The sequence below is a fragment of the Acipenser ruthenus genome, chromosome 2, assembly GCF_902713425.1.
Source record: "Acipenser ruthenus chromosome 2, fAciRut3.2 maternal haplotype, whole genome shotgun sequence".
Classification (NCBI taxonomy): Eukaryota; Metazoa; Chordata; class Actinopteri; order Acipenseriformes; family Acipenseridae; genus Acipenser; species Acipenser ruthenus.
In genome coordinates, this window is record NC_081190.1 from 41,690,963 (window position 1) to 41,835,141 (window position 144,179).

General features: G+C 41.7%; 1 protein-coding gene across 4 annotated transcripts; it reads left to right on the forward strand.

The window, feature by feature from the left end:
- The first annotated feature begins 21,788 nt into the window (after positions 1–21,788).
- Positions 21,789–72,207, forward strand: LOC117409599 (ras and EF-hand domain-containing protein-like). Of its 4 annotated transcripts, none has more exons than XM_034015878.3 (17): positions 21,789–22,478; positions 29,892–30,038; positions 30,850–30,940; positions 34,724–34,819; positions 38,761–38,838; positions 38,936–39,051; positions 46,990–47,058; positions 47,764–47,848; positions 47,969–48,051; positions 48,411–48,663; positions 49,271–49,414; positions 50,839–50,986; positions 54,746–54,827; positions 55,386–55,500; positions 56,389–56,508; positions 67,649–67,725; positions 68,689–72,207. In XM_034015878.3, exons 1-17 carry the CDS (start codon positions 22,153–22,155, stop codon positions 68,795–68,797), a joined length of 2,139 nt encoding a protein of 712 aa, XP_033871769.3. In that variant the 5' UTR covers positions 21,789–22,152; the 3' UTR covers positions 68,798–72,207. The 4 variants fall into 4 exon arrangements, with proteins under 4 accessions (XP_033871769.3, XP_033871770.3, XP_058852092.1 ...); XM_034015879.3 differs by having other exon boundaries at positions 48,429–48,663; XM_058996109.1 differs by lacking the exons at positions 67,649–67,725; positions 68,689–72,207 and adding an exon at positions 57,179–58,560.
- The last annotated feature ends 71,972 nt before the right edge of the window (positions 72,208–144,179 follow it).

Here is a 144,179-nt window from a genome sequence, read left to right on the forward strand (position 1 = left end):
AATATATATATATATATATATATATATATATATATATATATATATATATATATATATATATATATACTGTATATAAAGAATCCCCTCCAGTGGACAACCACGAAGGGGGAAAAAAAGACGGCAACCCCTGTTAAGATCAAGTTCATATCCACACCAAGTTCTCAATAAAGCAATAGTCTTTATTTAATATCTTAAAAATTTCAGTTAACATAGCTAACATGTTTCACAAAGTTCATGAAACAATCAAATATGATCCATAATAATATATCCAATCTAGTATAACAACATTAAACCTAAATTACACAGTTCATATCAGGGGACAAAGATTAAACTAATGTAAGTATACAATATGCCTCTCTCTGCAATAAGAGCTTTACTAAACTTCCACCATGAGTGGGTACATTAACCTTCTCCACACCCACAAACCATAGTGAGTGTGGAGAAGATCCATGTCCAACTTTTTTGTAGTGTTTAGCAATAGAATAGTCTTGATTATTACTTCTAATAGCTGCTTTATATTCAGCAATACATCATTTTAAAGTTTTTTTGTGTCTGACCAATGTATACCAGCCCACAAGGGCATGTCAACGTATACATTACACCAGTACTGCTGCAATTAATACAATCTCCTCTCCTCCCTCTCCTTTCTGTCTACCGCAGCTGTCCTGTTAGGTGATTTCAATATCCATCTCTCCAACCCTACCCACTCTGCCGGATTCCTTCCTCTCCTTCACTCCTTCAACTTCTCTCTCTCTCCATCCCCTTCTACCCACAAAGCTGGCCATCAAATGGACCTCACCTTCTCCAGCGCCTGCTGCCCCTCCACCCTCTCTGTCACCCCTCGGGACCTCTCTGATCACCATTTCATCTATTTTTCTCTGTCTCTCACCTCTCTCCCTACTCCACCTCCCACTGTAACCTCCTCTCTCTCTCCCCCTCTGTCCTTGCCTCCACCACTCTCTCTCACCTCCCTCCTATCGACTCCTTCTTCCAACTCTCTGTAGACTCTGATACCTCCACCCTCTTCTCCTCCCTCACCACCTCCCTTGACTCCCTCTGTCCCCTCACCTCCCAACCTGCCTGTCCACTCCTCCCTTCCCCAACCCTGGCTCTCCTCTGTGCTCTGCTCAGCAAGAACCAAACTGTGCTCTGCTGAAAAGAAATGGAAGAGAACTAAACTCCCTGCTGCCCTAAATCTATACTGCTCCCTCCTCTCCTCCTTCTCCTCTACTCTCTCGACTTGCCTCTTTCTTCTCCTCTAAAATCTCTGATATCCGCAAACTTTTTAACTCCCCCCACCCCCTCCCGCTCCAACCCCAACACTCTCTGTCTCCTCTACTAACTCACCCTCCTTCTCCTCCTTCTCTGCCCTCTCAGACTGACCGCTTCTCCCTCCTCCAGGGCCACAAAAATACCACGTGCACCCTGGACCCCCCCTCCCCACTCACCTCTTTCAAGCTGCTGCTCCTGCTCCCCTTCATCTCCTCCCTTCTCAACACCTCTCTCCTCTCTGGCCTCTTTCACTCCACCTTCAAACAAGCCTCTATCACCCCCCTCCTCAAAAAACCGACCCCACCTCCATCCAGAACGACAGTACTGTCTCCCTCTTACCCTTCCTCTCTAAAGCCCTTGAGCAGGCAGTACACCGCCAGCTCTCCGCTTTCCTGTCCAATCTGGTTTCCGCTCTGCTCACTCCACTGAAACTGCTCCCCTGTCTATCACTAACTCGCTAAACTCTGCCCATTCTGCCTCTCTCTCCTCTGTCCTAATTCTCCTTGATCTCTCTGCTGCCTTTGACACTGTCGATCACTATTCTCCTATCCTCTCTTGCTGACCTGGGAATCTCTGGCACTGCTCTGGCCTGGTTTTCCTCCTACCACCTACCAGGTAACCTGGTGTGGCTCAACCTCCACACCTCACCCTCTCTCAACAGGAGTCCTCCAAGGGTCAGTCTTGGGTCCTCTCCTGTTCTCTCTCTACACCTGCTCCCTGGGCCTCCTCATCACATCCTATGGTTTCTCATACCATTTCTATGCTGATGATGCTCAGATCTTCCTCTCCTTCCCCACCTCTGACTCCACCATCCCCTCCTGTATCTCTACCTGTCTGTCTGCTATCTCCTCCTGGATGCACTTGCATCACCTCAAACTCAACCTCTCTAAATCTGATCTTTTCTTCTCCTCTTCATCTTGCCCCTCCTCTTAACTCTATCTCCATTGCTCTGGAATCTACCACACTCTCTCCCTCCTCCTCAGCCAATAACCTTGGAGTAACCGTGAACCTCTGCCTCTCCTACTCTCAGCACATCTCCACTCTAGCACGCACCTGCCGTTTCTTCCTCAGCAACATATGAAGAATCTGACCCTTCCAAACCAACTACAACATGCAACTCCTTGTCCAGGCCCGGGTACTCTACCGCCTAGACTACTGCAACTCCCTCCTGGCCGGCCTCTCTGTGTCCACCATGCTCCAGCTCATCCAGAACTCCGCTGCTCACCTGGTGTTCTCTCTACCTCGATTTTCCCATGCTACTCCACTGCTCCACTCACTCCACTGGCTCCCGATCACTGCTCGCATCCAGTTCAAGACTCTTGTACTCGCCTACTGATGTCTTGACCAGACTGCACCCAGCTACCTCCAGACCCTCATCTCTCCATACACCCCCACCCGACCTCTCTGCTCCGCCTGCATTAGAAGACTGGCTGTACCTCCTCTATGCTCCCCTGCCTCCAGAGCCCGCTCTTTCTCCACCCTCGCTGCTTGAAGCTTAAATCAGTTTTGATGGATTTTATCAACGCTCACATCATAGACAAAAACAATATAATTGTAGCAATAGAGACTAAAATAGTAAATGGGGCATTCCTACTTATACATAGTTGAATGCATTGCACACATCAGTAAGAGTTGAAAGCTAGAACAGTGGTTGTATTATTGTACCAGATGACAGGAATTCATACCACTGCTATTTAACTCTTTGTTAATCCAGCTGTCTCAGGGGGTTATTTATTGAACCACTTAGTAACATTACTACATACTATAAAAATACAATAATAATCATGTTTAGAAATTTTATGGTGCCACTGTTTAGATAATTAAAAAACACACCTGCTGTGTATTTGTTCTGCTATTTATTAACAAAAACAAAGTGAAAAAAATGTCAAAAACCGTGAAGACTGAAATGAGGACCTCACCCATTTGATTTGGCCCTTATCTGACGTGTCCTATTCTTACGTACAGCAGACCATAATAATGTGCCTCAGACAGCTGGTCTTGGACCTGTTTATCCAAACATTACTGTGTCCAGTTATCCTGAATCCCAATAAAAGCAAATGGATGAGATATTCAACTTGTCTTAACAACCTTGTGAGCATTACTAGAAGGTTATTTTAATATTATTTTATGCTTGGACCTTAGGAACTGAATATTACCAGTTGCAATGGGCCAAAACGCAACAGAGACTCTGTATTGTTCCATGCCAGTGCATACTGTGTTCACCTGATATCTGTGGACATCAGCTGAACAGCAGCCACTGATAATGGCATCAAAGCTCTTGTTCAAGCTTGTAGGAGGTATGTATTTTATAATATTTGTGAAAGGGATGTGGGTAATCCACTGACAAAATGGAAAGATGTTGAGATATTGCACAGATGACGAGGAATTATTTTTCCAACATACAGAAATAGCCATGGGCAGGTCCCAACAATGGTGCAAAATACAGAAGTATAAAAAGGCAAACAAAACACTACAAAAAGCAACTAGAAAATAAAAGGTGCCATGAAAAACAACATGCACTGCTCTCACTAAATAAAGAGGTCCCGCTGACACACTCCTACACTTCTGTTGGGATCAAAAAATCTCGAAACTAGTCCCTGTCCCTATTGGAAAAGGATCAAACACTGATCATTTTTATTTTTTTATTTTTTTATAATTTAGTCGTTGCCAATTAGTTATTATTATTTTCTCCCAAATTTGAAATGCCCAATTATTTTTAGGCTCAGCTCACCGCTACCACCCCTGCGCTGACTTGGGAGGGGCGAAGATGAACACCCGCTGTCCTCCGAAGCGTGTGCCGTCAGCCGCCCGCTTCTTTACACTGTGCAGACTCACCGTGCCACTCGGGAGCTCCCCTAAACACTGATCATTTTACTGCAAACGAAATGTCTGTTCTGCTCCACACCACAAACAGATTTGTTCTGGCTCTCCGTGCGGCTGTGTGTCAGCGGTTCCCTTTTAAAATGAGGTGCTCAGAACACAGCCAGCAGTGCGTTACAGGCAGTGTCTGACTTTTTCCTGTAGATGCGTGTATATGAAGAAGCCAGTGATGGTACATTGTCCCTGTCCCAATGTTAAATACATTTCTGTTAATTCTTTGCCCCTCGTATGACATAAAGCAAACATAAATTACCGTCTGAAGAAGTGGGTCTTCTAGCTGCAGGTAATTAGTTTCTCCTCATCATTAATGTTTTTTAAACTGTGTTGATTTTTCCTCAGTGACATTTTTAAGAATTGTTAAGCTACTTAAAACTTGTGCTGGCGACAAAGTGTGACTGGCTTAGGAGGCTGTGTGGTCCAGTGGTTAAAGAAAAGGGCTTGTAACCAGGAGGTCTCCAGTTCAAATCCCACCTCAGCCATTGACTCATTGTGTGACCCTGAGAAAGTCACTTAACCTCCTTGGGCTCCGTCTTTCAGGTGAGACAGCAGGTGCAGCTGATGCATAGTTCACATACCCTAGTCTCTGTAAGTCGCCTTGGATAAAGGCATCTGCTAAATAAACAAATAATAATATTTCAGTCCCTCACCGTCTAAAATAATTGTATATGTGTTTGGCATGTTTTTCTTATTTATTTATTTGTGTATTGATTGTACACCTATGTGATTCATTAAAACCCATTCTCAAAAGTGTTACTTGTCTATTTAGTTTAATAAATGCATTGAAAAAGCATATGCGATGGGGTATCGCAAAACCACAAAAACGACAATAATGAATGTACATGTTTTATTGATGCTGCAATTACATTAAAGTAAAAATAATAATAATAATCATAATTATAATACACAGCCAAAATGTTGGTTCTTTGTTTTGTTTGCTGTTTCATCTGTAGATAGCATTCATTAGAGGGGGCAGGTGAAGACCAACACCTCTGTCACATGGACAGCCCTAGAAGAGAAGAACAAAAGGAGAATGAGGTCACTAGACAATGACGTCAGGCTAGCACAGAGTTCTCCTGCCCAAAGTCCATCAGTGTGGCCAAGTTGGTGACAGCTCTTTGATCCCGGCACCAACTCTGCATCATTATGTAAAGACTACATTTCAGGAGGAATGGAACCTGTCCAGACTGGCTGATGCAGCTGAACGGTACTTGCCCCCACCCATAATGCTGACCACGAACAACATGATGCACCCAATACATTTTTTAAAACAACTTTTTTTTTGTAGATATTTGTTCTCATGGTTGTGATCACTATGTTTGGTGTCATAGCCGATTGTCAGTTTGCTTTTCAGTTTACATGTACAAAAAAGGATAATATTGCTTAAGTTAGGACCATTGCAACTGTATTTTTCTGTAGCCAGCATTTTATAGGACATCATTTCAGTGCTAAACTATTGGCAGGCTATTTACAAAATAACAGGGATGCATATTTCTGGTAACAGGGATATTGTGGAGATTGCTGTCTGCTTATAAAAGAATGATCACACTAATATCAGAAAACATCAATGGATCAGTGTCATTCATAAGGTTGTGTAAGAGCCCCCACTGTGACTGAAAAAAACATTTTAAGTGGCATTCACTAAATATTCTGGTTTTAATTAAAGTCTTTTACACTTCACTGTGCAATACATTATGCACTAGAAGCTTTCATTTCATCAATAATCTGTGTAATTCTCTTAAGGGTGTTTAATAAAGTATATTTTCACGAAAAGGTCTAAATAAGTACTGTATATGCTCCAATCATGACAGTATACTGGAATGCATACTGGAAAGGATGTTCACCAAAATATTAAAATACTGTACAATGGTGTTGATAAAGATAGATTAAATCTACTGTACCTGGAGCTTAAGGGTTTTTTCATACAGACCAAAACAATTTACATTCCGTTCTATACATGCTGCATTTTTAGCAGGTACTCATGGTAATGTGTGTGACTGTGAAATAGGTTAAATATAAATGCCAGTTCAAAAAGGAAAGCACATTCAGGGCAAGGTGATCTCTGCATGCTGCCTGCTACTGCAAGTTACTGAAAAACTGGCTTCTATTTTGTCAGAGGCATGATGTTGCTGCTTTACATATATACAGTGGGTTATACAGATGTAGTGCAGATTATAGGTAAATAAATGTAGCTTTAGATGTAGGTGTAATGTAGGTGTTTGAGTGAGCCCTCTGGAGTACATATGTTGCTACTCAGCAGATCAGGTTCTGCTGTTTAATATTTGAACCATGTCTTCTTAACTCGATAGTCTGGTGTATGGACCAAGAATCTTGATATTTCCACCCCAGTGTTAACATTACTACTCAGGGGGAAAAACATTAAAATTAAAAGATGGTATCGATTATGTATTATACTGTTTTGGTGTTCTACTGATGCTGTGCTCTCAGCGCAAAGTGTATGAACTCCATGGATCATGAATGTTCCAACCTGAAGGTCTTGAACATTGGCAGAATTCCAAAGATTATAGATGTCTGTGCGATTCAGATGACGTTGTACTTCAAAAACTTAACATCACTTAATGTAACATGTCTCAATGCGGTACGGCTTGGTACTGTATTCAAAATCATAAAGAGATACTGTAGTCAAGACTGGTGCTCTCACTTCTTACAAGGATATATTTTTTATAATACTGAATTTCTTACCTGTTTAAAATATAATATAAAATTGTTCACTATCATTCTTTATTGTTGCTATATCATTCTTCACATGCTTTTTTGTAAATGCTGAGTTTCTGAAGTGAGCCAGTTTAAAAAATGTGCACACTGGTCAATTATAAAACCAGCTCATTTCAGAATTTGAGCTTTTGGAAAAAAAAAAGAAAGAAAAAAAACAGCTGAAAAACAATTTTATTGATGGAATATTTTGAAAGCACGATAAATAATGATTTAAAAAAAATCCACAATATAAGCAGATACAGAATCAAAGAGAACACACACAACAAGATGTTAAACAGATAAGAAATAACATTTTATGAAATGTAGATGGTATAAAGTAACCCTTTTAACATAGATTGCTCAAAGTGACAATTTGTGGAATGGTAATTTGGCATAGGTCTCATCTTGCTAGCTTGCAGATCCAAACACTTATTTGTTACAATTTATGCCTGAACAAATACCACACAAACTTTCTGTAGCAGGGCGAGGAGCCCTGTACATGATTATTTGTTTATTTTTAGAACGGGGTACCCCTCTGTCCCTGTGTGATATATTATTTTGTATTTGTTGTGTTGTATTATTATTATTATTAGTATTATTATTATTATTATTATTTGTAAATGTGATGGCGAAGAGCCGTATGTTTTGTATTGTTTTGCAGCGTGGATGGGAAGCCCCATCCTCATTAAAAACCTTGTGTAGAAGGTGACCATCTCCCAAGTTAATGAATTGTTTAATTGTTGCTAATCGGGAGATGGTCACCTGCATATAAGCCTGCAGCTCCCTGCACTCGGGGCGTGGGTGTTCGGAGGAATGAACGGGAGCGAGAGAGCAGAGTGTAAAAGAAACAGAGATTAAAATACACGTAGGATCAGTGAAAGCAATCTGCCCAGTCTGACCTGTATTTTGGTGTTCGTGATTTGGTTTTGTTAAAACTTTTGTTTTGTCAGTTGTTTTTGTGCAAGCATTTTATTTTATTTTTGTTTGTTAAAATAAAACGGCGGAAGCGCCTTTGCACCGCAGTAGCTCCCTGTTAGTTTTTCTTCCTGTATCTGGCCTGACCTGTCACACGTGGTGCCAACCCTGACACACGTGGTGGCAGCTGGTGGGATTGCAGCGCCTCCAGGACCCAGGCCAGAGGAGGTACTGCGGGTGCTTTACTTTAGATTTAGTTTTTTTTGTGTGAGACATTTTTTTTGTAAAAAGAGAAATAAATAAAATAAAAAAATATGAAGGAAAAGCAGCAAGAAACAGCAGCAGCGACACCTGCTGCAGCAGCAACAGCAGCCACCGGAGGATGTCGGCCACGTCTATGTGGTAGACGAGTGGTGCCCTGGTTGTGGTGAGTTTGGGCACACAGTGGCCATCTGCCCCACCTAATACAAGGGAGAAGAGTTGGCTGCTCGAGCGAGCCAGGACCAGGCACCCCGGGGAAGACCCAGAAGCAGGAAATGCCAGCTGCAGCGGTAATACGGGAGAGCAGCTGGGATGCCATCCTCTGTGTGGTTATGAGTAATTGCTGATGCCTCATCTGCGGAGAGCGGGGGCATTCCCCACTCAACTGCCCCCTCCCAGAAGAAGAGTGGTGCACCAGTTGCCTGTACTATGGGCATGAGGAGGCGGGCTGCCCGGATCTGGACAGGGACACACTCCTAGAAGGGTGAGGATCCCCTGCCGCCTTCGCAGCCCGATGGGGAGGAACCCCTGCCGCCTTCGCAGCCAGAAGGGGAGGAGCAAGTAAAAAATAGGAGACTCTGTATTGTTCCATGCCAGTGCATACTGTATAAAAACAATACATACATACATTTAAAAAAAGATATATCTGCCTGTCACAAAGACGGCCGGAGTGGGTGGCGTCAGACCAGAAGCAGGAAATAAACAGACAGAGACTTGTGGTTTGGTGGAGCTAAGCGAATGCTTTCGCTCAGCATTTAATAAACAGAACAGAAAATAAAAGGTTTGAAACAAAAACACAGGACACGGCACTTCACGCCAAAATAAATAGACAAACAAAACGTACTAAACACTTAACAAACAGTGCACGGAGACAAACAAACACAGTGAGTACAAAACACTTATTATTATTATTATTATTATTACTTATTTTAACTCCTTTCTCTCTCCCGTTCTCCACTCTCGAACACCCAAAAACCGACTGAATGAAATGTGCATCTATATATACTGTTGTGCTGGGATTCAATTACTAATTAATTATTCACTTGAATCCCAGCACGTGAATTAATTCTGTGCAACCCCATGCTCACATATTACATTTAACCAGCACGTGAAGTGATTTGTGCCCTCCTTGTGCCTAAATACAAATCTACATTTTTAAATCACACGTGAAACACAGACCCGTTTATATCCTGTGTACCAATGACTATACACCAACATTAACACACGCATGCAACATACAACACATAATATGCACACAGGGGTGGGGCACATTGCCACATATACGCCCCCCTGTGCAAAGCACACATGGCCTCAACGACCACCTCCCCCCTTAAAAATCCAGCAGTCCAGGACAAAGTCTCGGGCTGGGAAGGGAGGCTTCAGTGGGCCCATGGCTGGCCATGCTGTCAGCACCCCTGCCGGTAGTGGCACGGCTGACAGCCTGCTAGTCCATGCTTGCAGCGAAATTGCTGCGGGGGATGCTGGTCTCCTGACCTCTCCCCCTTCCTTCGTAGCCGGCAGCTCCCCTTGGTGGGGCTCCGACCACAGTACTTCCGGCAGCGAAGAAGCTGCAGTGGGAGCAGGTCTCCGGACCTCCCCCACGATCTCCGGCAGCGAAACTGCTGCAGTGGGAGCAGGTCTCCGGACCTCCCCCATGATCTCCGGCAGCGAAACTGCTGCAGTGGGAGCAGGTCTCCGGACCTCCCCCACGATCTCCGGCAGCGAAACTGCTGCTGGGGTTGGTGGTCTCCAGACCTCCTCCCCCTTCTTCGTGGCCGACAGCTCCCCTTTCTGGGGCTCCGGCCACCGTACTCCCTGTGGTGGAGGTACGGGACGCAGAGACAGCTCCTGCTGTTCTGCTTCTGGCAGTGGTGGAGGCAGAGGCAGCTCCTGCTCCTCTGCTCCTGGCGGTGGTGGTGGCGGAGGCAGAGGCAGCTCCTGCTCCTCTGCTCCTGGAAGTAGCAGAGGCAGCTCCTGCTCCTCTGCTCCTGGCGGTGGTGGTGGCGGAGGCAGAGGCAGCTCCTGCTCCTCTGCTCCTGGCGGTGGTGGAGGCAGAGGCAGCTCCTGCTCCTCTGCTCCTAGTGGAGGAAGTGGTGGAGGTGGCGGAGGCAGAGGCAGCTCCTGCTGCTCTGCTCCTTGCGGTGGAGGCAGAGGCCATGGGGCTGATGCTGGCCAGTCAGAGGGAGGCTGTGGCGGTGCTGGCTCCCTCTGCTGTGGCGGCTGGGCTGGTGTGTGCCATGCTCCCTTCACCACCATAAATAGAGGCTGCTGGGGGACACCAGCATCCTGCCCTTCTCCCCCCCAGAAAAATTCAGGGGGTTGAGCCTGTAACTCCTCCCCTTCTGGCTCTTGGGACGGCAGCGATGGTTCCTCCCCCTTTAGCTCTCGGGATGGCAGCAGCAGGTGAACCAACAGGTATTCTCCCTCTGCTGGCAGCTTGGGTCCTAGCGCTGTGGAAGCCCCGACTTCCCTCTCTTCGGGCGGTGGACGCACCGACTCCTCCCTTTTGGGCTGTGGACGCACCGACTCCTCCCTTTTGGTCTGTGGACGCACCGACTCCTCCCTTTTGGGCTGTGGATGCACCGACTCACCCCTCTTGGGCTGTGGATGTTCGGGCTCCCCCCACTCAGGCGTAGGACGTTCGGGCTCCCCCCACTCAGGCGTAGGACGTTCGGGCTCCTCCCACTCAGGCGTAGGACGTTCGGGCTCCTCCCACTCATGTGTAGGACGCTCAGGCTCCTCCCGCTTGGGCTGTGGACGCTCAGGCTCCTCCCACTTGGGCTGTGGACGCTCAGGCTCCTCCCGCTCGGGCTGTGGACACTCTGGCTCCTCCCGCTCGGGCTGTGGACGCTCTGGCTCCTCCCGCTCGGGCTGTGGAGGCAAAACCAGCAGGCATTCTTCCTCTGCTGGTGGAGACGGGGACAGCAGGCATTCTTCCTCTGCTGGTGGACCTGCTACCTGGGCTGTTGTAGTTATGACCGCCTCCATGTAGCTGAGGACCAACTCCACACCTTCCTCCCAGGTGCTTACGGTCTGTTCCCTCAAATACGCCTCCCATCGCTCTCTGTCCATAAACCGCAGGAACCGGACTGCTACTGGTATAGACTGGGCCTCCAGCCCAGCATTCTCCAGGATCCAGTCCCGCACTTTGATGGCGTCTTCTGCCATTTTTTTTTTTTCCTCTTTTTTTTTAATCCAAAAATGCGGTTACTGCTCTGGCCTGAGTCCTGGAGGCGCTGTAGATCCCACGCAGGACACCACGTGTCACAAAGACGGCCGGAGTGGGTGGCGTCAGACCAGAAGCAGGAAATAAACAGACAGAGAGGTGTGGTTTGGTGAAGCTGAGCGAATGCTTTCGCTCAGCATTTAATAAACAGAACAGAAAATAAAAGGTTTGAAACAAAAACACAGGACACGGCACTTCACGCCAAAATAAATAGACAAACAAAACGTACTAAACACTTAACAAACAGTGCACGGAGACAAACAAACACAGTGAGTACAAAACACTTATTATTATTATTATTATTATTACTTATTTTAACTCCTTTCTCTCTCCCGTTCTCCACTCTCGAACACCCAAAAACCGACTGAATGAAATGTGCATCTATATATACTGTTGTGCTGGGATTCAATTACTAATTAATTATTCACTTGAATCCCAGCACGTGAATTAATTCTGTGCAACCCCGTGCTCACATATTACATTTAACCAGCACGTGAAGTGATTTGTGCCCTCCTCGTGCCTAAATACAAATCTACATTTTTAAGTCACACGTGAAACACAGACCCGTTTATATCCCGTGTACCAATGACTATACACCAACATTAACACACGCACGCAACATACAACACATAATATGCACACAGGGGCGGGGCACATTGCCATAGTGCCCAATAAGGAAAATGTACACATGTTGCTCACAACTTTGCTTGCACCTGGTGGACCGATATGTATCTTGTAAAGTTTGCATTAAGTTCAGTTATAGCAAAACAGTGTACATTTTTAACCAATTTCTAATATCATTTTAAAGATCTGTGATTGGGTTGTACACCACATTGTAAGATAGTGCCTTAATTAAACTGGAGAGTAACTCTTAGTTCCTGTCCTTGTGTAACAGATGTCAGCTTGGTTGAAGTTAGCACCTATTTATTATTATTATTTATTTCTTAGCAGATGCCCTTCTCCAGGGCAACTTACAATTGTTACAAGATATTTTTACATACAATTGCATTATTTTTTACACATTATTTTTACATACAATTATATACCCATTTATACAGTTTTTTTTATTTTTTTTTACTGGAGCAATCTAGGTAAAGTTCCTTGCTCAAGGGTACAGCAGCAGTGTCCCTCACCTGGGATTGAACCCACGACCCTCTGGTCAAGAGTCCAGAGCCCTAACCACTACTCCACAAGAGATAAGCAAGAAATGTGATTTGAGATGTTAACAAAAAATAATAATAATAATAATAATAATAATAATAATAATAACAATAATAATAATAATAATAATAATAATAATAATAATAATAATAATCACTTGAGTGGTTTGTACAGCCATTGAGTCTGAACCCTGTTGAGTATCACATGGTTATGATTAGCTTTCAACATCTTTACTAGCCTTATAAAGTTACTTAATACACTGTATACTAATGGTGCAACATTTTCATTGAACTTTTAATAGAGAGTTAGTCACATTGCCAAATGAGTCAGGTGACAGACAAAGAAATTATTGTCTGAGATGTCCTGAGGGCAGATGGTATCATGACTGTCAGGTGCTTTCCGTAGTCTACATTGTAACTACAGATATGCAGCCTGTTCTGTCCGGATATTCCTTCATTTTTTGCAGATTTTACTTATTGCTCACATACTTCAGAATACTTCACAGAACATACTTTCTTTATACAAGTGGTTTTTCAAACAATTATACTGTAATATACCAGTGGCTCTTCTTATAAATGTTCTGTGTTTCACATCTTTATGCTCTTTAATACAGTACTGGCATTCTATGCAAGTTACTTGCAGTACATATTTTCATTAGTTTTCTATTATATAGGTTCTGATTTCAGCTTTTCTTTTTATACCCATTAAACAGACATTCCATCTTGTATTACCCATAAATACATAAAAATACATCAATAATATAATATAATATAATAAATAAAATGGAACCCTTAAGTCAATGTTTTTGCAACCAGTTATATGATAAATGAACAATTATGAATTGGTGTCAAAACACATGGTTTAATGCCTTCCGTTTAGTGATTGGAAAATGAGTGCTGGCTGATCTAATGATATTTACCTGTTTGTGAGCTTTTAAATCATTGTTTCTGTAATGTTTACCAAACACTTTTCTTTTGTTCCATTATTAAGTGACAGACACAGGAGTGCAGGCCATAGCGATCATCATCTTCAGTATCTTGATCTCAGCTTCACTCAGATAGGCAAATAAGGGTAAGAGATACTTGTGCGAGATACTAGGTCAATTGTCTGAAATTGTGGGAACATAAAACATGCATTTGAAAAGAATTGTAAACTTGGTTGCTTTTCTGCAAAGGAGAATCTGCCCCTAACCAATACGTCATCAGCTCTGTGTGTTATTCTTTCATGTCGCTTCTTTTTGTTTCGGCTGCTCACTCAAGTGCTGGGAGGACGAAACAAAGTTCACCGCTTAGAGCCTGGAGGATGGACTGCCCTCAGCTACGGATTTCCTGAGGTTTACCACTAAAAAATAAAAAATATGTGAGTAGGGGGTTTTTCCTTACCCGAGTGCTGAGCAGTTCATATTTAGTTCATGTGGGGTGAGTGGTTGGGTTGGAGAGGCTGGGCTCTCTCCTTCAGCACAGTCATGCTCTTGGGGACAGGCTGTGTCTCAGCTGCTGATTTTCATTAATTTGGAGCGTGTTAATTATTTATTATTCATTCATGGTTTGGCAGCCTCGTCTTTTCGGGGGGGTGGGTGGGGGGGGTGGGGGGATGAGGTGGCCACAGCCACTTCCTATCTGTGGCACTAGGATGCATGTAACTGTTCATGTTTTTTCCAGCTGGTCTTGCGCAGGTAGCCGTCGGGCCGTCATTCATTCATTGTCATTCATTCATAGTGGATTCTCCGTGCTGGAAAAAAAGAATACGTGATTATGCCTGTCTAATATTTATTTTATGCATGTTGCAAATAGTTCTGAGAACACATTTAAACTTAAACATTATAATAAAATTAAAAATAATCTTGTAGCTATCAATGCAAAATGTTGTTTCCTTTGCTACTGGACATCCTAATAAAAATAATTTTGTATAGTACCGTTTTTTCAAGCCCATGTTTGTAGTTCATTAAACCCTTTCAGGTGTTTTAGAGTTGGTTTATTTTATATTTTTAACCGAAAAGAGAATTTATACTCTTCAAAAATTAGTCCTTAAAAAAAGTTTTATGAATATAGCCCTTATAGTTTAAATGCTTGTCACTGAATTTTAAGTTTATTTTAGTATATCTAAATACTTATAGTTTTTATAGTTATGGATGTTTGTTTAAACGTTTCTATTTTGTACTGGTTAATGTCCACTTTGTATTTGGTCAGTGCTGAAAACATTAGCAAAATAAATATGCTCATTTGATACAATTTTTTTATTATTATTATTATTTTACTTTTCCTCTTGTAACCCTAATAAACTTACTGTAACATGGCTACACAATTCAATAACACTATATTACCGTATATATTTGTTGCTCTGTAGAATTTGTCACCTGGCAAATTACTGCAAAAAAAACTGGAATGTGTGAAACTTAGCCCCTTTCACACTGGCATGATCTACCCGGGTTAGAACCTACCCTGACAGGACCTGGTGTCATGCCGGGCGGGTACGCGATTTCACACTGCTTTTGATAAAGCAGGGTTGACCTGACTGACAGACGCAATTAAACAATGCGTGTATCAATGCCCTGGAAACAGCTTCAATCATATATTATATATTTTTTCTATAGCGCCTCATATACAAAATAAATGCTTGTTACAGACGCTTCAATTCAAGCTTCTCTGGATTGAACCACCTGCCCAAATGTTGATTTGATTGCATCCCTGCTGCAATCTGGTCAATGCTGTGTCTCAAGCAACAAAAATAACAGAATAAACAGAAAAGTTCCTTGCGGAACTGAAACCTTCACGCAGGCGTTTGTTACTGTGTCGGCTCACGAATGGCCGTCAAGCATTTTGTCTCAGACAACCCGGGGCAAAGCGTGTCAACTCACGTCCTGAGGTGGGTCACTTGTACCCGGGTTAACCGGCTCTGACCCAGGTACGTGGTTTCACACTACGTGGGATTGTGACCCGGTTAGCCAGGACCCTGGTCAGGACCCAGTGCCAGTGTGAAAGGGGCTTAAGTTTCTGCAAGGACACGACTGAGGATGCTGTTAAAAAATGTGCAAGAACTGTAAACGATGACTTTTTTTTTTCTTTTTTAAATGCTTAGATAAATAATAATAATAATAATAATAATAATAATAATAATAATAATAATAATAATAATAATAATAATAATAAAAACATCCTTTATACCCAGAAACGGTTTGCATGTCTATCAAACTTTAAGGATGTACCGAGGAGGTTGCAGTATGCAGATCAAGACACAATATGTATCACAAAACATGCAATAATCCTGATGAGCTGTACTTGAATGATGCAAAAAAATATCAAATGATCATTTAATGAGGATTAATGAGGATTATTTACATATCTATTCTTCATTCAAGAACCATTTATTGAACAACAATAAGCTATGTTGTACTTTTGGTATCACAATACAAATGATACATACCATAATTCTAATACGAAAGATCATGTAAAGAAAGTATCACGATTCATCAGTACACAATGAATCAATTACACCCCTACCTTACATTACGTTGACGTAAATACCTGCATATGGTGGTGTGACAGAGAGCGAATGAATCCTAGTCAACAATCTCCCTCCCGACCTGTGAGGGCGCTGTATAACAGGAACAGAGTGCCTCGTACTGGATGGTCTGGCAGTTCATTCCAGGGTCAGTCGGAAGCCAGCCATCCAGGAAGGGGGCAGAGTCACAATGCCCGAAGTCATTACCCTAATGCGGTACGCGATGTGTCAGTCATGGATTGGAGGAGACGTTATTGAACTAGCTATCGCAGGGGGCGTGACTGAGGGTATATTTGGAGATGTGATCCTGTAATCTGTTCCTTTGTTATGGTTATCACAAAGACCGAGAAAGGAAACGGACCATTACTATACGTATCGTGAGTGTTAAGTGTTTTGTTTGTTTGTTGCTAACTGTCTGCGTTTGTCATTGTTTGACAGCTAACACAAACCCGGGAGCTGTCACTACGAGCCAGCACCAAACTCGGACTACACTGCACCTGTAAAATATACTTGTTGTCTTACACCTCACCTGCACCAAGAGCAATCACTATCTGGAGCTTTACCATACCTGTCAGTGCTTTACTATGCATTCATGCACTGCTTTTATGATTAAGGATGTTTTTTAAAAGCATGCTAAGTCACTTTGCTTTTTGCTTTTTCATTTTATTTTTCCATGCTGAAGCTGCTTCACCTATTGTCCTATTTCTTGGCTTATTTCTATTCAAATCCATTAATGTGTTTGTGATGTCATTTACTACATAGTAAATGATGCAACAGTCTATGCCTCCATGGCCAGGTCCTCTTGGATGGCCGGTGTGTATTCAGGGTAACCCCGCCGTGCCAGGTACAAGACATCGGCTGTGAGAACCGCCAGCTTTTCTTCAGCCACCCTCTTCTGAGTGGCCAGGCGGTGAAACAGACTTTTCCGAACCGGTGGCCAAACGCTGCTGAGAAAGCTCTGAAGTTGCACTGGCTCGCCAAGTTGAGCACCAACAGTATTTGCAGGGCTTTGTCCTGCTTTTTTCCACTGGGCTCCAGCTGTTTGCCCAGCCCGCTATGCCTTCAGTCATCATGGTATTTTCCTTTATTCTTCTGTATTGTACATTATCTAACTGGATTTATTCTAAATATATTGTAACGGTGCTGGCACCTATATGAACAGTTATGGGTTCTTTACCAAAAGGGAGCGAGACAGACACAGAAGCTCTTTTAAAGGCTATTCAATAATGCAAGCACTGCCAGCCATATGTGATACAAAACCACTCATACTCACTCACACATCCTGACAACCCTCTACCCCACAGACGCAGACACTCTCACAAGCCAAGGTAATACAGCAATAACAACAAGCAAAACAGTATTCTCAAACAATGGAACATGACAACAATAAAAGGGCAATAAAACAACAATTACTAACAATCAAATATTTATAGAATTAACGTTTTCCCAATCCCAGTGTCCTTTGTGTAACTCATTTACATACTGCTGCCAGTACTGAGATGACATGTCACACAGCCTCCGGCTGGCGCAAGTGTACAGTTGTCTGTCCTCTTTACGTTTAAATGATTAAAAGAATTTCAGGAAAATTCAGGAAATGTTAATTTCAGGAAATGTTGAAAGAAAAGTATATATACAGTACTGTGCAAAAGTTTTAGGCAGGTGTGAAAAAGTGCTGTAAAGTAAGAATGCTTTCAAAAATAGACATGTTAATAGATTATATTTATCAATTAACTAAAGGCAAAGTGAGTGAACAGAAGAAAAATCTAAATCAAATCCATATTTGGTGTGACCACCTTTTGCCTTCAAAACAGCATGTAGATTTTTCTTCTGTTCACTCACTTTGCATTTTGTTAATTGATAAATCTAAACTATTAACATGTCTATTTTTGAAAGCATTCTTACTTAACAGCATTTTTTCACACCTGCCTAAAACTTTTGCACAGTACTGTATATATACACTGAGTGTACAAAACATTAGGAACACCTTCCTAATATTGAGTTGCACCCCCTTTTGCCCTCAATTCATCGGGTCATGGACTCTATAAGGTGTCGAAAGCGTTCCACAGGAATGCTGGCCCATGTTGACTTCCCACAGTTGTGTTAAATTGGCTGGTAGTGGATCTCTATTCCAAACAGCTCGTTCCATCTCATCCCACAGATGCTCAATTGGATTGAGATCTGGTGACTGGGCAGGCCACTGCAGTAAGCTGAATTCACTGTCATGTTTGTGGAACCATTCCTGGACAATCCTAGCCTTATGGCATGGGGCATTATCCTGCTGAACAAATCCATTAGCAGATGGATACATTGCTGCCATGAAGGGATGCACCTGATTGGCAATGATGTTCAGCTATCCTGTGGCATTCAAACGTTGCTCCACTTTTATCAAGGGGCCCAATGTGTGTCATGAAAACACACCCCACACCATCACACCACCACCACCAGCCTGCAATGTTGACACACGTCATGATGGATACATGTACTCGTGGTTTTCTCCATACCCTAGTCCTCCCATCAGTGTGAAAGAGCAGGAACCGGGATTCATCAGACCAGACAATGTTTTTCCATTCCTCCAGTGTCCAGTGTTTTCGTTTCTTAGCACACTGCAACCGCAGTTTCTTGTGTTTTGCTGAAAGAAGTGGAACTCTGAAAGGTCGTCAGCTGCCATTCCCCATTCGTGTCAAGGTACAACGAGTTGTGCATTCTTTTATGGGTCTTTCAGCACCAATGTTGTACTGGACTGTCAGTTGACTAACTGTAGCCTGTCTGTTGCTCTGCACAATTCGTGTCAGCCTCCTTTGGCCTCTTTCATCAATGAGCCGTTTTCGACCAATGGCCTGCTGTTGGCTGGATGTCCTTTGGGTGGTGGAGCATCCTTGATACACACAGTTGACCATGAAAAACCCAGCAGCGTTGCAGTTCTTGACACACTCAAACCGGCGCGCCTGGCACCTACTACCATACCCCGTTCAAAGGCACTTAAATCTTTTGTCTTGCCCATTTACCCTCTGAATGGCACACATACAGTACACAATCCATGTCTCAATTGTGTCAAGGCTTAAAAATCCTTCTTTAACCTGTCTCCCCTTCATCTACACTGACTGAAGTGGATTTAACAGGTTACATCAATAAGGGATCATAGCTTTCACCTGGATTCATCTCGTCAGTCTATTTCATGGAAAGAGCGGGTGTTCCTAATGTTTTGTACACTCAGTGTATATACTATATATATATATATATATATATATATATATATATATATATATATATATATATATATATATATATAATGTATGTATTATCACATGCTCAAAGTATTCCTTTAACATTATACAAAAACTGATGTCAAGTTTAGAAATTGAGATTGAATGTAACACTCATTTCATCATTTCACAACACCCCTACACCATTTAGAGTGTGGTTGCCCATTTTAAAATCAACCCTACCTTTCATGATGTTGATAGAAAGGCAGACAAAATCTACATAACAAAATGCTTTTTATAACGTGTATTAATAATGATGAATTATGAGTCTACTTCATACAGAATGGTGCTTTTATTATTTGCCAGATGTCTCTGATTTGAACTGCATTTCTTTTAAACTGCCATCTAAACAAGCCTGTGATTCTGCTGAAAGTCTGGAAATGGCACTTCCTAAGGTTGATTATATTATTATTATTTATTTCTTAGCAGATGCCCTTATCCAGGGCGACTTACAATTGTTACAAGATATCACATTATTTTTTACATACAATTACCCATTTATACAGTTGGGTTTATACTGGAGCAATCTAGGTAAAGTACCTTGCTCAAGGGTACAGCAGCAGTGTCTCCCACCTGGGATTGAACCCACGACCCTCCGGGCAAGAGTCCAGAGTCCTGACCACTACTCCACACTGTAGGGCTTCTGTTTTTATTCATTTCATTTTCAGTGTTTATTTGTAGCTATTTTCGAGTTTTATGTAAATTGTGTGGCGCTCGCTTTTTATGTACTGTATGAAATGGTTGTTTTCGGTTACTTTCCAAAATGCTTGGGCGTTATTTTTCTGTCAAAATATGTATAGTAACTCAACAGTACCTTCTTTCTTTTGCTGCTTTCCACAACAAAATCCTTATGGTCACGGACACATTTTTCTTGGTTTTTTGTGTGTAGGCATATTTTTACATTTCGCCACAATTTGCAATTCTGTTTTAAATCCGCGATATCTTAAATGTAATACAGCTTTAAATCCTGCAAACAAGCCTCAATTCTTAATTGTAATCTATTTTTAAATCTCGCAAAGAAGTCTCCAATAGAAATGTAGGGATGTACTACTGCCACTCAGTAGTTGGGGTGTGTTTAAAGTATTCAGAACAAATCAATGATAGATACAAGTCAGGAAGGAGGGACACAAAGGCTTGTTACTATTTGTTTTTTTTATTTTTTTGCCAAATCGAATTTACCGTTTTTTTTTTTCAATCTTTATTTTTCAATTCAAGCAGAGAATGGGTATAATTGACCTTTATGCTTAAAAATTGCTTATAAAACGCTCACATTTATATCTATAGGAGGCTGTGTGGTCCAGTGGTTAAAGAAAAGGGCTTGTAACCAGGAGGTTCCCAGTTCAAATCCCACCTCAGCCACTGACTCATTGTGTGACCCTGAGCAAGTCACTTAACCTCCTTGTGCTGCGTCTTTCGGGTGAGACGTAGTTGTAAGTGACTCTGCAGCTGATGCATAGTTCACACACCCTAGTCTCTGTAAGCTGCCTTGGATAAAGGCATCTGCTAAATAAAAATTTAAATGCTTATAAAATGTAACATGTAGAATTAGAGCCCTTGATTGATTTCCATGGCCTCTATCCACTGCATGCACATGTAAAAATGTAAGTTTGACCTACTCTGTACAGACAAAAGGACTCATATTTTCATATACTCCCTGATTCTGGCATACTCAATAGCTTGTTGCTAAAGTATGTCCAGATCAAGTTTCCTCATGACTGAATAAGCCCTAATCTAGATATGTGTAGAAAGCTGTGACGTTCAGATGGAGAAACAGGATGCCTCCATATACCCCCAAATGATGTTACTTAAATAATAAAAAAAGGTTTTAGGGACATGCAATATTAAGTTAAATGTCATTTAGGAGTACAAGGAAAATAGGCATGACTACAGAAAGTGGGAATATAGCTTGTGCTTATTAACTTACTAAAATAATGAAGCCAAGCCTTAATAGGATCCATGATGTGTTAGACAAGAAATTGTAAACGTTATCAATAGGGTGTAGGGCCACCATAGGCAGCCAGGATACAGCTCATTCATGTCGAGCTTTCAATACGTGATGCATTCCTTAATTATTACACAAGTTGCAGATTAAAATCTTTTGAGATGGTTACTCGTGGAGCATCTGTAACTTGTATAGTATTTAATACAGAAACACTTGCCAACCGAACACCTATTTCTGCTGTTGCCCATTGTGACTAAAACTTACAAGGACACAGGGACACATAGCTTTATTTTTACATACATTGTCAGATATTCATCCATTTTAGTAATAACTGATTCAGTCATGCAAGCCTAGTTACATAAAAGTGCTATATATCACATACAGTAGTAGTCGATCTTAAATTAGAAAACTGAATTAATGGCAGCACAAATGATTGCGTTTCCTTAGAAGAAATAATAGTATTGACGCTTTTTTTTTTTTTTTAAATCAGTTTTTCCAATAAATGTTTACCGCTGGCCCTGTGCCTTAATGTTTGTATACTTATTTACCCAGCCTTGTTCAAAAGTGTACCTTGCAAAGAGAACAAAACTCGGTGAGTATCGCGTCAGCAAAAAAAAAACAAAAAACTACTCCTCCCCTTTGCAAATCTAGAAAACAATTGAACTACCCGTCTACTTCTTTACCTCTGAAAAGGTGCCTAAATAGGATCGGTAAAGCATATCTAACCTGGGAGAATGGTTACACAGAGCACTGTATAAAGATCTGTGTCAATAAATAATTTCAGGAGTTTTTGTGTTTCCTTCAACTGTATTTTTAATCCAAAAGTGGTTGAGAGCATTTTACCTGGATGTAAGGTGCAGTTCGAATTCCTACGCGCTGTGGAAATTACAGGGTCTGTTTGACTATCTGCAGTCTTGTTTTTATCTTACAAATCAACCCCGTGACGGATATAATACTCATAAAGATAAATAAAGGGATCTTTTCATAAAGCACATTGGCGAGACATTTTGTATTGCCTAATGGAGGACGAAGAGGATTTGGACAGACTACGCTTGCTTTTTCACGCTTGTGATGCGAATAATTCGGGGAGTATAGAAAAAGAGGAGTTTTTCTCGGTTTGCTCAGAGCTGAAAGTCCATCCTGCTGAGATCGAGTGTATTTTTACCAAGCTGGACGTGGACAGGGACGGATCCATCAACTTTGAGGAGTTTGCTAACGGATTTGAAGGAGTATCAGACCTGATCGACCTGGGAAGGATGGAAAGCGATAATGATGGGCACAACTTCAGACAGGCATGGGAGTCATTTCAGCAGAGACTTGGGGAAGAGGCTAAATTCATCCCGAGGTGAAATATACCTGTTTGGCATGTATTTTGTACAACAGTGTGGATTGTATGGTTCTGCAAAGCTCTTTATTATTATTATTATTATTATTATTATTATTATTATTATTATTATTATTATTATTATTATTTAATCGACAGTACTTCCACAAGGAGATGCTTCTCGTAACGTCTTGTTCATAGTCCTTTCACAATTTTGAAATAAACAGAACAACTTTATAAAAGGTGATTCTGAGTTAACATTACAACGGTGTAACTAACTGCATAACCTTAAAAACATGTATCATGGCCCACTGAACAATTAGTCAGTAGAAAGTTTTTGTTCTCATCGTCCTTTCTTAGTTAATACTTGTTTGCAAACCTGATATTGGAGTTATGTATGTGTGCCTAGGAACAACCCCGACCACAAGGGATTAGCATTTTTCCATTAAACAGTGAATGGGTTTTAGATTCCTCGTCTTTGTAAATCGATGCAAATCATGGCAAGATTACAGATTAACTTCCTTTTTAACATGCAAATAGAGGATTTTCCAAAGGTTAACTCGTTTTAATGTTTCAGTGTTTAAACATATCTGTAATATAATGAATAACCTTAAACGTAATTAAGGATGCATTCGTATATGTTTTATTTAAGGTATATAATGGTTGCTGCCATAGTAAAGTTATGAATCCTAGAATGTGTATAGCAAATCCATACAGCATACATTGAAAACCTTGTCATTTTTGTATACCTCAGTTTTGATTGCATAAAGCGTTGATTCATTAAATTAATGTTGGTTGGACGGTAAAGGGAATGCAATTTTTCATTGTAACATGCGGTTTATCGAATTAACCAGTGTTTTGCAATTAATGAATTCATAAATGTTTAAATATGACTAATATTTAGATTACTACAATATGTATGGATTTTAAAAAAAAAATCATCAGACGTATTTTGTATCGGTTATATGTCATAATAATACTAATATGTCATAATAACACTACAAAACATAAACAGCCTGACTTTCAAAAGGGATAAACAGGTCACAAAACAATAAGTTATGGATGTAACCCTGGTTCCCTGAAAGAGAAAACAACCACCAACCAGTACTTTTGGGATATGCCTGCCACAGGTCAGGTATTCACTGAGCATTTTATATCAAAGCTGCCGATAGGCCCCTTCGTGAAGTGATGTCACCGGTCCCGCGTCATCGAGGTAATAAATGGTCACTACACGGAGAACTCATTCTCTTTTGCATCGAACCCGCGAATGTGAGTGATGTGACCTCACAAGGTTTGGTGGTCGTCTTCTCTTTCAGGGAACCGGGGTTACATCTGTAACCTATCGTTCCCTTTCAATTCGAAGACGAACACCAACCAATACTTTTGGGAAAGTATACCAAAGCCATCGTGAGGGAGTATGAGCGGACAGCATATGAGGGACGTCTCGGTAGAACCTGGTGAATGTATGCGGAGTAGCCCAGCTAGCCGCAGTATAAATATCAGTCAATGAGGCACCTCTAAAGAGGGCCCATGACGTAGCTACTCCTGTAGTCGAGTGCGCGGCCACTCTCCCAGGTGGGGGTAGGCCGGCAGCAGTATATGCAGTCGAAACTGTGTACACATTTCAGTGGTACAGCCGCTGTTTCGAGATGGCTTGACCCAGGATCCTTTCACCATGACAGACAAAGAGCTGGTCAGACTGACGCAGCGCTGTCGTCCTGTACACATAGTTTCTCAATGCCAATGGCAGAGGAAATTCAATCTCCGATCCTCCTCCAAAGCAAAAGGAGGCGGATGAAAAGCCTCTAGTTCCACTGATTGGTTAAAGTGGATTGCCATAACCACCTTAGGGAGGAAAGCGGGGTTCTTGTGCGATGATACCCTGTTTCCATCATCCCAAATGCGTATACAGGCACTGTGCACTGCCAGAGCCTGTAGCTTACTAACCTGCTTAGCGGAGGTGATGGCTAACAAAAGAGAGATGTTTCAACTCTATGGAATGTATAGGCTCAAACAGGGCCTTAGTGAGAGTCTCCAATACCACATCCAGACTCCACTCGAGGAGAACGTCCTTTCTAGAAGGATGTAGCCGGCAAGCACCCTTTAGAAAACGGGTCGCAAGAATATGAGCGCCCGAGGAAACTGAGTCAATGGGGATATGACATGTAGCTATAGCTGCCAGGTACACCTTCAGCGTAAAGGGTGACCTGCCCTCCTCTAACAAATCTTGCAGAAACTGTAGGATAGTTGCTATAGAGCAATAAATGGGGTCATGACCTCTGGTCATACACCAATTTTGAAAATATCTCCATTTATAGGCATACAGTGCCCTCAAGGAGGATGCCCTAGCATTCTGCAGTGTACTGACTACCGCGTCTGAGAGCCCTAAGGCGGACAGACAGTACCGTTCAGGGGCCAGACCCATAGTTGGAGTCTGGCCGGTTCTGGGTGCCAGGGAGTGCCTCTTGTCTGACTGAGGAGATCCATACGCAGCGGGATCTCCCAGGGCTGGCCTCGCAGTAGCTGGCATAGGTTCACAAATCAGATTCTCCTGGGCCATCTGGGGGCCACCAGGAGAACTGTTGCCTCTTCGCTCCGAACTTTCTCTAGGAAAGCCGAGAGCAACGGTATCGGCAGGAATGTGTATAAAAGGGTTCTGAGCCACTCGTGGGCTAGGGCGTCAACGCCTAGTGGACCGTCGCAGCAGTGGAGGGAGAACCATAGGGGGCAGTGAGTCGTCTCTGCCGTGGCAAAGAGATTGACTCGGGCCCTCCCGAACCATTCCCAAATGCGCTCTACCACCTGAGGGTGCAGTCGCCATTCTGACAGGTGAGGAACCTCCCTGGAGAGGAGGTCCGCCGCCCAGTTCACCACTCCCGGGAGATATACAGCCCGGAGGGACAACAAGTGCCTGTTTGCCCAGGTAAACAGCTGAAATGCTATGCGGTGCAACCCCGGGGACTGAAGCCCTCCCTGGCGGTTGACATATGCTACCACAGACATGCTGTCTGTGCGGACAAGGACATGTCTCCTCTGGAGCACTGGGAGGAAGTGCTGGAGAGCAAGATGGACCGCTCGCAGCTCCAGTGCGTTTATGTGCAGGGATGTCCAGCGGCCCGTCCAGGATCCGCGGACTCCTCTGCCTTCCCAGACTGCACCCCAACCCGAGTTGGATGCATCTGTCGTCACCACCTGATGGTTGTGGATTACTCCCATTCTTACACCTTCTCACAGGTGAGGGGCTTGCCTCCACCAGCGTAGGGCTTCCCAGCAGACGCGAGACACGGTCAGCTGACGCGTTTGGGATGTAACTGGAATGCATTGAGCCACATTTGGTGAAAACACAAATAGCAGATGCTGTAGGTTAGAAAGCAGCCTACAATCGGCGAGCGATGTAGGCTGTTGAAATAAAGAAATAATTTAAAAAAAAAAGTTTTTTTTAAACAGAGTGCAATTGCACAGCGTTTGTGGCAAGCCGACTTATTTGCCGTAGAATTAGCAGAAAACTCGAAGTGAGAGCTCTTTTACAAAGATACAATCATGCAACTGGAGAGGTTTGTTATACCTACCTACCTGATGGTGAGGAGCAAAACAGAACAAGTTCTCTGTGTAGTGACTGTTTAGGAGGCAGTGTGACCCTGAGCAAGTCACTTAACCTCCTTGTGCTCCATCCTGTGGATGAGATGTTAAATCAATGTCCTATTGTAAGTGACTCTGCATATAATGCACAGTTCACAGGCTACCTCTGTAAAGCACTTTGTGATGGTGGTCTACTATGAAAGGTGCTATATAAAAATAAAGATATTATATTATTATAATATTTATTACCTCGGTGAGGCGGGACATGTGGCAGGCAAATCCCAAAAGTATTGGTTGGTGGACGTATTCAAATTAAAAGGGAACACCTTTGCGACTCCAGTTAAGTTGCAAAATGTATTTTCAAAAGTCGTATAAGCCAGTGACGCAATGGAATTTTAGGCTTTGTGCTTTTTTGAAAATACACTTGCATTACAGCTTTTTAAGCAGTTGCAATTCATAATTGGTTCTATTTTGCAAATAACACCTTTTTTTCAAAAGGTGCAAAACACCAAAATACACTCGCTAATTAAGACATGCCCCCCTCTTGTGTCTTAAACTGCAACTGCTGACAGGGCTGCTGAGCTGTAATCTATAGTGGAGGATATCGAAACGCTTCCAATTCTTCGACTGCAGCACGAGAGGGAAAGGATGAGGAAAAAATGACCCTACACTAAACCCAGAATATTTCATCCTCATCAGACATTTCTAGATCTAACTATAAAGTAAGTTATGCATAGATACAGATTAGATATAGGCACTATAACAGAGCTGTGTGATCTGCTTAAGTTTGATTTAGAATCACAAACGGCCTGCAGTCACGCTATACCTGTACCTGTAAAGGTTACAGTAGCCCTTCATGTTCATGCAACGAGTGCCATCCAGACACCAGCTGGGGACAGATCAGGCATCTGTCAGTATGTATTATTTCCAATTGGGGATGTGGTGCTCAATGTATATCACTGATGTAGTACCCTGGCTCATGCCACGACTCATTTATCGTGGAGAACAGTGCCTTGTTCAGTAAATTCGAACAGGGGCTTAAAAGTGGAGGCGGGCTAATTTTAGAATATATTAAATACATAATTAACATACAGTGCCTATAGAAAGTCTACACCCCTTTCAAAATGTTCACCTTTTGTTGTCTTCTAGCCTGGAATTAAAATGCATTAAAATAGTTTTTTTTTCATTTATCTACACATCCTACCCCACCACTTCCAAGTGAAAAAAATATTCTAGAAATATTTTGAAAAGTAATTTAAAAATAAAAACTGAAATAGCTTGGTTGGACAAGTGTCCACCCCTCTTGTAATAGCAATCCTAAATTAGCTCATGTGTAACCAATCGCCTTCAAAATCACACACCAAGTTAAGTGGCCTCCACCTGTGTTAAATTGAAGTGATTCAAATGATTTCAGCATAAATTCAGCAGTTCCTGTAGGTTCCCTCTGCTGGGTAGTGCATTTCAAAGCAAAGACTCAACCATGAGCACCAAGGTGCTTTCAGAAGAACTCCGGGACAAGTTGTTGAAAGGCACAGATTAGGGGATGGGTATAAAAAAATATCAAAGGCCTTGAATATCCCTTGGAGCACAGTCAAGACGATTATTAAGAAGTGGAAGGTGTATGGCACCACCAAGACCCTGCCTAGATCAGGCCGTCCCTCCAAAGTGGATGACCAAGCAAGAAGGAGACTGATCAGAGAGGCTACCAAGAGGCCAATGGCAACTTTGCAAGAGCTACAGGCTTTTATGGCTAAGACTGGTCAAAGTGTGCATGTGACAACAATATCCCAAACACTCCACAAATCTGGCCTGTATGGTAGGGTGGCAAGAAGGAAGCCATTACTCAAGAAAGCCCACCTTGAATCCCGTTTGAAGTATGCAAAAAAACACTCAGGAGATTCTGTAGCCATGTGGCAAAAAGTTTTGTGATCTGACAAAACTAAAATTGAACTTTTTGGCCTAAATGCAAAGCGTTATGTTTGGCGCAAACCCAACACAGCGCATCACCAAAAGAACACCATCCCTACCGTGAAGCATGGTGGTGGCAGCATCTATATATACTGTGTATATATATATATATATATATATATATATATATATATATATATATATATATATACACAGTATATATATATATATATATATATATATATATATAAACTGTGTATATACACAGTTTATATATGTGTATATATATATATATATATATACTGTATATATATATATATATATATATATATATATAATTAGGGCTGTTCCGAGTAACAGATGAATCAAACTAAACAGTTGATTGCAGACACCTTTTTTTTTTAAAATTTAATCAAGCAGAATTATTTTTTATTCTGTTTGGGCATTGTAGGGTTAAAATCCAAAGTAACTAACATGTGGGAAATTACACGAGTCATCACAAATGGTATCATTTGGAGATAGTTGGAGAGAACAGAAAATTGAGAATTACAAACCAAAGGGAAAACTGAAATCTAGTTTTAGGTTTAAATTAGACTCGGAAGGAAAAATCATTGGAAAAGAAAGTGTGTTCTGTTTCATTTGCAAGCAAAGTTTTTTATGCAAGGGGAGTGTGAGTAGTTGCAGTTACTTTAACCATTTGAATTGGTCGTCCTATTACTACAAAGTATGTATTAGCAGATTAATAAACAGAACACTCTAGATGGCAACTGACATTTATTTAGCCCTTACATCCCTGTGAATATGTACAGTAACAGGATTTTAAGGGTTTTTTTTCAGTATTATTTCAGAGAACGCGTAAGTGTAAATAAATGATGTATAAGCTTTAATTTACATTTTTAAAATGTTTTTTTAAAAAAGACATTGAAATGACCTTGAAATCTATGTAATTTGTCAACAGAAGAGGATAATTACATAATAGTAAAAAAAAAAAAAAAAAATCCTGTTTGTGGCACCAGTCCCTGAACAGTAGAGTTAATATAGCAATACATTGGAGTCTGTGCATTTGATAGATTCTGTAACATATGTAAGCTGTGTTTTATTATTATTATTATTATTATTATTATGTTCTTTGAATGTAATATAATGTAAAATAAAAATGTTGTTCATAAGGAGCCCACAAGTGTTACTTATGTTTGCATGAAAGACCAAAGAAAATGCATTCTCAGTTCTTGTGCATTATATTTTGCTATTAGTCTTTCATGGATTGATGTTGTTCTGTGAAAATTTGTTACATTTACTAAAATAAAAATAATAATAAAAATGCTTTTAAAAAGACCAAATACCTGTTGGGCTTATATTTTATTTTTAGATTCTATTGATTTTCTAGTATTACTATGTAGGACAGGCGCTATAAGATCGTTATCTTTATTAAAAATGTGCACGGATTAATCTACCGATTAATCAACTAATGGCGATAAATTAACCGATCAAAAATTTTAATCGAGTGACAGCCCTAATAAATGTGAATTTTCTATAAGTACAAAAAACAGTTTCCTTTTTTGGTGAACCACTTCTGTAAAGTATGTTGTTCGAGAGACCGGACATTATAATCATAATCATAATCATTAATCATTCAGCCCTTACTACCTGTTGCTAATATTTGAGGGCTTTATCACACACATCTTTTGTTTGAATTAACTTCCAACCACCACCTTTGCAGTACCTCCAATAAGGTGCTGCCATCCAGCCTGAAGACCCTCATCTCCTAAGGTTTCTCCCTTGGACTGTAAGACTGGGTCCTAGCCAAATTAGATACACAAAGCAAATATCTAACTTCTGTGCTTCACTCACTCTGTAGAATGTTGTTTAACATTAAGCCCTTATTGATACTGTTGCTATGTAGTGTTTCATGCATTATTATTAGTTTTATTGTTGTTGTTGTTGCAGAAATGAACAAGTTGCTACCTTGTACCAGAACATCAACCTAACAGAACCCCGACTGGTGCATCATTATGAGCGGGTCGTCATGAACTTCATTAGAGAAATCAAGCTGCAAAACTCAGAAATGGAGAATCTGGCACTAGCTGTGAAAAGGTAAATAATAACATGCTCCTTGAATCTTAATGCAGAGATATAGTTGAGATGCTGTATGTAGGGAACCTGTGTTTTACTTTAAGATTTTTGTGAATCATTATTTATGATGTTACTATAGTGTACATTAAACAAAAAGATACAGAATACCAAAATCTACAAAATCAGTACTAACACTAACATTGACAAAGGCGTTTGTTTAAGTGATTGTGTGCTAGTTTTGTAACAAATAAATATTGAAATATAACTAGGGCTTCTGATTTTCGGTTTTAACCGTTAAAAAATGATAAAACATCCCCAATGGAAAACAAATGAAATCGGTGTATAGCTAAACACCAGAGAACCAGAAAAACAGTGGAAATGGTTAATCAATTCACGTTGACCACCCCTTTCCCATTAAAAAATAAAACCTACGACTACAAAAAAAAAATGACCTTTTCGATTGTAGCTGGGCAACGTCCCTCCTTCCTGACTTGCCTGCTCGCTCTTTTCACTGACGTCTTTCTCCAGCGTCACTGGGTATCCTCTCTCCGGCCACCCAAATGCACAACCAAGCACAGTTCTTATAGGCCGAGCAATCTCCCAAGGCCCACCTCTCAGCCACTCAGAGAGAGGGAAAGCCAACACACCCTCTTCCCCACCTCTCCGTGTCATCGCCATGACTGACAGGCAGATCTTATGAGACTCCTGCCCTCTTCCTGCAGTACCACGCACGTGCCAGATAGTCAGTCCAGATCTCCCCTGTTACAGTGGCTTTTAATCTGCTATCATGTAATCATCATGATTTAATCTAACTTTAATTATGAATACACAGGGCCCAGGATAAAGCAGCTATGCAGCTGAGTGAAATGGAGGAGGAAATGGACCAGCGGATACAGGCATCTGAGAACAAAATTAGACAAGAAGTAAGTATTATTAAACTGAGATACAGTCATGCTCATTTTTTGAAAAGCTTTGTCATGCAAACCTTACCGTGGTTGATTTGGTTTGGAATTGGAATTAGCTTGGAGTTGGACAGTTGGCTTTTTCTTATCTGGCAGAGATACAATTGCTCACTGCTACACAGAAAGCGTGTACACACACTGCCTGGCTCCAAGGGCAGTGCTGCATTGAGGGGAGAGTGTCTTTAGTGTCCAATGCAGCTGACACCCTTTTGAAAAGCTTAACAGTTTGCTAAAGATTATGTGGATTCTTCACTATTGTTTACATAAAACAGCTTACTGTGAGTGAAAAAGCTGGAGTAGTAATGCAAGCTAGAAAATATGAGCGTGTACATTAATGGATTGTACCCTCATGCAGTATTTAAAAAATATAAAATTAACATTAGTGATTTACAATGCATTTTACCACTACAAATACCAGTCTTAAGTTATGATAAATGCAAAAGAGAATACATATTAGTTACTGCAGTTAATAATTTGGCAAAACTCAGTGCAGCAAATAATCAGTTGTGTAGGAAAACAAAAGGTTAGTGATGAGGCTAAAGAGATCCAATCCCAACCAGTGCATCCTTGTCTGAAATCATTTTGTTGAGCTAATCAGAGTACTCTGCTCACCCAAGCCATTTTATATTATTATTATTTTTTTTTTCTTAGCAGACTCCCTTATCCAGGGCAACTTACACTTACAAGATATCACATTGTTTTTACATACAATTACATTATTTTTTTTACACACAATTACCCATTTATACAGTTGGGTTTTTACTGGAGCAATCTAGGTAAAGTACCTTGCTCAAGGGTACAACAGTAGTGTCCCCCACCTGGGATTGAACCCACGACCGTCCGGTCAAGAGTCCAGAGCCCTAACCACTACTCTACACTGCTGCCCAATATATATATAATCTTCTGATTTGAATTGTGTTTTTTTAAATAAATGAGTAAATGCATTCTATTATACAACGAGTGTTGAGCGATCTGGGATTGAATAACTCACTTAAGGATTTAAACATCTGCATGTGGCCCTGTAATATATATTATAAATAGGCTTAACCTCCCACAAGCAATTTCCAGCCAATCCCATTTGTTTATGCAGCAGGTCACAGCAGTTTGTATTGGGACACTTGTCATCCCAGTTATGATGGCAGGCAAGAGGGAATTGGAGGAACTAACATAAATGAACATCCATGTCACATAGCAACAGGCAGATATGTTAATATAACATGGGCAAAACGTCAGACTTAAGCATGGCTTTGAGAAACCAAGAACACAGTTACCAGAAATAAGCAGCCAATGACTACATCAATATCAGGCACACTGTATGTTTTTCTAAATACATTTTATAAGCAAACTTGGACTTTTGTTATGCATAGGGTGGAGGGAAGCAGTGTAGAGTAGTGGTTAGGGCTCTGGACTTTTGACTGGAGGGTCATGGGTTCAACCCCAGGTGGGGGACACTGCTGTTGTACCCTTGAGCAAGGTACTTTACCTAGATTGCTCCAGTAAAAACCCAACTGTATAAATGGGTAATTGTATGTAAAAATAATGTGATATCTTGTAACAATCGTAAGTCGCCCTGGATAACGGCGTCTGCTAAGAAATAAATAATAATAATAATAATAATAATAATAATAATAATAATAATAATAGGGTTGCAGATTGTGGAAGCAAGATGGAACAAATAACAGCCCTAATTTGATGGTGGAAAAAGGAGATCAAGCTTCCTATAGTTGTGCAAATGATAATGTAGGATTAAAAAGTGAAGAATACTAAGTATTAAGGACTTACACTATTCTATCCATACCTGGAACAGCTGCTCGTAAAATAAAACAACTGTGTATGGCTAGGTCTAATCTCTGGAACACTAGGAATTTCCTAGGCAAATAATTTAAACAAATCTAAATGACATAATGAAGAAAAGGGCTGCAGACCTTTAGCATTTGTGACAGACACTAGAGTCTGAAAAATAAAGTAATTGTTATTATTGCCCTCTACTGTATATAAATTATATAATACTGTAGTTTATTAAATGCTGACCTTCAGATGACACAGCAGGTTCCATGTTACTCACAGATTGCTACTTAGTCAATGGGAGATATTTCTTAGATGACTGCAGAACATTAAGGTAGAATATCTATTAAAATAAGAATATCCTTAAAAACAAGAATCAAGCAAAACAATGAAAACTGGAATACGTCTGTACATTAAATATTTGAAATGGTTACAACAGCAATAAAGGCACTTTTTACCAGTTTCTAATTGCAATAAAACTCTGCTCATTGGGCAACTTGGTAGTTGGTAGTTGACAAATGGTAATTGAATGAATTTAAAAAGTAATAATTAACAGAACGTAAAATCAAGTTATACATCCTACATCACACCTGTATTAACCTATTTTGTTTTAGCTTATCAAGTACTCAAACAAGTTCAAGAACATATCTTCTTTGCTTTACTGAACATTTTTTTCCAAAACAATACGTAGACAATAGTTCCCGCTGCATTGGCTTTTACAAATTTACAAGAAAAGTATTAAACAGTGGTGCTTTATCAATTAAAAAAAAGCCAAAAAAAAAACAATAAACTAAACAGTGCACCGTCTAATAACCAGTAAACAAAACATCTTAGTGTTGCATACAGTAAAGTACATTTGCATTAAATTTCCAGCTGTACAAATACATTGATTTTGTTTTGTTAATCAGAACCATAACCATACACATACTTTACAAGTGCAACACTGGGTTGCACTGAAATTTTGAAGAAGTTACAGTATGTATTAAAGTCACTCATTCAAAATACTGTACTCCATTCAAACAAAATGTTTTCTATCAGCTCATTTTTCTTTCGCCATTTTAAGTTTGTCTTTGCTTCGTCTCCAGTCATGTACTGTTATTTCAGCATAACGATTGCCATGCATTTTGACAAATTCAACAACGTGCAATTTCAAACCTCTTGTGTAGCATTTTTGTTTTTTGTCTGACTGTCCTACTTTATCCAGTCTCAAAGACAGACACCTGCATTATTATAGCATTGCAGTTACAACGAACAGAAGACTTGATGTTTACTCGGCTTTCTAACCAATAGCTGTTTGCTACGGATCCCAGGGGAGGTTCAGTCTGAATGTTGACAAATCAATGGCTCAGGAGGGTGGGAATAAGGAAATTCATAGAGGTTGACAGCTAGTGTTAACTGTGAAACAATATAGCTGTGACGTTTTCATATTCTGAAGATTGGTACACACGTCTGGGTCGAGAGGAGGTCGGTCAAGAGTCTGAAAGCTTGCGTTTAACATTCAAAATGACTAAGGGTATTGAAAGTAAAAAATTAAAACTTTTAATTAGAACAGTGGTTTTGTGTTTCAACCTAGCAACATGACCTGAATGCGCATACGTCGCACCAGTGTATTAATCGCTCCCCCCTTTTCAGGGCCCCACAAAAATGCCAAGAAAATCGACTTATTTTAGCACCGTTTTTTACGGTACTTAATTAGAAACCTGAGAACTTCCATCCACCAATCCACCAACCAGGAAGCTGCATTCCAGGGCCCTTCAACACAGTATATTGCAACTAAATATTATGGAAACTATGGACAAAGAGTGACCTAATATGGCTGTCATATTGTGGTCATGGGTTTGTTTCTCGGTGATAAACACCAAATGCTTTAGATTCATTTTGTTTATCAGAGTGCTGTGGGGAAAAAATAAATATATAAAAAGTGCTATAAAATGAATTGTATTATTTTGTTTCTTGCAGGAAACCAGAAAAGCTGAAGCTGCTCTAGGTGACATCAAGTGTCAGTATGATTCAGAAGTTTGTGAACTGCAGGTCAAAATGAAGAAACTGAAAATGGTAATTACATTATTGACGGTCAATATGACAGAACATTAACCGTTGAAGTTCTATGAAATTACATTCTCTATTGCCATTAATTCTACGAACACCACATTAAGTAACATTTAAAAAAACAAAATGTTTTTATTTAGTGGGCAGGCTACCAATCCGGGGAAAAGAGATCAGCCCTGCTTTTTATCCACTCTGAATGTGCTCGGTGTCTGGCCAGTAGGGTTCGCTGTTGTGCGATGAGGAGAAGCAATCCCTGCCGGTTTCCCATCCCCCACCTTGGGAGTGTCGGAGCCCCCAGCAAAGTTTGGCTTCTTTGCACAGCCCAGATGCGAACTGGTGTCGTCTAAGCTCTATGACTCAGTGCCAGCGCTTTAACTGGATGAGCCACTCTGGGACCCCATTAAATAAAATGTGGGACTATTCTATAATATACAGTAGTCTCCGGCTAAGAGAACACCAAAGTGTTCTCTTAGCCGAAGTGTTCTCTAAGACGGAGCTGACCACCAGACACAATATTAATAAATAAATACATTTGTATTACTTGTCATGATGCACGTGATTCAACATATGAAATGAACTGAATAAGAGAAAAGCAATAGGCAAGTGTATGTTAATTAACTATACTAAAGTAATTAAATAAAGTAACAGACAAACTAACGTTAATAAACTGTCAAACTAAATTAACACAGCACCCATACACATGTTAAAAAATGTAGCGATGAGGTACACTCGTGGAAAAACAAAATGAGGTACACTCGTGGAAAAACAAAATGAGGCAATGATAAAATTATGGCGGTTCTGGAATGATTGAATAAACCAACCAGTGTGCCTCAAGACACTCTTGCGAAAAATATCACTTTTGAAAATATTGAATAAAACATTTGAATTTACGTTTGATGATGATGAGTTATCAGGTTACAAAACAGCACTTTATCAGTTCTGAACGAATTGCTATTTGTGCCTGTGACAGGGAGAGCCCTGTTGCTGGTTTCTGTGCAAATGCGTTGCTAGGCAACCTGCCGCTGAGCTGATCCAGAGGTCCGAATTGGCTTGGGGCAGTGCCCGTGGAGGCTGCACGGAGATCAAAAAGGCGACTGAACCATCATGCTACACAGACAGGTGCTGTGTTTACATCGCGGAGGGCGTCCGCTCCATGGAGAGAACTACTACACAAAACACTTCCACTCCAAGACGGTGCTCGTGAAGGCATTGCCCAGCCGAGGCCGTTTGAAGAGGCAAGAGTCGGCATGAGGATGCCGGGATGCCGGGAGCCCAGAAGTAGGTTCGTTTAGGGAAGGTTGATCCCAAACAGTGTGTAGAGAGGAGTTTCGTAGTGTAGTAGGTTCCTGGAGCTGGACGTCTCTTTTAGTGAGACTTGCGCAAACTTTTATGTGTATGTTTTTTTGGTTTCTTTTCTTTATTAAATGTGATACTATAGCTACCATTGCTGGTACCCTAGTGTCAGCCTTTTGTTATTAAATCTGCATGCCTCTGCGGCGTGTCAAACACCCAATGCTTTGTGTCCACCTCAGTATTTTTCAGTGACGACCCACACACGTAACATATCCCCCGTTACAATGCCAAAAAGATGCTCTTTAAGTGACGTTCTTGTTCCTTTAGGTGGAGCATTTACAATGGGAAAAATCTGTTTCAAGGTTGTTCTCTTAGCCGAAGTGTTCTCTTAGGAGGTGTTCCTTTATGTGGACTACTGTACTAAGCAAGTTTGTAGTTTTGTAATACCTGGTTTCACAAGTTGACTGAAAGGCCTGAGAAAAAACAACACAAAATAAAAAAATGATGCACTGTATATTAATGAAATTGGACAGGTAGCAGAGGAGGGTATGATAGGCATCTTGGCCTGGATTTTTTACTCGATACATTAAACTATGTGTAAATGTGTGGAAACAATGGTGGTCACACAGAATGAAACACAGTAGTTCCCTTTCAAGTACGAAATGTAACCATTACTGTATGGGCATTTACCTCCTAAAGACCCTGAAACCTGAATAAGATATATCAAAGCTGCTTGCAGAGCCTGTGACACAGTCATGGCCTGCCTTGATGTCTGCGCCATTCTTCCTTTCAAGACTGACCTGACAGGCGAGCCTTGTTCGGATAAGTACTTGTACCTCTATCTGCTATATATTTTGCATTTATCGTGTTAATGTATGTGATATTAAAATAATTGCTGTAATAGTTTTCACTAATTACACATAATTTGTGCACTGCAACCTGTTGCTTGTTACGCCCCACCATGGCATTGTACCCCACACAAAGCTAGATGCATAGTCGCGCCTTCCAAGGGATCCATCAACATAAGTCAGCTGACCTGTGCTCTCCCTCCAGGCTGCATAGCTCTGGCTAGTTATTATTTCTCGTTTTTTTGTTGCATGTTGTTCTTGTTTTATTACGAGACATTATTTACTTTTGTAGTTTCTCTTGTGTTTTCTGTTTCTTTTACTGAGACTACACGCAGGCTGGTCTGCAATGTGGTGCTTTGCACACGTACAGTTAGCGCAGGACCAAAAATATTTGCTTCAGGTGTTGATTTCTTGTAATTTTATCCACAGTACCTTGATGCCATTTTGGTGACTGCTTTTAGCATCACCATTACGAAGGCTGTTAGTACATCTACGGTACCGAGGTAACCGACCTGCTCCGTTCCCGACCCGGTACCATACCGATACCAAACCAGGACCAAGGTTATTGCACCGGTACTGTGCCTGTACCGTTCTGGTACCGTACCGACCTGGTGTTAAAGTCACCGAAATGATACAGAACCGACCGAGTACCATCCTGTACAGACCCGGTTCTGACCCGGTTCCATACCTCTACCGTCCCGGTACCGTACCGACCCAGGGCTAAAGTCACCGAACCGACCCAGTCCATTTCTTGAGATCCTTTCCTGAGATCATCCGGCTACAGCTCCTGCTGTTTCCCGGTCGTTGGATGCCCTATACAGAGTGCATGATGTGCAGTGTGGAGTAGTGGTTAGGGCTCTGGAGTCTTGACTGGAGGGTCATGGGTTCAATCCCAGGTGGGGGACACTGCTGCTGTACCCTTGAGCAAGGTACTTTACCTAGATTGCTCCAATAAAAACCCAACTGTATAAATGGGTAATTGTATGTAAAAATAATGTGTAAAAAAATAATGTAACTGTATGTAAAAATAATGTGATATCTTGTAACAATTGTAAGTCGCCCGTCTGCTAAGAAATAAATAATAATAATAATAATAATGATGTGGAGAAGCTGGGCCTGACCCATTTTCCACCGGTGGAGGCTTCAATTGCAGCCTTGGTACAGACGCTCCTGTCCAAGGACGCTACCTGCCCCAGCAAGCAGTGCCGGGTCTTGATCCTCAAGCATGCCTATTCAGCCAGGCAACTGTAATAGTATTCTGTTAGCCTACCACTCCTATTTGCTTAGATTCCTTTCTGACAGTCACTGGCTCTCATAACGCACAATAAAGCATCACAAATGGATGTAGTGTTTCAATAGGTATAACGTCAGGTTATTATCATAACCCTGGTTCCCTGAAATAGAAATGTAACCATTAACCTTCAAGGTCGTAGCATCCATGGTTGCAGCGGGCCTGACTGAAAAATGGTGTGGGGGTCTGTGAGCGCAGTACTTTTATGCCCTTGGGGACGGGCCAAGACTGCGACACAGGCCCCACGAGCAGCTTTGATGTATCTTATTCAGGTTTTGGGGTCTTTAGGAAGTAAATACCCTTATTGTAATGGTTACATTTCTATTGCAGGGAACCAAAGTTATGATAATAACCTGACGTTATACCTATTGAAACACTACATTCATTTGTAATGCTTTATTGTGCGTAGTGGCTAAACAGCATTTTGTGCTGAGTTAGTTCATTCTTCAATGAGTGACACATCTAGTAAAAAAAACAGCTATATAACGTGACAAATTGTGTTTTTTCTCTTACAGATAGAAGAACAATACAAACATATCAATCTGAAGGACAAAGTTGTTGGATTGAAAAGGAAAATAAATGAATTAACGCTGGTAAGACTTTTCTTTTGTGCTATTAGTTGTGTGGACTTAGGAATTAACCCCATGAAATTGTTCTTGAGATACTAAAAGCTCTGTCTCTTTATTTCAGGAAAAACAGCAACTGAAAAGAGAACTCCTTGAGTCTCAAACAAACATTGCATTCCTTCAGAGTGAGCTGGATTCTTTGAAATGTGAATACGCCGATCAGAGTATAATCCTGGAACAGTAAGAGACGCTTCAGTAATAAATACATGAATTGTATTACTGTAGCATATTGCTAACAGAGGAGTTAGATTTGGTACCAGTACATTGTATTTGATTACATTTTTAATGGTTATATCTCAGGAAACCAGTTTTTTATTTTGGCATGAGCATTTGTTTTGAGGTGTTATTCTACAAGCAGTGGATATAGGATATTGTGACCTACCTTTTCATGAAAATGACTGTGTGTCCCCTAGACAGGGATATATAGTTACTAACACCTTGTTTCAGGAGCCATGGGACCTGGGAATTATTTGTGTAATTTACTGAGTACTAAAGAGTATCAAACACTACATTTTACTTGACGGTAAGAGCTGACAATTCCAAAAAGATGGGAAATTGTCAGGTACCTGACCCATGTTCTGACAATGCTTTCCAGCACACACTGCTTAACTGCTACAGTGGTGGGTTCACTTCAGACAACATGTGTAGTCATCACTGGGCAGGTGAGGTGAGGTCTAAAACCAGAACAACCATGGTTGTTTTCATGTTGACATAGAATTATATGTGAATTGGAAAAGCCAATTACAATACAACAACACATCTTGAGTGAGACAAGTTATTTATTGTGTACTTTTCCAAGTATACAAATATTTACAACTGTCATAACCATTGCAACTTTTTTCTTTCTTTTTTCTTTTGGTTTTGTTTATGAAGGACACAAAAACACGTGTTTGATATGCTGCAAAAGACTTTTGATGTATGTGTGGCATAGTAATGTACGGAACCCCTAAAGGTATATGGTGTAAAAATGAAAATGGGAGGCTACTATATAGTAAGTTGTGTGCAGGACAAAATATCTTGTGTGCATGACTTGCTATAATACCTCTTGCTGATGAGATAGTAAGTCTTGTGCACGAGATAGTAGCCTCCCTTTTTAATTTACACCATGTCCCTTTAGGGGTTCCGTAGTCATGAGATTGAAAAGAGACAAATAATATGCTACACAAGCATTTTCCAACCAATCAATCCATGAACTTTATAGATCTTTCTTATCCATTCATGACAGTGACTCTTCTAAACTTCTAAAGGATATGTATTAGGCTGTTTCAGAGAACTTTTGAATCCTCAGCAACCCACTGATGACTACACATGTTGTCTGAAGTGAACCCACCTACTGTACCAGTTGTGTTTAAATATCCATTCTTTTTTCACTGGAAGGCTGATTTAAAGAAATATATATTTATATGCAATGGAAAGTAGATCCATCCATTTAGATTGTAGTCCTCTGTATATCTTAAAGGAAGTTTTTGGTTTGCCATTTATTGTTTTATTAGAAAAATTATCTACTATTATAACAAACATTCTCAAGTAGGACCACATTTTAGATACAGTAAAACCTGCCTTAGTGACCACCTCTGAAGAGAGACCACCTGCCATGAGTGACTACTTGCAGAATCCACTGAACCCTTTTTCCCCTATAATTTAACTGTGAAGAGTGACCACCTGTCATATCTGACCAGTGACCACATTTTCTTACTCCCATCCATAAAAACAAACCTGTAGGAGAAACCAATCTCAGCTTATCAGTCTGTGTTTCTTTGAAGTTTCCAGCAAAATATTTTTTATTTTTCTTGTTACCGTTTCTGCATTGTACAGCTTCATACTCAGCATGAACCGGAACTTGAACTTGAACAAACAGGAACTTGAACTATTGAACTTGAACTTGAACTTGAACTTGAATTGAACTTGAATTGAACTTGAACTTGAAAGGAGAGCACCGCTTCCGTACTTCATGTGTAGAATATTTAACTGTTCTGTTCCTATTAATATACGGAGATAGATATACATGTGTATATAACTGTGGCAAAGTGCCCCGCCCCTGTGTGCATTTGTGTGTTCTGTGTATGTATGTATGGGTGCATATGTTAATGTCGGTGTATAGATTGGTACACGGGATATAAACGGGTCTGTGTTTCACGTGTATTTAAAAAGTGTAGATTTGTATGTAGGCACGAGGAGGGCACAAATCACTTCACGTGCTGGTTAAATGTAATATGTGAGCACGGGGTTGCACAGAATTAATTCACGTGCTGGGATTCAAGTGAATAATTAATTAGTAATTGAATCCCAGCACAACAGTATAAATATGCACATTTTCACTCAGTCGGGGTTGGTGTTCGGTGAGTGGAGAACGGGAGAGAGAGGAGAAACTAAAAAGTGAAAGAAAGAACGTAAATATTGCTTTACTCACCGTGTTTGTTTGTCCCTGTTTGTTAGTGTGTGTTCGTTTTTGTTTGTCTCTTTATTTTGGCGCAAGTGCCGTGTCCAGTGTTTTTTTGTGTTTCAAACCTTTTATTTTCTGTTTATTAAATGCTGAGCGCGATCACGCGCCCAGCTTATACCAAACCACATCTCTCTGTGTATTCCTTTTCTGGTCTGACGCCACCCACTCTGGCCGTCTTTGTGACACGTGGTGTCTTCGTGGGATAGCCGCGCCTCCAAGCGTCAGACCAGGAGGGGTCTGGATTAAAAAAAAAAAAAAAAAAAAAAAAGATTACAAATATTGTTTTGGGGGAAAAAAACAAAACAAAAAAAAAAATCAATGGCAGAAGACGCCATCAAACTGCGGGGCTGGTTCCTGGAGAATGCTGGGCTGGAGGCCCAGTCTCTGCCCATAGTCGTCCGGGTCCTGTGGATGATGGACAGTGAGAGATGGGAGGCATATCAGCAGGAACACACCCCAAACACCTTGGAGGAGGGTGTGGAGTTTGTCCTCAACTACCTGGAGGCAACCATAAATGGAACAGCAGCCCAGGTAGCAGGACCACCAGCAGAGGAGTACCTGCTGTCCCCATCTCCACCAGCAGAGGGTGAGTACCTGCTGTCCCCATCTCCACCAGCAGAGGGTGAGTACCTGCTGTCCCCATCTCCACCAGCAGAGGGTGAATGCCTGCTGGTTTTGCCTCCACAGCCCAAATGGGAGGAGCCTGAGCATCCACAGCCCAAATGGGAGGAGCCCAAGCGGAAGGAGCCCGAATGTCCTACGCCTGAGTGGGAGTAGCCCGAACGTCCTACGCCTGAGTGGGAGGAGCCCGAACGTCCTACGCCTGAGTGGGAGGAGCCCGAACGTCCTACGCCTGAGTGGGAGGAGCCCGAACGTCCTACGCCTGAGTGGGAGGAGCCCGAACGTCCTACGCCTGAGTGGGGGGAGCCCGAACGTCCACAGCCCAACAGGGAGGAGTCGGGGCGTCCACAGCCCAACAGGGAGGAGTCGGGGCGTCCACAGCCCAACAGGGAGGAGTCGGGGCGTCCACAGCCCAACAGGGAGGAGTCGGGGCGTACACAGCCCAAAGGGAGGCAAGTCGGGGCTTCCACAGCCCTGGGACCCAAGCCACCAGCAGAGGGAAAATGCCTGCTGGTTCAGCCCCAAGAGCCAGAAGGGGAGGAGTTACAGGCTCAACCCCCTGAAAATTTTTGGGGGGGAGAAGGGCAGGATGCTGGTGTCCCCCAGCAGCCTCTCGCTATGCTGCTGAAGGCAGCACGGCGTGCACATGCCCAGCCGCCACAGCAGAGGGAGCCAGCACCGCCAGGAGCAGAGGAGCTGGAGCTACCTCTACCTCCACCACCTCCAGGAGCAGAGGAGCAGGAGCTGCCTCTGCCTCCACCACCTCCAGGAGCAGAGGAGCAGGAGCTGCCTCTGCCTCCGCCACCACCACCGCAAGGAGCAGAGGAGCAGGAGCTGCCTCTGCCTCCACCACCTCCAGGAGCAGAGGAGCAGGAGCTGCCTCTGCCTCCGCCACCACCACCGCAAGGAGCAGAGGAGCAGGAGCTGCCTCTGCCTCCGCCACCACCACCGCAAGGAGCAGAGGAGCTGGAGCTGCCTCTGCCTCCACCACCGCCAGGAGCAGAGGAGCTGGAGCTGCCTCTGCCTCCACCACCGCCAGGAGCAGAGGAGCTGGAGCTGCCTCTGCCTCCACCACCGCCCGGAGCAGAGGAGCAGGAGCTGCCTCTGCTGCCCGTACCTCCGCAGGGAGTACGATGGCCGGAGCCCCAGCAAGGGGAGCTGCCGGCCACGAAGAAGGGGGAGGAGGTCTGGAGACCACTTTCCCCAGCAGCAGTTTCGCTGCAGGAGTTCTTGTGGCCGGAGCCCCACAGGAGGGAGCTGCCGGCTACGAAGAAGGGGGAGGTCGGGGGACCACCTGCCCCCGCAGCTTTTTCGCTGCAGGACGGGACCAACAGGCTGTCAGCCGTGCCACTACCGGCAGGGGTGCTGACAGCATTGCCAGCCAAGGGCCCACTGAAGCCTCCCTTCCCAGCCCGAGACTTTGTTCTGGACTGCTGGGTTTTTAAGGGGGGAGGTGGCCGTTGAGGCCATGTGTGCTGCGCACAAGGGGGGGTATATGTGGCAAAGTGCCCCGCCCCTGTGTGCATTTGTGTGTTCTGTGTATGTATGTATGGGTGCGTATGTTAATGTCGGTGTATAGATTGGTACACGGGATATAAACGGGTCTGTGTTTCACGTGTATTTAAAAAGTGTAGATTTGTATGTAGGCACGAGGAGGGCACAAATCACTTCACGTGCTGGTTAAATGTAATATGTGAGCACGGGGTTGCACAGAATTAATTCACGTGCTGGGATTCAAGTGAATAATTAATTAGTAATTGAATCCCAGCACAACAGTATAAATATGCACATTTTCACTCAGTCGGGGTTGGTGTTCGGTGAGTGGAGAACGGGAGAGAGAGGAGAAACTAAAAAGTGAAAGAAAGAACGTAAATATTGCTTTACTCACCGTGTTTGTTTGTCCCTGTTTGTTAGTGTGTGTTCGTTTTTGTTTGTCTCTTTATTTTGGCGCAAGTGCCGTGTCCAGTGTTTTTTTGTGTTTCAAACCTTTTATTTTCTGTTTATTAAATGCTGAGCGCGATCACGCGCCCAGCTTATACCAAACCACATCTCTCTGTGTATTCCTTTTCTGGTCTGACGCCACCCACTCTGGCCGTCTTTGTGACAATAACCCATACAAATAATCAAAGAATACAATAGCTGTAAGAAACCCTTGAGAGATAAATAATGGAAAGGTCTGAATATAGCGTGCTTCTGGTCTGGAACAACAAGTGTGAATAATGTGTGAGAGAGGTGAAGGGAACCTTTATCAACGCTGTGCTAAGGTGTCAGAAATCAAGTTGATAAAATAAGCTAAACATTTATTTAAAAGATAAAACTCACTCGCAGCAAACAAATAAAGGGTACCTGTGGCCTTACACAAATCTTTTTTTTTTTTTTTGCAAACGGATGGCCTTCTGTTTCAAAACCTCAGTCTCATTCGCTCCTAAGCGACTGCAATAGGACAGTGAGATGAGCTGATTCTTCACCAAACCATTCCAGATATGAGGGGGGGGGGGGGGGGGGGGAGTGTTATGCATAGGATTATTATTATTGTTATTAATAATAATAATAATAATAATAATAATAATAATAATAATACATTTCAAGATGTAATCCTTATTTTTTATGTTTAAGTTAATAAGTTGTATGAAAGTCATGTATAATTTTATAAGTGATGTTATTTCGCTTCATAGTCCCCCAGTCAAACACTGTGATATTACTGTACATTTCTTAATATAGCTAAAGTTAGAGATAGAACCCCATTATACATTCCTGATTGCACCACTAAATAAACCTGGTTTCTGCGGGTCTTAACGCAGTGCTCAGTTGTCTGTTTGGGACCCCACTGCGCTGTCATCAGAATCGCTTCGGCAAATATATTAATGATACCACGCCTGAAATGTATGCTGACCCAATGGGGCAGGCGCTCTATAACGGTGCAAGACATGTCTTCAGAATACCATTTTAGCGCAGTGTTTTGTTTTTTTTTACATCTTCGCTTCATTTATGCGCCACAGAATCGCCAAGCAATTCTGTAACTTAAAAACTACTGCACGGATTTTCATGAAACTTGCACAAAAAAAGGATCCATAACACAGACACAGAACATATGAAAGTGCCGTCCCGATCTGTTTTGAAACGGCTGAGAAAACATACCCCTTAAAATCGAGTTTAGACAAGGCTCTGCCAGTGCTATTGCGCCGTTATAATTAAATATTTAAAAAACAACAACAAAAAAAAACATTATACACTAGTATATTTAACACAGGGGCATATTTTCAAAAGTGTTTACTTTTGTCTTTAATTCACTCTCACATTGTTTCACTTTTTTGTAACATTACTGTGACTTGAAATAACTTATCTGAATAGTTAAAAAACTATAGATAGATAAAAACTGTATTAAATGCTGTACATACAGTAGAAAAACAAAATGGCATCAATAAATTGTATTGAATAATATATTTACTATAAAGTCAATTTTAAGATGCACCAAATTTAACACCAGGCGTGCTTTAATATTAAAAAGGAAGTAGCTTCAAATATCATTTTAATTGCATTTTTATTTTTTTTCTGGCAGCAATTTGTGTTTCTTGTTTCTGTTGCTCCAATATTGAGGTATTGTAATGTTTCTCAAAATCTACCTTCACTGGACATTGAGCTTCCTAAATGCTGGGATTATCATTCCTCATTCAATTCAAACCACGTGACACCTTGCAACTTGGTGATGTTACATACATGGGTTGTCACTGAATAATACTGAATCAGACACAGAACAGTGGGTGTTAACATGCCACACAAACACGCAGATTTAATTACAACACAGGCCCCGAAGCTAGGGTACCAACAATGGTAATCCTAGTGCCGGATTTAATAAAGAAAACAACAGCTAAAAATTAAAGTTTGTCCACAAATGGAGAGTGCTTGTCCCACTAAAAGGAATGTCCCGCTCCAGGAACCTGCTACACTACTAACCCTTACTGCACTTAGTTTGGGATTAAATCCCCTAAACTGATCTACTTCTGTGCTCCCGGAGTCCCGGCAACTTCATAGCAACGCCGATCTCTTCAAGCGGCCTCGGCTGGGCAATGCCTTCATGAGCACCGTCTTGGAGCGGAAGGGTTTCGTGTAGTAGTTCTCTCCATGGAGCGGACACTCTCCTCCTTGATGTCAACATAAAAGCTTTCGCCCGCCTGTGTAGCTATGGCATTGCAGTAGCCTCGAACGTTGGCACTTCTGCCTCCTTAAACAGATGTAAGCTCCCCGGGCACCCTCCCAGCCAATCAGGACCTCCCAATCAGCTCAGCTCTGGGCAAACCTTCATATTTACCAAAGGAGCAGCACATCTCAACCAGCGACAGGGTCCTTCCTGTCACACACCTACTCTCTCTGTTTATGGTATGTAGTTTATGTATATGTAAGTGGGACTTGCACTGTTGAAAAGTCACATTGTCACATGATTTGTATGGAATAAGCAAGGCTGTTAATATAGATACGCTCAAAGCAAAAGTCTAGTAAAGACAGGTATCCAAAAAAAAAAAAAAAAAAAAAAACTCTGTATGGGGTGACAGAACCCAGAACCACTCAGATGGCAAACACCACAAAATAGTAAGGGAAATGTAAAAAAGCAATTGCAGAGACATCTTAAGCTACTTATACTTTAACTTAGTATTCAGCATTTCACTCTAACCACTGAACTACTTGTGTTTGCAAGTAATTTGAATTGCAGTATTTATGTTTGGTTTAAGGCAGTTTAATTTATTTGCGTGGAATCAATTGGCTGCTACACAAATATCATTTAGATTCCAAAATGTTTTCAAAGCCTTTCTGTTTTGACGAGACAAAAGGAAAAGGGTTTAAATCAAGTTTGGACTCAGAAGTCTTTATAATGGCACCGGATATCCTGAAAGTAAGACTGCTGTTCATTTCCACTGCTTACAGCATTGGGGTTTAATCTCTATGGCAACTGGTAGCGGTAGCTGAAATAAAGGCTCACAGTTTCCCTGGTACTATATCTAAATTGTATTTATGTTCCAATGGAACAAAACCTGACTTTTTTGTTTTTTGCTTTTCAGGGATAAAGCAATGATAAAAGATTATACAGATGAAAGAGATCATCTTACCCGACAAATAGAGATACTTCAGTAAGTTTCCTTCAATCTTTCTATTTATAAATCCTTATTTTCTGCTGGCTTATACTTAAAAATCCTTGTTTTTTGTACCATTCATTTTTCAAGGACTGCTAATTTTATGTACTGCATACCAAGCACATTCCTCATACAGTAAAGCTACCCTTCACTTCATAGAATTCTGTACTAATCTATACAGTACAGGGGTCCAAGCACAGCGTAGTCAAATGTACCTGTGTTTTGAAGTGTATCCTCTTTTCTTAATTGCTACATCCTGCTTTACAGCATACCCCAAACACACACGCTTACCAAGAAAGCACACAGAAGTCACAGACTTTTAACCTCGCAGCTTTCTGGCATGCCAGCTGATCCTAATGTTTTATAATACCTTGTTGCTGTATTAGTGGCCCTATTTATAAAGCTTTATGTAAACAATATTTTCTTAGTCTTTTTTTATTAATTAAATATATTTTAATATTCATGAAACAGTTCTAGACTTGTTAAAGACAGCTTACTGAGTATTTTTTAATTAAAAACATTCTTGAAATAAATGAGTTAAAGCTTTGTGAATATATCATTTTTCTTTGTTTTATTTACTTTTTGGACCTATTTTGAGTTTAACAAATTCTAGACAAAGAAAACATGTTGAGAATATCAAAAGGCATTCAGTTGTGTTTGAATAAATCCTTAATGCCTTCCCATTCCTTTATTCTTTAAAAGGTCAGCTAACAGGACACTCCATGACAGCAATGATGGTCTAAGAAGTACACTGGAAAATAGTTTAAGCAAATACAATAAATCTCTGGTAAGAATCGCAGCTTAATGTGCATGAAAACAAAGCTTTAAAAAAGATGAAATAGGTAATACAGCCTGAGGGAAATTAATTTATTTTTATCTTTAAACACTAATATTGTTTCTGTTCTAGCATGTTCATAACACCTCCCCAGGAAATACCATTTCTCAGTCGAGTCCGAAATTTAGTGGTTGTCAATCTCCATTTTATGATAGGTAAGACATGTTTGTTTTTTATCTGAGGGGTTAGTTTGCCTTCAACATTTTAAAAAGAAAAATAATTTTATCCATGGGTAAACACAGCTCTGTGCTGAAAAGACAAATATATATTTATTTGTGCTTTTCAATCTAGAATCTAGAAAACACACATTAAAATTCAAATGAGTGATTTTATAACATCACTATAAAGAGTGCACATTTACATTTAATTCCACTAAAATATCATTTAATTCCAATAAAATTATCTTTAATTAATGACAAAGTAATCTGCACATATTTGTTTCAACTGTTACTCACACAATGTGATCTGAAACGAATGTGTCACCTGATATTTTCTTCTATTCTTATTCATATAGTTTATCTAACTTCTCCAGGTCCTCTCACTCTTCCTACATGGATGAGGACTGTGACATGCTGGCGATGTGTGACCCGATGTGTAGGGTAAGCTGTGAGGTGGAGAGCCTAGCAGAGAGCTGCTTGGACAGTGGCCTCTCAACCCTCCGAGACTCCAACGACTGTGACTCTGAGGTGGAGTTCAGGCTTCAAAAGAACTTCCAAAGGTCACACGAGACGCCAGAGAACTTCGGGGGAGATGCTTCTGATGCAGATGTACGCTGTGCTCACTTTCATGTGTGACCTTTACTCCATGGCAAACCTATTTATGTACAAAGCAAACTGACCTTTCACATGGAGGCCAATTGCTGCTTTCACATCAGCCTATAGCTTTTTTCCAAAATTGTAGTTTAGATATATCAGAACAAAAAAGTAAGAATAAAACTAGTTTTAATTTGTCTAGTGTATTATATTAACTAAGCTGTTTCTTTAGTTTTATTTATACAGTGTAAGAATAGTTTGTAGGTTGGGACTGGACATCTGTAGAAGCCTACATTTATAGAGCCACCTTGTGTCCTAATGTGTGTGTGTGTGTATATATATATATATATATATATATATATATATATAGAGAGAGAGAGAGAGTGCAATACTTTTAATCATTTTGAATGCACCTTCAAAATGTAATTGTTTTTTTTCTGTTCCATAGACAGTTACTTACTAAAGATTGTATTCATTGAATTGTCTGCAGTTAAACAAAAAAAATCCACGAACTAGCACATACTTTTCTATAGAAATCATATTGAACTCATGTATATATGTGTCCATTTACAGTGACAGATTTGTTTGTGTTGAAACTAAAATTCCTAATGTTTGTTTGTAGGTGCCGGAGATGCATGATGACGTGGCTTACAGTTCTGACGGCAACAGTTCAGCACTTGACTGGAAACCACCAACACTGATCAGCAGGAGAGATTCTTCAGCTTCCGTCTCAACACGAAAGTGCATCTCTGCCATATCACCACAAGTTCTGTACCTCACCTTCTGAGTTTCAGATGCTAACTGAGGGACTAACATTTGGGGAATGTTTATACAGACTATTTGCTAGTTGGGGCATGGTTCTGTGTCATATTGACTGTTGTAAAACAGAAACTTGCATTATTATTATTAGGCTTCCAATCTGGCTTGGGAAGTCTATTGTTATTGTAAAGATTTTTATTATTATTATTATTATTATTATTATTATTATTATTATTATTATTATTATTGTCATAACATCAACTTGGCAGGTATCATCCCATGTAGATTACAGTTCACATGCAAAAAAATTGCGCTTCTGAGTCAACCAAGATGGCAGCCTGGCGCATTTTTTGGAAAAACCTTTCAAAATCTGCTTCTTGGGAGCCAGTGAACCGATTGATCTAAAACGTCGCATATGTCATCAGCAACCAAACCTGCTTCAACAGAAGTAGAAGTTGCTGCGATAAATGTTACTATCAAAATGGCTGCCAACAGATTCTCCAAACGCTCCCCAAACATCAAACTGCTTCTGCTTGCAAACCGTTTAACCAACTAACTCTTAACTTGGTAGGCATTATCTTGGGGACAATGGAATTCAAATATGGCAAAATAGTGTTCTTTTGTAAAACAAGATGGTCGCTAGACCTACGTTTCGTTCGTAAATTTAAAACCGCTTCAGTTGAACATGGTTTAGTTGATTAATGCCAAATTACCTTGATCATGACCTTTGACTTCTCCTTAAGGTTAAATGTAAAATTAGTTTATAACTCCTTACAGTGTGTAGATAGGGTCATGGTTACTATGGTGTTTAAAGTTATAAAGCATTGTGATATAATGAAATAATGCAGTATTTTGAATTGAAACTACTCCATAAAACTGATCTGTTTCTGACACTTGTGATGTAATGCTACAGCTTGCCAACATTGATTCTGTTCTATGGAGATATTGGATTGACACATTAAGGGTGAAGTTCTGCATTTGATTATCAAAAAAAAAAAAAAAAAAAAAAAAACTTTTAAGCTATTTTCTTGGAAGAAAACTCCAACACCACATATTATTATTATTATTATTATTATTATTATTATTATTATTATTATTATTATTTTATTAGCAGACGCCCTTACCCAGGGCGACTTACAATTGTTACGAGATATCACATTATTTTTTACATACAATTACATTATTTTACACATAGATAAAGTTCCTGGTATGGACTAATGACAAGAAGGAGGGATAAAGCTTTTTTGCATGACTTGTCAACAATGAGACACATTCACAGCTTACATCCTTTTTTTATGGAAGCTGCTGAAGAATGTAGTGATAAATTGGAAACAGTTTACCATCAGTAAGGCGTTTGTTGTTATTGGGTTTATTGTGTTTTTTGTGTTTTGTTCTTCCCATTCTTTTAGTAATTTCTTTTCTTTTCTTTAGGCAGACAATAGAGATAGCAATTCCAAATACCCTCATTCGGAGAAAGCATACAAGGTTGTCTTAGCTGGAGATGCAGCCGTGGGCAAGTCCAGCTTCCTGCTGAGGCTTTGTAAAAATGAGTTCCATGGAAACACTAGTGCCACACTAGGTAAGTTTGTTGGACAGACAAACCTGTTTTTTGGATAGACAAACCTGTTTGTTGACCAATAATGATGTATTGTGGCAAAGTGGTGAGTGATTACAGGTGCATGCAGTGCAGCGTGTATACAGAAACAGGCAGACAATGGTTTCAAGGTGCAAGGGTGTTTATTGAAAATGAATAACAACGTCCAGAGCCTTAAGGAAAACACCTGTAAATAATAAATGATGGAGTGATACAGCAGCTTGTATCACTCAGTATTTGTAATCCCTGTGTTTGACCTGCAACCAAAAGTCCAGTTTACTACACCCACACGAAACACAAAACACAAACACAGATAACAGTGAGTGATATTAGTGCTCGTGGTGCAAATACAGTTCTCCATGAACAAAGGGAAGTGCTGGTGTCCGGGTTTGATGCTGGCTGAATAGCGACAGCTCCGGATCGTGTTTAGTAGTCTAAAATAACAAACAGACAGTTACAACAGATACTAACACAGACAGGACAAAACTCACGGTTTTTCAGCACAATACACACAGGCTCCTTGTAGGTTGTATTTAACCATTTACCAAGGAACAGATTACTTTGCTACGCCCCTATTTTATACCCTCACTCATGACCCCTTGGTTAACGAGCGCATCCGCTTCTCCAATACGTGGATGCCACGCCGTTTCCCATCCGGGTCATTGAGTTTGGGTACCGTAGCTCTGTCCCTGTTCTAGCCGGCCGACTTCCACCTACCCACGAGAATAAATTGTCATGCCTTTTAGTCCAGGGTACTCTGTTCCCTTTACCTAGTGCCCTCACAGATCTGGAGGGAGATCTATCACCAAGCGTCATTCGATCTCTGTCACATTGGCGGATCTAAATACAGCCACCCTTGAACTATATTTAACCTGCAGGTTTTTTCCCCCTTGGCTAATTTATGGGTCAACGTATTAACGTTACTTAACAAGACCATGAAACATTAGGTTTAAATTTTAGGATGGGGGTATAAAGATCTATAACTGTTTAGATCAGTGGTACTCAACTCTGGCCCTCGAGATCCAGTCCAGTCCAGGTTTTTACTTCAAGCAGGTTATAATGTAGTTAATTGAAGCTGCTAAGAGGCAATTAATTAATTTAGTACTGGTTTAAATAAACACCAGGGGCTGTATTCACAAAGCTGACTTCAGTCTAAGACCAAAAACGGGCTTAAGTTGCTTTTGCTGACTTTGTTATGACCGAGTCTTAAGTCCGTTTCACAGAACGATTTTCTGGGGGGTCTTAACTTAGACCAGCGTTTCTGTCCTCGCAGAACGTCTTCACTGTCTTCCACTCGAGAGAAAGCCGTAGCCTGAGGGACAGATTGATAATTTTGCTTCTTCACTGGAACTTAAGAAAAATCATTATTTCATGTAAATATAAATAATGTAAAATGTATATATTTTCTTATAGAATTTCGTAATTTTCCATTAATAAATATATTGTTATACTTACATTTAAACGTATGATTAAATTGACCTGTTGAATTATTTTACAGTAATTAGGCTCTCATTGATTACTTAAGATTATATATATTGTGATGAAGCTAGACTTTGTCGCTTTTTAAAATGGCTGTCCGAGAGTAAAAAAAAAAAAAAAAAAAAAAAAAAACACTACATGTCCCAGGAGCCTCCGTGGCAGTGACAGGATGGGCGGGGACTCCTGGGTATATAAGGAGGCAAGCTGAGGGAGTCTGGGCAGTTCGTGGGAGGTTGCCGCAGGGAACAGACTCCAGATTGCTTGGAATAAAACTGGAATACCACAGCCTGTTGCAAGCTTGAAAGGGGTATGTGATTCAGGACTGCTGCAGTTTATGCAATGTGTTTTTCTTTTCATTTAGTTAAATTGGCGGGTGAATGAAATCGCAAATGTTAATTTGCTACAGTGTGGGAAAGTTAAGCCAAATAGGGATCCTGGGAGTGAGAGGTAAACCCGAAGGCATGTGACTTTGTGATTGAATATAAAAATAACCACACGGACACGTGAGAGACTTTAAAAAAGAAACTTTATGTTGTTGAACACTATTTCTGGTGGGGAAACCAGAAAGCCCGCCGCCTTCACATCTGGGAGGTCTGGAACGGTCAACTCGGCAACGCAGGAAGTGTTGGACCTTGTGGAGCGGTGTTTGTTGATTTCACTGTGTAGTGAGGGACAAAGAAGAAAGTCAGTTAGGCCCGAACAGGGCTAGGCATATTATTTTTGTTTGTTTGTTTATTTTTGTGTAAATAATAAACTTACCTGGTCCACAATTTGAGAACCTCCTGTCTGGATCTCCGGTTTTTGGGTCTCCCCCACTTACGTGTCTGTCACATATGGTGTCAGAGTGGGATCATGGGATTGATCAGGAAACTCAACCCACCCACTTAAAACAAAAACAAACCCACACATTTTACTGCGGGGATGACTCCAATCCCATCCCCACTGTGTTACAATATATATATATATATCTATATCTATATATATATATATATATATCACATGTAATTAGAGTGCAATAAAAACAATGCAGAATGTTATGCCATTTTTATGTGTATTGTATTTAATAGAATATTTGTTAATAAAGTATATTGAAAAAATAGTTATTTATCTATCTTTCTATTTGCTAAGAAAAACGTTCTTGGTTTTTAATGAGATGCATTTTTAGAAACAGGATATAGTTTCTGGTAATGGAGTAACCAAGCAGAGGGGAAAACAGGGGAAGAAACAGTAGTAGGACACACGAAAAAGGGTACACAGGTTGTAGATGTGTTTTATAGCTGTGGAAAGCTTCAAATACATTAAAAAAAAAAAAAAAAAAAAACGCTATAGATAACAAACACAAAACTACAACGGAGCAGGTATTACTTTGTATGTTTCTACCTCTGCTAATAAAGTCTTCATTCCTCTCAAGCCGTGCTTTTGGTGCTGCTTGTTATAAATTAAACGTAGATTTACAGCCCTAATTATAGTTATAATGTTAATGGTATGATCTACTTTGCAATAACATTTAATACTGTAATTAAAAAATAAATAAATCACCTGCAACAAAGCTGGAATTGCTAGTTGATGGAGACAGATCGGTATGTAAAATATTTGTTTGGGTTTCAATTGACTGTCTATTAAAACGGTATCGGCTTCTCAATTCAGTCTTAGGGTAGAATTGCTTAGGGCAATAATCATCTGGATGATCATCAAATAAATCATATACTATCACCTGTCGAGCCATGGCAGAAAAAAAAAATGTTTCAATGGCAGATCTGGACTTCAGCCTCCTTCAGGGTAGTCTTAAAGTTAAGACCTTACTTAAGACCAAAATTCCGTTAAGACTCATTTGTGAATAAGACTAAAGTCCAAATTGACGACTTGTGACCAGTCTTAGACTTAAGTCAGCTTTGTGAATACGGACCCTGGACTGGAATGGATCTTGAGGGCCAGAATTGAGTACCACTGGGTTAGATGATTAAAATTGACCTCAGGCTATCAAATGTTGTTTTTTCCTCCATCAATTGTAGAGTAAAAGTAATATATAGGATTACTTTATTGTTCTAACAATGACAATCATATGTGTAATGTTAAACTATTGATAACCTGAGAACCAAAGAAACTGACTCAAAGCAGTTTATATTTTGTATATGTGTGACACATGTTTATCATATTGATAGCTCAGTAAGTTGTATACATATATATTTTTGTTCAAAACAGAAATTAGTGCAAAAATAAATATATCTAAGTGCAATAAAAAAAAGTGTTTTTTTTTTCTTCTAGGTGTTGACTTTCAAATGAAGACACTGGTTGTTGATGGGGAACCTATAGTTTTACAGCTGTGGGATACTGCGGGACAGGAAAGGTACAATAAGTTTCTTTTTTCCAGTTTCAGTAATCTTATACTACAGAAAAATCTTTAAAAAGTTGGGGAGAATCATACATTATTTTATCCAAACTTGGCTTGATAACCCAGTATTGTGGATAATGATATTTCAACACTGAATTTATAAAAATGAATAAAAATTGCATTCCCTAGTTCAGCTTGTGATCTGCTTTCATTTGCTATAAGTTTTGCTTCTTCAACAAAAAGAACAGGACAAGCAAGGACATCTTATTTTTCCTAATCTATCAACAGATAGTAAACTTTTGTTTTGCATTGGGTGTTTGAGTGTCTAGATATGTACATAAATTCCAGCAATTGGAATACTTGTGGGGATGCCATAGTTTTGTTATACTATTGGTTATGTAACATGTATAGAGTCATAGTAGTGGCTCAAACTTGGAGTGACTCAGTACCGTTACAGTTGTTTTAAATGCGCCTTTGCCCCATTGCTTCTGCTTCAAAACAGGGCCCGAGCTGTATATTTATTTTATAATAACGTTTTGAGAGTATTTGTTAAAAACAGCGTTTATGTTTTAGATTTCGAAGTATTGCAAAATCATATTTCAGACGAGCGGATGGAGTTTTATTATTGTATGATGTAACCTATGAAAAAAGTCTCCTGAACATACAAGAATGGATGGACATGATTGAGGTGGGTTATGAGAAACATAATAAATCAGTAAAATGATATTTGTACAAATGTTTAATTTGTTAATTGTTTCAGTCAGCCCTTGTGAATTAAAAACTCCTTAAAATCATCACATTATTTTATGCAATTGAATCTTAAAAAAAAACACTTAAGAGTGTCATCATTAAATTATGTTTCTGTTGTGTGATTTTTCATGATATTTAGGTTCTGGCGATAAGGATGTGCGTGGAGAAGACCATAAATGGGTGTTTACTACAAATTAATTAAAAAGGAAGTGTGACTGAGTACACCCCACCCCTGTGTTTATTTGTATTTGTGTTGTATTATTATGATTTAAATGTATTGTTTGGTGTTTAAAAATACAATGTTTTGTTGTTATTGTTTTACAGCATGGATGGGGTTAAAATTCCCCATCCAACTAAACGCATGCATCATGTGGCCATCTCCAAATTTAATTAAGTGATTACCAATTTGGAGATGGCCATGTATATATAAAGAGCGGATCAACCGCTCATCAGGGTTGGTTGTTCAGAGAGGAGGAATGTAAGAAGTAAGATATAAAAATATAATTGCTACTCGTGCTGGATTTCGACCAGCATGGTACTTGTTTTGTTTGAACCATTGTGTCTGTTTATTTTGGATACTTTTCTTTTGTAAAGTGTTTTGTTTTGTTTTGTTTAAACATTTTATTTTGACTATTAAAGAAAGAGCGTATTCGCAACTCACCCGTAGTGCCTTGCCTGTGTGTTTACTTCCTGATGTCACCACTCCATCATCCTGTCACAGGAAGTAAAAAATATACATTGGAATAATGTCATCAGTTTATTAACTGCTTTTGTTACATTATCCCTGAGCACTAAAATATCTGTTGTGTGTGTCTTAATCTATTAGGACGTATCCCAAGGTGAGATCCCCATCATGCTTGTGGGAAACAAGGCGGATCTGCGTGAGCAAGCCATAGAGGAAGGAATAAAGTGCATCCCAACCAGCTATGGAGAAAGGCTTGCAATGGTAAGTAGGGATCCAGGTACAAAACTTGTCTGATATTCGATTCAGCCTTATCGCGGTTCGTATCGTACCACCCTTGGAGATGTATTGGGTTTCTATATCTGCGGTCCGTACCGGTGTTTCTCTATTAAAGTGCCCAGGGTGGCCGTTAACCCCAGATCAAGGGCAGGTTGTACTAAGGTAAAGTATCCGATCCTGATCCTGTGACTTGTTGGGTTGTACAAGTAAAAGGATTAGCGCTGATCCTAAGCTCAGTTTCGTGTCAAGATCTGGTTTCAGAGCAGGATCAGAGTCATATCAGAGCTTGATCTAATGTTTTTTTTATTGTTATATACATTGAGAAGCTTCAACTACAAAGGCTTATTTGTAGACTGTAATACGGGAGCGGGTATTTTGTGATCGGCAAAAGCCTATTCAGGTTTATTGCGTTATAGCATGCGGCAATCCTTTCTTTTGTTTCAAATAAATAAATAAATGCATTGGGTAAAATATAGTAAACTGAAACAGTATAAAACAGAACAGCCCTTCTTTCTTGTGTGCACAGTATAGGCCCAAATTTTGTACATGACTAAATTGACTAAAGTTATGGGTTTTTTTTAGACAGGTGTAGTCAGAGCTGGTATTTTATTTTTTTCTTTTGACATAACATGTCTTTTTACTTTGAAATCTGTAGTGGTTATCTTCACTGCCACAGGAACGGCAAAGCGGCGCATTGTGGAGTTCTCCAAATACTTTGATAAAACTCCTTACATAAATACAATATTGCTTGTAATTCAGTCGAAAACGACTAATAATCTGATTAGGTCCATGTGACAGGGTACACCCCGCCCCTGTGTGTATTTTGTTTATTTTGTATTATTTTATGTTGTTATTATTTAAATGTATTGTTTAGTGTTTAAATACACAATGTTTTGTTATTGTTGTTTAACAGCATGGATGGGGTTAGGGGTTAAAATTCCCCATCCATGCTAAACTCGTGCAGAATGTGACCCACAAGCCATCTTGTATACAGTTTAAAAAACTAAAAACTCCTCCTCTTTATTCTCCTTCTCTCTCTCTGCCTGCACTGCAACCACAGCCAATTTGTTAATAATCATAAGCTGCCAGCCACACATTCTCACAAACTGTCTGGCAGAGATGAGCTGCTAACACCGCCTCTGCCATACAATAATACATTAACCCACTGTGTTACATAACCCCAAACAATACATACAATAATACATTAAACCACTGTGCCACATAACCCCAAACAACACATGCAATAATACATTAAACCACTGTGCCACATAACCCCAAACAACACATGCAATAATACATTAAACCACTGTGCCACATAACCCCAAACAACACATGCAATAATACATTAAACCACTGTGCCACATAACCCCAAACAACACATGCAATAATACATTAAACCACTGTGCCACATAACCCCAAACAACACATGCAATAATACATTAAACCACTGTGCCACATAACCCCAAACAACACATGCAATAATACATTAAACCACTGTGCCACATAACCCCAAACAACACATGCAATAATACATTAAACCACTGTGCCACATAACCCCAAACAATACACAGAATAATAACAACAATAATTTATTTAAAAAAAATAAATACAATACACCACAATACATTTATCAGCAGAGCTTTGTCCTGCCCCCTATTTACACATAGGGCTCTGCCCTGCCACACGCTGGTATACCAAACTTAGAAGAAAACTGTACGATGCGCTATTTATAAGCAATTGAATCATATGCTAAAAAAGAGAAAAAATAGGAAGGCAGTTAGTATTGGGTATTGAATATCTGAAAATCTGATTTGATTGTGGCTGGATTTACCAAAAGTAGCGGGTTATGCTGGTTGTAAATAACGCTGTGTTACATGCAAGCTTTGCCTGTTTCGTTATTGTGCATGCAGCTGTTTTATACTCACTTCCTGGAGCCTTGGTATGTTTGTATTTCATGTAGTAAATATAATAAGCAGGTGTTTTTGTTGTATATTTTTGTTGTATGTTGTTTTGTTGTATAGACAAATGATTTTATGTGTGGGCTCTGTGTTTTGTATGTATATTTCTGTTTGGTGTAAATTAAATTTCAATAATAAAAAAAGACACATACAAAGCTGCTTTTTGTTTAACAAAACGGGGCCCTGCTTTCAGGAATGTCGTGGAATGGTGTACTACACATGAATATTACTAAATGTGACCAAGTCCCCCGCCCCCCGCTCATCCAGTTATACTTTTCAGTCTTTCTTTAAGAATTTTACAATGTCACTATTGCAGTTACACATTTAATATTATAATTGCTGTTTTAAAGTCACATTTTTTCTAGAAATTCATAGGTTTAATAATCAACTTTAATATTTAAATTGAATTGCTTAATTCAAAAACAGTATTTCAAAATATGAATACAACAAATCATGTATAGTATAGGGCTATATTTTTGTAAATAGTTTTTAAACAGTTTTTTCTTTCATTTTTTTTATAACCAGTTACATTTGTTAAAGTAAAACAACAAGTTTTACTTCGCAAATACTGTCAATTTTGGTGTTACTTGAAAGAATGATTTGACCTGTTTAAAAAAAAAAAAGAAAAAAAAAACCTGCCTAACTACAGTAGAGAGTCAATTATCCAAACTACTTGGGACCAATACTAGTTCGCATAATCGATTTGTATGGATAATCGAACAGGTATTAATAACAATTACTGTACCTTTAATAATGTATAGAATACAGTTGATATACACAAGTACTTAGTACACAAGTACCTACTGATGATATATAGCTAGTAACCTATTCTATCACATTAACCCTTTGCGGTCCATTTATTGTTTAAAAGTATTTTTTTCACAGTAAAACAGGTTTAAAAGGCACTGCATATCAACCCCGCCCCACCCCTCGTTCGCTATATTTTTCAAATAACTCTTAATAATGGTATATACTGATAAATCATCTCTTGATCACTCGTTTTATCACCAAACTCCTCAATAATGCGATCTAAGTTATTATTTTATTACTATAACATCTAAAAAAAAGCTCTGCAAATGTCTGTGATATTCTTTGAGCGCTGGATGCAGAAGCAGCTATCTTGTTTGTTTATGTCCATGTTATCTCTGTGGTGTCGGGGCTATCTGTATTCATGAGATACGCCCCTTTTTTTCGGTTTCTCTCGGCTCCTATCGGTCTCACTTGGCCATTGAATGGTTTTCTCTGCTTTTTCCGGAGAAAAAACAACTAGAGACTTGTTTTTTGCGTCTTTTTGATGATATCGGACAGTAAAATGTTTCTATACTTTCATGCTTGCTGTTAAGGCATTGTAATGACGTGCAATTGAAATGAATAAAATAAAGGTTCTTAGCTGCTCAGTAACATAGACAGGCCCTCCAGCACTTACTGACGAAATAGAAGACAAATCAAGAACGAGGTGACTGTTTTAATTTGCTTAACTGCATCAATTTAAAGCATACAATGCTCCATCTAAGGTTTTGGTGGTCTGAATAATTCTGTAACTTTCATTTGCCTCAGTGTGCTGGTCCTTTTTTTGACAGCTAAATCTCGTAGCCGTTTAGCAGCAGAAGCTGTGTGTTGATCAAAGATTGGATAATTGACTCTGTACTGTATATATTTTAATTGGTTTTTGAGTTCTGTTTATTTGAATAAAACAGGCGAAATCAAATATTTTTTTTCCCCGAAGAATCTACAGGGGTTCTAGAATTATTCTGGGGTCCAAAGGATTAAAAGGGTTGTGAACTCTCAGAAATTCCGAAAAAGCCAAATAATAGACGTGCAATGATTCGGAAATCTCACATAGGTAAGCTAATTTACTAGCCGTGAATAACGTAAAATAGTCGGATGACTAAAGAATTGTAACCAATTCTAAAGAAATTACTGACTTAACATGTTTTAGCTAGCACCAATAGAACTTTTTTTTTAAATGTAATTATTACATTCAGTTGACCCAAATTCCCTTTGGCTCGCAGAGGTGAGACCGAACCGATCGGTATATATATATATATATATATATATATATAGATATATATATATATATATAATATATAATATATAATATACACACACACACACACAAACATTTTTTTATTGGGAATTGAAGACTAATCTCACTGCTCAGTGGAGAGGAAAAAAAACCCAGCCGTTGGGAGGAAACCTTTGAAGCCGAGATAAGCCGAAAAAAAGGGGGGTGGATCTGAGCTCTACACAAAGAATATCACAGACATTTGCAGAGCTTTTTGAGATGTTATAGTAATAAAATAACGACTTGGATCGCTTTATTGAGGAGTTTGGTGATAAAACGAGTGATCAGGAAATTATTTATCGGTATGCACAACCATGAAGAGGTATGTGAAAAATACAGCGAACAAGGGGTGAGGCGGGGCTGGAGATGCAGTACTGAGTGTCCTGTTGCTATGCAGTGCCTTTTCAACCTGTTTTACTGTGAAAAAAATACCTTTAAACAGCACATCTAAAATAAACTGCACATGTGAAAATAAATTGGACCTGACTAACTATAGGCCACTCTCCAACCTACCATTCTTAGATAACGTTCTAGAGAGAGAGTTGTTGCAATTAATTTACAAACATTTCTAACTCTTAATGGTATATTCGAGAAGTTTGTCTGGTTTTCGTGCGGCACATAGCACCAAGACGGTCCTCGTCAGAGTTGTGAACGATCTGCTGATAAGCTGCGACTCAGGCTTTCCATCAGTATTAATTCTTCTTGATCTAAGTGCTGCCTTTGATACTGTAGACCTGTCCATCCCACTGAATCGTCTTGAAAGCACAGTAGGACTGTCTGGCCTTGTCCTATCCTGGTTCAAGTCTTATCTTTCTGATAGGTTTCAGTTCGTCTCTATTCGGGAGGTAAAATCGCCATTATCGGAAGTTGTCTGGTGTTCCACATATATGCTACCGTTCAGTGACATTATCCGCAGACATAGAGTGAACTTCCATTGCTATGCTGATGATACCCAGCTATATTTGTCTCTAATGCAAGGAATTTCTTCTGCCTGGGTGTTATTAGCTATTTGTCTCACAGACATCAAGGATTGGATGTCACAGAATTTTCAAATGGTGAATTCAGATAAAACAGAGATATGTTAGTGGGATCACAGAACCAACTAAAAGGAAAGGTGGGATTAAATGAGCTCGACCCTTGCAGTCTCTCATCAAAATTGGGGTGGGCGGTGTTGGTTTTGTTTTTGTTTTCCAACACCATATCTGTGGTTCTTTGGGATAGTTTGTTCGCTGTATTGAGGGAGGGTGGGGTTACTGGGGATACTGATGGCTATCTTTCGGGCTGGGAGGGGGAGGAACTTGTGGGTAAGATTGTTGTCCTATTCTCTCAAATTGTACAATATCATTTGTGTTTACCTTTGAATCTTAAACTTGTTTTTGACTCTCACGACTAGTATTTGTGTTCTGTCCTGGAACGTGCGAAGATTCAGTTCACCCACTAAACGCACAGCCTGCTTTTGCGTAGAAAGAAAATAGATGTTGCCATGATTCAGGAGTCCCATCTTCAGCAGCAAGATATTCCTAGATTAGCTAATAAATATTCTTATGTGGTGGTTTCCTCTTCTGCTGAAAACAAAACCAAAGGAGCATTGATTGAAAATTGATATAAAAACAGTTTTGATTAGGCGGTTCCTTTATTTCCTTTAAAACATGCATTATCATGTACTGAAAATGATCTGCGAGTATCTGTAAATTGTTTGGATGTTTCACGCAGCATTTATCTGTAGCTATAGGTCAGCGAATGAGATAGCCGAGCGAGCAAGCATGTAAATCGGTGACAGCTAAAATGCAAAACAAATTGTGAGTCACCTGTTTTCTGTAAAGACAGAAGAACAAATGCATCAGACAACAGATGTTTATCAACTTACAGAGGCTTTCTTTACAACATGCTGTTTGTTTCAGAAGTGTGGAAAAGGGGTGGGGCAGGACAGGAGATGCAGTACTGAGTGTCATGTTGATATGCAGCGCCTTGTAAACCTGTTTTACTGTGAATAAAACTGCTTTTAAACAGTGCATGTAAAATAAACAGCTTGTGTGAAAATAAATTAGCCCTGATGTGCCTGACAGACGCTGAATACATATTTGTTGTACACTATAACCAAACAATGATACAATACAATATCCACTGGCTACTATAAACAAACTTTAATTCATTAAATTACAGCTGCTATAAACAAGCTTGAATTTATTAAATTACGTCTGTATTATGAAGTTTTAAACTTCACGGGTCGACTGCAGCGTACCAGTAATTCATCATTCTTCACTTCCTGATATTATTTGGCCTATCACAATGGATATATTTTAAATCCTCCAGTATTGATTGTCACCTGTATTTCCTTTACTAACCCTTATTTAAATTTTTTATTTATTTATTTTTGCATTCCTAACCCCTTATTTTATTTATGTTTTGCATTGGTGGCACAGATGCAGGGAGCCGGGGGTCCTCTTTCGGGGGCAAGTGTCATCACTTCCCAACCTTAGGCCCAGCCTAATAGCTGGCCTCAACCTCCGAGAGGAAGGTTCGCCAAGAGCCAGAGGGGACCCCGGCCAAATACATCTTTTCAATATTTCTAACATTCCAGGATCCCCCTAGGGAGCAGCATACATGCTCCCCCCCTTGGAGGCCGATCGGTTCGGTCTCCCCTTCGAGGGGGCATTATCTCTTCTTGAGCCAGGGAGAAACCCTGCACTTTTCTCAATCTCTTTTTCTATCACTAGGCGTTCCTTGTCAGTCGGGGCGACTTCTAGTCTTCTCAAATGTATCCTCTATCTTTCTCTTCATTTTTCCCCTTGGGGTAAAGTAAAGCTTGCTTTCCATATATAGATATAGATATAGATAGATAGATAGATAGATAGATAGATAGATAGATAGATAGATAGATAGATAGATACGAAGGGATTTGAACCCTAACTAGTCATACTTTCACTCCAACTACATAACCGCTACACTACACAGATTCACATCTTAACCCTTTCAACAGGCTAGGCTACTATTTACATTTACCCTATCCATACGGCAATACATTGCTTCAATATAGGTTGAACTATTTTGCTATTCCCGTAATGTGTTATTATCAGTAACGTGTTAGAACAGCTAACTGCATCTGCATTTCACATCGTTTATCAAGTCACTTCTCCAGCTGTGCTTGAGAATGCCATTTTACCAGAGATAACATGAAAGCTATTTGTACTGTTGTTATGTTTTGTTTTCTTGGATTTTATGTAAACACCAACTGTTGTTTTAAGAAAATACTTTTTTCATTCAGTCTATCACCAATCTGTCCACTTGATTACATTACAATTGATCACTGATTTTTCTATGAGATTAATGCATGCTTCACAAAGTTCTGAATTGCACACAAATTCAACGAGGAACTTCCCTCCGAACCCATTGGGCCAGTCGTACAGTAAGTACAAATAATTACACATTTTTACTTTGCTGCATTCCAATCTGATATTGCAATGTCACGTTATACAACACTTTGTTAAACATACTGTAACATTGAGGGACCGTGCTTAAAGAAAGGGGCTTTATACCAGGAGTCTGGTTCAAATCCCGGCTCAGCCACTAACTCACTGTGTGCGTTCCTGATGAGCAAGTCTCTTAACCTCCTTGTGCTCCGTCCTTCGGATGAGACATAAAACCCAAATTCTGCTGTAAGTGACTCTGCAGCAGCAGTTGTTGATGCAGCATTCTCACACCCCAATCTCTCTCTCTCTCTCTCTATATATATATATATATATATATATATTACAGATCTGACTGCCCAAACATGATGGGCATAAGAGATGTGCGGAATAAAGTTTTCTGATGTATCAGGGGAAAAATACAACTGTCTGTGCAAAACATTGTAAGCAATAAATGCTTAGGCTGAGCAAGTGTACTAAGTTAGTCTTTATCTTCACAGTATTAAGTTAACCCACTTGAACAGGATCATCACAAATGTGGTTTGGTACACTGCAATCGGGATCTTGTTTACTCTGATTTAGCAGATTATATACCTGTGGTGATTAACTTCTGGTACGCTGCAATTGGGATTAGCAGGTGTACTAACTTTAGTCCAATCAAGTGGACTAAACCTGCTTAATCCACTAGTTAGACACATAAAGTTGACTAAATGTGTTACGATGCAATTGACCCCTCATGTCTGGGTATGTATTTACCTACCGACATAATGCATTCTTCCTGCCAGCGGTAAAAGCACCGGACAATGGTTGGAAATGGTTAATCAATTAACGTTGACTTTACCCTATTCCCATTAAAAAATAAAACCAACTACAAAAATAATAATAAATACATTTCCCAGTGCTGCATGTCCCGCCTTCCTGACTTGTATCAATCATTGATTCGTTCTGAATACTTTAAACCAACCCCAACTACTGAGTGACAGCACATTCCTACATTTCTATTGGAGACTCCGCTTGCAAGATTTAAAAGAATATTACAATCAGGAATGGAGGCTTGTTCGTGGGATTTAAAACTGTATTACAGTTAAGATACAGAGGGTTTAAAAATGCTTACACACAAAAACCGTAGAAGAATGTGCCCGTGCCCGTGCCCGTAGGGATTTCGTTGTGGAAGACAGCAGTGGAAAGAAGGTACAAGTAACCGAAAACACTAATTTCATACACTATATCAAAAAGGAAAGGCACACAAACGGTGCTGTTTTGCTGCTCAAGCTGGTTGACTCATCGATAAGTATTGAAAGCTTACCATTTGTATCGTGAATGTGTTTACACATTTTCTTCGTTATCTCAAAAGCAATGTGGTCGATAATTTCCGTAGCACTGTATCTGGAGTGCAGTCCTAATCCTATATCGACCCCATTTTCGCTTTGTAGTTCCAGCAAACCAAAATGATCCGAAAACGGTAATATGCCAAGTAATATGCAGAACGGAAAATTGCAAACGTGAGATGCATTTTGAGTCTGCTCTTTTGAGTTTTTCAAAATACGTTCGGCCGCAATGTGTGCTCTTGGCTGTTTGTGTTCCACAATTTTTTTTGCAGCGATTTTAACTGATCGCTCCGATATGATCCATAATATGATACATCAAATGACCACCATTCGTTGGAAAGGCTAAATCCTTTAGTTTTAAACATGGAAATTTCCGGAACACCTGAACAAATTGTTGCACCCAGGATGGGCCTACTGTTTCCTCGTCCACACATCAGGCCACGGGCATGGCAGATTTGAATCAGGTCGTGTGGATGTTGAAGGCGCCTAATTTCCAGCTGAATCCTCTGGTGTCTTCTGCATTCCACTACAACTAGAGTGAGGGTCTTTGTCTTCTTCTGTACATTTTTTCTTGAAGCCATTGTCTTATAACTATTTTTTTTTTCTTCTGCAATCACGGAGCACAGTTCCTACCTGGATTTCGCTCCACTCTTTTATGCAGTTGTGCCTGGTATCAATTACTTGTTAATAATTCAATGGAGTCCAGGCACAGTCTGCACATAAAATGATTTGGCAGGGAAGGTAATTAACCCTTAACTGCCAACCTAAAACACCCATGCACACCAAACATTCAGTTTAAATAATAACACATCAGACAAAATAAACAAAATACACACAGGGGCATGGTGTACCCCACCACAGTCTGGAAAACAAGCAGGGAACTACAGCACCAAACCAAAAAATGTCCTGGTGGGGTGCCAGCTTTAGTCAAATAGTACCTAGTTTGGAATTTGTGGCAGTGTATGTTGTAAAAGGGTTTCTGGTATTTCAATACTGTCTTCTCAGTGTCCGTGATAATCTAACAATGCGCACCCTATGGATTGGCTGGGAAATATATAGTATCCATGATGAAATCCTGTTTTTGAAGTACTGTAACAAAAATGTGTAGTTTTTAAATACTTTTTTTGCATCTTTTAACTATTTTATTCTTTGTATTTAATTTATTGAAAAATGCTATTTTGTGGTTAGCATTATACCACATAGTCCTGCTGCATGTATGCATAGTGACGCCAACGCCATTTAGCTATACCCGCCCCTATAGGATTTTATATGATGTTTTTAAATAAAGCAGATGGGCATTTTGGTAGACACTGTTAATATAGAAAACCCCTTTTCCCAAAAATCTAATTTTGCACACATATCAGTCTAAAAGGCACGGCAAACACAGTACCTATTGTTCAGAAAAGCTCTTAAACAATAGTTATTTGTAAGTAAAATAAAATACAAATGGCATATAAATATGTTTTATTAACAACTTACCTGAAGTTGTAATATATTTGTATATTGGTAAGTATCTTTCAGTTGGAAATACTGTCCCTTCAAAGGTAGAAAAGCCACAGTTAACCTGCTGCTACATGGTGTAAAATAGACCACAACATGGGCTTAAATTAAACCACTGCTGGTACGTTGATGTTAAAAAAGACTTTTGACACCTTGTGATCTAAATTGGCACGTTGCACTTGAACTCATAGTCCTGTCTGTTTTAAGGCTTGTTTTGAGGTTTACACCTCAGTTAAACTGGTTTAAGTGGTACGTTGCAATTGGCCCTATGTGCTATGACTTTTATTATTATTATTATTATTATTGTAGAGCTTTTTAAAAAGTTAATGCTTTAGGTCTTAGGAGCATGCAGTGTTTTATACATTGTGCATGTTTCTGACATTGCCCTTATTCCAACCACTTTAAAACACAGAGAGATAACAGCTAGTGGGCTGTGTTTAGTTAAAATATACAAAGTGGATCAGCCACATACTTGTCCACTGTTTGGACCGGACTTCCTTAAGATGTACCTGATTATACCACTTTTTGACTGCCTATCTCTCTTAATATATCCACAGATGTTAAAATGTTGTTTTGTATGTGACTTTAGAGTATTTAGAGCTGTCCAGAAAAAAAGCTGCTGAAACAAATGAGATGGCTGTGGTAATACCCTATATTTCCTGTAAGGTTTGGGCCTGTATAGGTAATCAAAGTAGTTTTCCTCCATCCTTTATTCTAAAACTTCTATTGAAATCCTTGTGGGGTACCATATAAATTTGTTTAAAAAAGGCTGGAGTGAAATTAGCAACTTAAACAACCATCTGTATTAAGCACCCAGTTATTTTATTTAGAAAATTACCATACTGCTGTGTTATTGTTTCTTTTTAGGCCTACAATGCCTTGTTTTGTGAAACCAGTGCTAAAGACGGTTCAAACGTTATTGAAGCTGTGCTTCACCTGGCTCGGTAAGTGTTGAGAACTACAACTGATCAAAAGGAAAATATATTCAAGTCAGCCCCCTACAGTGGTGAAACTAACATACTATTTACCTATTGTTTGCATAACTTGTTGTTCAGGTTAGGTCACAGTCAGCATCGTAACCAGAGCTGACATTCTACTGATGTCAAACTTAGGTTTCAAGCTATAGCTGGCAGTATTTATATGACTGCTTGGTATTTACTATTCATCCTCCAAAGCTATGTTACAAACCAACAGAGAAAATGAAGGAGTCGATTGTACTTTACCAGAATTTTTACATGAGCATCAGCATTTATGATACAAAAAAAACACGACCTCGGTGTCCTCATAGCTAGTTACGGCCATGGTCACAGTCACAATGTCTAGTTGTTGCATCTCAGGAGGGGGAAATAAATTAAAACAAAAACTATAAACATTCAGTATGTAAACAAAAACTGTCAATTGCAATCATAATTTCATTATCAGTACTACATTTGTTCTAAACAGAATGCAATCTTTTCTGTGTACACCTACTTGCTGATACTAATTTTGTCTATAATACTCCATAGTGCTGAATTTAGAAAAACTAAAAGAAACTCAAATTCAATGACAAATGTTTCGACGTACATTGCTATACATTTTGAACTATAATACACAAATTCAAAATAGATATACAGATTTTAAGAAGATTCTGTATACTGTTAGTCATAAGTGTCCACACAGGACTGTCAGAAGTGATATAGTGGAAATTTGAGAGAATATGTAAAGATAAAAATATGGTATTGTATGGTACAGTTATAGACAAGGAGGGTTTTTTCACATTGTAATGGGATCCTTCCATTCATTGCTGTCTGCAGTAACAGGTTTGCACATTTCAACTGTGATGTCAGTGCTTTGACAAGCTTTTCATTTGCCTTTCAATGTGTACTTAAAAATGGTAAAAATTCAGTGTTTCGTCTTTTGTTCTACAGTGATGTGAAAAAGCGGATCAACAAGGAAGAGGATTTAGAATCAGTAACCAGCTTATCAGGAGTGGATAGTAAGAAACCAACAAACATGAAGACATGTTGCACAGTCTAAAAAATATTAAATCAGGATTACTGTTGGAAGAAGCTTTTTAAAAACATATTGACTAAGGGATGAGTGCAGCATCATGAGGTTTCTTTGGGTCAACATCTACATGAGGACGGAACCTTATGTAATCTATCAGTTTCTGGAAAAAAATGTATTAAAACATTATCACTATGAACTACCTACAGTAGGTATGTACATTTAAAAATGTAAAATGGACAGGTCCTCCATATATTCCCTGATTCTGATACTCTCAATAACTTGCTAAAAAATATCCTAACCAAGTTGCATAAATTGGATGAGCAATTCACTTGTATGTAAAAAAGTATAACAAATGTAGTCTGTCTAGAGCAGTATGCAATCACAGTGGGGTATAATAAAGATTAGAAAATGGATCAGAGATTTCTTTTAACCTGATTGGTCAATACAAGGGCATTAATCTCTGGTAAAGGACCTGAAATGTTATCTTTCAAACTATGTTTACTTACTGTTCCAAATCAATCCGCCCAAAAATATGTAAATACAGTATTTGTGCATTTTACCTTTTTCTGCTTCATGAAAGAAAATGTCACTTCTTGTACACAGCCTCTGAATGTTGTCTACCAATGTACATTAAGTCAGCTTCCTCGCTGCCCTATGCACTCAATATCTATTTAAATTTAGTATAGCAAATAAAGTAAAAAAATAAATACAGTCGAGAATAGTGTTTGCTCTCAGCAGCAATACAGTAACCACAATAGCATCTAGTCTCTGGTTTGATTGGCGTGTTGTAGAAATCAAACAACTCAATGCAGTCTGATTATTTTTGGCAACTTTATTTCAGCATATCACAGTAACAACACAGGATGGTGCTCTTTTATCTAACAAAGCCAGGAAGAGGCTTAGAATAAACTTTATGAGCACACTGTGAACAAACACCATGTACAGCATTAACACTTAGACTACTAGACATTTTGAATTACTAAAACATTTTTATTTTTATTTTGCTAATATGTTTTGGACCAAACGGTAGCTTAAATACTGAAATTTACACAAATACACAAACTGCACTCAAATCCTAATAAAAAAAATAAAAAGTTACTGGTACTTTTATTTATTTAAATGGGGATTTATTTAATGGGATAATGAAGCCTGAAGCAACCAGAGCCATGGAATTCTGAGCAAACTGCATTTCTCATGGAATTGTGAGGAAAATGATTGTATTCAGTAACAACAAAAACTAGTGCTGCATTCAAACACAAAAAAAATCAAACAGAAACAATTGAAATGTTGTTTTTTTTTTTGTTTAACGTATACATTTTCTAATAGCAATAGAAGAAGAGGGTTTAACGTCTGGTAAGGCCCTTCTCGTTATGTACAATTAAGCACATTTAATTCTCACTACCGCTGTTGCTTTTAGTATACAGTATCTTTGACCACCACCTTGGACATATACAGACGTGCTCAAATTTGTTGGTATCCTTACAGCTCATTGAAATAATGCTTCATTCCTCCTGAAAAGTGATGAAATTAAAAGCTATTTTATCATGTATACTTGCATGCCTTTGGTATGTCATAGAATAAAGCAAAGAAGCTGTGAAAAGAGATGAATTATTGCTTATTCTACAAAGATATTCTAAAATGGCCTGGACACATTTGTTGGTACCCCTTAGAAAAGATAATAAATAATTGGATTATAGTGATATTTCAAACTAATTAGTTTCTTTAATTAGTATCACACATGTCTCCAATCTTGTAATCAGTCATTCAACCTATTTAAATGGAGAAAAGTAGTCACTGTGCTGTTTGGTATCATTGTGTGCACCACACTGAACATGGACCAGAGAAAGCAAAGGAGAGAGTTGTCTGAGGAGATAAGAAAGAAAATAATAGACAAGCATGGTAAAGGTAAAGGCTACAAGACCATCTCCAAGCAGCTTGATGTTCCTGTGACAACAGGTGCAAATATTATTAAGAAGTTTAAGGTCCATGGAACTGTAGCCAACCTCCCTGGGCGCGGCCGCAAGAGGAAAATCGACCCCAGAGTGAACAGAAGGATAGTGCGAATGGTAGAAAAAGAACCAAGGATAACTGCCAAAGAGATACAAGCTGAACTCCAAGGTGAAGGTACGTCAGTTTCTGATCGCACCATTCGTCGCTTTTTGAACGAAAGTGGGCTCCATGGAAGAAGACCCAGGAGGACTCCACTTTTGAAAGAAAAACATAAAAAGCCAGACTGGAATTTGCTAAAATGCATATTGACAAGCCACAATCCTTCTGGGAGAATGTCCTTTGGACAGATGAGTCAAAACTGGAGCTTTTTGGCAAGTCACATCAGCTCTGTGTTCACAGACGAAAAAAATGAAGCTTTCAAAGAAAAGAACACCATACCTACAGTGAAACATGGAGGAGGCTCGGTTATGTTTTGGGGCTGCTTTGCTGTGCCTGGCACAGGATGCCTTGAATCTGTGCAGGGCACAATGAAATCTCAAGACTATCAAGGCATTCTGGAGTGAAACGTACTGCCCAGTGTCAGAAAGCTCTGCCTCAGTTGCAGGTCATGGGTCCTCCAACAGGATAATGACCCAAAACACACAGCTAAAAGCACCCAAGAATGGATAAGAACAAAACATTGGACTATTCTGAAGTGGCCTTCTATGAGTCCTGATCTGAATCCTATCGAACATCTATGGAAAGAGCTGAAACTTGCAGTCTGGAGAAGGCACCCATCAAACCTGAGACAGCTGGAGCAGTTTGCTCAGGAAGAGTGGGTCAAACTACCTGTTAACAGGTGCAGAAGTCTCATTGAGAGCTACAGAAAATGTTTGATTGCAGTGATTGCCTCTAAAGGTTGTGCAACAAAATATTAGGTTAGCGGTCCCATCATTTTTGTCCATGCCATTTTCATTTGTTTTCTTATTTACAATATTATGTTGAATAAAAAATCAAAAGCAAAGTCTGATTTCTATTAAATATGGAAAAAACAATGGTGGATGCCAATTACTTTTGTCAGTTTCAAGTTATTTCAGAGAAAATTGTGCATTCTTCGTTTTTGGTACCAACAAATTTGAGCACGTCTGTAACTCAAGACCTCTCACTGGCCTTGTTTAATTCTAGAAGCACAACAATGCCATTTCAGATAAACACTGGAGTTCTTGTTCACTAAAATAAATGGAAATTAGCAGACATTGAATATTCTAATTATAAACAAGAGATAAGACAACTCTAAAAGGTGAACATTTTTTTCTTTTCAAATACTTTTCAAGAGAGTAGGAGTATTTAATCAGTATCAGAATCCATCTAGAAGTTGCTAGGATACGGTAACTTTTTGAACGAGATGACATTGTAAAAAAGATAGAGAAAATTGTATTTATGCAATATTAGACAGTTTGCTGCAATAACAAAAGGCAGTTCCTTTGCCTTTTGCACCCTCTTGTGGACAGTACTAAGAATATAAGTTATTATTTAAGTTATATATATATATATATATATATATATATATATATATATATATATATATATACATATATATATATATACATATATATATATATATATATATATACATATATATATATATATATATATATATATACATATATATATATATATATATATATATATATATATATATATATATATAAATTAAATACATGATCTTGATCTTCCTGGAACTTCAGAAGATTTTTGTTAGCTTTTTTAAACAACAGTCTGGAAACATTTCATGAGTAAAATACTTCAATATTTCAAATTGAGCCCTGTTTCTCAAAATAAATAAAGGCAAACTTGTGGCAAGTTTGAATGTATACCTTAATAAAATATTTCCCAAATAATGCAGCAAGTGCCTCAGTTTAAAGCTTATAATCAAGTATATTTGTGTTTAGACCAAAGTAGGTCAGAAATGGCTACAATATTGCATTAATATCACAACCACTGACTTTATACTAATATTCTAAATGAAGGATATTTCCATTAATTTCAAACTGTATGATGTTAGCTACTTCTAAAGTTGAATGTGTCATTATTCTGTATTTACATTATATAGTCTCTCTGTTTACAGCATCAAAGTATAGCATTATACAGTCCCAGGTGGTTTTGTTTGCAATTCAGATTAATATGAAATTTCAAAGGAAAGAAACCCCTCTGTTTTTTTTTACATAAAGTGCCACATGCTGTCTGTTATGATATTTAATTTATGAAATAGCCCTTTTTAGACCATTCTACTTTTCAAAGGTTTCTGCACAAGACATATATTGTACATAAGATTATTTTTTACGTAACTTAGTATTATTGTGTTCAGTTATCCTTACTGATGTTTTTGTAACGCTTATAAATGATAAATAATGCTGATATAAACTCCATTAGTTTTCACTGAGGTTGCAGTCTGACGTCTGTATAAAGTAAAATGTTTTAAAAATGTTTTATATTTGCACTTTGAGTACCTTTTAGCCAATGCTACGTCTGCATATTGATATTCATAAAATTGTTTAATAACTACAATATGTATGAACATTTTATATCGATATTGTTCATGTATTTCGATATCGATAATTACAGTGTCTTCCAAAACACAGAAAAATATAATCACAGAATTACAATGTCAAATATATATAAATAAATTATATATTAAAATTAACATAGCAGACATTGACCGATATCACTATGTAACACAATTTTTGTTCCTGAGTAGTAAGTGTTATTTCCTAATTGCTTATGCCTAAAAAGTATAGAAAATGGCTATTATTCACCACAAACTTTGCTTTTGTGACCAGGACAATGATATATTGAAATGTACCTATTTCCAATGAGAAAACGGGTGAATTTGTGTCTTTTCGTTCACATAAAGTCAGAAAAAAACAACATATCAATCCAAATTAACATGTATTTATACTAAAGTAATACAAAAATGACTACAAAAGATTTAGAAGTGAGTAGTTTTTCAAGATTTACGATTATACTGTAAATCACTTTCATGAATCAGCCCCCAAATGTAGTCTCCCATCATGTTCTCGTTATACTGTCCTTGGTAGCGGCGTTCAAAGTCCAGTATATCCTGGTGGAAGCGCTCGCCTTGCTCCTCCGAGTACGCTCCCATGTTCTCCTTGAATTTATCAAGATGAGCATCAAGGATATGGACTTTGAGGGACATCCTACAGCCCATTGTGCCGTAGTTCTTCACCAGAGTCTCAACCAGCTCCACATAGTTTTCGGCCTTGTGATTGCCCAGGAAGCCCCGAACCACTGCGACAAAGCTGTTCCAAGCCGCTTTCTCCTTACGAGTGAGCTTTTTGGGGAATTCATTGCACTCCAGGATCTTCTTTATCTGTGGTCCGACCAAGACACCGGCTTTGACCTTTGCCTCAGACAGCTTAGGGAAGAAGTCTTGAAGGTACTTGAAGGCTGCCGACTCCTTATCTAGAGCTCTGACAAATTGTTTCATAAGGCCCAATTTGATGTGTGGTGGCATCAGCACCTTCCGGGGGTCCACCAGTGGCTCCCACTTGACGTTGTTCCTCCCCACAGAGAACTCAGTCCGCTTGGAAGGGTCCACCATGCAGAAGTAGCAGTTGCTTGAGTGGTCAGTGGGTTCGCGCCAAATTCTTGGGATAGCGAACTCCATGGCTCTCTTTTCCCCTCTGTACCATCCTACAAAAATACATTTATTTCACCCATGACTAATGTGTAAGAGATTCTCGCAACATTTTTCATATATGATATATTTTTTCAATAACATTTAAAATTGTAAAACATTTTAAAATTAAAAACTTTTACAATTTAAAATTTTTTACAAATTTTATAACATAAAATTCCAAGCAACAATTGTCCATCTTACCTTCCAGAGTTTTTTTGCAGTGCTCGCAGGTGAAATGAGGTGCCCAGGGTTTGTCTTGATCCCCGACAGGCATGCCGAAATATGCCTTGTAGGCCTCACACATCTTAGCAGATGCTTCCATGGAGTACTTTTTCGCTCTTGTCTTGATAAATTGGCCGCAGACATAGCAAAATGCCGGATGCTTGCAGCCTCTTGATGCCATCTCAGAAAAATGCAGATATGTATCCACTTAGGCAGCTGGAACTAAACTGAACTGGTGGGCTTAAGGCCCCTGTATTTATACTACTATTTATATTACTGGAAAGTTCTCCAAGTTTACTCAGCACTGAATCTATCTGGAATGTTCTGGAAAATAGGTCAATTTCAAAATATCTCTGTCCTGGTCACAAAAGCAAAGTTTGTGGGGAATAATAGCCATTTTCTATACTTTTGAGGCATAAGCAATTAGGAAATAACACTTACTACACTTACTAAAAAAAAAAAAGTGTTACACGGTGATTGAAAGCAGTAACTTACTGTAACTTATTGGTTTTGCTTTATAATACTCTGTGACAGTCTGGCTGCAGTGGTGATGTTTGATGACGTCACGGACCAGGAAGTAACTCAAACCAAAACAGTGGATGGGCGGGTGAAGCTGAACGCAATTGCGTTCAGCGTATTTAATAAACAAACCAAAGATTTAAACAAAACAACAAAACACAAAACAAAAGGGCACGAGGGCCAAACGAATCAACAAACAAACAAGTAAGTGTCGTGCTGGAGAATCCAGCACGTTTTAGCAATTGTTTTTTTAAATGTGACTCGCTCTCTCCGCTCCCCGTACTCTCCTCTGTACACCCCACCTCGAGTGCAGAGAGCTGCAGGTTTATATACTCTGGCCGAGGGATTAACTAGTAGTTAATTATCTTATTATCCCTCAGCCAGAGTCTGCACGCGTTTGGTAAGGATGCATGACTGTCAGCTAGTTAAATAATCAGTAGCTGATCAGCCATGCATCCTCACAGGGTTTTTAAATATAATAATAAAAGACGCGGCGCTTTTATCCGCGCCGCTAACAAAAATACAAATAATAATAAATAGGGGCGGGACACTCCGCCACACATGCCCCCCCTTGTGCGCAGCACACATGGCCTTTTCGGCCACCTCCCCCCTCAGTCTCAATGTCCTGGAAGAGGGGGAAGCAAGTTGCTTCTGGGGGGTGGCCATGGTGGAATATCTGGCACCCCCCAATTCTTCGTGGCCGGCAGCTCCCTCTTCCGGGGCTCCCTCCACACTCTAACCTGCCGCGAAAGTGCGGCTGGGGGAGCTGGTCTCCTGACCTTCCCCCTCATCTTCACGGCCAGCAGTTCCCCTCCGTGGGGCTCTGACCACACAATCTTCTGCCGCGAAAGTGCGGCTGGGGAAACTGGTCTCCTGACCTCCCCCCCCTTCTTCAAGGCCGGCAGTTCCCCTCCGTGGGGCTCCGACCACATGATCTCCAGCCGCGAAAGTGCGGCTGGGGAAGCTGGTCTCCTGACCTCCCCCCCCTTCTTCAAGGCCGGCAGTTCCCCTCCGTGGGGCTCCGACCACATGATCTCCAGCCGCGAAAGTGCGGCTGGGGGAGCTGGTCTCCTGACCTCCCACCCTTTCTTCATGGCCGGACTCTTGACTGTCAGCTAGTTAAATAATCAGTAGCTGATCAGCCATGCATCCTCACGGGGTTTTTAAATATAATAAAAGACGCAGCGCTTTTATCCGTGCCGCTAACAAAAATACAAATAATAATAAATAGGGGAGGGACATTCCGCCACATATTCATACAGGAAAACAAGGTCGTTTTTCTCTTTTACCATTCCATCATCATCCACCTCAAAACCGAAATATTGCCATACTTCACTGCTCACAGACTTCGGAGTTGTTAACTTTCTAGCCATTTTGGAAGTAATTTAATCTCAAGCTGCTAAATACTGACTCATGCCACCTGTAAAAGCGTTAAGTACTGTGTCATGTAGAATTTTGCATATTTTTGTGATGTTTTTATAATGTTTTGATGTCTAAAAAGTACATCTCATTTATAATACTGAAAGGTCACATTTAAACCACGGTGATGAATAAATTAATAATAGTATAAGTAATCACATGGGCAAAATACAATGAAATGCTAACACGTGCATCTCTCAAAATAAACAGTGTGGAGTAGTGGTTAGATCTGGACTCTTGACCGGAGGGTCCTGGGTTCAATCCCAGGTTGGGGACACTGCTGCTGTACCATTGATTGCTCCAGTAAAAAACCCAACTGTATAAATGGGTAATTGTATGTACAATTGTATGTAAAAAAATAATGTGATATCTGTATAATGTGAAATAATGTATAATGTGATATCTTGTAACAATTGTAAGTCACCCTGGATAAGGGCGTCTGCTAAGAAATAAATAATAATAATAATAATAATAATAATAATAATAATAATAATAATAATAATAATAATGTAAAATTCGGCACGACACTAGCAACACTTTACAAACGGCCAATAGTGCCAAACTTAATACTTTAGTGTGTGGTGTTTCTTTGCCTACGAGCCCGACAATGATTGGTATGTGTATGGTATATTGTATGGCTTATTGTATCCTTTAAATCCTACGACGTTGCGATATTGAAATTATTATCGATATTGAACAATATCATATCAAAAATACCAATATTGGTGCCCATCACTAATATTAACCCAGTGGAAATCAACTTTTTGCTAAGACAGTTTTCATCACACTTGATTTTGTAAGTGTTTAACCTGTCACAATACGGTTTCAATTAATAATAAAAAAGAAAGCAAAATTATTCGATGTATGTTGTTTCTTCCTACTTATGCCAAAAGTAATGGTCATCTGTTTTTGTCCTCCTGCATAACAGTACTTTTTGCATAATGTTTTTTTTTGTACTTAATTCAATGGCATTTCAACTTGTTGCACCTACGTATGTACTGTATATGTCTCTTATTGCTGAAAAATATATTGAAACATAGGAACAGCTTAGATATATAGAGCTGTGCTCACTACAGTAGCCACCACACAACTAACCCTCCACTTTGTGCATTAAACAGGTGAAATGATGTCACATGACCAGTAGAGTTGATGGGTTACTGCATTATGTTATTTCTTATGAATCAGGAAGTACTCAAAAGTAACTGGTTTGCAACCAGTGGCGGCTGGTGGCTAAAAAAATGAGTAGGCACAAAAAAGGCAGAGGGCTTGAGATCCCCTTAAGCCCTCAGCAGCAGTAGAATCTTTATTGTATTCTGACTGACAATAATTTTCATCTCTTCTTAACGTTTTACCCCAATTTGTGTGTTAAATGCATTTTCTCGACAAGCCAACAGAGAAAAGAAGTTGCCAATCATAGTTTATTGTAATAAGCTTAACTGTTACACACTGTCAGCGATGTTTAAAAATGCACTGTATACCACATACCATTTAGATTTCAAGACCACGTCACTAACAATGTTGTTAAGGCAGGAGAAAGGCAGACTACAATCAAGCACATCCTATGAACTTAATTTGCTAAACTTAAATAAATCCTAGTAAATAGGGTTGCTTGTTCAATGTGAGAAGCAAAGTAATTTGTCATAGTGATCAATTATTTCTTGAAGTTCCCTATAGTTTTCCCTGTTACGTGAACCTGGCATTTCAGCATGACCACAGAGTGTTAGTTCCTGCCAAGCTAGATATGCTGTGACGTTTTATAGATTTTTATCTAGATTTTTTTTAAATCAATAAAGCCATATTTTGTTGATGTAAGCGAACTACCAGATTCACTGAAACGTAAACAGGGCTAACAAGACGGTTATTAGCTGCACCCCCAGTCAGCCAATCCACTCTCTCATACCAACCACTCTGAAATGACCTGCTCTTGTTAGAATTTTCCATTTTTGGTAGTGGCCTCCCTTCAGATTTTATGCAACGTTTTTCTGTGTAATCTACCATGGCAAACTTCTTCATCAGCCGATCAACAATGTTATCCTCCATTGTACCTTTAAAAATGCCTGCATAAGTCAAGCCCCAAGGGCTAATAAGACAATAAAACAGCTGTGTTTAAATATATTGTGTTTTCCTACCGTTATGATGGTTCTGGTCACAATTAGAATGTGAAACTGAATGATGGAATTTACATCATTCAACACTTCACTCATAATCACACATACACAGTACATCAGTGCTTCAGCAGGAGACGGGAGAGTGTGAGTGGTGCCACCAATTAAAACCAGGGATCAGACTATGTCATCTGCCATGGCTAGTACTGTGGTTAATAGCAGATATGAGGCTTGCCTCTGAAGAAAAAAACTCTCTGCGCTCCTCCAATTAAAACCTTGTAAAATGGTTATTAGCAGATAGTATGTCTATGATAAACAGTTATATATATGCAAAGATTTGTAAGATGCAATTGATTAGATAAACATATACATTTACACATTAAAAAACGTATCACACAAATATATTTTACATGAGAACATGGTATGCTAGTTATTTAAGATTATGTGTAAAGGTTCCTTATGCAGTAGTATATAATATAGGTATACAAATAATAACATATTCAGTTTGGAATGACAGTGAAGACTTTCTTTTAAAGATCACTTCATTCTTTGTGTACCCTCTTTTTGTGTGTAAAGAGAATTCAGTTTTTGTGAGAGTTGCCAGATGAAAATAAATCCAGCAGCTCTAGCTCCGGGCCTGTATGTTGGAGATTCAAGACTGAATATTCAAGACAACAATGTAATTCCACTTGGTACTAAGATCTCCAGAGGTTTCCTCTCCTTTGTTTAGTTTTTTTCCTTGTGCTGTGTATGGCATACACCAAAAAGGATGCTGCCTATTTGCTTATGGACATGTCTTAGAAATGACCTACTGTATTTACATTCTTTAACACTTTTTTGTCACTTTGTATTTGCCAATGGATAGTTATTAGTTATTTTGAGCTGGTGTCATCAAAGTGTTTTTGATAATAAAAATGCATGAAGATTGGATACTAGAGCAATTACACTGTGGCAGGGCGGAAGCACTGCCGGTGTAAATAAGTGTACTTTTGACAGGGATGGGGTTAAATCTACCAGTGCCAACAATCACTCATGTGGCCATTCCCTAATTAGTTAAATGAGTGCTAATTGGGAAAGGCGTTTGGGGTGAGTGTTTGACCTGTGTGTTTTGTAACAGAGTAGTGAAGGCGAATGCCCAGCCTACACGTGTTTATTCTTTTGTTTAACCTTATATTTTGGCCCCTGTGCCGTGTTTATTTTGTTCCTGTTTGTTTTGTGTTAAGAAAAGTGCGCATACGTGCTTGAACTGCATCTCATTCCTGCTGGATAACACCTTGGGTTGTGATGCTATCCTGCCCGACAATGTGAGATGGGCCCCTTTGCCTTCCACGCCTCGTGGGATGGTGGATTAGATGTCCTCCTTGCCTGCCTTGAGGACCAAGGATGATGCTTCGCCTGTGGGGAGTTCGGCACTCGGTGGTACGCTGCCCCCTCCAAGATCAGGAGGAGTTACCAGCCCGAACGCCTAAGAAGAAGGAACTGCCTGCCCCAAAATGGAAGGGGAGGAGCGGTCATTCCGGCAGGCTAGCAGAGGGAGAACCCCACCATTCCAAGAGCCAAAGGGGGAGGAGCCATTGCTGTCTCCAGTGCCAAATGGGGGAGGAGCCGTTGCCGTCTCCAGAGCCAAATGGGGAGGAGCCGTTGCCGTCTCCAGTGCAAAAGGGGGAGGAGCTGCTGCTGTCTCCAGTGCCAAAGGGGCAGGAGATGCTGCATCTGCATATCTGGAGGGCTTGGCATCTGCACGACCGGAGGGTTCGGTGTCCACATGGCCGGAATGCCAAGTGCCGCTGCCCCTGCCGGAGTGCCCAATGGTAGCTGCCAGCATCACAACTGCTCGTGCCTCGTGCCACTGGCAGCGTCACCACCGCTGGCGGAACCAGCACCACTGCCACTGCTGGAGGGTCCAGTGCAGCCAGCACTGCCGCAGAGCCCATTGCTGCTGCCAGCACTGGGGCCAACCTCTGAAAAAAAAAGCCTAGAGCAGGGGAAAGTCACTCGGGCTTAGGGGGTAGAAAGGGGGTTATAAACGGGTGCCCCCTTACAAAAGCCCTGGGGTATCAAGACAGATTAAACAGGTGCCTCTGACAAAAGACCCAGGACCAGCAAAGGAGGAGGCGAGGGGACCACCTCCACCACAACCTGACCACCACCCCTGTCCCAACCCGGTGCCTATGGGTCAGAGTCGGGCTCCCAGACACCCCGCATTGGTGTCCAGACCTCTGGCCACTGGGCCTAGTTCCCCGGTATATGCTGCCACATATACATTACATATATATTAATTTACAATTATAATACCCCCATATTTTCCTACTATAATGTGATTTATTACAGCACTGTTTGGCACATCATGCTTTCTCAGAAAATACATTTTTATTCCTCGGTTGATCTCCTCTCAACACAGTTCGAAATAAACACCCATTACAACCTTTTTGATGCTATTTTGAACTACAATGAAATTCATTTTATTTTAATCGTAAACAGTGGTATATATAAGTACTGCCATCCTTTATTTATTTATTAATTCATAAATATATAGCAAAATTACTACCCTTTTTTACAAACTGTTTTAAATAATATATTGTTAATACTGTTTTTAAAGCCAATAATTCAATAATTAAATCAAGTTTGCTGTTCATGAAACCTTTTATAACTCTTTTAAAAAGGGTTTACTAGTTTATTCTCATTTGTCAAAGTATTGTTTGAAACATTCCTTTAAACATTCCTTAAAAGATTTGTGAATAGGACCCACTGTTCTAAATACACAGCCTTTTTTGTATCATAGAAATCATCCCTGTGAACATGAAAAAGTAATTGTCTGGTGCTATTTCAGTGTTTAGGAGTGTTTTTTTTAATCTGTTGTATTGGGTAAAACCTAAAAAAAAAAAAAAAAAGCCTGGTTATACGACATTACATTTGGAAGCTTTAGGCAGAGGATTAAAATGCAGGATTGACTGATGTACCTGTATAATCAGTACAGTTTCTGAAAACAGTTTTTTTGGCTGGAGGTTTCATTGAAATGACTGCAGTAAACTGGCACTACCGGGTTGAAAATGATACTCAAAAAAACATAATGATGCCTTATGCTGTAATGATAGGCGACATATCGCAATCATTTATAATTATATTGAAGCACGGCACCGGAACCAATGTGCATGGGTTATAAGGATAAGGGACACGTTATTGGGGGAACAAGGTGAAAAAGGTTGCCACGTGGCTGTGTTGTAATGCGTAACCTGTGATGCTAGTCTGAATATATATCACCCTGGATGTAATAATAAACTGTGCGATAAACTTGAATAAAGCCTCCTGAGAATCTGTATTATCAGATACAGTTGTTGATGTTACAGAAACATTACATATGCCAAAGGGAGCACTACACATTTGACAGTTGAAGCAAAATAGTTAAAGATCTTGTATACCCAGTTGATTTGAGTGTGGCATTGTTGAAACGTGGTAGTTGGCATACCTGAGGAGGAATACTGGCACTCACAGATGTTATTTTTTTCTGTGATATCAATTTGAGCCTGATCCGTCAGGCTCCTCCAGCTCAACACACTGGTGAGGAGTTTTCTGTGGGACAGAGGTGTGGCAATGTTGAATGGTAAATCCATATACTTGGATTTTTTTCTCCTTTTTATTTGTGTTGTAATTATACCGTATATTTTTTTAATAAGTTTCAGGGTTATGCATCAAAATGTAATATTTTATTAATCGTTACACTACAAAACAAACTCAGTGTTTTATAAATATTTAAGATGACAAACCTTTTATTTATTTATTTATTTATTTATTTATTTATTATTATTATTATTATTATTATTATTATTATTGTTGTTTTTATTAGTTGCTGTAATGTTTGTGGTTTGAGTTTAAACATGTATTGTTGTTTGCAGGTGTAGATGTAAACAATATCACAATCCTTACAATGATACTCAAATGAAAAAATGTTGTCACATCTCCAGCAGACAGTTTGCAAAATGGTGCTGGGGAAAAACTTAAAAATGTATGTTTTGATTATGAGATGTTCCTGAGTCCGAGCAAAAACGAGTACTCGTATTGAGTATGACCATTTTTCTGAATACAATTAATACACAAGTAATTGTGCTATTACTCGTTATTCGTGGAATCTATATATAATCTATCTATCTATCTATCTATCTATCTATCTATATATATATATATATATATATATATATAATTAGGGGTCTACTTAAATCGTGGTAAATTTACTTATTTTTCACGGGTATGTTGCGGAATAAAATTAGGATTTCGCAGACATTTCGCGGACATGTTTAAACATTAAATAAACCTAAGTAGACAGTATTTCAGAACACTATAAAGCCTAAAAATAGTGGTACTTGCTTCCTTACTAAAACAGTGCTGGCATTTGTAAAAGGCAAGTATGCAGCATCCCCCTGCAGTTGACTTGCCCATACATTGAGACTGCACGTCTGCATCCACTGAATTGGCTGGAAGTTAAGGCAAAGCTTTGCCAAGTTATAAAGATGTGGAAATCGATTAGAAACAGCCCAAAAACTCGGTTACCCTCAAGGGCATCTGGCATACTTTAATAAAGTCAATGTATGCAGCACGTTCGTTGTCATGTTATTTGTCCCATCCAATAATTTATTTTATTAGTACCGAGTCAAAACAAAGAAGACGTGGCTATTCGGGTCTAAAATTCCAACTGTAACAGCAGGTTGAAGCGAGGTGGCTGTGCTGGATCGTTTTAGTACTGATTTAACTTGCAGACAGGAATACGTCTTGTCTAGGCTGACTTTCCAGTTTGGTTTCTGAAAGCTGTTTATTTTACATTCTGTTCAGCAGCCTCTAGTAGCCTTTTGTGTAATGTGTGATTCTGAAGCTAAATAGCGATCAATCGTATTTTCTCCAAATACACAGTAAGATATGGAAAACAATTACCTCAGTCTGCATGTAGTTTATTTGGGAAATATCTTGAAACAATAATCATAATATACTTTGATTTCTTTGTCCATTTCTACTATTTTACCTCTAATGCTGAAAACTAGATTCTAGCAACCTAAATCAAAACAATGCAGCACCAACTTTGTCCTGCCCCCTCCTGCACAGTACAGGTCACATAAAAGCAGTAAAGACGCACTGATAGGCTGATTAAAACTTTGTCATATGAATAGTAAACAAGAACGTTAACTGCTTTGGAGAATTTATTTTGTAAATGTTACTTGTGAACATTTTTTGTTTGTTTGTTTTTTGCTTAAGTGCAGTGCACACGGGACGGCGAAGGAATAAAAAGGGCTATCTGCAGAAGGAAGATACGTAGTTTGTGTCACTTGTGTTGTGCAGTAGTTCATTTAAACAAGTTTTCTTTTTTTTCCTCTCCGTACTTGTTTGTATGCATTGGCCCCTAAGAGGTAAATTTCGTGGTGGCCCCTCAATTTCACGATTTCCGCGAAATCGCGATTTAGGTAGGTCCCTATATATAACCTCTCTCTCTCTCTCTCTCTCTCTCTCTCTCTCTCTCTCTCTCTCTATATATATATATATATATATATATATATATATATATATATATATTGTGACAACGCTGGAAATGTGTGTTATGTTCGTCACTTCCTCCGGACCTTTTACACTGTCCTCTAGCATAAAAGAAAGTCAACTTCATAAAAGAAACATAAAAGAAACTTCCCACGTCTCCTTGGCAATATCCAAGAGACCTCTGGGATGTCTCCCATATAAAAGATCAAAGGGAGAAAACCCTGTCGAAGCTTGCGGTACCTCTCGGACAGCAAACATTAAGTAGGGCAACAAAAAATCCCAGTTTTTCCTGTCTTTATCTATTACTTTACGTAGCATAGATTTTAAAGTCTTGTTGAACCTCTCCACGAGACCGTCACTCTGGGGATGGTAAACAAAAGTTTTTAAGTGTTTAATTTTTAACAACTTGCACAACTCACTAGTGACATTGGACATGAATGGAGTCCCCTGGTCAGTCAGTATTTCCTTCGGGATACCGACACGGCTAAACATTAGCATGAGCTCTTTAGCAACCGTCTTAGCACTAGTGTTGCGAAGAGGTATTGCTTCGGGATACCGAGTGACATAGTCTAAAATAACTAAAATGTGTTGGTGCCCCCTAGCGGATTTCCCCAGTGGTCCTATGAAATCCATTGCTATTCGCTCAAACGGCACCTCAATTATTGGCAGTGGCACTAAACGACTCTGGAAAGCTTTAAACGGGGCTGTCTGTTGACATTCAGGGCAAGACGTGCAGTGTCTTTCTATATCGGCGTGTACGCCTATCCAATAAAACCTGCTCAAAATTCTGTCCTTTGTTTTCTTAATACCCAAATGACCTCCAAGAAAATGACCATGGGAAAGATCCAGTACTGTACGTTTATATGAACGCGGCACCTGTAACTGTTCTGTTATATCTTCCCCGTTTTTTTTCTACACAATATAACAAATCATTTTTTTTGTATAAAATGAGGGTAGGTCAAGGGAATCTCCGGGTTAACAGGAGTTCCGTTTATTATGCTTACACCTTCCCTTGCACTGTTCAAAGTGGGGTCCCTTAACTGGGCAGTAGCAAAATTCTCTGCGCTAACCTCCGGTAAGTCTATCTCAGTGACACTGTCAGTGTCATTATCATGGGAGGTACCTGGGATTTCTTGATCATGTTCTTCTCCTAATAAAACCTTCACTAGCTGGGTTTTCTCAAACACATCAAAAGGAAACAATTCCACTAGCTCACCACTCTGTAGCTCCAACTTGTCCCATAACTCCAAAAAGTTAGGGAAATCCCACCCCAGTATTACTTGATAGGGTAAAGTTGGTACCACGCCCACTCGATAATCCACAGACCCGGAGTTGGTTTGTATGTGGACTACAGCAGTCGGATATGGGCGGGTATCACCATGCACACACGTAATGCTGAGTTTACGGGACTGATCCAATTTAGTGTGGTCTACTAAATGTTCGGCCACCAAGGTTACCATGTTTCCCGAATCAAGTAGAGCCCTGGCCGTGTTTCCTTCCACAGTTATCTGACAGAGATATTTAGTACCATACTGTACCCCCATTAAAACAGTAACATCTGTGCAAGTCAACAAAGAATACTTCCGCTCCCCTTTCCCCATATTACATTGCATGGGCTCATCCGCTAACGGACAATTACTGGCTATATGCCCTATTTGCTGGCATCTAAAACATTTCACATGTTTTCCAAAAGACCACAGTTTAACCCGGTCAGGTTTATCAGATTTATACCAGTTCCCCAGGTTCATTTCCCTATAGTCCCCAAGTCCCTTCACAGCCCTGGGCTGCTCTTCGGCTCCCTCTGACCCAAGAACAGTCTTACCGGACTTTTTGGCACACTGGGCCTTTGGGTTCTGGGGTCGCTCTGGTCCGGTGGTTCAGAGTAGTTCACCCGTTGCGGACTATCGCTCTACAAGTGCAACCAGCTGCTCAGCAGTTGAGGGGTCACCTTGTCCAACCCACCTCCGCAAAGGTGGCGGTAGACCTCTCAGGAAGTGATCCATCACGATCCTTTTGACGATTTCTGCAGCAGTGCGGACCTCGGGTTGTAGCCATTTTTTGCCAAATGTATTAGATCAAACATCTGTGACCTTGTAGGTTTCTCTGGTTGATATGCCCAGTCATGGAACCGTTGAGCTCGGACAGCAGTGGTAACTCCTAACTGAGCCAGTATCTCTGCCTTGAGTTTAGTGTAGTCATTAGCTTGGGCTTGGTCTAGGTCGTAATATGCCTTCTGAGACTCCCCACTCAGAAATGGGGCCAGCAATCCAGCCCACTGTCCTGCCGGCTATCGCTCCCTCTCTGCCGTCTGCTCAAAAGCCATTAAAAATGCCTCCACATCATCAGTGTTAGTCATTTTTTGTATATAATGACTGGCCCAGATAGATGCAGAGGGATGTGGCGCCTCCCTGGTCATCTCATCCAGCTTCTGGGTCAGCACTTTTAGTTCCTGTTGGGTCTGAAGTGCAGTACGTTGCTGCTCTTCCCGAAGTAATCGGTTTGCATCTTGTTGTGCTGCAGCCATTTGTTGCAGCGCTGCCGTGCCTTGCAGCGGGGCCTTGAGGCACTCCTCCATATTCCAAAAGTTTTTCTTTTATGCACAGACAAATTAATATGCTGCCCGCATTCACCACCATGTGTGACAACTCTGGAAATGTGTGTTATGTTTGTCACTTCCTCCGGACCTTTTACACTGTCCTCTAGCATAAAAGAAAGTCAAACTTCCAGAAATGTGGTTCAAACAGGACGGCACCTGTGTGTTTATTATTTACAGTGCTTCAAAAAAAAAAAAACATCCAAGATAAACAAACAAAAGCCTAACTCCTTTATGGCTTTCTATCTATACAAGCAAGTATCCCTAACTAACAGTCCGGGCAGCTAAACTGCTTACCGGCCCCAAAACACCTGGACTTTTAAGTCCTACCTTGCACAAAAGACTTGGTTCTTGTTTCCCTTTTCACACAGCTCACATATACCGGCCCTCGACCACAGTGCCCCACACTTCATCACAATATATACTGTATATATATATATATATATATATATATATATATATATATATATATATATATATACACTACCAGTCAAAAGTTTTAGAACACCCCCATTTTTCCAGTTTTTATTGAAATTTAAGCAGTTCAAGTCCAGTGAATAACCTGAAATGGTACAAAGGTAAGCGGTAAACTGCCAGAGGTTAAAAAAAAAAGTTTAGGTTACCAAAAACTGAAAAATAATGTACATACAAAAAGGCCTTTTTCAGGAAACAAGTAATGGGTTAACAACTTACAGCTGTTCTGCAGCAATGGAAGTAAATTAAGCCTTGAAAGTTGATGCTAACAATTCCTACAGGTGTCCCAACTTTTGTTGATTACTTACAAACCCTCTGTCTGTATAAAAGCAGTGTTGGAACAGACTGTGTTACTACACCCTCTTAAGCATTATTTGGACAGTATTATACTGCAGGAAGTAGTATATTGCTCTCATAATGGCGAGAAAAAGGCAATTAACAAAGGAAGACAGACAGACCATTATAACCCTTAAAAGTGTAGGTCTTTCCTTTAGAGAAATTGCAAAGAAAGCCAAGGTGTCAGTGAGTACAGTTTCCTACACCATCAAAAGGCACTTGGAAACTGGAGGAAACTCTGACAGGAAGAGGTCTGGCAGACCCAAAGCCACAACAGAATCAGAAGACAAGTTTCTGAGAGTCAACAGCTTGCGTGATAGGCGGCTCACAGGACAACAGCTTCAAGCACAGCTTAACACTGGTCGAAGTAAGCAAGTCTTAGTTTCAACTGTGAAGAGAAGACTTTGAGCTGCAGGTTTGACAGGTCGAGAGGCAGTAAGAAAGCCATTGCTAAGATGGCAAAATAAGAAAAAGAGGCTTGCCTGGGCCATGAAGCACTGCCAGTGGACTACTGAAGACTGGAAGAAGGTCTTATGGACCGATGAATCAAAATTTGAAATCTTCGGTTCATCACGTTTTTGTATGCCGTCGAGTAGGCGAAAGGATGGTTCCTCGGTGTGTGACACCAACTGTCAAACATGGAGGAGGAAGCATGATGGTCTGGGGCTCTTTTGCTGGATCCAGAGTTGGCGACTTGCACAGAGTGAGTGGCACCCTGAACCAAAACTGCTACCACAGCATTTTGCAGCGCCATGCAATACCCTCTGGTATACGTCTAGTTGGTCAGGGGTTCATCCTACAGCAAGATAATGACCCAAAACATACCTCCAGGCTATGTCAGAACTACCTTAGAAGAAAAGAACAAGACGGTAGGCTTCAAATCATGGAATGGCCAGCACAGTCTCCAGACTTAAACCCCATCGAGCTGGTTTGGGATGAACTGGACAAAAGGGTGAAAGCAACGCAACCTACAAGTGCAACACATCTGTGGGAACTTCTGCAACAGTGTTGGGAAGAACTTTCCGAACAATATTTGATTTCCATTGTAGAAAGAATGCCACGAGTGTGTTTGGCTGTTACATCTGCAAAAGGTGGCTACTTTGATGAGTCAAAAATTTAGATTAAATTTTGTTAAACAAAACGATTCCATGATTTCTTTTTTTATCTCCAATTGTTTATTTGTTCTATGCTTTAATTTCAGAGTACATTGAGACATTAAACTGCGTAAAATTTCAATAAAAACTGGAAAAATGGAGGTGTTCTAAAACTTTTGACCGGTAGTATATATATATATATATATACAGTCAAACCTGTAATAAGAGACCACTCAAGGGACAGTCTAATAGTGGTCTCTTAACACAGGTGGTCTCTTAAAAGAGGGCCCATAACTTATGAATTTTCTATTTGTCTCTGACATGCTTACCTACAATTATGTGTGTCTTACAGACACTGTAAAAGCCAGCAGATGTAATATGAACAACAGGAATTATGTAATTTAATAACATTCATTTTGATCATGCATTTACAAAACAAATTATTTTGTGAAAGTAATGAATGCTTGCCTGTCTCAGGTCACACAAAATGTTTTAAATCCTTTGCAGATTTCAATGCCTGTGTCTGCCTTTCAGGTAAGTGTTGATTCATTGCAACCTGAAACCAACGCCAGCATAAGCATAAGATTTTTTTCTATTACCGCGCACATTGTTTTCATACTCATAAGTATGGCTTGAATTTTTCTGTGTTTATTTTCCTTTTAACGGTTTATCTTTAAGTCTTAAGCCGCCACATCCTAATTATTAGAACATTCTGTTAAATTAGTGGGAAAGAACAACACAACATGAAACAAACACATTGGAAGCTACCTAGTTCCCAGGCAAGTGCGAGAAGGAAATGCAAGTTAAAGTAGAATCTGGGGGAAGTGATTAATGTCATTGCTTGCTCTTGTGTTCGAATAATGAAGACGGTGAAACAGAATCAGCAAGTCAATCAAGACATCAAGGTAAAAAGAAGTGACTTTGTTTAGTAATTAAGAGTTTAATTAAGATATTGAATCGGCTGAAAACACGGTCACGTGAACAAAAATAAAAACCTAAAACTTCAAGCCCTAGTTCTTTCCATTTCAAAATGCTGTTTCTAGTGCCACATTTTTCAGCAGTTTCTTTTGGCACTTACTGTCTTTACAAGTTTAATAACTTTAATTCTGTCATCTAGGGAGGACCTTTTGTTTCTCCACGTTTTCTTTCTTCCTTTACAAGAGAGCGCCGTTGTTTTATTGATTACGAATAAAAGACAGCTAAAATGGTTACCGTATTCCTTTGAATTTAGGACATACCATTTAAAACCATATTTTTCTTATAACAATAGCCCTGTGTAAGGGTGTTAACCACTTCAACTCCAGATGTAAAAATGAAACCCCTTCCCAGGTACCAGATTTTGAAAATAATAATAATGTTTTCAAATATGTAATTGCTATAAAATGTTAACATATGATGAATAAAACACAAATAAATGACTTAAACTGTGTTTTTCATTAACCCTTTATGCTGCTGTGTACTACATACCCATATTCAATATAGAGATAAAAATGTTTTTTTGTTGTTTTTTTAACAATGAAAACAAAAACGCTGCTAATAACGATAATAACAATATCAGTAAACAGTAATTATCAAATAAAAATCAAACAACATCAAAACGTGTGCCAGTATAGACTTGTTCTGTACAACAGAATGTTCAATGTTCAATACAATGTTCAATACAACAGAACCCAGGATTGCCTTCGCAACCACTGCACATTTTTCTTTTGTCTTTTCTTTTGTTTTCATTTTAGTAGCAGACCCTGTAACTTTTTACGGTGTCTGCTTCGCTTGTGTTGGGGGGATAGTCACATTGTGATGGATCTGCCTGCCGCTGTATTACTGTATTATTGTTTACTGTTTCTTTTGCCATCAGGCACTGGACATACAAACCCATTAAACAACTTTGCAACTGGATTATAATTGTCTGTCTGTTCATTGATCACCTGCACCTGCACACTGTTAACCACTTTGCCACAGGGGATATCAGACTTTTTTAAAGGTTATTTATTTTGTCATTATGCACCTTAATTATTGAACTCGCCATGTTGTGTTTGCTGACCACTGTCAGAAAGAACTAAACAGCCAAAGACATCCAAACTTTAAAGTTTTAGACATTTTTTATTTCATTGTGGGCAAAAAGGTTTGCTGATTGAATTTCATTCAGTAACTGCTAAACAACTTTAAACGGTAATCCAAAACTCCAGTAACTGCGCATGTTACTGAAATAAAATGCCTTGTAGAAAACAACATAAATCTTGCATGGTAAATACTAGGGTCATGCTGAGCAATGAGTACAAACAAATATTCGTAACAAGTATGACCATTTCTACGAGTACGAGTAATACACAAGTCATTTTGCTATTACCCGTTATATAAAAAAAAAAAAAACGTATTGAATTATCTCCTGGCTCCAATAAAGCAGTGGCGACTCAAGTCTAGAGGGGGAGAGGAACCATCAGCCCATTACTATTTATGCTACACCTCCTCCATTACAGTTTTGGAGGAGAGGAATTTCCAAAGGAATACTTTCTAAAAACACATTATAGGGGCTCCCGAATGGCACATCCGGTAAAGGCACTCTGCGTGGAGCGCAGGATGTGCCCTATAGCCTGGAGGTCGCTGTTTCGAGTCCAGGCTATTCCACTGCCGACTGTGGACGGGAGTTACAGGGGGCGACGCATCGCGCGCCAGCGACTTCTGTAGACTGGCCAGGCACCTGCGTGGTCCTCCAATGCTGTAACTGTGAGGTGGCTGCATGGCGGGCCTGCAGAGAGAAAAGAAGTGGACGGCTGACGGCACTTGTTTCAGAGGATACGTGTGTCCGTCTTCGGCCCTCCAGAGTCAGTGCGGGGGTAGCAGCGGTGAGCTGGGTTGAAGTAAACAATACTTGGGCTTACCAAACTAGGGAGAAAATAAGAAAAATAATTGGTGATTCCAAATTTTAAAAAAAATAGAAAAATAGAAAATAAAAAAATAAAAAATAAAGCCTTTTTTAACCAAGGATATTTATTATGTTAATGTGCACATTATGACAAGGTGTAAAAATGTACTGCTTGCTTTCAATGCATTTTGTTAAAAGCAGAACAACACTATATTGTCCATCCTGTAAGGACTGTGTTTTTATATTAACCTTTTACAAGCTAGTTTTTTTTTTAATTTTTAAAGAAAATGCACACACAAGTCATTCAAATTTGATAACATCACCATAACACCATATATAATTTAAAAGCATTGAACTTGAAAAATATTATTTTCAAACTGTTTACAGAATTCAGCACATGGTAAAATGTAAAAATATAGAGAATTGTCAGAAAAAAGTTAAAATCATTTCTTAAAAAAGTTTCCCCATAACAAGTTATCTCCTACTATCCCATTTGAGTGTTTCAGATCCCAAAACACATTGCTACAGATAAAGGAATGTCCCCATAAGAGATACAGTAGTAATCTGTCTCCATATAACTTTTTTTTTGCTAATTGAGAACAGCCACATCCTATAAAAAGAGAACCAACACTCCATTAGAGAGAGACTACCAGGGAGCTGGAACCAGAGAAAAGGTATAGTGTTTGAAACATACTTGAATAAATGTTGGGTTTCTGTGACCGGCTTGGCTGTCCGGTATAGTTTAGAACTGAAACGTTTAGTTAACACTCCAGGAAGGAGTTAGCTTTTTGGTTTTGTTCATTTTGTTTTGTGTTTAAAATAAACATACAGGCCTGCCCTGTTTAAAAACCTACCTGTTCTTGTGGAGTGTAGTTCCTTTTATAGAAACAGACAAGTGAAGACGGTCCTGTATGTGGCAAGCGCACCCTGGTTTGTCACATAGGGCCTTTGCTGTTCAAGCTTGTGACTTTTCTACACTCAATAATAAAATGAAACTGATGGCATTGCCACTCGTGAACTCACCATCACCGTTAACTCCTCAAACATGATGCTCACCCGGTCCACCTTGGCATCATCCTCGACCAGTCACTGGCTAAAAACCACCTACAAAAAACAGAAACCAGAGGTATATTTTACGACAACATTTTAAACACCTAGGGTAAGTCAAGTTAAACACAGAGATAAGTATTTCACTTAATTATGGTATAAAAAAAAAAAAGTTTTACAATTTAATGTAAAACAAATGTAATTGAAATACAAAGATTAACTTAATAATTTTTGAATATACCTTTTCAGTTCATAAGATGTTATATCTAATTCATTAATTATCCAATATTCATTCATTTTTGGTTTACCAGATGCAATACCATTATTAATTACCCCAGATGTCAACTAAAATAATAATAAGCAGTAGCAATACATCTATTTTTTAATGCAAAGTTTACAACAATTTATGTAGAAATGTTTCAAAATCAGCTTTTCAAAGAAATGGATCTCCTGGCCACATCCTCTCGTTAGTTGGGACTCTAATTAAACAGGATATAAGCAAGCATGGCGTTGACACACACAAAAGCAGATGATGCTTGGTGGTAGTTGTTTGTTGTTTAAATGAGAGCTGCATACAAGGAGCAGATGGTAGAGCAAGAGAGAGAGCGTAAAAGGCACATAGGTAGCAGATGCAAGTTTAGGAGATCCTTTAATTTTCCTATAAGCATACACTTTTAATCCCTGGCAAATAAGGCAGGACTTCCCAAATCCTCCAATCACACAAGAGCTCTCATGACTTTTCATTGAGATTCACAGCTCTGCCCCCATCACCATAACTCTTTCTGAGTTATTGGTGCCCTCTAGTCTGGGTTAATATTTGGATATTAATGGACATCTGGAGATACAATCAGTCTTTTTTATTGTTCTAGGTGTAAATTATTTGGTTTGAAGCCAGGAACATCTGTGGAGGCCTTGTAAACAAATTATTCTTTTGTTTAGAATGGAAATTCTCCACAGACCGTTGTTATGCTAGTAATGTAGGCAATACATATGAAACTGCTGTTTCTGTAATCGGGTTAGAGAGTTTGGTTTGAAAAACCTTAGACTTACTTAAATACTTATGTAATAGCTATAATATATTTAAACGTATTACAAATTGTACTTTTTATTCCACATATAAATCATGAGAGCTCTAGCTGGACTGATTTATGAATGTCAACCAGAGACCTGAGATAGAGCCTTATATGTACAGTATTGGTGTATATTATTTGATATAATAAATGGTGACATAACAGACAGAAATTGTACAACTGGCAACATTTATCTTTAACAACTGAAGACGTGTTGAGAATAACATTGGAAAACAGAATACATTTTTGTTAAAACAAGCTTAAGTTTAAAATTAATAGTTTAAAAATAAGTATTTTATTTTATTTTATGAACATTTTTGGGGGCAGGGGGGTGAGCGTGGGAAAACTGCATATATTACAGAATTGGAGTAGAACATTTCTCAAATGCACTTTCATTCAGCACAGTTCATGCTGCTTGAATTCTGTTTCCTCATACTGCTTCTGTTTCTGTTAGCTGCTATTGGCCACCATTAACGTCAGTATGCATGTTGATTGGCCGAGCTTTCATTCTGATCTGAATTGAATTGAATTGTTTTGCTTACTAGTTACCAAAATCACACACCTGACTGGGGATGGGAATTACTTCCTCTGAGGGTCGTTTCCATCAATCAGACCTCTACAGCTTGCTGATTTGCTGTATTTGTTGATTGAGGTGGGACTGTGTGAAGCAGGAAGAAGTATTAAAAATTTAGAAACTTAACCACAAGGTTAAACAAGAAAGAGTGAGGGTGAATGTAACATTTCTGTAACTATGGAATTGCACTATTTTGGTAGATATTGTTTATCATATAAAATTTCAAGTAATACGATTTCAATGCATGTTGTTATGATGCTCTCCTGATAGAATCGCCACCACACTTAAACAATTGAACACATTTATTGAAGCCGCTCACACATTCCACACCCACTTGTTGATTTAAAATCAATTCATTTGTGGTTTAGTGGCGAGTTAAAAAACCTGACCTGTCTTAAAGTGTCCCAGAATTAGGGAGCCAGTTGGCAACCCTAACTGTAATAAATGAAACCCAAAAGAGTGACATGTTTTTTTTTTTTTTACAATGCCCCCTTTTCTACATTTTTTTGAAGAGTTTATTTAAGTTGCATTTGAGTTTTCACTTGTGTCTACATCTAAAAAAAAAATGTTTGCCACTTTTCTTATTGTGAAGAAACCACAATGCCAGGGATTTTTAAAAAAAACAACAAAAAAAGGGCTACTTGTATATTGTTTCTGCCTGAAAATCTTTTTTCTGGAATAGATCATGGTAATTAATCTACACATGAACACAACAGAGAAGCACACATAATATATTATAGGAGGATAAGTAGTAAGTAAAAAATAAATAAAAAGAAAAGAAATAACAGGGATATATGTTTTAATCCAAGGCTATCAATGCAGCAATGCTTTATAAACATTTCACAAACCATGTTCGCTTTTGTGTACAAGGTACCTGTATTGAAGAACAACTCCATGTAAGTAGAAGATTTTTTTTGCCTGAAGGCTCTTCTTTCTGTTCTGTTGCTTCAGGGTAACGGGGGCAAATGCCTCCCCCACTTTTTTTCTCTCAGTCTATACACACTATTATTCTGTGTTTTGTTATGGTTTTGCCTTTAAGTGGTTTAAAATGAAATAAAAAATGGAAAGGCATTCAGAGGATGCCAGAAGGCCCACATTGATAGAAAACCACAATAAAATACACCCTTCACGAACATTGGTTTGACCCATGGGCAGTTAAGTGGAGACTACAAAAAAGGATTACTTTAAATATAAATTAGGTAGTTGTTAGTTTAGTTTGTTTTTATTCTCTATTAATGAAACTATATTCATTAAAAAAATACAAGAGAGAATCAGACTATTTTTTACTTATTTTAAATAAGGGAAGTTAGCAGGTTAATGTTAATGAACAGGTTTTTTGTTCAACACCAACCCTAAATAAAATGTTGTTACTGTTATTAAGCAGCAGTAATAATCTTAAACAGAGGTATTTCCAAATTACAGAAGCCTGTTTTTACTTTAGGGAAGTACGCTACAATATTTTTTTCCTTAAAACTTATCGTTATTCTTTATTGAAATTAATGTTCATTTTTCATATTAGCTTGTTGTGTATGACTAGTCATTCAATAAAACCACATACTGTTGAGGAATTTGCTTGCATCGTTTAAGCTGTTTTTCAAGTCAATTAAGTTTATTTGTGTATAAAGAACACAGATTTTGAACTGCTTTACTTATTTTAAAGTATACTTACCTTTAAAAGAGCAGGACTTGCTTTTCTTTAATAAGCTGCATGTGGGAATTCTATGTATAGCATTGTGCATAGATCCCATTGGTACTGATTGTGCCATTTGGATACTTGTATTTATATGTAATGAATACATGCACAGTAAGTACATTTCGAACATTTTATGCTGAAACCTGCCCAGTTTTGTGGGTTTACAATTACTAAAACAGCAACTTGACAAAGACTGAAAGGGTACATCAGCACTACATGAAAAATAAAACATAAACTATCCCACCTTGCTGTTCCGAATGTATTTGGTCATTGTATAATAATCCATATGCGTCCAAACATTTGCCTAATGCCGTACTGCCAATGTCCAAAATCATTCTTCTGGAGCATCTCTTCTGAGCGAAAAAAACATGATTTCCGCATGTACTGTCAGATGTACTGGCGCATGCCCAATGAAGCGCTGTATAAGCTATAGTACCTCAGTGTGGAAACACACTAGTCTGCGTTACAAACATGGTCCGTCTAATTTTCCATAAGGAAGGAACTTGTACCTGCTTTCGTTTTGTGTAGTAGACATCTTTCACACTGTACATGTTTCCTTCGCATGTTGTATTTTGATGTATTATTATGATTAATGTTGCATTCAATTAAAAACAAAAAAAGTCTGTGTAAGTGGTTGTGGGGAAAAGAAAACCAAGATGGAGTTGTTCTCATTTCCAACTAATGAAGGAACCTACCCACAATTATAGCAACACTGTGTTATTTCAATATATGTCCCCAAAGTCTTAGATATAGCTCCAGCTGATTCAGAACGTTTGCAGAATGGACACGTATCAAATAAATTAGCAAATGAGATTCGGAAACGATGTATTTCCTTTCAGAATGAGGTCTTTGAGGATGATCTGACCTAAAAAAATCTATATTCCATTTTTTCATCCTTCGTATTTGGCTTTCATTTGCATTTGCTGACCCAACACATGCACAATCATCTACACACCGTTGAGTGGGAAAGTCGAATTCGGCCACAAATTCCATCTCCCTATCAGTTTCTGAACAATCTGATGTTGAAATATTGCCTGGCATTATTTCACACGTTCCCTGTGTACAGTCACACTGTGTTGCTGAGGAAAATTAGAATTGAAACTGTTAACTGTTTTTTTTTTTTATTGAATGCAACATTAATCATAATAATACATGAAAATACAACATGTGAAGGAAACATCTACAGTGTGAAAGATGTCTATTACACAAAACAAAAGCAGGTACAAGTTCCTTCCTTATGGAAAATTAGACAAACCATGTTTGTCACACACAAGTAATATAACTTATACAACGCTTCACTAGGTACATGCGGAAGTCATGTTTTTTGGCTCAGCAGAGGTGCTCCAGAACAGTGATTTTGGACATAGCAGTGTGGCATTATGCAGATGTTTGGGCGCATACGGATTATTATACAATGACCAAATACATTCAGAACAGCAAGGTGGGATAGTTTATGTTTTATTTTTCATGTAGTGCTGATGTACCCTTGACGAGCAAGGTTTGCTTGGTTTCTTAGAGCTTTCTAATCGTTAAAAAAAGTTTGCCCCTTCACTTTTCACTTTTTACCAGTCTTGTCATGTACAGGTCTCCCGCCACCACTGTGTATAGTAAGACTGTAAAGCACTGAAGTTTGTGTAATGATTCTAATTGGCACCTGTCTCTGTCTCTCTCTGCCTGTCTGCTGGCCACGCCTGTTATTTTTTACACAGACACTCTCACTCACTGCCATTTGCTCACCTGACATCTTTATCACGAGGGCCACAGAACACAGACGTGCCGTTCAAATAAATAAATTAACAACATTGAAACACTACGCTATTTCTTTTCTAGTTAAAACGTAATAGTAATTAATAAAATACAAATACATAGAAAGTAATACCTAAAATAGTTAATGGTGGCTATAAACTTCAGTTTAGCGAATATTCCTACCTTGCATAAAACTTTCTTAAACTAACTTAACATTAACATTATTATAGTTGTTATAGGCTTTTCTGACGGTCCTAACTATTTCTCTGCACATCCGTAGTGAATACTATTTCCTCACTAAAACAAAACATGTTTACTAAATATGGGAGTTAAGCTAATTTATTATTTATTTCTTAGCAGACGCCCTTATCCAGGGTGACTTACAATTGTTACAAGATATCACATTATTGTTTACATACAATTACCCATTTATACAGTTGGGTTTTTACTGGAGCAATCTAGGCAAAGTACCTTGCTCAAGGGTACAGCAGCAGTGTCCCCTACCAGGGATTGAACCCACGACCCTCCGGTCAAGAGTCCAGAGCCCTAACCACTACTCCACACTGCTGCCTGCTAATGCATACAGTACGAGCTTGCTTCTGTAGGCAGCTTGCGAGAGTATTTTAATGATGATTATACTATAATGGGGGTGAATGGTGAATTCCCAGCTCAGGGCTGGATATAGGAGTGAATGTGGTTTATAGCACTGTCATAAGCTACTGTGCTCTCTGTATTGACTAGTACCCTCCGATGTCGGCCATCATGTGTTGTCTATGATAGTGGCAGGTATACTAACAAATCAACCTGACAACTGTCTGGAGAGTGAGCTTTGGTCCCTTTAAATGCTTGCTGATTAATTTATAAAAACATTCCTTAAAGTTGTGTGAATAGGACCCCATGTGATTAATTCCACAGATTTGCAAATTAATGATTTCTAAAATATCCAGTAAATAAGGTATTACAAATTCTGTTTCCAAAATAAACTGTAATGCATCTTTACAGTGTAAAGTATATACACAGTAAAATGAGTTTAAAATGCATTGCGTGTATGTGGTATGTAGATGAGTATTCAGCATGGTGCTTTACCTTTGTGAACTTTGTTGAAAATGTATTTAGAAATGAAAATGAGAACTGTAATGGCACTGAAGGTAATAAAGGGTAGGACAATGGCATCTCTACACTATTGCACAACAGTGCAGTGCGGACCACAAGGGGGCAGCATCGTCACATTCAATAAAGAGAAATATTCATCTTATAACACACACTAGTGTTTATTTATAAATGTATATAATGTAGTGGCCTTTAGTTCTTATATATGTAGCATAAATAGAAACCTATGTTAATGTCTGCAAATTTATTATGAAAACAATCAAATATATATATATATATATATATATATATATATATATATATATATATATATATATATATATATAATGTTTAAGAAAGCACTGCATTACATTGCCCCAGTGTACATTCTAGTTATTGTAGAAATATAAAAACTAAAAAAAGAAGAAAACCCTCCCGTCAGTTTGCTGTAGGCCTGCTTGAAAGGCCCTTTAGGTTTTTTTTAAAAAAATGAATGTGAAATCTCTATTTTTAAATTGTCTTAATGTCGCTTTTGTGAAGCTGTTGGCTGCTTTGTTGATTAAGTTAGTTAAATTTGAACAGTCTGGAGACAGATGTAACTTGAGAGCATGTATCCATGTAATAGCATGACTTTCTGCTTGAATGATTACCTAACCCTCATGCTCCAGTGATCTAGAGATCATTTGTGATATGTCTGAATATGTGTATAACGGTCTGCACAGGAAGTCAGGCATTTCCTCAGGGTCATGGGTTCATGGTCCACAGTTATCTGCATCCTTATGCACAATTCTTCCAAGGCAATTCATAAGATAGAGGGAGTGCTGCAGGCCACTTCAATGATGAACTGAATATTTCCTTGAAGGCAAAGGCACATCTAGCTGCATGTTTTAAAGAATAATTAACTGTTTCACTTGTTATAGTTTTTGTTTGCCAAGAAGATGTCAAAACACATTGTTATGGGAGAAACACACACTATAAAAATACAAAAATAAATAAAACAATATCTTGCATATTACAATTATTTGAAAGCCAAACCCTGTTTGTAACCGTAAAATGTAATAAGTTCTGACTTCCACTTCATATTTTTAACTGTTATAGAGAACGTTAGAAGTTTATTCTCAGTTAAAAATAAGAAAATGTTTGTACACATTATTGACAAAGTTCTTAGAAAAAGTTCTTAAAACAGTCTATAAAGTTTTGTGAATAGAGACCACTATAACTAAACAGCATTTTGATATCACCATTGTTCTGTATTTCATGTTAATGATAGGGTTCCCAAATAATGATGGTGTTTATAAATATTAATGGAAATAAATTTACTATGTGGATTCTGCAAATCAAATGTGAATGAAAGAAGGGTTTTGATATGATTACCCTATTAGCATGGAAGATGCAAGAATACTACACATCTTAATGTGAAGATGTGAAGGTAAATTAGGCCTGATTGGTTCTTTGTAAAATGTAATACTTCGGCCTTCAAGCTTTTGTTAATTTTCAACACTCAAACAAAGTCAGAAGAAATTAGGTTGCTTGAGGCGCACGTTCTGTTTTGAAATGTTATCTTTATGTGACTTTGATCTTCAATTTCTTAAGAGATTGTCCTTACTAATCCCAAAATTATTCTAATATACTGTTGATTAAAATATATATATATATATATATATATATATATATATATATATATATATATATATATATATATTTGATCTTAAATCCATGCTGAATAAAACATTTTGTTAAGTAAAAGGATATGTCTAGAAATATGTTTTGAAATCAGAATATTGAACTAAGCTAATAATAAGTTGGAGTAAAAATGCTTTATGACTGTCACGGACTGTTTAATTAACTCAGGAGTTAATGCTTTGCAGAAAGGGTCCACATTATGCAGTATGCGACTGGAAAACAAAATAATTGTTCATAATGTTCTGGTCACAAGTAATCTTGTTTGAGAATGCCAAAAGATTATTTAATAATGGATTAAGTAGATCAATGAACACCAATGCTTATATTTTGCATATCATATTTTCTGGGGTTATGATGGGCTTAGGCAGCCAATTATTCACAATCATTATACATCTATTATCTCCAGAGGGATAAAAGAAAACATTGGTCCAAATATACTGTGAAATGACATGCTGATTAAAGTTTTTTTTTTAAAAGTAAAAAAAATGACCATGAGCCAGTGTGACAGAGAGCGAATGAATCCAAGTCAACAATCTCCCTCCCGACCTGTGAGGGCGCTGTGTAACATGAACAGTGTGCCTCGTACTGGATGGTTAGGCAGTTCATTCCAGGGTCAGTTGGAATCCAGGAATGGGGAGGAGTCACGATACCAGAAGTCATCGCCCTAGTATGGTAAGTGATGTGTCAGTCATGGATTGGAGGTGGCGTGATTGAACTAGCTATTGGAGGGGATGTGGCTAAGGGTATATTAGGGGATGTGACGCCATAATCTGTTCCTTTTTGATGTGGTTACTGAAAGGACCCGTTAAGGAAACAGAAGTAATTAATTATCGTGAGTGTTTCGTGTTTTGTTTGTTTGTTGTGCTAACTGTTTGTCATTTGTCTTTGTTAAATGGCTAAGCACTAGCCGGGAGATGTCAATACAAGCCAGTACTAAACCCCGACTACACTACACCACTGTTTCACAAGGTTTGTCTTTCACCACACCTGCACCAGAGCACTCACTATCTGGAGAAGTGACCGTGTCTGTGTTGTGTGTTAATTATTAGTGTCTTATTGTTTCGGGACTGAAACCCTTGTTTTGCACGGAGTGATAGAAATTGCTGTGTAGCGCCCATGCTTATTATTTAAGTGTTGTTGACAAGCAACCCAGTCAAATAAATGAACTGTTTTATTGAACTTTGACTGTCTTGTGTGTGTTATTCCTAAGCACTGCACCAACTACACCTGCACACTACAAACCACTTTGCCACAGCCAGGCAGGTGACATTTGGGCAGGTGACAATGTGCCCTGAAGCATTAAAAACACCTGAAATTGTAATCTTTTACTTTTAAGGGCAGCGATGAAGATGCTGGTTCATTCCAATGTCTGTGCCTGAGGCAGACTCCCCCCAAACATGTAAACCTGATATTATTTTAATAGAGAGTTGGACATTTTGACTGTGTCTTAAAAACAGAGTAAATGGTAATGTTACCAAACAAAAGTTTCGTCCAAAACCAAAAGTTAGACAGACAAGGGGGCATATTGTACCAGTAAAAACCTATGCATTTAGCAGCATGTTATGTTTTATAGCCCAACCTGACCAGAACTCTAATTCCAAACTGACACAAAATTATAATTTTTTTCAATGTTTAAATACAGGCAACTTATTACACATTAGCAGTATGTAAAGACTCCAAGATGCAAATCAAGCGGTGTATCCGATAAGAAGCTTACATTCCCTTATACACAGAGCAACAGAGAATCAAGGGAATTAGCTGTAAGTGTGCAATCACAGAAAAACGCATACAGTGATGCTGTGAGCTGCAGGAAATAAAATATTGAAAACTGCAAACATTATAGTTCCCTGGGATAGTTACTGCAAGGGATCGTTATTTGAAATCTACATATTATGTGAAAAAAAGTCAGACTAAAATAAAGAAATAAATTAATAAAATGAGAATGTTGTTGCTGGTCTGTATGTTAGCTATCTGTGAATCAAATCAGCTATAGAAAGGTTAGTTTCATCGTAAAAACAGCATAACCAGGTCTGCTTGCTTAAATAAATGGTACACTCATCCCCGTAACATTTTCACCAGCGTCAGCAGAAATGGGAATGGGATGTTCCCATAAGGAATACTGTATAAATTAATAATACCACTGTTGTTTTCTTTCTAGTGAGAACACACCATATCAGATTAAATAGGCCATCCTAACTAACATACAATGACGTAACAAAGAGAATAATTGATTTACATTTTTAACTGTACTGGCTCAATTCAGAAACTGTAGCAGCCACACTAATAGACCGAGGACCACATCAAATTAAGTAGGCCATCCAAACTAACATTCTATAGGAAATCAATCTTGTCTGAATTATTTATACCATTAGCCTCTATCCAAAGGCTCAAAAGCAGAAACAAATCAGTACAATGTTACCTATATCTCTCCCCTCTTTAATCTTGACAAGGCTTCGTTTATGTGCTAGCTTTTCTCCTGCAGCTACAGCCTCATGTTTCTCATAATGGTAACTGGAGCTGGCCCCAAAGGCCTCCGAGACGGTTGTATCGTCTTTACACATGAGTGATGCTTTAGTGATAAACCTGAACTTAAAGTAACTGAGGCGTAACTGAGGGTTCATTTGATATCTAGCGCTCCCCAGCAGTGCTGCAGGGTTCCTAGGGCAGCAGCATGAGCACAATCGGAAATGTTCTGTGAAGGAAAACAATAACACATTTCATTATTGCACTCATGTGTGAAGCATCCATTAGTGTGGTGGCAGTATTAATGACATTATGCTTTACACTGACATGTGGGGCATGACAAGAATTGCAAGGTCTGATGAGAACAGATGACAAGATAAGCAAATATTTGAATCACTTCATTTGCCTGCAGGTCAAGTGTTGGGTGGCTTGGAAAAAATATAAAACTAAAACTGGGGCTGCATCCTTCACAAACTGCATTAAACAAAAGGAGATTTGTTTTTGAGATAGTAGTATTTAAATATTATGTATGTGTAGTGGATGTCTCCTAATCTATAGTGGCAATGCGTCTATCCAAAAATACTGTTTTGCAGATTTCTCCCTCTGATATATTTTGATAAAAATGTATTTAATTGTTGGTAGCTGGTAGGACTATTTTCGTGGCATAGTAAACAGACTTCTTCTGTTACTGTAAAGCCATAAATATTTGCAACCGTTTTATTATGTGTTTTTCGCGGATGAAAAAAAACAAACGAATATCAAATTCCACTAACAATACATACTTTGTATATTGCAATAGGTCGCCAACATTTCTGGCTGTGATTCACCAAATATTTTGCCTTTTAACAGCCTTAGATATTTTCTATTTAATAACTGTGTAAATATATATATATGTATGTATGTATATATGTATGTATGTATGTATGTATATATATATATATATATATATATATATATATATATATATATATATATATATATTCCATAGTCCATAGTGTAATTTTTTTGTTTTTGTCTTTCTGAATAGTGTAACACATGGAGACCTTACTGAACAGCACCTGCTATACAGTAAGATGTCTGGTTTCAGCTTATTTTGTATTCATGTGTCATTGCTGTCCCCATGGTGACCAGAATATAAGGATAAGTTTCCCAGGAAGGCAGGAAGTCACAGGGAGGAGGTACTATTTATACATCCTGTTTACACAAACCATCTGTAATAAAGTGTGTCACACATTCAACAATTAACAGAATTAAAAAAATACATACACACAAAACTGCTTAAAAACCAAAACATTAATGATCTTGTTGAAATGTGAACAACGTGCCATTATGGATTAAAATATTCTTTATTAGCATAATATCAGGGCACATTGAGGAAGACTGCTACAAATGTCTGAATGGCATCCTTGTCATTAGAAATGCATGGTACAATGGAGTATTAGCAATTTTTACATTATGTAATCAGATTTGAAAAAATAAATACAAATAAATGCAGTAACCCTTTAAGAGCTTCAGTTGACTTTAAATGCATGAGTTTGGGTTTTTGAAGTATTCAGGTGTAATCACATCCTTCTGTTACAGCAGGAAGGACCATCTGCTGCAGCATTCGGTAAGCAATGTCTCTCCCAGGAGAGATTAGCATTCAGGTCACAAAGAAGAATGGAAGGGACTTGTAAACAAAGGGAGACAAGGAAAGCAATAAAAGACATGTCTTGCTGAAATCACAAAATACGTCTTTGTTGTTAATTCCAATGGGGTTGCACATTTTCATACAAAAAGGAGTCAATGTTTGGATCAGGATGGGCAGCCAAAGAGACATCTTATGTATTCATATACCGCAGTACATTTAACAGCTTACCTTTTGTTAGTTTGAAAAAAATGTGTGAGGGTATAAACAGCATAAAATACAGCCATGGCCAAAGGGTTTGCATCACCTAGAATTTTAGGATTGAGACATAACTTAAAAAAAAAAAAAATGACATGAACATAATTTAGATATTTTATTTAACATCATGAAATCCAGAAAACTACAAAATAATATCGCAGTTGTCTACTGGAAGCCATAATAATATTTCATGTTTCAATTTTTATTAGTTTTTCATTAAGTATATGGAAAACTACAAAGCAGTATGCAATTCAATATGTTAAAATAACATGATTCAGCAGGTTTCATTCCACTTTGAAGCAAAATGTGTTAATTCTATAGGATGCAAAACATTTGGACATCATGTGAGGTGTTTGTAAACTTTATCTAAACCACATCTGCCAATTCAGTAACATAAGTCATATCTAAGAAATAATTTGTGAGTATTGGCCATATTATAGGCTGCTAAAACACATTCTTCATTAAATGGTTTTGAGGTACCACCCAATATTTGTTCATATGTATTTTATTTATGTAAAATAACTAAGGAAATGTCTCTAACTGTTAAAGCACAATTAAAATGATAATTTATGATTGAAGGCCGAATTCTTAAAATTTTATTTACAGGTCTTTGGATGCATAGAATCAAAAGACAGTATTTGGAAATCTCTTTGGAAACACACACATTCACTTTCTATTCAGCAAAGTTATTATAAATAATCCAAAACTGTAAATGTTTATCACATTACTATTTACTTTCCATCGCAGTATAATCACATGTGTTCATTAAAGCCAACAAAAAGTTGAAAAATATATTCAAAGGGACTCTGTGTAACTTTCTGTCGCTTTACACTTTCTGTAGACTCTTGTGTTTTCACCCTTCTTTTTTCTTTTGCAGGTAATAAATGTATTAATTTGTGACTCAAGAAACAAAACACAGGATAATCTGGGTGTACAGTACTTTACCAAACACTGAAAACAAATTCAACTAGCTGCTATTGCTATCTATAGAGCTCTTATGACTATGTCTAACCTCTAAGTACAGCTAGTACACAAGTGACTTCTTACATCCACTACAGGCAGTGTTGCAGGAGGACAGGTTAATGGCTACACTTTGGTGTACCACCTGTATTTTGAGATTAGACATGCTTTAGTGAGGCAACAGGTGGGCTTTAAAGTTTTAAAAAAAGTCACCGGGATGTGACAACTTAAACAGGAAATTATTTATAAAGTGATTCTGTTCACAATACTTTAAGGTAACAGTAATATTTAATTTGCATACCAATTTCCTCTTTTACAGAAAATGTACAAGCTCACTTGTAAAAAGTGTAATGTTGCATGTAATGTATTATTCAAATTTAGTTTACCATATCACAATGATAGATATTCATGAAATAGTTTTGACTAATCAATGTGAGAAGTAGAAGTATGTCTGTCTGTCTTGTGTAGCGTCTGTCACCTCTGGAAATGCTTAAGTATAACCTTGACTATGCCATCCCAAGTTTAAAGAGGAGCAGAACCTCTAGGTGAATTTAATGAATAAGCCAATAATATGTTCCCCACGCAATGCCCCTTTCAAGTAAATGAAAGCAAGGAGATTGAAAATATGTTTTACGGTCTTCCAAGCAGGATTATTTATTATAAACAACAATATTTTAAAGGACTGTACCAAGCTGCAGTGTTTGACAAGAGAAAACAGATTAACACTAGAACCACCATGCGGGTCAATTTGGCCCATTTTGGATTTAAAATGTTAATTACTCTTCCATTGTAAATCATATGTGTATGTCCGTTTTTGACTTTTGCTAAATATATGAATTAAATATCCAGATGGCGTTTGATAGCCAGAATCGCAAAAATGATAACGTTATAAACAGTTCTACCTAGAACCGCCAACCAACCACCAAACCACCAACCACCAAACCACCTTTGTTTTGTTCCACAAATGCAACTGGGAATATATCAGAAGGAAATATTTAATCTTGAAAGTAGTCATTTTGATTGGAATGTGGCAAGCTGCACTCAGATGCATACAGCAAACTGAAATGACAGGTAGAATAACAACTTATGTGCCTAATATGAAATGTATATTGTATACTTTTTTATATTACTATTAGAAAAAAACACATTTCGGTTTTACAGGTTTGTATGTACCAATTTACACGTGTTTACACAATAGTGTTCAATGGAACTGTGTGTTTACAACACAGCCCCTGGATGCAAACAGTCAGCTGGCAGATGCGTACGATCCTCCATAGAGTACAATGCAGCCGTTATACCAGAAGTAGTGTTATATTTTCTTTTTATGTAGTATTAGAAACAATGATTTCGGTTTTATAGTTTTGTGTGTACATGTACCCGTTTACACCTGTACACAGGTATATGTGCATACCCATTTCTTTTAAAATTTGTATTTTATTATATTTTTTCACTGTTTGTAGTCGTGCTGTATCATTTTAAAAATAAAGCCTTTTATGTTTAATTTTCCATTTAATTATGGTGTTTCTGCGATGCAAATGTTAGATATGATGTTCATGAATAAACCTTTTCAGTTGTATCCGATAGTATGTCTTTCATTTTCATAACAAAGCAGTTTAAAAATGTATGGGTCAAAGTGACCCCCCTGGCGGCTCTAGGTAGTTTGAAAATCTGGCAGTTCTAGTGTTAAAATACAGCTCCAATTCTATAAGTTGTTTAAACAAAGAAATATGGATTCCAAGCACTACCTACAGGAGAGAGAGAGAGAGAAAAACGTCACGCCCAATCACTAGTCCTCTCAGCCACTCCATCCACCGAAGCACTGAATGGTAGTCAAGCCTCATTTGTGACAAAGAAAAAGAAACCCAGAAAACTCAGTGCAATCTTTAACAAAATAAACCCTTAAAGAAAGCAGATTACAGTCAAATTAAATACTCCATGAAATACAAATACAAAACACCAGGCGTGATCAATCCCAATACAGAGACCAAGGGAGTAGAGCGACTGCAATCATCTCTCTCTCTCTCTCTCTCTCTCTCTCTCTGCTACTTCTCTATCAATAATAGTGCATTGTGGCCAGTACTACAATGTAAAAGACACACAAGGTAGCTCACTACTACGTAAGAAAACATGCAATGACACAATAAAAATACAGTGTGAAAAACAACGGTAAAAGGAACAGTAAGGAAATAGTGGCTGGCTGGTGTTCCATGTCCTAAAACACAACACAAAACAGCAGAATATAGTGGCAATAGAACCAAGACAACCCAGGAGAAACATGTCCGCCAGCAAAAGGACCTCAAGCAAAGCCTCAGCCTCATCAAAGAAAAGAAAGCTGCCTTAGCTATGGCCTGTGCTGTGCATGTAATTATAGCCCAATCAATTAATGTTTCCCAGTTCCTAGGGTCCCACCTGTTACATAAAAGGTGTTAAAAATGTATTATTTGTTTATTTAGCAGACGCCTTTATCAAAGGTGACTTACAGAGACTAGGGTGTGTGAACTATGCATCAACTGCAGAGTCACTTACAATTACATCTCACCCAAAAGACAGAGCACAAGGAGGTTAAGTGACTTGCTCAGGGTCACACAATGAGTCAGTGGCTGACGTGGGATTTGAACCGGGGACCTTCTGGTTACAAGCCCTTTTCTTTAACCACTGGACCACACATACTGTTAAATAAACAAATAATTAAAAATGTAGTTATGCAAATCCCCTGTCTTCACTGATACAGAGTCCATTTACACTGATTCCCAAATGCTTCTTTTTTCACAGGTGGCTTAACCACCATTTTGAAGGAATCTGTGTTTTTGTGCATATACAGTATGTTGGTGGGCAGAGCGAGGGGGCAGAACTTTGTATTACCCTGGTCTCTATTTTGGTAATAAATCTCTTCTGTCAATTTCTATTTGCATTTTAAGGGGAGGGGAGGTAAAAGTTTGAAGCAGTTACCAGGTAACCACAAACGAAAGCCTCAGATAAAGCCAGATTAGTTGAGGAGTTCAATTTATTTTATTCTACAGTGAAATTTAAATGTCACGTCTAAAGCCAATTTCTTCAAAGAAATCTTTTTTCACTAGTACGCTACAGGCTGTTTAACCCGAACTGGCCATTAGGAAACCAATCAAAAGCTTTGGGGTTCAAAAGACCTTTGAAGGTTTTTAAAGTTTTGTTAACTCCAGCAAATGAAGCAATGGGCGTAAAGCTAATTTTGAGTTTCCATCTCCAGAGTCACAGCTTAGTTCTGATTTAGGAGCTGTCTGAAGGGTAAAAAGTTAGCAGGGCATGGAAATAATGAAAAATGTTCAGCTCCATTCCTGTGCAAGTTGGTGATGGCAGCAGGTGCTTGGATTGTCAACTGCACCCACAGACAATAATGAATCTATCAAGCAGTAGGACAGAACATGCTTCAAACTCCCAAGTGCACCCACTGCTAGATAATTGAGGTATTTAGCCATATATGGGGGATCCATTGAATTCAGTAACCCTCATTAGCAAATGGCTTTGAGTGAAGGGCAAAAAGATACAATTGTGGGTTTAATAACAACAACAAGTATACAGAACTCCTAGTCATCACTGATACATTTTTAACACTGACCCCAAACAAAGTAGCATTTATAATAACCCATGTTGAGGGCATTAATCCTATTATATTTTATAGTATATAGTGTATTTAAGACATTTTTTAAATGTATTTATTCTTTACTGTATCACTTTAGGCTGCCATATAATGTATCCATTGTTACAGTGATATGTTGTTACAGTGTTATGATTCAAAAGCCATATTAGATTAGAGGGCATACACTGTAAGGTAATGACCTCTCTACTCGGTTTATAATATTTCCTATTATTAACTGCAATGCATGTCAACAGAAAGTCCCCTGGAATTAAAGTTTCCAATCCCAGTCATTGCTCATTGCTAAAGTTCCCATGATGCACGAAGAGTCATTAATATTTGGGTGTTTACTGCCACATGCTTTGCTGGCTGGGTCTATTAAGTAAAACAGAATCCCTCAGACTAAATAAAAAGCCCTTTACATAGCAAGTGCAGTGCCTTTTAAAAGCTTGGGGACAAGTAGCAAAATTGCAGTGAACATGCCAAGGAAGATAGCCATATCACATCTTCCCTTTTCCAGATATTTGTTTTATTTGTGATCTGTGCTGAATGTTAGCATGCATGGTGGACCTTCGTGCCCTCTTACTGCTTGATTGCAAATCATTCTTCATTGCAATCTAAATTTATAGAAGGACATTGCTCCCTCAGGTGCTGTATCCTTTCAGGTATGTAACCAAGCATGACTGATGGCTCCAGTGTAACAGTTGCTTATTACAGCACTCACTGAGCTATGATTGCACCAATACTTTATGTTGGCAGATGTGTTTCCCTGAGAACAGCATCTCTGAGACAGAGGTCATTGATCAAACCCCCCTCAGGCTCTTCCATTATGTGCAAATTATTACTAAAAGCGAAGAGACCATGGGAGTATGCATTCAGTCAGTTTTATAACTGGAGAGAAAACAATCAATGTGGGATACCTGGAGAAGACAAGGCAGATACTGGAAAGCTTTAATGAGAGCTTTAATGAGAGTTTTACATTCTGGGCTTACATGAGCAAGGGTTTATTTGGCCTTTCCATGATGGCCTGTTCTCATGAAAGCAACAGAAACTCTATTGACACATATCCCACTAAGTAAGGTGTTTCTAACATATGTTTTTTGCCTTATTTAACAACAACATTTTATAAGAATATTGGGTGTACAGCTTGAGATACACATTCAGCTCTCAGAAGCTAAGCTTTCTTTGCCATCATCATGCTAATTGGTAAAGTGGATGATCCTTTTCTGTTCTGTTTATTTAAATTTTTTTGTGAACCTGAGACACATTTCATTGTTCTTGTCACTTCTAGGAAGTCACCCATGCACACTGCACAAATTGCATCTTACATTAATGAATTGTCCTGTCTTGTAGTGTTTCACGGGTTGTTAGTTTGATGAATTTCACAAGAAGTAAATGGCACCTGCTGATAAGCAGCGTACCCTCTGATTGGTTCAGCAGGGACTGTGTTAGGGTCGGACTGTCTATTCTCACAGATGGATTCGGGAATGCAGTTTGTTATGTTTCAGGACAGCATTTCTGTATCTCAACCTTGTGTGACTCGGACTCGGAGTCGAACATTCGGACTCCGTGACTCGGAGATATTAACGATGAGTCCTTTTTTATTTTCTATTACACAAGTAATATTACAGTTACTAGTGAAGAGGCAGAAAATATGTGATGTGATATTTAAAGGGTTAAAACTGATTATCTGTCCTTCAAAACGACTGTGTGGTGTTGCGAATACTGTGTGAGCACTGTGTGTTATCCTGTTGTGTTCTGAGCACAGCACATTCAGCACATTTTGATGGGAACTGCTTGAGATGTATTTCTCAAAAGATAATTAGAGTGCTGTTATGTCTAGTTTGAAGTAAAGCTGTTTAGTTAGAAACAACCCCTTAGAAGGGATTCATCCTTGAGAGAGTTTTAGAAAGTTCTATAATCATGACGTGTTAATTTGCCGATTTGTTGCTATGCTAATCAAGTATAAATATCGTGCTACCTCGTCAATCATTAAGAGAAGAGTGTGTTCCTGTAACCATTGCTGCTCTTCCCTTGTGCGCATTGTATTAAAGCTTCTTGAACCTGGTATACGAGTGGTGTCATCAGTCATTTCATATTGAACGGGATTTTACCGACTACAGAACTTGGCGACAAGGATGGGATGCGTTGTAGTGTATATTCTTTCTTGTCTGGTACTGGCCTGCCAAGGAGAGTATTTTAATGAAATAGGGCTAAGCGTCCGGGGGCTTTTGCAGGAGTACTGCAATTGTCGTTGTTGCATTTGGGGTGAGCAGCTGCACCGATGAGGAAGGTCATGCAGTAGCAAAGTGGCACTGTAGAGACCAGGTTGTTGCAGGAGGACTGCAAATAAAATAAAAGTTTCATTCGGGGAGTACCCGAATGAGTGGTGTTACTGTAGAAACCGGGTGTGGCACCAAATTACAGTGAACAAACATGACTGAAGTTATTGATTATGTTCTAGCAAAACATAGTAAATGGCAGAAGTCCATGTTGGATGAAGGCTGGGATCCCTTGTGGACCCTAGTACAGCATCGAGAGTGGTGGAGCAAGCAGGACAAATATCGTCCTGGGAAAGGGGTTGTGATTATGGGTAGTGTGCTGTCCCAGGTGCAGGGAGCACTGACTACGGCATTGGATAAGGTGAAAGTGTGTCAGCAGGAGATTGCCTTGCTTAAGGAGCAATTGACATGTGTGCAGTGTTCCATGACGAAGGCAAAAAAGGTAACAAGGAAAGTATGTGCAGTCGCAGGATTAGGTAAGGGGGGTGTATTGCAAAGTAATGGTGGTGATATAGATTGGGATGAATTGGAGCGGGAAGCCGCTATGTATCGAGAGGATGATTGAGACTTTTATGGAGATGAGGAGCCTGAGGAGCTGGCGATGGGAGGTGAAGATATAATGACTGGGAGAGAATCGGAGGGTGATGCAGGGGGTGAGTCAGGACGGGGGATTACCTGTTAGGGGCTCCGGTCCAGACACACGGTCCAAAGGGAAGCAAGTACAGGGAGGCAGGGACATGCCACGTACTCGCCTGGTGCCATTCAGGGTTAGGCAAAATCATGATGGGGAGGAAGAGGAAGTAATACACCCTTTGACGCTGCTTGAGAAGCAATCATAGGGGCATGCTTGCCAAAGATTAAACGAAAATGTGCAACCAAGGATTATTGGGCGAAGATTGAACAACAGGTTCTTTCCCATGGTCTGACTGAAACTGATGTGTGGACTTTGACTATGGCGGCATGCGATGCTGGAGTGTTAGCTAAAATGCCCCCGGACATTAGGACTGGTCGGTACCTTGCTAATGACTCTGTGGCTGACAAACTAGCACACCTAAAAGCGGCTGTGGAGACCGCCACCGAGGGTGCGCGGATCGATTGGCCCCTAATAATGGGAGTGAAACAGAGAGAAGGGGAACTGGTGCAGGAGTATGGTGTAAGGAAATGGGAAGCGTACAGGGATTATTCGGGGTCGGATGATCCCAACGAGCAGGATCAGGTGTTTGTGCAGGTGTTGATAAGTGGCCTCGGGCCACATTTGCAGAAGTTGATTGAACTGGGAGTTAATCCCGGAACCACGTATGATGCTGTAATGGCCTGGGGAGGAATGGTTGAAAATCAGAGGAAGGAGCGAGTGAATGCATTAAACCGTATAACTGGCAGTGGCCAGCCACCAAGTGGGGCGCTATCTGTGCAGCTAACCCTGGGGTGTGCGCAAAGCATAAACAGGAGTGTGGCTTACTGCAGCAAGCCCCTGTAGAAATACCTGGGGACCCAGGTCCGGGGCAGAAGCAATACCTGATTAAGCCAGAGGCTGTGAAGGCGGTTGCTGAAATAGAATCCGAATTGGAGCAGCAGGGCATAGTGTATGAGACTGCTTCGCCAGCGAACTCCCCCATTTGGCCCGTTAGGAAGCCCGATGGTTCATGGCGGCTGACCATTGATTATCAGCGGATTAATAGAATAAAAAAGGAAAAGGAGATGTGAAGAAGGTGAGTGTGAGTGCAGTGGGTAGGTTCTCCGGTATCTGTCATCAGTGTGGCAAGTCAGGGCATCGGAGGGCTGTGTGTTTCAACAGACCCAGGTGTTCGAATTGTGGTAAAATGGGACATAAAGATAGCGAGTGTTTCGGTAAAGGAGGGGGGTAGAGAGGGCCAATGGGCAGTTCAGGGGCAGTATAGTGTGGTCCCCTCGGCACCCCCAGCGCCTCCGGAGGCGCAAGGGACTTCTGGTGCAGTGTTCACTATGGAACAAGTGGTATCGATGATGAGGCAAATGAAAACAGAATAGGGGTGTTCGGCCCCCGTTGCTGCTGGGAAGGTCCAGCTGAGGGAGGGTCAATGGTATTTACAAGAGCAATTAGGGGGCCGGTTGTGCGACATGTTGATAGATACCGGAGCGACTGTCTCCCTTACTGATCTTCCTTTGCCAATTACCTCTGAGCATATTCTAGTAGAAGGGGTAGGTGGCGGTGTAATTAAAGCATATAAATCGCAAGCTGTTGAAGTAGATTTAGGTTGTATGTACATTGTAGCGCAATTTTATGTATGCAAAACCGCTGAAGGTACGATATTGAGCAATGATGTGTTGCAGAAGATAGGGGCTATTATTGATTGCCGACGGGGTGAGTTTAAATGTGGAAGTAGTGGGGTGCCTAAAATGCTGCATCAAGGGGTTAAATAAACGGCCCGAGTGAATGCATTAAACCGTATAACTGGCAGTGGCCAGCCACCAAGTGGGGCGCTATCTGTGCAGCTAACCCTGGGGTGTGCGCAAAGCATAAACAGGAGTGTGGCTTACTGCAGCAAGCCCCTGTAGAAATACCTGGGGACCCAGGTCCGGGGCAGAAGCAATACCTGATTAAGCCAGAGGCTGTGAAGGCGGTTGCTGAAATAGAATCCGAATTGGAGCAGCAGGGCATAGTGTATGAGACTGCTTCGCCAGCGAACTCCCCCATTTGGCCCGTTAGGAAGCCCGATGGTTCATGGCGGCTGACCATTGATTATCAGCGGATTAATAGTCGATTGCCACGGTTGACTCCAGTGGTAGCGAACCCGAGCACAGTGTTAAACGGGCTGCGCCCGGAGCATAGAGTGTTTTCAGTGTTGGATGTGAGTAATGGATTCTGGAGTATTCCGGTAAGGACTGAGGATCAGTGGAAGTTTGCTTTTATGGTAGGGGACCGCCAGCTAACATGGTCAAGGGTCCCACAGGGGCTCCATAATAGCCCCGCGATGTTTCACAAAGAGATGGCAAAAATTGTAAATAAGATCCCTTTGCCTGAGGGAAGTGTGATTTTGCAATATGTGGATGATTTGCTAGTAGCTAGCTCAGACGAGACCGAGCACGCGCGGGTCTTACAGTCAGTCTTCACTGCAGTAGAGGAGGCGGGGTTGAAGTTTAACCCCAAGAAGGCACAGGTAGGGATGAGCACTGTAGTGTACTTAGGGCATACGTTGTCTCAGGGGAAAAAGGAGTTGCCAGCAGATCGGAGGGAGGCAATAATGTCTCTTCCCCGACCGACCACTTTGAAAGAATTGCAGAGCGTACTGGGTGTGTTGAATTATAGTAGCAACTTTGTGTGGGGATACGGCAGTATAGTGAAGCCTCTGCAGGAGCAAGTGAAGCTGCTGGGTAGAACGCATAGCAAGCTGGAGTGGAATGCTGAGTTAGAACAAGCATTTAATCGTATCAAGGCAGAACTCGGTGCAGTGCCAGGGCTAGGGCTGCCCGGTCCGAGTAAGGCATTTCATTTGTATTGTAACGACGCTGGTTCACATTACAATGCAGTGTTGTGTCAGATGCATGGCGACCGGTTACGGCCGGTAGGGTACTATGCAAGTATTAAACGTTCAGTAGAGCGGGGGTTAGATCCCTGTCTCTCAGCAGTGGAGTGTTCATGCTGGGTGCTGGATGTTACTGAGCCCGTAGTCGGGTTCGGGGGCATAGTATTGCACACTGCCCATTCGCCCTTGGAAGTGATTATGAGGGGAAGAGTGAAGGGTGTGTCAAGCCACCGCTTGGCAAAATGGAAAATCCGGCTTACAGCGCAAGACAACATAACTGTGGTTCGGGACACGGTCATTAACCCTGCCGACTATATGGCAGGAACTCATACTGGAGAGCCACATGTGTGTGAGTGTAAGGAGGAGCAAATACCTGGTGTAGTGAGGGAGGAGCCCCTTGAGGGGTGGTCTCATTTATTTGTGGATGGGTCGAGGTTTTATGTTGATGGACGAGCTAACACAGGGTGGGCTGTCTATAATATGCAGCAACAGCAATCGAAGCAAGGGAGCTTGCCAGGTGGAGACTCGGCTCAGGTAGCCGAATTAGTGGCTTTAAAAGAAGCTCTAATGTGGGAACCAGAGCAACCATTGACTGTGTATACAGATAGCCGGTATGCATTCAGGATAGTGCATGCCTACATAGGGTCATGGGCCCGCAGAGGATTTCTGACATCTGCTGGGGAGAATGTGAAGCATGTACAACTAATTAAAGCCATTTGGGAGTTGGTAGTGGATAGCGAATGCCTCCTAGCGGTGGAGAAAGTGAAGGCACACGCAGGGGGGGCGGATTTGTTATCTGTGGGTAATGAGGAAGCAGATAGACTGGCTAAGGAAGCTGCGTTACTCCCTGTAAGCAGCACTAGTAAAGTGGCTGCCAATGAGATTATACCGGACGTAGATGTGAGGGAGGCCCAAGCAGTATTTAATACACCGCAGGGTGTGGATTCGCTGACAAAGCAGGAGTGTGTTGTAGGAGGAGATGGTGTTTGGTGATATAACGGGGCGGTGGTGGTCCCTGAGAGTCTAAGGGGACCAATAATGACGGCTGCCCATTCCCTGAGTCCTCCAGGGTGAGACGCAACGTTGGCCCTGGTACGGAAGGATTGGTGGTGGAAAGGGATGGGCAGGGATGTGGCGAAGTATTGTCAGCAGTGCCTGATATGTGCACAACACAATGTGGGTAAGCCAATTAAGACTAGAATGGGCCATGATATTCCAGCTGTGGAACCGTGGCAAAAGGTGCAAATTGATTTCATAGGGCCATTGGCGCCCTCTAGGGGGTATAAGTATTGCTTGGTGGTTGTTGACAAGTTCAGTAAGTGGGTAGAGGCGTACCCTTGTACAACTAATACAGCCATGGCTGTGGCATGGAGTGTTGGTGGAGAAGCTAATCCCGCTATGGGGGACCCCGTTGGAAATTGATTCAGACCGGGGGACACATTTTACTGGGAAGATCATGAAGGAGGTGTGTGCGTTGATGAGGGTGAAACAGAGGTTTCACATCCCTTTTCACCTGCAGTTTTCTGGGGTGGTGGAGAGAATGAACCGAACAATCAAGGGAGCTCTTGGGAAAATGATAACTGAAAAGGGAACCGGGTGGGTGACGCAATTGCCTGTAGTGCTGTTGCGCATTCATGACTGGGAGACGTATGAGACTTCCGACTGACATTTGGACTGGACGAGATTCTGACTTGTTGCTGGCAAATTCTAAATTACAGGACTATGTCATTAATATATCTAAACATTTGAAGGTACTGTATGCGCAAGCACAAAACCAGCAAGCGATCACTGACGAACAGAATCGGCAGAAGGAGGGGTTCGACACCTCCAGACCGGGGCCAGGGGACGAAATAATGATAATGACTCTGCCTAAGGCTGGGGGCATGCAGGTGCGCCGGCATGGCCCCTACGTAGTGCTGATGGCAACACACACTAGTGTGGCAGTGAAGCTTCCCCACGGGGTAAAGTGGGTTCACTGGTCACAAACCAAACGCTATACTCGAGTGGACACTTCAGGCTTCGAGTTCACTGAAATACAATACCCTGAAACGAATGTCTCATCTTCTCTTGCAGGTGGGGAGGAAGGTGATAATTAACATGATTTGTGTTGCAGGTATCATGTTGTTCCACAACCGGATCCGCTGCAACACCCCTGGATCTGGAATCAACCCTGCGCAGTGAAGGAGCTCTCTAAAATTCCATGGAATAATTGCACGTGGCGCCTTAGGCAGAGTGATGGAGATGGGTGGAGGCAGAGGCCACTACCTTTTGAGGGTGACATAGAAGGGACGTGGCAGCCTATTTGCTTACTGGGCGGAAACACCACTATGAGAGCAGCCCAATATGAACAGTGCCCCATTTGCGAAGAGAAAGTAGATAATGTCATATATCATGCTATATGTAATCGATCAGGGGATGGTGTTGATGGGGTGCAATGTAATAATTGGTATCAAGAAAACTGGGACATACTGACAGACCAGTTACTACAACATGTGTATAACTTAACGGTGGGGCGTTGGGGATGTAATCTGAGGAACACCGATGGGTGGAAATGTGTGAACATCACACACAAAAAGATAATTATTGAATGTAGTCCTACGTGGGAAACACATGGGTACATAGGGGGTATGAAGTTACAGTTCCACACTACTCGACGTCCTCCCTTATACCCCTCTCCACCAGGCGGATTGGTGCCGGTGGGCAGGGTGAAACCTCTGTTTACTGGGATAAACTGGCTTCAAACATTAGTTAGGGTAAGTATTAGCAGCATAGTAAAACAGTACGCTGACAGATTTGGGGAATTTAACCCATTAGTTGAAATTTTGAATAGAACCATAAGACAAGAGATAAAAAATTATCAGCATAATGCCGGTAGTAGACAGAAGAGGGAGTTAATTGATGACATAGTGGTGTGGTTTGGGGCTGTGAATTCAGGTTTGAACTCTGCAAATAGCATTGAACAACAACGGGAGAACCATGGGCAGTTTTTGAAGACAGGAGATGTCATTCAAAAGCTGGCTATGGCAGAGCAGATGACAGGGGAAACTGTTGATATTACTGTTAATGTGTTACGTGTTATACTACATGCTATATCTGCAGATTTAAATCTAACAACAAGGGAAGAGCGATGCTATAGAATGCAAGCAGCACTAACAAGAGATATTATAATAGCTATTAGAGATTTGCATAACAGGATGTTCAGTGCTTAATTTGTAAATCGGGAGGTCCCGGAACACATAGTGAGCGCGAGGGGGGGGGTGTTCCGGGGGGGGGGCTCTGAGGTACCGGAACGCATGAGAAAAAAAGTGACAAACACAATGTAGCCAGACAATGTAACTATAACCTGTGTTAAGGTGTCATCTTTAGCCTTGGCTACAATGCTTGCTGCCGCTAAATGGGCCTTGGTTCGGGCATGTTCAAAAACCTTTTTTCTGAGGGCTCTTTGTTGTTTTTTTTTACGTCAGAGGCAGAGGACATTACTGTACATTCCATCCACTCTTTTGCTAGTTTCATCCCACCAGTCTTTTCCAGACCCAAGCTCCCTACCTTTTTGCATGTTGTACAACCCAGCTTTGAATTTTGCATGACAAGCCAGGGGTTATACGTTTGCTTTTACTTGAACTGAGCCTCCATCCAAACTGCACCTGCTCTGGGCACTTCGTCGGTGGATGCACTGTCCTTCCTAGTGATGTGTAGTTCGCGAACGAATCGTTCTTTTTGAACGACTCATTAAGGTGAACGATGGGAATCGGATCAGAGTCCCTATTGAATCGGTTCTTGAACAAGCTGCGTGGCGCAGAAGTCGTTACCAGCCTATCAAAAGTCATAAAGTGATTCCTTACCTCTCGAGTCTGGCTGATTTGTTCGTTGTAACAAGGAAACTGGGTTGTCTCTCAGCTCGTTGAGTGTTAAGAAACTGAAGACCGTATGTGCCATGTTGGATCCAAATTCCCACTTACTTAGTGCATGATAAGAACTCTGTGTGAGCCAAAATGGCATCAGTTACATCCTCCAGGCCATAGCTATATATCTATGATCCAGACGGTGTGTACTTTCTAGAGTGCTGCTTCACGCTGTCAGAAACTCAGATTACAAGTTTGTGCACCATAATTTTATTTTTTATTTTTCTTACAGTTCTTAGTTTACTATGTATGTAACCTTGTGTAAGTCTGCCAAACAAATAAATAATAAAATGACTCACTACTAGTTGTAGCCTATGTGTGTTTGTTATTTTTTATACACATACAAAATTAATCATATCTATAGTTAACTATTTTGCACAAATTATGATTAATACTTCTAAGTCATCTTGAGTAAAGTCTGCCAAATTACTAAATATTAATAATAATAATAATAATAATAATAATAATAATAATAATAATAATAATAATAATAATAATAATAATAATAATAGAGATATACACCTCATTTCCAAAATAAATAAATACAAACATTTACTGGTATTTTAACGTTATTGTACCCAAGGCTTAATTATATAACTTGTGATTACATATTTGACCTTGAGGAAGAAATGTATTTTAAACATGACAATTTACAACTACAGTTAAATATTTTATAATTTAATAATGATAGGTTAATAATAAAGGTGACACGTAGTATCAGCTACGATACAACAACCGAGGATATTGCACATTCTAATGGATGACGTTCTTAAACGTCTATTATATTTTACACGCACATTAAATATACATTTTCTAAATGTTATTTTACTGTGTTAAACACAAAAAAATACTAAATATATACACGTTTAAACTTTGTTTATATAAAATGTACATGTTGCGGTTATGGATGTGCTTCAACATGTGATTGATTACATGACTAATCCTAAAGGTTTGCTGGATAGAAGAGGAATTGGGCAAACAGCGTTTTGCTATGTGCTGAATAAATACCACGGATTGGTTCCACAAATACCACTCGTTCGAGTCTCTCTTTTTTGTTGTTGTAAAAAACTATGGGTGACTCCAAATGTATAGAAAAAAACATCTAAGAAATGCAATTGACTATTTAAAAAAAAAAAAAAAGATTAAATTAAATTAGATTGATACTGATGGCTAAACAATGCTAATGGTTCAAACTGTTATGTTATCTCCAGTATTCTAAATATATATTATTTTTTTTGTCACACTATACGACTCGTTCTTTCCGGTTCAAATAAACCTACGTAAACAATCTTAATGCGGTCTACATTTATTGGTTTTGTGTCATTGAATCAGTGAATCAAATGAACGAAATGAATTGATTCACCAAACTGAACTGAATCAAATTATTATTATTATTATTTATTTCTTAGCAGACGCCCTTATCCAGGGCGACTTACAATTATTACAAGATATCACATTATTTTTTACATATAATTACCCATTTATACAGTTGTTTTTTTTTTACTGGAGCAATCTAGGTAAAGTACCTTGCTCAAGGGTACAGCCTATTTAATGGCCGGTAAGAAACTGCATCGGCTGCCTATCGGCAGCCGGCGCACCAGCTGCCCGAAGGCAGCCGGTGGAAAGATTCAGTTTGGTACCCCCTTATCAAAAAAGGGGGTGCCAACAAAAACCGGCCGTTAACTAAGCCAGTTTTTTCCAGAAATTAAATTTTCAAAACAAAGGGGGGGGTGGTGCAGAGCACGCCACCCAGAGCCCACTGGTCGACAAAAGCCGTCATGTCGCCAGTGGACTCCGCGCCGGCGTGCTCCAACGCCACCCGGGAACAAAGGAGGGCCCTGAACATGGCCCCACAGTCAAAGAGACCCTCCCCGGTGATCTTACGCTTCCTGGTCTTGTAGATGGTAAGTTTGCCAAGAGCCAGGAGCAGATTCACCAGGAGGTCTCTCTTCCTGGTGGAGCCACGAACAGGGTGCCCAAAAATAAAAAGGGTGGGGGAAAAATGCAGCCAGAACTGCAGCAGGAGGTTCTTTAAGAACAAAAAGAACGGCTGCAGCCTGGCGCAAAGTAAATAAATGTGGAACACCGACTCGGACTCGCCGCAGAAAGGGCATGTGGGGTCCGAGTCGGTGAAGTGACGCAGGACCTCTCCTGACGCGAGCGCTCCGTGTAGCACCCTCCAGCCCAGGTCCCCAGCGCCTCTGGGGACCAGCGGGGAGTACAAAGCCTCCCACTGGGGCCTCTCGCCCTCCGGGGGTTGGAGGGGCTCCCGCCAAGCGGTGTCTCAGCGGGAGACGAGGGCGAGGAAGTGGAGGGTGTGGAGCGCCATCGCGTACAGGGTCCTCCTCGACACGGAACGAAGGGGGGTCGAGGAGAACTGCGAGGTCCTGCTCAGGTGATTCTCGAGGGGAGGCTGAGGGGGAGCCCGATCCTTTGGTTTGATCAGCAGGACCGGAGGGCCGGGGGTAGGGAGGGACGATGGCTCCCCGGTCCTGAGGACCCCCTCGAGATACCCGACAGAGTCTGGGTGCAAAGCTGCCTTGCACTCCCGGATCGCTCGGCGGGCCGTTCTGAGGGTCCCCCGAGTCGCCCTGGCGACCAGCGACTCGGGAGTCAGCCACGCCGAGCGTTGGTGATCCAGGAGATCCCAGACTCTGGTCACCTTGGCCGAGATCAACAGGCTCCGCACCGCGGGGGATTCCAACGCCTGCGCACCTAGATGGGGGTTGTGCAGCAGGGGCTCCAGAAGGAATTCCTCCCCCTCGGTCGGAACCGCGTCTCGGCCGATAGAGAACATGCTCCGGGTCCTGAGCAGGTCCTGGTAAAAGACCGGCAGCTCGGGGAGACGGATTCCCCGGAGATCGATCCAAAAGAGCTGCCGGTCGTAGCCCAGGTCGTGCAGCTGGCGCAACAGAAGGGACGCCAGCGTGCACCACTGCGGGGCCGGGTCTGCGTACAGGAATCTCTGCAGCGTCTGGAGGCGGAAGGTGTGCACCTGGCTCTTGATGCACACCAACCCTTGCCCTCCCTCGGCCAGAGGGAGGCTCAGAACCGCCGCAGAGACCCAGTGCTTTCCGGCCCAGAAGAAGTCCGTCAGCTTCCTCTGGACCCTGGCCACAAACTCAGGGGGCGGGCTCAGGACGGTGAGTCGATGCCAGAGCATCGACGCCACCAGTTGGTTAATCACTAAAGCCCGTCCCCTGAAGGAAAGCAGTTTCAGCAGACCCGACCACGACCTCAGCCTAGCAGCCATCTTGTCCTCCAACTCCACCCAGTTGGCTGCGACCGAGGTCTCCGCGGGGCTCAGGTGGACTCCCAGATATTTAAAACTGTCCGCGCTCCACTTGAACTGTTGGAGCGCGACAGGGAGGGAGTCCACCCGCCAGGGACCTACTAGTAACCCGGAGCACTTGTCCCAGTTGATCCTGGCAGAGGAAGCGGCAGAGTATACACTCTGGCAGCTCCGCATCCTCTCCAGGTCAACCGGGTCGGAGGCCACCAGGAGCACGTCGTCGGCATATGCCGACAGGACCACCCTCGTGTCCGACGCGCCGAGCGCCAACCCCGTGAGCCTCCTGCGAAGGAGGCAGAGGAAGGGCTCGATGCACAGCGCGTACAGTTGTCCGGACAGAGGGCAGCCCTGACGCACTCCTCTCCCAAACGCGAGGGGCGCGGTCAGGGACCAGTTGACCTTCACGAGGCACTCGGCAGAGGCGTACAGCATCCGGAACAGGCCGACGAAACGCGGCCCGAATCCGAATGCTCGCAGGGTTCCGAAGAGATACTCGTGATCCACCCGGTCGAGCGCCTTCTCCTGATCCAGCGACAGGAAGGCGACCGACCGACCGGTCCTCCTGCAGTAGTGCAGGAGGTCCCGAACCAGAAAGATGTTATCGAAAATCGTCCGGTTCGGGACCGTGTAGGACTGGTCAGGGTGGATCACGTCTGCCAGCACGGACTTGAGCCTCAAGGAGGCGGCCTTGGCCACGATTTTATAGTCCGTGCACAGCAGCGAGACCGGGCGCCAGTTCTTCAGGCAGCGGAGATCCCCCTTCTTGGGCAGGAGCGTGATCACCGCCCGCCTCATCGAAAGGGGCATCTCCCCGGTCTCGTAGGCTTCCGCCAGGACCCGCGCAAAGGCGGGCCCCAGCAAGTCCCAAAACTTCTTGAAGAACTCCACGGTCAGCCCGTCGATGCCCGGCGATTTGTTATAGGGCATCCGACTGAGGGCGTCGGAGAGCTCGGCCAGGGTCAGCTGGCCCTCGAACTCGTCCCTGACGCCCTCGCCGACCGTGGGAAGCCCATCCCAGAGAACCCTGCACGCGTCGGAGTCGACGGGATCCGGAGAGAAGAGGTCAGAGTAAAAGGCTCTGGCCCTCTCGTTCACGCTCTCCGGATCCGTCAGAAGGGAGCCGTCGTCTGCCAGGAGGCAGGTGATGGTCCTGCGGTCTCCCTTCTTTCTCTCCAACGCGTAGAAGAAGTGTGAGCCGCGGTCCATCTCCCGGAGGAACTGGATCCGCGAGCGCACAAACGCCCCCCGGGACCGCTGGAGCTGCAGGTCCCGCAGGGTGCTCTTCTTCTCTTCGTACGCGCTCTGCTCGAGTGGGTCCCCGCGAGCCAGGCGGCTCTCCAGACCGAGCAGCTCCCTTTCCAGCCGCTCGATCCGTGAGTCCCTCCGCCTGCTCGCGCCCCTCGTGTACTCCTGACAGAAGATCTTGATCTGCGCTTTCCCCACGTCCCACCACTGACGCCACGTGGGGAAGCGAGATCGTCTGCCGTGCCAGACCGTCCAAAAGTCCCGGAAAGACCGCTCAAAGCGCTCGTCCTCCAACAAGGCGTTGTTGAAGTGCCAGTAGGCGGAGGCGTGCCCGACTGGCACCAGGGCCACCGCCACGGCCACCAGGTTGTGGTCCGTGAACGGCGCCGGCCTGATGTCGGAGGAGCGAACGCAGTGAGCGTGGTTCCTGGTGACATAGAACCTGTCGATCCGGGACTGAGACACCCGCCCCTCCCTCACCCTGGTGAAGGTGAAGGCGGGGACGTCCGGGTGATGCCAACGCCAGATGTCGACCAGAGAGAGCTGAGCGGTCAGCTCTCTCAGAGCTGCCGACGAGAGAGGGTAGTGCTCTTGACCCCCCACCCTGTCCGCGGCCTCGAGGGTGCAGTTGAAATCACCCCCGAGGACCACGCACTCGTCGGCGCTGATGTTGTTCATGTAGGTCGACATCCGGCGAAAGAACTGGACCCTCGCCGGACCCGTGGACGGCGCGTACACATTCACCAGGTGAACGATACTGTCGCCGTCCCGGATCCGGTGGTGTAACAGACGGCCCGGCTCGACGTCTACCACATCGAGTACCGTGGGAAGAAAGGACCCGGAGAAGAGCGTCGCCACCCCACAGGAGGTGCTGGTGAGATGGCTGAACGACACTCTCCCCCCCCACTCCAGAAGCCAGTTGGCTTCCGTCTCTGGAGTCGTGTGGGTTTCCTGCAGGAAGCACACAGAGTAACCCCCTTTTTTCAGGTAGGAGATTACCTGGGCCCTGCGGAAAAGGTCCCTACACCCGTTGACGTTCACGGTACCGATGTGATACATGATCTTCTGTCAGGAGTTGTCGGTGACGCTCACGGGAGATCCTGAGTTCTCCCGAAGCTCACCAACTGGTCATGTAACTTTCGGGCCCGAATGTGCACGTTCGAGCCCGAAGTTTTGTTGGCGTGGCTGGCCCTGAGGAAGGACCTCACAGAGGTTAGGACCCTCTGGAAGTCCCCCCATTTGTCCAGGGCCAGCTGTACCTTGTCCCTGCGGTGGATGGTGGGCTCCAAGAACTCCAGGAGATCCGCCGCAGGGATGTCAGGGAGAGAGACGGACGGAACCTCCGAGCCCACGCTGCCCGTGGACTTGGTATCCTTCTCCCTCTCCCTCAGCTCTCCATCGCCCCCCTCGCGATGGTAAAGCACAACGCACTCACGTTGGTGGGTGAGCGCGTTGCGCCTTATCTTGAGCTTCACCGGTCCTCCCTGCGCCCCACCCCCAGGGGACGCGACGGGAGAGACCGGCGGAGGGACCCTCGCGGGGACCGTCTGCACCCTGGATTTTGGGGGCGCAGACGGGCGCTCGGCGTACACTGCCGAGCCAGATGGTCTGGTCCCCGCTCTGGGTCCCTCCTTTGAGGTCTGAGGCACGGTCTCAGGCCCGTCCTCTTCCCTCGAAGGAAGGGGATCCACCCTCTCGGGTCCTTCCCCTCCCTCCCCTAGAGAAAGGGGATACACCCTTTCGGGTCCTTCCCCTCCCTCCGCATCAGTCACCGGGACTGCCTCGGACGATGTTTCCCCCCCGAAGGACACGCGAGGGCTGGAGCCCTCGTCGCCGCCAGAAAGGGAAGCCCGAGGCGGTTGTTGTTCCAGGGGCTCCTCCTGCGCCCCCTCGGTGACTGGAACCGGTCCCTCGGTGTTGGGTCGGGGACCGGTTTCTTGGCCCCGTTGCACTTCGGGGAGGGGATCTACCACGAGGGCACCACCTTCTGCCCTCTCTGGTTCTTCCCCTCCCTTCCGCGCTTCGGAGACCAATGTAGGCGCGGGCTCCGCAGAGCCCGCCGCTGCCCCAGGGGGTGTTTCCTTCTCCCCCTCCGCGGCAGCACGAGGGCCGAAACCCCCGTCGCCACAAGAGAGGGAAACCTGAGGCAGCTCTTGTTCTGACTGGGGGGGCTCAGCTCCCCCATCCGACCCCTCAGCCGGGGCCGTCTGCATGGGCTCCGCGTTGTCTGCGGAGCCCACGCCTGCCTCGGGAGCCCGAGGCAGCTCTTGTTCTGGGAGGGGTGATTCTTCCCCCACCTCCGGCCCCTCGGCGGAGGTCGCCTGCATGGGCTCCGCGTTATCCGCGGAGCCCATGGCTGCCTCGGGAGCTGGTTCCGCCGGCCCCTCCTCGGTAACACAGGGTTCAGGACCCGTGTCGCCGTCGGAGGAAGGCGGTGCCTGAGGCTGCTGTTCTTTTGGGGGCCCCTCCTGCGCCCCCTCGGCGACCTCTTCTGCGGCCGGCCCCTCGATGGTAGAGTCGGGGCCGGCTTCCGAGGTCTGTTTTGTGACGGGGAGGGGATCTACCCGAAGGGCTTCATTTGCCCGCACGGATTCCTCCCTCCCCTTTGGCCTCTCGGCGGGGGCCTCTTCCATGGGCTCCGCAGATTCTGCGGAGCCCCGGACCGCCTCAGGGGATGGATCCTTCTCCCCCTCTGTGGCATTACGAGGGCCGGGGCCCTCGTTGCCGGCAGAGGGGGGACGCCGAGGCGGTCGCTTTGGTTTTGGGGGGCCCTCTTTCGCCCCCCCGGGGACCCCCACCGTGAGGCCGAGACGTGTGCACTTGCGTGCACACGTAGGAAGACGCGCTTGCGCCTGCCTCTTCCCCCTGAGGCTGCCGGAGGCGGTCTCCTGCCCTGCCACGGCGATGGGGAGCCCACCTCCGGCAGCGCTTCTCTCCTCGCCCTCTGGGGGGAGGAGGTGTTTGGTTTTACGGGCGGCTTTGCCGCCCTGCCTCGCGGGGGGTGCCGTGGGGGGGGTCTCCTTATCAGGGACTCCCCCAGACCCACCGCCAGATGGTGCGGCGGTGGGCTTCGTCTCCCCCCGCTTGGCCTCCCCGGTGGACCTGGCCGCCACCTTCTTCTTGCGGCGGGCGACCGCGGTCCACTCGGCGGCCTTCTCCCCCGGCGCGCTTTCAGGAGGCGCGGAGGGTCCGGCCACCTCGGGGGCCTTCTCTCCCTTTCCCCCCTCAGATGTTCCTGGGAGTGGGGCGGGTACTTTTTTTTCCCCCTTCTCTGCGGGCCTCTTGGAGGGCCCCGGGGGCGAGGTGGTCTCGGAGGGGTGCGGTGCGGGCGCGGGTGGTTTTGCGCCCTGCTGGAGCTTGGGGCACCTCTTTTTCTGGTGCCCCAGCTCCTTGCAGTGAAAGCACCGCACCTCCTCCGAGGAATAAAAGATTACGTAATTGGTCCCCTCAAAGGGGACCACAAAGCTGCCCTCCTCGGTGTCCCTCCCCGCCAGGTGGATGGTTACCTGGCGGCGGAAGGACAGGATGTGGCGGAGGGCCTGGTCTTTGCAGCCCAGGGGGAGGGGGTGGATCGATGTTTTGATCTCCCCCAGGGCTTGCAGATGGGGCCTGAGCAGGTCGTCCCTCAAAAAAGGTGGCACATTGGAAAGGACGACCCTTGTGCCCAGGCCCGCGAGCGGTTCGACGGGGATAAAAATCCCCGCCACCGCGAGACCCCTCTCAATCGCCGATGGCCCCACCACCTTGGCCATGGCCTTGACAAAGCCCTCGATTGAGAGGGAGTCCTTCAGGAGGCACCTGACCCCGTGCCTCCTCGTAATGTTTTTGAAAGGGGCTGCAGCCTCCCCTGCAGCCACCTTTGCCCATTGCTTGGTGGGCTGTGCTGTCTGCCCACTCATTATTTAAATTTGATTTGTTTATTGAAAAACAAACAAACAATAAATCAAAATAAAACAAACACAATTGCACACCCCTGCACTGCAATAGTGCAGGGGCACACAGAACACAAAGTTTTTTTTTTGTTTTTTTTTGTTTTTTTAATTATTAAAGAAAACAAAAAATAAAACAAACAAACAAAAATTATTTATTTAGTTTAAAAACAACAAAAATAAAAATTCACACACCCACCCCTGCACTGCAACAGTGCAGGGGCACACACACACACAAAAAGAAAAATAAAATAATCAAAAACACAAAGTTGTTTTTTTTTTTTTTTTTTTTTTTTAACAAACAAACGTATTTGTTTATAAAACAAATAAACAAATACAAATCACACACCCCTGCACTCCAATAGTGCAGGGGTAAAAGAAAAATTCAAAAATAAATCAAAGTTTAAAACTAAAAAATAGCTTTAAACTTAAAAGAAAATCAAAAAACTAAACTAAGGGCAAACAAAGGAGCACATGGCCTGTGCTCCCTGCCTGCCCTTCCCCCACTCTGCACAAGGCAGGAGCAGGGGATTAAAACAAAAGGATTTTTAAAACAAAAACTAAAACAGTGTAATGATTAAAAATGATTTTAAAATAAACTAAAGAAAGTGCTCTTTAATATAAAATTAAAAAGCAAAGCAAAGAAACTAGTTTAAATAAAGTAAAAATTAAAAGAACAAACCAAACAAAAGAAAAAACAAGCCAAAATGGCTGCCCTCCTACACTTGCAAACAAGCAAGTGTAGGAGAACCAAAGAAAAAAGAAATAAAATGTGTTTTTAAAACAATAAATAAAAGTTTTAATCAACAAAAAGGTGCCCTGCTGCTTTAGAAGTAAGATCAAATAAAAAGATTTTGAAAATAAAAAGTTTAAAGCACTGTTTTTTAAACTCAGAGCAGGAGCTCTCCTCACATACGTCTGCTCTCGCTCAAGGGTACAGCCTATTTAAGGGCCGATAAAAACTGCGCCGGCTGCCTATTGGCAGCCGACGCACCAGCTGCCAAAAGGCAGCCGGTGAAAAAAAATACAGTTTGGCACCCCCTAATCAAAAGGGGGTGCCAACAGAAACCGTCCGTTAACTAAGCCAGTTTTCCAAATTAAATATTCAAAACAAAGGGGGGGGTGGTGCAGAGCACGCCACCCAGAGCCCACTGGTCGACAAAAGCCGTCATGTCGCCAGTGGACTCCGCGTCAGCGTGCTCCAACGCCACCCGGGAACGAAGGAGGGCCCTGAACATGGCCCCACAGTCAAAGAGACCCTCCCCGGTGATCTTACGCTTCCTGGTCTTGTAGATCGAGAGTTTGCCAAGAGCCAGGAGCAGATTCACCAGGAGGTCTCTCTTCCTGGTGGAGCCACGAACAGGGTGCCCGAAAATAAAAATGGTGGGGGAAAAATGCAGCCAGAACTGCAGCAGTAGGTTCTTTAGGAACAAAAAGAACGGCTGCAGCCTGGCGCAAAGAAAATAAATGTGGAAAACCGACTCGGACTCGCCGCAGAAAGGGCATGCGGGGTCCGAGTCGGTGAAGTGACGCAGGACCTCTCCTGACGCGAGCGCTCCGTGTAGCACCCTCCAGCCCAGGTCCCCAGCGCCTCTGGGGACCAGCGGGGAGTACAAGGCCTCCCACTGGGGCCTCTCGCCCTCCGGGGGTTGGAGGGGCTCCCGCCAAGCGGTGTCTCGGCGGGAGACGAGGGCGAGGAAGTGGAGGGTGTGGAGCGCCATCGCGTACAGGGTCCTCCTCGACACGGAACGAAGGGAGGTCGAGGAGAACTGCGAGGTCCTGCTCAGGTGATTCTCGAGGGGAGGCTGAGGGGGAGCCCGATCCTTTGGTTTGATCAGCAGGACCGGAGAGCCGGGGGTAGGGAGGGACGATGGCTCCCCGGTCCTGAGGACCCCCTCGAGATACCCGACAGAGTCTGGGTGCAAAGCTGCTTTGCACTCCCGGATCGCCCGACGGGCCGTTCTGAGGGTCCCCCGAGTCGCCCTGGCGACCAGCGACTCGGGAGTCAGCCACGCCGAGCGTTGGTGGTCCAGGAGATCCCAGCCTCTGGTCACCTTGGCCGAGATCAACAGGCTCCGCACCGCGGGGGATTCCAACGCCTGCGCACCTAGATGGGGGTTGTGCAGCAGGGGCTCCAGAAGGAATTCCTCCCCCTCGGTCGGAACCGCGTCTCGGCCGATGTCGAACATGCTCCGGGTCTTGAGCAGGTCCCTGTAAAAGACCGGCAGCTCGGGGAGACGGATCCCCGGGAGGTCGAGCCAGAACAGCTGCCGGTCGTAGCCCAAGCGGTGCAGCTGGCGCAGGAAGAGGGAGGCCAGCGCGCACCACTGCGGGGCCGGGTCCGCGTACAGGAATCTCTGCAGGGTCTGGAGGCGGAAGGTGTGCACCTGAGTCCTGATGCACACCAACCCCTGTCCTCCCTCAGCCAGAGGGAGGCTCAGCACCCCCGCAGAGACCCAATGCTTTCCGGCCCAGAAGAAGTCCGTCAGCTTCCTCTGGACCCTGGACACAAACTCAGGGGGCGGGCTCAGGACGGTGAGTCGATGCCAGAGCATCGACGCCACCAGCTGGTTAATCACTAAAGCCCGTCCCCTGAAGGAAAGCAGTTTCAGCAGACCCGACCACGACCTCAGCCTAGCAGCCACCTTGTCCTCCAACTCCACCCAGTTGGCTGCGACCGAGGTCTCCGCGGGGCTCAGGTGGACTCCCAGATATTTGAAGCCGTCCGCGCTCCACTTGAACTGCTGGAGCGCGACGGGGAGGGAGTCCACCCGCCAGGGACCTACTAGTAACCCGGAGCACTTGTCCCAGTTGATCCTGGCAGAGGAAGCGGCAGAGTATACACTCTGGCAGCTCCGCATCCTCTCCAGGTCAACCGGGTCGGAGGCCACCAGGAGCACGTCGTCGGCATATGCCGACAGGACCACCCTCGTGTCCGACGCGCCGAGCGCCAACCCCGTGAGCCTCCTGCGAAGGAGGCAGAGGAAGGGCTCGATGCACAGCGCGTACAGTTGTCCGGACAGAGGGCAGCCCTGACGCACTCCTCTCCTGAACGCGAGGGGCGCGGTCAGGGACCAGTTGACCTTCAACAGGCACTCGGCAGAGGCGTACAGCATCCGGAACAGGCCGACGAAACGCGGCCCGAATCCGAACGCTCGCAGGGTTCCGAAGAGATACTCGTGATCCACCCGGTCGAACGCCTTCTCCTGATCCAGCGACAGGAAGGCGACCGACCGACCGGTCCTCCTGCAGTAGTGCAGCAGGTCCCGAACCAGGAAGATGTTATCAAAAATCGTCCGGTTCGGGACCGTGTAGGACTGGTCGGGGTGGATCACGTCTGCCAGCACGGACTTGAGCCTCAAGGAGGCGGCCTTGGCCACGATTTTATAGTCCGTGCATAGCAGCGAGACCGGGCGCCAGTTCTTCAGGCAGCGGAGATCCCCTTTCTTGGGCAGGAGCGTGATCACCGCTCGCCTCATCGAAAGGGGCATCACCCCGGTCTCGTAGGCTTCCGCCAGGACCCGCGCAAAGGCGGGCCCCAGCAAGTCCCAGAACTTCTTGAAGAACTCCACGGTCAGCCCGTCGATGCCCGGCGATTTGTTATAGGGCATCCGACTGAGGGCGTCGGAGAGCTCGGCCAGGGTCAGCTGGCCCTCGAACTCGTCCCGCACGCCCTCGCCAACCGTGGGAAGCCCATCCCACAGAACCCTGCACGCGTCGGAGTCGACGGGATCCGGAGAGAAGAGGTCAGAGTAAAAGGCTCTGGCCCTCTCGTTCACGCTCTCCGGATCCGTCAGAAGGGAGCCGTCGTCTGCCAGGAGGCAGGTGATGTTCCTGCGGTCTCCCTTCTTTTTCTCCAACGCGTAGAAGAAGTGTGAGCCGCGGTCCATCTCCCGGAGGAACTGGATCCGCGAGCGCACAAACACCCCCCGGCACCGCTGGAGCTGCAGGTCCCGCAGGGTGCTCTTCTTCTCTACGTACGCGCTCTGCTCGAGCGGGTCCCCGCGAGCCAGGCGGCTCTCCAGATCGAGCAGCTCCCCTTCCAGCCGCTCGATCCGTGAGTCCCTCCGCCTGCTCGCGCCCCTCGTGTACTCCTGACAGAAGATCTTGATCTGCGCTTTCCCCACGTCCCACCACTGACGCCACGTGGGGAAGCGAGATCGTCTGCCGTGCCAGACCGTCCAAAAGTCCCGGAAAGACCGCTCAAAGCGCTCGTCCTCCAACAAGGCGTTGTTAAAGTGCCAGTAGGCGGAGGCGTGCCCGACTGGCACCAGGGCCACCGCCACGGCCACCAGGTTGTGGTCCGTGAACGGCGCCGGCCTGATGTCGGAGGAGCGAACGCAGTGAGCGTGGTTCCTGGTGACGTAGAACCTGTCGATCCGGGACTGAGACACCCGCCCCTCCCTCACCCTGGTGAAGGTGAAGGCGGGGACGTCCGGGTGATGCCAACGCCAGATGTCGACCAGAGAGAGCTGAGCGGTCAGCTCTCTCAGGGCTGCCGACGAGAGAGGGTAGTGCTCTTGCGCCCCCACCCTGTCCGCGGCCTCGAGGGTGCAGTTGAAATCACCCCCGAGGACCACGCACTCGTCGGCGCCGATGTTGTTCATGTAGGTCGACATCCGGCGAAAGAACTGGACCCTCGCCGGACCCGTGGACGGTGCGTACACGTTCACCAGGTGAACGATACTGTCGCCGTCCCGGATCCGGTGGTGTAACAGACGGCCCGGCTCGACGTCTACCACATCGAGTACCGTGGGAAGAAAGGACCCGGAGAAGAGCGTCGCCACCCCACAGGAGGTGCCGGTGAGATGGCTGAACGACACTCTCCCCGCCCACTCCAGAAGCCAGCTGGCTTCCGCCTCTGGAGTCGTGTGGGTTTCCTGCAGGAAGCACACAGAGTAACCCCCTTTTTTCAGGAAGGAGATTACCTGGGCCCTGCGGAAAGGGTCCCTACACCCGTTGACGTTCAAGGTACCGATGTGATACATGATCCTCTGTCAGGAGTTGTCGGTGACGCTCACGGGAGATCCTGAGTTCTCCCGAAGCTCACCAACTGGTCGTGTAACTTTCGGGCCCGAATGTGCACGTTCGAGCCCGAAGTTTTGTTGGCGTGGCTGGCCCTGAGGAAGGACCTCACAGAGGTTAGGACCCTCTGGAAGTCCCCCCATTTGTCCAGGGCCAGCTGTACCTTGTCCCTGCGGTGGATGGTGGCCTCCAAGAACTCCAGGAGATCCGCCGCAGGGATGTCAGGGAGAGAGACGGACGGAACCTCCGAGCCCACGCTGCCCGTGGACTCGGTATCCTCCTCCCTCTCCCTCAGCTCTCCATCGCCCCCCTCGCGATGGTAAAGCACAACGCACTCCCGTTGGTGGGTGAGCGCGTTGCGCCTTATCTTGAGCTTCACCGGTCCTCCCTGCGCCCCACCCCCAGGGGACGCGACGGGAGAGACCGGCGGAGGGACCCTCGCAGGGACCGTCTGCACCCTGGATTTCGGGGGCGCAGACGGGCGCTCGGCGTACGCCGCCGAGCCAGATGGTTTCGTCCCCGCTCTGGGTCCCTCCTTTGAGGTCCGAGGCACGGTCTCAGGCCCGTCCTCTTCCCTCGAAGGAAGGGGATCCACCCTCTCGGGTCCTTCCCCTCCCTCCCCTAGAGAAAGGGGATACACCCTTTCGGGTCCTTCCCCTTCCCCCGCATCAGCCACCGGGACCGCCTCGGGCAATGTTTCCCCACCGACGGCCGCGCGAGGGCCGGAGCCCTCGTCGCCGCCGGAAAGGGAAGCCCGAGGCGGTTGGTCTTTCAGGGGCTCCTCCCGCGCCCCCTCGGTGACTGGAACCGGTCCCTCGATGCTGGGTCGGGGACCGGTTTCTTGGCCCCGTTGCACTTCGGGGAGGGGATCTACCTCGAGGGCACCACCTTCTGCCCTCTCCGGTTCTTCCCCTCCCTTCCGCGCTCCGGAGACCAATGTAAGCGCGGGCTCCGCAGAGCCCGCCGCTGCCTCAGGGGGTGTTTCCTTCTCCCCCTCCGCGGCAGCACGAGGGCCGAAACCCCCGTCGCCGCAAGAGAGGGAAGCCTGAGGCAGCTCTTCTTCTTGGGGGGGCTGTTCTTCCCCCCCCTCCGACCCCTCGGCGGGGGTCGCTTGCATGGGCTCCACGTTGTTTGCGGAGCCCACGCTTGCCTCGGGGGCCGGATCCGCCTCCTCCCCGGAGACGGGAGCCAGAGGCAGCTCTTGTTCTGGGAGGGGTGGTTCTTCCCCCCCCTCTGGCCCCTCGGCAGAGGTCGCCTGCTGGTTCCGCCGCCCCCTCCTCGGCAACACAGGTTTCAGGACCCGTGTCGCCGTCGGAGGAAGGCGGTGCCCGAGGCAGCTGTTCTTTCGGGGGCCCCTCCTGCACCCCCTCGGCGACCTCCGCTTTGGCCGGCCCCTCGATGGTAGAGTCGGGGCCGGCTTCCGAGGTCTCTTTTGTGACGGGGAGGGGATCTGCCCGAAGGGCTCCATCTGCCCTCACGGGTTCCTCCCTCCCCTTTGGCCTCTCGGCGGGGGCCTCTTCCATGGGCTCCGCTGTTTCCGCGGAGCCCCGGACCGCCTCGGGGGGTGGATTCTTCTCCCCCTCTGTGGCATTACGAGGGCCGAGGCCCTCGTTGCCGACAGAAGGGGGACGCCGAGGCGGTCGCTTTGGTTTTAGGGGGCTCTCTTTTGCCCCCCCGGGGACCCCCACCAAGAAGCCGGTACGTGTGCACTTGCGTGCACACGTGGGGAGGCGCGCCTGCGCCTTCCTCTTCCACCTGAGGCTGCCGGAGGCTGTCCCCTGCCCTGCCACGGCGACGGGGAGTTCACCTCCGGCAGCGTCTCTCTCCTCACTCCCGGGGGTGAGGTGTTTTGTTTTTCGGGCGGCTTTGCCGCCCTGCCTCGCGGGGGGTGCCGTCGAGGGAGTCCCTTTCTCTGAGACTCCCCCTGACCCACCGCCAGATGGTGCGGCGGCGGGCTTCGTCTCCCCCCGCTTGGCCTCCCCCGTGGACCTAGCCGCCACCTTCATTTTGCGGCGGGCGACCAAGGTCCATTCGGTGGCCTTCTCCCCCGACGCGCTTCCCGGAGGCGCGGAGGGTCCGGCCACCTCGGGGGCTTTCTCTCCCTTTCCCCCCTCAGATGTTCCTGGGAGGGGGGCGGGTGCTTTTTTGCCCCCCTCTGTGGGCCTCTTGGAGGGCCCCGGGGGCGAGGTGGACTCAGAGGGGCGCGGTGCTGGCGCGGGTGTCTTTGCGCCCTGCTGGAGCTTGGGGCACCTCTTTTTCTGGTGCCCCAGCTCCTTGCAGTGGTAGCACCGCACCTCCTCCGAGGAATAAAAGATTACATAATTGGTCCCCTCGAAGGGGACCACAAAGCTACCCTCCGCGGTGTCCCTCCCCGCCAGGTGGATGGTCACCTGGCGGCGGAAGGACAGGATGTGGCGGAGGGCCTGGTCCTTGCAGCCCAGGGGGAGGGGGTGGATAGCTGTTTTTATCTCCCCCAGGGCTTGCAGATGGGGCCTGAGCAGGTCGTCCCTCAAAAAAGGTGGCACGTTCGAAAGGACGACCCTTGTGCCTAGGCCCGCAAGCGGTTCGACGGGGATAAAAATCCCCGCCACCGCAAGACCCCTCTCAATCGCTGTGTTCGCGGCGGCCTCCGATGTTAGAAAGAAGACGGCTTTGCCGTACATCTTGGAGGCCGCCACGATGGCCGATGGCCCCACCACCTTGGCCATGGCCTTAACAAAGCCCTCGATTGAGAGGGAGTCCTTCAGGAGGCACCTGACCCCGTGCCTCCTGGTAATGTTCTTGAAAGGGGCTGCAGCCTCCCCTGCAGCCACCTTTGCCCATTGTTTGGTGGGCTGCGTTTTCTGCCCACTCATTATTTAAATAAACAAATAATAATTCAAAATAAAACAAACAGAAATTGCACACCCCTGCACTCCAATAGTGCAGGGGCACACAAAACAAAGTTTTTTTTTTTTATAATTAAATAAACAAAAAATAAAACAAACAAACAAAAAAATTATTTATTTAGTTTTAAAACAACAAAAATAAAAATTCACACACACACACACAAAAAGAAAAATAAAATAAAAAACACAAAGGCTTTTTTTTTTTTTTTATAACAAACAAACGTATTTGTTTATTTTTTTAATAAATAAACAAATACAAAATCACACACCCCTACACTCCAATAGTGCAGGGGTAAAAGGAAAATTCAAAAATAAATCAAAGTTTAAAACTAAAAAATAGCTTTAAACTTAAAAGAAAACCAAAAACTAAACTAAGGGCAAACAAAGGAGCACATGGCCTGTGCTCCTTGCCTGCCCTTCCCCCACTCTGCACAAGGCAGGAGCAGGGGATTAAAACAAAAGGATTTTTAAAACAAAAACTAAAACAGTGTAATGATTAAAAATGATTTTAAAATAAACTAAAGAAAGTGCTCTTTAATAAAAAATTAAAAAGCAAAGAAAAGAAACTAGTTTAAAGGAAGTAAAAATTAAATGAACAAACCAAACAAAGGAAAAAACAAGCCAAAATGGCTGCCCTCCTACACTTGCAAACAAAGCAAGTGTAGGAGAACCAAAGAAAAAAGAAATAAAATGTGTTTTTAAAAACACTAAATAAAAGTTTTAGTTAACAAAAAAGGTGCTCTGCTGCTTTAGAAATAATATAAAATAAAAAGATTTTGAAAATAAAAAGTTTAAAGCACTGTTTTTTAAACTCAGAGCAGGAGCTCTCCTCACATACGTCTGCTCTCGCTCAAGGGTACAGCAGCAGTGTCCCCACCTGGGATTGAACCCACAACCTTCCGGTCAAGAGTCCAGAGCCCTAACCACTACTCCACACTGCTGCCCCAAATGAATCGAGTCACTAAAAATAATCGAACTGCCCATCACTAGTCCTCCCCGACCCGTCCCCCTCTCCCGCCGAGTCTGACTCACTAGTAGGTTAACTAGCTAGTCGAGGACGTGTCAGTGGTGATGCTGAACTGGCGGGATTAGCAGCGCAGACAGTGCTGCTAGCTAAGGCATCGCCATCAGGAGCAGTTTCCCCCTCATTTTTGATTTGGCTTTCCTTTCCCATGACACGTTTCAAATTCAGAAGCGAAGACTAGGCTACGTGCCGTGATTACGTAGGGACCTCTCGCTAGCTCACCACCACTGTTTCAAGATCAGTTACTTACCTCGCCGGCCCGCCCCATAACCTCTATGTACAAATAAGAGAGCAGATCTGGAATCGGTATGGCAGGATACGATGCGCTTTTACGGGGGGCTGGAGAAATAACGAGGAGGCAGAGGCAACTTTAACTCTGATCGCTTTTATTAGAATGTTTACAGTGCAAACAGTGGAAAAAATAATAAATCATGCAGCAAGAGGTACCGGATCAGGGTAAATTAGGTGCCGGAACGAAAAAAGTCAAATCTGAGAGGTGCCGGATCCTGTTCCGGCAGGATCCGGCTCAAATTAAACACTGGGGATGTGGGGAGGAGCATGGAAATGTGAGGTGATACAGAAATTGGCACGAACGGGGTACCCTGTACGGCACCAATTTCGAGATAACATGGTTGTTCGGACGGAACGTTGTAATAATGATATATGCTTTGTTTTAGTTGTTCCATACACCGTCAGTCAGAACCAGCGTAACACCGGAATGAGGGTAAGTAGTATTGTGGTAGTAATTGGAGCACGGGTTATTGTCCCGCAAATTACATGGGTGGGCCGGATTGCCAGTAATGCCACACTGTATCTAAGGTCAGCTGAATGTATTGAATTCGGGGATGCCATATTATGCGACCATGCGGGTAGCACAAACATGTCAGCACAGATGTTGGACGCCACGGTGCACCCGAAACTGGGGTACGAGCATGGAGCACAGATGCAGAATGGAACGTGGTGTGTCACAACTTCAGTGGCAAGTAGGATAATGGGCGGTAGCGGCCATGCATGCCCGATGCCCCCTACCGTGTGTTTTGACCCATGGGGGGTGGTGATAGTGGGTCACCTGAGCATGCACCCGACCCCTCCGATAAATATCTCAGCAAAGTTACAGGAGGTAGTAGACTGGATGAAGACGATCAACCAGGTGTTCTGCAGACATTGGGACACATCGAGGCTCAGTTGGTGGAGGTTAGTTCACGAGTGGTAGTGGCCAGGATAAAGGCGTCGCTGGCTGGCAATACTGGTCAACTCATATTAGCTAATGCCCACTCTTGCGGCTGGGGTACTCTGTGTGGGTTAGCGGGGGAATCAACTGGTGTGGACTGAACTGATTGGTGGAATATGGCAGGACATGCGTCCTCAGTATTATCCGTGCTAACATTATTGATTTGTGTACTTTTGCTATGTTATTTGAAATGTGTGTTGAAGAAGCAAGGACGTCTTCTCTAGGGACTGAAAACGGAATCCATCTGTTCTCGCGTCCGCTTAATGGGACTGACAACCCGCTACGAGTCACTTCCCTTGGACGAGGTGAGTGTGTAAAGACATATGCTAGTAACCTCTGTCTTGGCACTTGGACCATCTCGGCCCGGTTTGTTCAAAGGACCAAAGGAGGGACTGAAGAGGCAGAAAATATGTGATGTGATATCTAAAGGGTTAAAACTGATTATGTGTCCTTCAAAATGACTGTGTGGTGTTGCGAGTACTGTGTGAGCACTGTGTGTTATCTTGTTGTGTTCTGAGCACAGCACATTCAGCACATTTTGATGAGAACTCCTTGAGATGTATTTCTCAAAAGATAGTTAGGGCCCTGTTATGTCTAGTTTGAGGTAAAGCTGTTTAGTTAGAAACAACCCCCTTAGAAGGGATTCATCCTTGAGAGAGTTTTAGAAAGTTCTATAATCATGACGTGTTAATTTGCCGATTTGTTGCTATGCTAATCAAGTATAAATATCGTGCTACCTCGTCAATCATTAAGAGAGAGTGTGTTCCTGTAACCATTGCTGCTCTTCCCTTGCGCGCATTGTATTAAAGCTTCTTGAACCTGGTATACGAGTGGTGTCATCAGTCATTTCATATTGAACGGGATTTTACCGACTACACTAGGAAACTGCACAATAAAAACCCACCCAACAAAACATTATCCAATCGCTGGTTAGCCCTGTTGTCTTTGAAGCCAATCATAGTAAGAATAAGAAATTGGAAGCGAGTTAGGTTGTAGCTTAAAGACAACCCCACACAAATTCAACTGCAACCATCGCAGACCAAGTTGTTTTTCTCTTTTGCATTAAGTTTTATAAGGAATAAATAATGTCAGCATGGTAAACAAGTAAGTAATTATTTGGCTTTTAACAAGCCTTTCTCTTTATTACTTTAAACCGTGTTCCAAGACTTCTTGTGAATTGTATTTTCTTTTTAGAGAAATTGATTGTCTGTTTTCAGTTTAAGTTTGCAAAAAATAATGTATAATTAATGGTAAATGTACCTTTTTGACAATAGGAAAACACCCATCAGATAGCAGTTCATTGCACCTGTACCGAAATCTGACAGTGTAGTACTTGAAATCTGACAGCGTACCACTGTCTGACATTGCATGGTTGAAGTTTACGCTTACCACATTCTGACGATGTACCACTTTCTAACACTACACCGGCTCTATAGTCAGTCCCGCCCCTTTTCAAAGGAACGCCTTTCTCCCCTGCACAATTCACAAGAGAAAATGGCTGAACACTGATTCTGTGAGTTAACAGAAAATGAACAAAACATACTATATATATGTATATATAATTGTAGTGAAAGAACCATTTTCTCTGCTTTAAAGAGCACTTTGCCAGTTAACTTTCTTTGTCAAATTAAATTATTCAAAAAGACAGTTTCTGATTATTGAGCAGTGTTTGGTTAAATTGTGGGCTTCAGCCACGTGTTTAGAGAGGAATACTGAAATTTACAGAATCATCCTGAGGGCCTTGGGATATTTATTACACTGTTTTAAAATATCCTGTAATTCAATCTGTTACAATGGAGTGCATTTGGGTAGCAGTAAATAGTTGTTGAACCAGTAAATATTCTGATATCAGTGCAGATTATAGAGCATCTTGGCTGCATGGTAACATTATAGTAGCAGAGGATACCAAAGGCTCTTGTTCAGTTAAAAAATGCAAATACAAAGTACAGCAAACTGGCCTTACATAAAAATAACTGGAACTGACCCTTCCAACACCAATAAACTTCTCTTTAAACCAGGACAATGTTACAACATTACTGTAACTGGGGAGATCTGTACAGACTGTCTGGCGCATGCATGGTTCTGCAGGAAGAGGGCTGCAGTCTCGTAAGATCCGCCTGTCAGTCATGGCAATGACACGGAGAGGTTGTGAGAGGGCAGAGGTCTCGCCCTCTCTCTGAGTGTTTGGGAGGCGGGTCTTGGGGGATTGCTGGGCCTATAAAATAACACTCTTGTTCTCTCAGATCTGCCCCATTAGGACGTCAAACGAGCCAGCGGAAGCTTTGCGGCCATACCGAGAAACGGATGGAGAACACCACCCACAAATAAAACAAAATAATACAAAAAAATAAATATAACAGTAGTGGGGAAACCTTGGGCAGACACCCAAAAGAATGTTTTTATGTTACACAGTTGAGGGAACTGAGGAGTGTAGAACAGACTTGAGCCATGCGGGTAGCGATGGTCGGAAGAAATTCTGCAGAGTGCAGCACCTTTATTTTGTAGTTTTGTTAAGTGTTTGATTTTCTCTTTTTCTTTGTGCCTTCTGTTTTGATTATTATTTCGTGCACCTGCGTATGTACCCAAGGTGATCTGTCCATTCCTTATACCATTGTTGGTAAAAACAGGACAACAGTGCCACCTTGTGGAAATTAATAAATTATGCACACAGTGGTGTTTAACACCACCCCTGTGTCAGTGAATTCCCCACCCTACTACAATTACATACAGATTAGTTTCTGTTGTGATTTCTTTTTTTTAACAGTTATAATAAACATTAAAACAAGTTAAGTAACTAGTTATGTGTGTTCCAGTCGTGAAAATACCTTATATCTGATTTCATGCATGTCACTGTGATTCCTCTTTAGACTGTTGCTTCAGCATTGTAACCTTACATTTTTCATCAGTAGCATCTTTCCTCAAACCACACAATATCTGAGCTGTGTTCCTGTGAATGGTTTGCTAGGGCAGAGCCACTGAATGTCTTTAATAGTACCCCCCCATCCCTAAGTTGGGCACCAGATAGAGATTAGGACTGCTATCTTGTTACGGTATTTCAAATCAATAGACATTCGATTCCACTACCAGCAAATTAAAAAAGAAAGGTGACTTCTCTAGCCCCTGCAGCTATATATCTTGGTATGACAGTTCCCAAGCTATAAGCTAAATGCACTTGCCTGACATAGTATTTCATAAAGTAAATCCTCTAAGATTAAATAGACAGGGACGGCTCAAAAGGTTATGATAAAACCTCAGTTAGCCATCTGTAACAAACATGGAAACATCCTGTCAGCCCCGCCTCCCCGCCTCCCCCTTTTCCTAAAATTGGGGTTCCTGGAAACTGTACTGGGAACGGATTTGATTTACATGCACCCTTTTCTAAATTTGTAGCACAACAGCAAGGGTTTCTTGCAAATGCAGTTTTAAGTGTGTTACATATAATAAAAGATAGACATTGTATTAATCAATTTTACCCCCCCCCCCCACCCTTAACATATGGATAAGGTAATTTTTCTACCAGACATTGTTTCAAAAGGGGTGTCATTTTTAGTAAAGGCATTTGGAATAACTTTAACTTTTTCCAAAAGATACCCAAACCATATTCTGTAACTAACTGGTACATATAAGATAATATTGAAATGAAACACAAGTTTACATTCAGAGTTTTGCATATTATTGACTTTTCACACAAACACAACAAATATTTATTTAACATTATCCTTATAACTACTTATGTCCTACACATTATGTTCCATAAAACTTAGTACTACTACTATAACCACTGTCTCTTTGATTGTGGGGCCATGTTCAGGGCCCTCGCCCGATCCCGGGTTAAGTTGGAGCACGCCCACGCGGAGTCTGCTGGCGACATGACATCTTTTGTCGACCAGTGGGCTCTGGGGGGCGTGCTCTGTTCCACCTCCCCTTTTGTTATAAACATTTAATTTACAGTCCTTTTTACCGGGTTTTCTGTTTATTAGTTAAGGCCTAGTCCTTGTTGGCACCCCTATTTTAGGTGTGCTAAATTGAATTTTTTCTCCGGCCGCCTTTGGGCGGCTGGTGCACCGACTGCCAATGGGCAGTCGGTGTAGTCCGGCCTACTAGGCTTTAAATAGGACTACTATAACCACTGCTAGTTCAACATCTTGGTAAGTTTTAGCACAATTTAATTACTGTGTTTTACTGTGTACATCTAAACAAAAGAAATACTGCTCATTTTTAAAAATGGTTTAGACTTTGATCTAGATAGGCAATAGGTCGTCATGGGCCTGGACGTTTAATTACTTCTCTAACAAAGCTTTGCTGTTTGCGAGGATTAAATCTTCTCTAATACCATATTTAGATACGTCCGAAGCCATCAAGGCTCTGCAAGTTTCCTTACTTTCTCAAACACTAATTTTTAATAGTTAAGTAATCATTGTAGACTTCATAACATCCTACTACAGAATATATTATTTTGCATATGCATATTTCAGTATTCAGATTTGTAGGAATCTTTAACATGCAAATAGGTTACTAATGTCGCACGCATCTTTATTAAACCTATCTCCATTATTCAGCATATTTTTTACTTATAATAATGTTCAGAAAATCATTACAAGGTTCATTTTACTTTTACTTTTAATCCCTTATACAAATCAAATCATTTGCAGTTTAACTATTTTGTAAGTAAACATAAGCCAATTACTTAGCCTTTTTAATTATGAACTTTACTAATCTAGTTGAATTAATACACACTACATTAGCTTGGCCTTGGCAAATACATATATAAATATATATATTTATGGGATACAGCAGTGAAAACCCATAGTTGTGTGCCAAAGCCTATTAATTCAAAACGGGTGATCATAGCAAAAATAAAATACTACATAATTTGAGAATGGGACATACACTGAAAACCTTTCCATTTGGTTTAAATTATTTCGGGTGTGAGGACCACTTTCAACCTGAATGCTATGAAAGGAACATGTAGGCAGAGCTTCTGGGGTATGAAGACGAGGCTAAAACCTGATGCGATACCAACAATATTTGCCCACAACAAGAAGAAAACATCACACAGCAAAGGGTTGGAATGAAAACCAGCAGACACAGGTGGTCCCCAAGACCAAGCTTGAGAACCCCTGGTTTAGCACAACAAAATCATCAAAAGGTAGGTAATTGTGTATAACTCAATTGTATTTATTAACAATAAGGAATAAACTACATCAAAGTGGGCAATATAAATGACAAGACCAAAGGTCAATGTCACCAGAAGCCCGCTTTGCTAGTATTACAGGCTTTGTATTGCACACTTTGATGTACTTTATTTTTTATCAGTTGTAACCGTTTACAAAAGCTTGAAAAAGTAGAACACTTGTATGAATTATAGAAAAAAGAGTATTCTGCTTTTTGTCTCTGTCTCTGCTGCCTCTTCTTTACTGTTTTTTCTTTGCTTGTTTGATATTTTCCATTTTGCAATTTGAGCAAAGTAATTCATAATAAATGCTCTAATTGTCATACTAAATAGCACTTAATAGTACTATACATGCCACTATGCACCATACTCTATTGCTCAATTGCTTAACCTTCAACATCACGCACAACTTGAGATGGCAAAGCCCTCCAACGTGCGCTAATATGCAGAAAAAGAAGGGTGTGTGTGTATATTTTATGGCATAGCCTGTGAATGCCTACTTGTGCCACTCTGCAATCTACTTTATGTTGAAGAGAAATGTTCAAGCTTTTAAATGACACCCTACTTGAGGTGGCACATCCAGACTATATATATGATTTCCCCCTTAGAATGTGAGCTAATATTCAATATGTAACTGTGCGAATAAGTAACTAACTTCACCTCGAATCAGGAATAAGTAACTACCTTCACCCATCCACAACTCGCCTGTTGAGTTTCAGTTCTGGGTTCCAACTAAAGTTAGCTGTGATTGGGTGAACGTGCCAGCAAACAGCAAGAGCAAGCCCCGATTTCCTCGATGGAAGTGGGCGAGGCTGAGGGGAATGATTGACACTTTGTGCTTGCACAGTTCAAATAAAACGTATTTAAATTAACTGTGGAGTAAAAGTACACAGCTCAAATAAAGATCTTGCGCACCCTAGCGTAAACTGAATTTCAATTTAAGGTATGCTGCTTTTTGTCCTTGAGTAAATTGAATTTCAATTGAAGGTATGCTGTTTTGTTGTTAATAAATTATTTTTTTTGTTAATAGATGAGTTTGCATTATATTATTTACTTTTTGTTACTTTCACCTCTCATATTAAAATGCCTTTTTATGTGAACGAGCTGCTGCGTCACTTATTTTCAAAAACGTTGGTAAATGTCAGCAATACAGGGGTTATTTTTTTGATCGTATATATTAATGTTTGATATAATATATATATATATACATTTTGTGTTAAAGCACACGTTTCACTAATTAAACAGGAGAAGTACGCAAGGTAGTGATAATCTATTATAAAAAGAAAACAGATAGATAAATTATTGCACCTCAGAATTGTAT

What these genes read in the sequence shown, in the direction of transcription:
- LOC117409599 (XM_034015878.3), top strand. Translation starts at nt 22,153, where the DNA reads ATGGAGGACGAAGAGGATTTGGACAGACTACGCTTGCTTTTTCACGCT. An exon ending in GAGGCTAAATTCATCCCGAG is followed by an intron (nt 22,479 to 29,891) that starts GTGAAATATACC and finishes TTGTTGTTGCAG; the next exon opens with AAATGAACAAGTTGCTACCT. An exon ending in CAGAGTATAATCCTGGAACA is followed by an intron (nt 39,052 to 46,989) that starts GTAAGAGACGCT and finishes TTTGCTTTTCAG; the next exon opens with GGATAAAGCAATGATAAAAG.